Below are 144,179 nucleotides of genomic sequence, written 5' to 3'. Positions count from 1 at the left end.
TCAATACCTTGGTGTGTGGTGATTAATTGATATCCTAGTATTGGTTGTGCTTATTCGTCTTATGTGCATAGCTACCATTTAATCTCTATTGATGCGAAAGTGAATATAGAGGTTTAGAACTTGTCATGCTAGCATAGGTTCATGTATAATTGTTATACATGATTCGTAGGTAATTTTAATCATCTTACTTGCCCTATGTAATCAAGATAGATAACTTGCGCATTAAACCTTTATGTTTTCAAATTCTATAGACTCAACATAATTGGTGTCTATTTAACTTCTATCTCTTTTGTGGATGTCTGGTAGTAGGGTATTCGTACAACAAAAGTTGGCGTTTATTAGTTTCGTGTTATCTGATTAGTTGTCATCACCATTGCATGCTAAGGTTAAGAACAATGACTTTGAATGAAGTAGTAATGAAGTTAGAATCCCATGTTTGTCTCATATAGTTCAATCAATCACTTTTAATCTCTTAGTTAATTGCATGTTAGTTTAATCTTAGTTATAAACATCCCAACTTGTTATTGTCTTAGCATTGAACGATAACCATACATTGTTGCATAATTGCATAATCTGAACTTAACCTAAACCAGTCTCTACGAGAACGAATCTAATTTATATCTTATACTACTTGCGAACTCGTATACTTACGTGTAATTTAGCGCATATTTTCGCTCTAACAGGTATTAGGATGGAGCCTCGGGAGTTATCACGAAAGAAACCAACAATTGAAGTCAAGGAAACAAGAAAAATCAGAATTTTCAGAAGGAGGACGGCCGCGCTAGTCTTGGGCGCGGCCGCGCCCATTTGTCAGAAAGCGAGCGCGCCCGCGCTAGTTTGCGGGGTGGCCGCGCTGGGTCGGGATTGCAGAATCCTAATTGTAATATACTAATGATTTTTCAGACTCCATATCGTAGTGGGCTTATATATGAAGCCTTTTGAAGACGTTTTTGATAACAAAGAGAAGAAGGAGAGAGCAGTAAGAAGACCTAATAGCACAATACAAAGAAGGAGAAGAAGAACTTATTTTTACTTATGATTCTTTGCTTAAGTTGTTTCGTTAAATGCTTGTTTTGTTATTTATTTGAACCTTACACTCTTGTTAACGTACTTTTGATTATTATTCTGTTTATAAAGATCTAGTTTGTATACCATGCTTTCATTGGAACCCATGGTGACGATGAGTTCGGTTATGAACTAATCGTTATCGTGGGGTTCTAACGGATTTACTTATGGATTTCTATAGTTAATTTATTTCAATATCTTGGTGTGTGGTGATTGATTGATATTCTAGTATTGGTTGTGCTTATTCGTCTTATGTGCATAGCTAACATATAAGATAGCATGTTAATCTCTATTGAAGCGAGAGTGAAAATAGAGGTTTAGAACTTGCCATGCTAGAATAGGTTCATGTATAATTGTTATACATGATTCGTAGATAATTTTAACCATCTTACTTGCTACGTAATCACGATAGATAACTTGATTAATAAACCGTTATGTTTTCAAATTTTATAGACATATATGGTCTAAGCATAATTGGTGTGTACTTAGCTTCTATCTCTTTTGTGGTTGTCTAGTAGTAGGGTATTCGTGCAACGAAAGTTGGCGTTTACTAGTTTCGTGTTATCTGATTAGTTGTCATCACCATTGCATGTTATGGTTAAGAACAATGACTTTGAATGAAGTATTTAATGTATTTAGAATCCCATGTTTGTCTCATATAGTTAATTCAATTGTTTTTATTCTTAGTTAATTGCATGTTAGTTTAATCTTAGTTATAAACATCTCAACATGGTTATTGTCTTAGCATTGAGCGATAGTTGCTGTGGGAACAAATTTAATTTATATCTTATACTACTTGCGAACGCGTATACTTGTGTGTAATTTTAGCGCGTGTTTTCGCCCTAACAAGTTTTTGGCGCTTCTACCGGGGACTTGGTGTTTAATTTAGTTTATGTGCTTGACATCAGTGGTTGTTAAAGTTCACTGACTCGGATACCTTACTTACAAGGGTATTGTTGTATTTCAGGTACTCTAGAGAGCGTGTATGCGAACACGTTCTCAATCTCGTGAGGAAAAAGAAGTGCTTGAAGAAGAAGTCTTTGTTGAGGAAAAAGTTGAAGAAGAAGTTTTTATTGCAATGGGAGAACCAGCAGCAACTCCGAAGGCTTTGATGGATTTTTCTCAACCAAATATTAATGACATTCAATCTAGCATTGTCAGACCATCCATCACGGCTAATACTTTTGAAATCAAATCTAGCATGATTCAGATGGTGCAGAATTCAGTCCAGTTTGGGGGTTCTCCAACGGAAGATCCCAACATGCACATTAGAGATTTCATCGAGATCTACGACACTTTCAAATTCAATATTATTTCTGAAGATGCTGTTAAAATGAGGCTTTTTCCATTCTCTCTGAGGGATAAAGCTAAGTGTTGGTTGCATTCTCTACTAGCAGGTTCTATCACTACTTGGGAAGATCTTGCTCAGAATTTTCTTACTAAATTCTTCCCTATGGCAAAGAAAACCGCAATCAGGAATGCTCTTACTCAATTTGCGCAGCAATCGGGAGAGTCTTTATATGAAGCTTGGGAGCGTTATAAGGAGATGCTTAGGAAATGTCCTCATCATGGAATGCCTGACTGGATGATTATCAACTGCTTTTATAATGGTTTGGGAGCACAGTCTAAACCCACGCTCGATGCAGCATCAGGTGGAGCCTTATGGGCTAAGAGCTACGATGAAGCTTATGAGTTGATTGAACTGATGGCTGCTAATGAATACCGGAACCCAACTCAGAGACTATCTCAAGGCAAGGTAGCAGAAATTCTGGAGGTGGATACAAATACTGCTATAGCTGCTCAGCTGAAGGCTTTAACAATGAAGGTGGATTATTTGGATAATTATGGAATTAATCAGATCACAAGTGTTTGTGAGCTTTGTACATGTGCGCATGAAACTGAGCAGTGTGTTATTTCTAGTGAATCAGCTCATTTTATAAGCAACTATCAGAGGTCGCAGCAACCAGTTCCAGCCACTTATCATCCCAACAACCACAATCATCCTAACTTCAGCTAGAGCAACAATCAGAATGCGGTGCAACAGCCTTATCAGCAGTATGCAGCAAAGCAATTCAACCCTCCTGGTTTTTAACAACCGCAATATGCACCAATAAAATAACTCCAACTTCAACAACTACCGCATAGAAGTACTAGTCAATCTAATGAAAAATCTGAATTGGAGGAGTTGAGGCTCATGTGCAAGAGCCAAGCGGTTTCTATCAAGGCTCTGGAGAATTAAATTGGGTAGATTGCCAATGCTTTGTTGAATCGATAACCTGGTATACTCCCTAGTAACACATATGTTCCAGGAAATAGGGAAGCAAAAGAGCAGGCTAAGGCAATTACATTGAGGTCTGGGAACGTTGCAAGCTCTGAAAAATCTCAAGTTTCAGAAAATGAAGTTGTGGCTGAAAAAGAGGTGCTGAAGGATGCCGAGGTGGAACCAAGAAAGAAAGCTGTTATCAACACTCCTCATGAGGGTAATACAGGGGAAAACAGATCTATCATCCACCTCCTTTTCCGAAAAGGTTGCAGAAGCAGAAATTGGATAAGCAATTTGCTAAGTTCTTGGAAGTTTTCAAGAAACTTCACATCAACATACCTTTCGCTGAAACTCTTAAATAGATGCCTAGCTATGCAAAGTTTATGAAAGGTATTCTCTCTCGGAAAGTGAAGCTCGATGAATTAGAGACCGTTGCTCTTACAGAGGAATGCAGTGTTGTACTGCAACAGAAGTTGCCTTCGAAGCTTAAAGATCCTGAAAGCTTCACTATTCCTTGCACCATCGGAAACTTTTCGTTCGATAAGTTTTTTTGTGATTTGGGAGCTAGCATCAATTTGATGCCTTTTTCTATCTTCAAGAAGTTGGATTTACCTAATCCAAAGCCTACATATATGTCCTTGCAGTTGGTCGATCGTTCTATTACATATCCACGAGGCATTGTGGAGGATGTCTTGGTCAAAGTGGACAAACTCATCTTTCCTGCTGACTTTGTAATTCTTGATTTCGAGTAGAATAAAAAGATTCCCATAATCTTGGGAAGACCATTCTTGGCTACTGGCCGAACCTTGATTGATGTGCAGAAGGGTGAGCTCACTATGCCAGTACAGGATCAGGATGTGACCTTTAATGTTTTCAATTCCATGAAATTCCCTACTGATGAAGAGGAGTGCTTAAAAGTGGAATTGGTCGATTCTATGGTTACTTCAGAACTTGATCAAGTGCTAAGGTCTGATGCCCTAGAGAAAGCCTTTATGGGGGATTTAGATAGTGAAGATGATGAAGGTGATGAGCAGTTGCAGTATTTGAATGCTTCTCCTTGAAAGTGATGACTGGATATGCCCTTTGAATCTCTTGGATTGTTAGAACTCAAAAATGCTGAGGGGCGTCTCAAGCCATCTATTGAGGAAGCTCCTACACTCAAACTTGAACCTTTGCCTGAACACTTGAGGTATGCATTTTTAGGTGTTGCATCTACTTTTCCTATTATTATTGCATCTGACCTTTCAGGTAGTGATGAGGAAAAGCTCTTGAGAATTATGAGAGAGTTCAAGTTGACAATTGTATGGACTATAGCAGATATTAAGGGAATCGATCCATATTATTGCATGCATAAAATTCTGCTAGAGGAAGGAAGTAAGCCGACTGTTGAGCAACAGAGGAGGTTAAATCCTATCATGAAGGAGGTCGTGAAGAAGAAAATTCTTAAGTGGCTAGACGCATGCATCATTTAACCTATTTCTGACAGTTCTTGGGTGAGCCCAGTTCAGTATGTACCGAAGAAAGGAGGCATCACAGTGGTTGCTAATGAAAATAGTGAGCTCATCCCGACTCGAACAGTCACGGGGTGGAGAGTGTGCATGGATTATCGAAAGCTGAATAAAGCCACAAGGAAGGATCACTTTCCACTTCCTTTTATTGATTAGATGCTCGACAAGTTGGCTGGGCATGAATACTATTGTCTTCTGGATGGCTATTTGGGCTATAATCAGATCTGCATTGCTCCAGAAAATCAAGAAAAAGACTACCTTCACTTGTCTGTTTGGTATTTTTACCTTCAGAAAAGTTTTTTTTGGGTTATGTGGTGCACCTGCCATATTTCAGAGATACATGATGGACATCTTCTCTGACATGATTGGTCAGAATGTGGAGGTGTTCATAGACAATTTTTCTGTGTTCGGGGATTCTTTTGACGAGTGCTTGCAAAATCTTGGCGCAGTTCTTAAAAGATGTGTTCAGACCAATCTGGTTCTCAACTGGGAGAAATGTCACTTTATGGTGCAACAGGGCATCATTCTTGGGCACATGGTCTCTATTAAAGGTCTTGAGGTGGACAAAGCCAAGGTGGGGGTCATTGAAAACCTTCCTCCACCAATTTCTGTTAAGGTAATCCGCAGTCTTCTTGGTCATGCGGGTTTATATCGGCGGTTCATCAAGGATTTCTCTAGAATCTCAAACCATTGTGCAATCTATTAGAGAAAAATGTCCCTTTCATATTTGATGATGAGTGTCTAGCGGCTTTTGAGAGCTTAAAGAAGATCTTGATCACGACACCTGTCATAACTGCACCTGATTGGAATGAGCCTTTTGAAATGATGTGCGATGCGAGTGACTATACAGTTGGAGCGGTTTTTGGGCAAAGGAAGAACAATGTATTACATATGGTCTATTATGCTAGTAAGACCCTCAATGGTGCTCAACTGAAATATACCACAACTGAGAAAGAGCTATTGGCCGTTGTTTATGGTTTTGAGAAGTTTAGATCTTATTTGCTTGGGACAAAGGTGGCAGTCTTCACTGATCACGCTGTTATTCACTATCTCGTCTCGAAGAAGGACTCGAAGCCTAGATTGATTAGATGGGTTCTTTTATTAAAAGAGTTTGAACTGGAGATCAAGGATAGAAAAGGTACTGAGAATCAAGTTGATGATCATCTCTCTCGTTCAGAAGATCCAGGTACAATTTCAAATGACAAGACATTGATAAATGAGTCTTTTCCCGATGAGCAGTTGTTTGGGGTGCAAGTAGAAGAACCGTGGTTTGTAGATATTATGAACTACCTTGTGAGCAACGTTATGCCTCCGTACTTGACTTATACTCAAAATAAGAAGTTTCTTCATGAAGTGAAATGGTACATGTGGGACGAGTCATTCTTATTTCGACAAGGAGCGGATCAAATCATCAGGAGATGTATTCCGTATAATGAGACGGAGGGTATCTTGCGAGACTGTCATTCGACTGTTATGGAGGCCATTATGGTGGAGAGAAGACATCAGCTCGTATCCTTCAAGCAGGATTCTTCTGGCCTATATTGTCTAAGAATGCACATCAGTTTGTTTTGAAGTGTGATCACTGCCAAAGAATTGGGAACATGTCCAAGAGGGACGAGATGCCTCTCAATGTGCTTCTTGAGGTTGAGGTCTTCGATGTTTGGAGAATTGACTTCATGGGGCCATTTGTCTCATTATACAATAATCAGTATATCTTGTTGGCAGTAGATTATGTCTCAAAATGGGTGGAAGTTAAAGCTTTATCAACAAATGATGCGAAGGTAGTGTTCAATTTTCTTCACAAGCAGGTATTCACAAGATTCGGAAGTCCAAGAGTCATAATCAGTGACGAGGGATCGCTCGCAAGTTCACTGCTATGATGCAGAGATATAATGTGAATCATCGTATTGCTACAACCTACCATCCTCAGACTAATGGTCAAGCTGAGGTGTCTAACAGAGGGATCAAGTGAATTCTGGAGAAAGTTGTATATCCATCAAGAATGGATTGGTTTTTAAAGCTGGATGAAGCTGTTTGGGCATATCGAACAGCATTTAAGACTCCGTTAGGCATGTCACCATTTCAATTGGTTTATGGTAAAGGATGTCATTTACCCGCGGAGCTAGAGCACAAGGAATATTGGGCTTTGAAGAAACTGAACCTTGATCTGACTGCAGCTGGTAAGAAAATGATGCTTCAATTAAATGAACTCGACGAGTTCCGACTTCAAGCGTATGAGAACAACAAAATGTATAAGGAGAAAGTCAAGATATGGCACGATAGGGGTCTAGTGCTCAAATCATTTGTGCCGGGGCAACAAGTTCTTTTGTTCAACTCTCATCTCCGTATTTTTCCCGGAAAATTGAAGTCGAGATGGTCAGGGCCGTTTGTTGTCAAAACTGTGTTTCCATATAGAGCGGTGGAAATTTTTGAGAATGATCCAGACCAGGAATTCAAGGTGAATGGACATCGTTTGAAGCATTACTATGGAGATACGGAAAACCTTGAGGCGGTTAGTGTCGTTTTATTGTCAACTTAATCTCGGAATTCTACTTCAAGCTAGCGACGTAAACCAAGCGCTTCTTGGGAGGCAACCCATATTTGTTGTACATTAATAGTTGAGAAAAAAAGAAAGAAAGAAGAAAATCAGAAGAAAATACAAAAAAAATCAAAAAAACAGGGGATATTTTCCAGAAACAAGACGCGCCCGTGCTGGAAAGCGGGGCGATCGCGCTGAAACTCCAGAAGCTGCGCGCGCCCATGCTGAAAAGAGGGGCAGCCGTGCTAGTTCCACAGAAACATGGCGCATCCGCGCTCCCAAGCGGGGCGGCCATGCTGAGCCCCGGAAAAAGAAAAAAAATTGAAAATTTGAAAATCAGGAAAAAAAACAAAAATAAGTTTATACCCCTTTCTTAACCCCAATTTTTCCCATACTCCCATTACTCCTACTAACTTACAATCACTACCCCATAACCCTAATCTAACCCTAGTTCTCATTATATATACATACACCTCCATACAATCATCTTCATCACTTTACATATACTCAAACCCTAAATTTCTCTACACACCTCTTTTATCTCAATTAACCTATTTTAGTGGCACCAAAGAGAGCCTGTACTCAAGGGAGCAGCAGCACTAACCCCGCCTCTACCGATACTTTGAGTGTTGGGGGTGCAAGGCCTCGATTTGTTACTCCGGAGGCTGAAGCGGAGTACAAGAGGCTATTATCGAAGCCGATTGTGAAGGAGAGAGGTTTCTTGCCTAGTCCTAAAGATGGAAAGCTCTTTTAGATGATCACAGAGAGGGGATGTGTTTCATTTTGTGAGGCACCCTAGGCGGGGCCAATAAGTATCGTTCGCGAGTTCTATGCGAACGCTAAGGCTGATAAGAATGGGTTCACGGTGGTCCGTGGGTTGACAATGGATTACCACCCGGAGGCTATTCGAAGGATTATCAACCAATCTGAGAGACAACCTACTCAGGATGATTGGATTACTAAGACTGGGGAGGACTTCGATCTTGGTTTGATTGTGGCTACGTTGTGTGTCCCGAAGATACAATGGAAGTTCAAAAGGGGCTCGAACGATTATCTCAATTTCCCTACTTCATGCATGAACAGCCCGTGCGTTGAATGCTTTTATTTGTGCTAACATCATGCCTTCTTCTCATGTGCATGATGTGGATGTGGATCGTGCGCATCTGTTATGGAGGATTTTGCAAGGAGATTATGTGGACCTAGGTTCAATTATTTATCAGGGGATGCTGCGATTTTTATGTGGAGGCACCACGGGGGCTATCCCTTATGCCTCTATTAAGAGGAAGCTCTGTGTTATGATGGGCGTTTATTGGCCCGAGCATGAGCAGTTGCAGTTACCGGCTTCCCCTATTGACAGTTCGATGATCGTGGTTTTGCAAGAGTGGTATGGGGGAGCAGATGACGAGAAGGGACTTGGTTACACCTATGATCATTTTCCAGGTAGCCATCCAGCCGATCAGTCATATGCTGGTGGTTCTTCTCATGCACGTAGTGCTGGTTGGAGGAGGCAGTTGGGAGAGCAGCAGCAGTCGCAGGAGCCCGAGGACAGTGCTGGTTTACATGCGATGCAGTATAGGCATTTGACGAGGCGGATGGACGCGATGTATGACGTCCAGAGCAGGTTTGCACAGGATCTTACTCAGGCTTTGGGTTCAGCTTTTAGAGCCAGTGGGGTTAATATACAGTGGCCAGTTTTTGGAGAGGATTTTGTGTACTCGCCTCTTGACACTCCACCCGCGGAGGGTGATGATCTTTCTTCTTCCGAGTAGGTATGCCTTGATTCCTTGCTATTACCTTCACCGAGGACAGTGAAATTTTTAAGTTTGGGGGTGATAGTTAAGGAATATTTGTGTGTGACTCCATATAGATGCATATTCATGATAGTTTAGTTCATATAGTTTGAATATTTGTCATGTAGTTATTTGTTTTTATTTTTGTTTTGCGTATTTGTTATCATGTTAGTATGTTGCATATAGTTACATTGGCATTATATCATGAACCCTTAGGTTGCTTTTCCGATTAATTTGTGATATTGATTCGAGTGTAGTGATGTCGTATAGAGAAATGTTAAGTCCTAACGAATTGATTTGCATGATAGAAATAAGAGAATTTTCACTAAGTCTTATAGGTTTCTTGAGTGCTAGATAATGATCATGACTTGTTTGTTTGTCGAGGTTTAATCAATTGTTTATGTCTAGAATTTATGTTATTCTCTTAGTGACAAGATAACATGGATTTTTATAATTGGAGAAAAATATTGGATATCAATGCTAGTTGTGGCTAGGTGTCAAATGGCTAGTAGCCGGCTCATATTTATATGAGTAGTCTAGGGTTGAGCGAGATGGAGCGAAACGCACTCGTTCAGAATATGAGAAAAAAAAATATGTGTTATGCATAATTGATCATGAGTGGGCTCTTTAATACTCGAGTTTTTAAGTTCTAGGGGACTTTGTGCCTAGTGATCTAAGGCTTTTATAGTCTGGGATCCGTTAACCTAACGCTCGCTACATGGGTATTATTGCATAAGTCTTTTGTGGACCTCGCTCATTGCACGATCAAATAAGTATGTTTGTGTTTTTTATGTGTTATCAATAAAAGCATGAATCCTTGTATAACTTTGATAAAATTGAAGTGTTGTCAGTCATTTTGTGTTTATCGTTTATTCTGTTTATAACCTTGTGATTGTCTTGACAAGAGGTGAGTTGTGATTACTGATCTAGTTTCGAGAGTAAATCTGTTAAGGAATTGCACACACGCACATTTTTGGCTTGTGAGTCGATTTGTGGGATTTGATTGAACTTTGTGTGAATAATTGCATTCATTGAGATGTTACTCATTGGTTGGTTAAGTTATTCTAAGGGGATAGTTGCATTCATGTTAGTTGCATTCATGCATTTTTGTTTTATTCTTTGAGTCTGTTTATGCTTGAGGACAAGCATCGATTCAAGTTTGGGGGTGTGATAAGTGGATTTTATATCCACTTAGAACGCTTCGTAAAGGCTCAAATTGGTGATTTGAACTCAAGTTATTTATGTTTTTGATGTATTTTGTAGTGTTTTGCATTTCAGGGTATATTTAGAAGAAGGAATAGATTTTACATTATTTTTATGCTAAAGGATGGAGCCTCAAAAGTTAGCACGAAAGAAACCAGCAATTGAAGTCAAGGAAACAAGAAAAATTAGAATTTCCAGAAGGTCAGGGCGGCCGCGCCCATTTGTCAGAAAGCGAGCGCGCCCGTGTAGGTATGCGGGGCGGCCGCACTGGGTCGGGATTGCAGAATCCTGATTGCAATATAATAATGATTTTCCAGACTCCATATCGTATTGGGCTTATATATAAAGCCTTTTGAAGACATTTTTGATAACAACGAGAAGAAGGAGAGAGCAGTAAGAAGACCTAATATCACAATACAACGAAGGAGAAGAAGATCTTGTTTTTACTTGTGATTCTTTGCTTAAGTTGTAATGTTGGATGCTTGTTTTCTTATTCGTTTGAACCTTACACTCTTGTTAACGTACTTTTGATTATTATTCAGTTTATAAAGATCAATTTTTTATACCATACTTTATTGGAACCCATGGTGACGATGAGTTCGGTTATGAACTAATAGTTATCGTGGGGTTCTAACGGATTTACTTATGGATTTCCATAGTTAATTTGTTTCAATATCTTGGTGTGTGGTAATTGATTGATATCCTAGTATTGGTTGTGCTTATTCATCTTATGTGTGTAGCTAACATATAAGATAGCGTGTTAATCTCTATTGAAGTGAAAGTGAATATAGAGGTTTAGAAATTGTCATGCTAGCATAGGTTCATGTATAATTATTATGCATGATTCGTAGGTAATTTTAATCATCTTACTTGCCCTATTTAATCACGATAGATAACTTGTGCATTAAACCATATGTTTTCAAATTCTATAGACATATATGGTCTAAGCATAATTGGTGTCTACTTAGCTTCTATCTCTTTTGTGGATGTCTAGTAGTAGGGTATTCGTGCAACGAAAGTTGGCGTTTATTAGTTCTGTGTTATCTGATTAGTTGTCATCACCATTGCATGTTAAGGTTAAGAACAATGACTTTGAATGAAGTATTTAATGAAGTTAGAATCTCATGTTTGTCTCATATAGTTAATTCAATCACTTTTATTCTCAGTTAATTGCATGTTAGTTTAAACTTAGTTATAAACATCTCAACTTGTTATTGTCTTAGCATTGAGCGATAGTCATACCATTGTTGCATATGTGCATAATCTTAAGTTAACTAAAAAGAGTCTCTGTGGGTTCAAATCTGATTTATATCTTATACTACTTTCGAACGCGCACACTTGCGTGTAATTTTAGCGCGTGTTTTCGCCCTAACAACTGACATTTGGCTATTGGATTAGTATCTTCTCCTAAAACTTGTAAAGGCAATTGGTCTAGTAAAGAACCTTGAACAATTCTGTCAACTCTTCCTTTGTGTGTGTAACATATCCTTGTGCATCAAGAATTGATATGTTTGGGGTGGTGACACTACATCGGATACCCTGACCTACAGGCGAATTTCAATAGATGCACCCTGTTGAGAGGGTGAATCTAGTATTTGTTTCTATGCATTTTCAACCATTACATCTTTTTGAGAAGATGTATGGGAGCTAGCAGTTGCCTCAGTTTTAATATATCTCAACTTTGTAGAAGACAGAGCTGTTGGGTTGATTTAGAACTTTCCTTATGTGGTGCACTAAGGCACTTTCTCCCTCACGCTCATTCATACTTCATTTTAGGGGTAAGAGAGTGTTGGTTGGTTCTGTTTCTGTGTTTGTTTTTATAGTCTGGGATAGAAGTTGTGGGTTTTCAATCTCATGACTATCAATGAAAGAAGGCCATTGGAGGTTGAACCTGCATCACAGAATATATGGCAATATAGAGATAAAATGCACTTAAGATCTATAATGAATGAAAATTATGCATTTAATCTTTTGAGAGAAATGATGTACAATAGTGATTTCACAAATATTTTTATGAAATAAGCAATCACCAATGTAGAAAGAAGTTTTATTTTTCTCTTAAAACTGTTTGAGTGCACGAGTCTGTTTTTATGCATAAAAAGATAAATAATCATGTCTTTTAATATAAAAAAGATACAGACTCGTGACCTAGCAGTATTAAGAAGAGAAATAATGATTTTATCTTTTAATATGAATGAGTTTTTAGAAAATCATTGATCACTTAGGGTAAAGTCTAAGAAATTCTTATTCATGTCAAAAGCTCTATTATCTATCTTTGAAAAATTATTACCAACAACATTGTTTATTGATAAATAATCTTAATAAGAATGACTATGTTGCTTATTTCAAATTATAGTTAATCTTCCAGATATAGCAACTCATATATATTCACTAGAACTTAAAATCTCATAATTATCTGCAACAAAATATTAACAATATATCATTGACTGATACTTGTCAAGTACTTTAGATACAAATAATTATGTTGCACCTTATTTTAATATGATTTAAATCATGAAACTGATTTGACATGAAATCATTTAACATCATAATTTAAATATATTAAAATAAGATATCAATAAATTAAATACCAATTATCTATCAAATAGACATTAACATTCAATTTCATATCTTATACAATTGTTAACTCCTAACAACTGTAATATCTCAAACAATATTGGTTCGATAAATAAAGCAACATTAACCAACATTGTCTTGTTTGCAATCTTAGAAAGATGTCCTAAGTTCCATATACTTTGATCCATTGAGTATTGCATCCATATCAAAGTATTCAGGAATTTACAAATAAGTATAAAAATTATTCTAAGTGGACAACATATGGTAACTTCTAATAACGCATTATTCACATTGACCATAGTTGTACTTAAAAAAGATTTTTACACTTGTTATATTAGTATAAGTGACTGAGGATAAACATTGATTACTTAGAAGAGTTATAAGTAATTTCAAAAATACTAATACTTCACAATTAGTTCATAGTTAAACTCTTAACTAAATATCATTAACTGACATAAGTCAAAAATTAGCATACAACTAATCATGCTACAATCATGATTATGATTTCAGTGAATTCTTGAGATGTAAACATTGCTAAATTCACTAAAACCAAAATCTCATAATTAACTTATAACACATAAGTTACAATCAATATACTAGATATCAATTGTTGACAGATTTAGTTATAATCAATCATGCTACTTATTTATTTTAAGTTAGTTTGAATTATGGAGCAAATAAAATTATTGGATTGCTTCAATTTCCATAATCCAAACTACCCAAAATAAATATTAAATAAATAAATACTAAATATCTATGAGTTAGATACTAGCACTTAAATATTTAGAATTATCCTTGAATAATCACCAGTAGGATATATGACTTATATATATGGTAATCACTCTGTGGATGATTAGTAATTTTAGAAATACTTTCTAAGCATATAAAATATTGAGAATTTTATACACATAACTTAAAAAATACTTCAACTTTTAATATTAGTGATTTTATAAATAAGCATTAATTACTTAGAACAAAAATTCTAAATAATATCACTAATACTAAAAGTACCACAATTATTCGTACAAGATACAAATAACTATGCTGCATATTATTTTAACATAATTTAAATTATGAGACTGATATGGAATGAAATTGTCTACCATTATAATTTAAATCAATTAAGATAATATTCAAACTTAATACAATAATACTTAACTACCACAAATGTATATGACATTGTAATCATGATAATAAAGATAGTAACACTAAGTATGAGGTACTGGATTACTGATAAATTCACAAGTCCTTTAAATATTGAAGATTTAATATTTATGAACTCATATTAAGAGTTCCTTACAGATGGGATTTCCAACTAATATGCAATGAATGGTATCCCACACTTAGAAACCAGTCTTGAAAAAATATCTTTAATAAGTGATTTCGTAAGTTTCTGTAATAACTCTTTGACTAAAAATACATTTTCCCTAAAGTGATGATACCTGGTGTGAAGGTGCACTGACTTAGAGTGTTCCACAGAGTTGTTGGAGTTGAAGTGGTTTCTTATCATAACAAGAAATCAATCTTCTTCCACGATGTTGACAGCTTCCCGAGATACTTTTCCTGTCACCTAAGTTGACAGCTTCAGAGATGCTTCTCATGTCATTCTTACAACTTGTATTGTCATAATTCTTTTGGTTTACTTGAGCTTCTAAAAGAAATATTCTTTTGGCATGCTTGTAGTAATTCCAAATAGAATTGCAACCTTTCCCACACGCTCCTCCATACCTACTATGCAATTACTTAGCAATTAATCTTTCACAAGTTTTTGTTAGTAGACCAACTTATAACATTATCATTATATCACTACACATATATAACATTATGTTTGTGTCTAGTGATAAGAGAGTTATTAATATGACGACTCTGCTAGTTCATATTTAACTGCAACTTCAGTTAGAGTGTCATGCCATGTCCTTGACGATTTTTTGAGTAGTATACTAGTTCATATCAACCTGAAGTGAGCTTGTGAAAAAAATCTATACGGAGTCCAATAGATATGCAACCGCAAAGTCCACGAACTGTTGTGCATTGACTTCCTCTTTTGACTCACCAACCAGGAGTACACTTGTACACATCTACAAGAGTCCAATTCCAAGTTTGAATGTTGTTAGTCGCTAAACATACGCTAATAATACACGCAAGTATACGAGTTCGCAAGTAGTATAGAATTTTTTCTAGTTCGTTCCCACAAAGACTGGCTTGGTTAACTAATTAACGCACTTAAGCAACAATGTATGGTTATTATTCAATACTAAGACGATAACAAATTGAGGTTGTTTATAACTAAGAATTAAACTAACAATTATAACTAAGAGAATAAGATTGACTGAATTAATATATATGACAAACATGGGATTCTAACTTAGCACGCAATGGTGATGACACTAATCAGATTACACAAAACTGATAAACGCCAACTTTTATTGCACGCATACCATACTACCAGACATCCACAAAAGAGATAGAAGCTAAATAGACACCAATTATATTGAGACCCTATATATCTATAGAATTTGACAACATAACGGTTTAAGCACAAGTTATCTATCTTGATTACATAGGGCAAGTAAGATGGTTAAAATTACCCACAAATCATGCATAACAAATACATGAACCTATACTAGCATGGCAAGTTCTAAATCCTTAAATTCACTTTCGCGTCATTAAGAATTAACACACTATTTATAAGTTCGCGACGCTCATAAGATGAATACGCACAACCAATACTAGGTTATCATACAATCACCACATATTAAAGCATCAAAACAATTTAAATAAAGAAATCCATAAATAAATCCGCAAGAACCCCACGATAACGATTAGCCCATAATCGGACTCATCATCAACGTGGGTTCCGAGGAAAGCATGGTATAATAAACGTAGTCTTTATAACGAATAAATAAAACCAAGTATGAAACAAGAGTAAGGTTCACAAATAAGAAAACTAGCATCCAAGTTACAACTTAGAACAAAGATTCACAAGTAAAAATAAGATATTTTTCGTCTTCGTTGAATTGTGCTAAAACGGTCTTCTTATAGCTCTCCTTGATAAGTCTCTCGCTTGATATATTATTAAAAATGACCTAAAGTTATTTATATAGCAACTCTAATCAGTAGAGATGTCTAGAAATCAGTCTTCTATTCAAAACAGGATTCTTGAAACCCGACCTGGTGCGGGGGCGCACTTGATCAGCACGGGTGCGATGGCTCTCTGAAGTTCAGGCGCGGCCGTGCGCTTGATCAGTGTGGGCGCGCTGGGCTTCTGCAAAAACTTGACTTCTTTCTTTTTCTTACAGATTTCAGCCGGCTTTCCACGTGCTTTTATTCCAACATCACCTTGACACCAAATTAGCAACAAAATAATGCTAATTCACCTGACTACCTAGGTAATGCCTGAAATGCATAAACACTAAAAAACATGTCAAAACACTTAATAACTTGAGTACGAACGCATCAATTCAAAGCTTATTAGAACATTATAAAGTGTCATAAATGCCACTCAACATACCCCCAAACTTGAATCGATGTTTGTCCTCAAGCATATACAGACTTAAAGAATAAGAAATAAAAATATTCATGAATGCAACTAAATGAATGCAACGATCCCCATAGAATAACTAAACCAATCAACAAGCAACACCTCAGCAAATGCAGCTACTCGCATAAAGGTCAATCAAATCTCACAAATCAATCTACAACCAGAGACGTGTGTATGCACAACTGCTTACAGATATACTATCGCAACTAGATCAACAATTTTGACTCACTACTTATCAAAGACATTGCATGCTTATAAATAGAATAAAAGATAGACTCAAAATAACTTATAACACTTCAATTCTTATATCGGAGTTAATATGGATTCACACTTTTATTGCCAACAAAACAACACAAGTATGCTTATTTGGTCGTGCAATAAGTGAGTTCCACAAAAGACTTATATAATAGTACCCATGTAGCGAGCGTTAGGTTAACGAATCCCAGACTATAAAAGCCTTAGGTCACTAGGCACAAAGTCCCCTAAGAACTTAATAACTCGAGTACTAAAGAGCCCAATCGTGATCAATTATACATAACGTTTATTCTTTTTTTTCTTCTTTTTTTCCAAATTTCTGTACGAGTGCGTTTCGCTCCATCTCGCTCAACCCTAGACTACTCGTATAAATATGAGCTGGCTACTAGCCATTGGACACCTAGCCACAACAACTAGCAATGAAATCTAATTTCCCCAATTTTTAAATATCCATGTCTTTTATTATTAAGAGAATATCCAAAATTCTAAATATAAACAAGTGATTAAACCTCGACAAACCAAAAAATCATGATCATGATCTAGCACTCTAGCAACCAATAAGAGTTAGTAAAATACAAGTGTCTCTAGCATGCAAATCAATTCGATAAGACTTAACATCACTAAATACGACATCACTACACTAGCATCAATATCACAAGTCAATCAAAAAAATCATTTAAGGGATCATGTTATAACGTAAATGCTTGAAACTAAATGAACAAAATATCATAAAAACTACCAAAAATAGTAATAAAAAACTACATGGCAAAATATGCAAACTATATGTACTATACCAACATGAATATGCAACTATATGTGACTCACACAAAACATATTCCTTCAACTACTACCCCCAAACTTAAAATATTCATTGTCCTCAGTGAAGGTAATAGTAAGGAATTTAGGCAAACCTACTGTGAATCATAATCATCACCCTCAACGGGTGGAGTGTCAGGCGTGTCAGGAGGCGGATATACGGAGTCTTCACCAAATACTGGCCACTGGATGTCAACACCGGTGGCTCTGAAAGCTGTCCCAAGTGCCGGTTTGAGATCATATGCAAACCGACTATGGATGTCGTGCATCGCATCCATCCTCCTTGCTAGACGCCTATACTGCGTCGAACTCAAACCAGCTCCAACATCTGCTCCTGCGACGAGCCAGCCTCCTCTCCTAACTGTGCTCTCCAAGCTGCTCTACGGGCATGCTGAGAACCTCCCTTAGTAGCCTGATCCATGGGTACACCTCCTGGAAGATGATCATATGAATACCCAAGCCCTTTCGGATCGGGCTTCCCTCTATACCACTCTTGCATGCTCAACAGTGTAGAATTGTCTATAGGAGCACTGGGAAGATGCAACTGCTCATGTGCGGGCCAATAAACACCAACTGCCACGCATAACTTTGTCACAACGAACGCATACAGAATGGCACCTGTAGTACCTCCTCTCCAGAATCTCAAAATCCCCTGATAAATCACCATCCCCAAATCAATGTAATCACCCTGAATAATACCCCACAACAGACGAGCACGCTCCACAGTAATCTGATGCACATGCGAAGATGGCATTATGTTAGCACAAATAAACAAGTTCTAAGCCCGTGCAAACCTGTTGATGCACGATGCAGGAAATGTGGAGTAATCAGTAGTGCCCCTTTTGAATTTTCAGTGAGTCACAGGCACACACAGAGTCGCAACGATCAGATCCAAGTTGAAGTCCTCGGGAGTCTTATTGTTTCCAGTGTCCTGATCGGACTTCCTCGCGGGCTGCTTAATCACCCTCCTAATCGCATCAACACTGTACTCTACAGTCATCCCCCTAACCACCGTGAAGCCATTCTTCTCCGCATTAGCTTTAGCATAGAACTCCCGCACAACACTCATGCGCACAGTAGTGGGAGCCTCACAAAAAGGAACCCAACCCATCTCAAGAATCATCTCCAACATCTTACCATCCTTCCCCGATGGCAGAAAATCACGCTCCTTAGCAATAGGCTTTGAGAGAAGCCTCGTGTACTCCTCTTCAGCCTCGGAAGTGGAAAACCTTGGCCTCACACCATCTACAGATGAAGAATCGGTGGTGTTGCTCCCTACTTGCGTTCTTTATCACTTTGGTGCCATTGGGATTGAATAAGAGAAAATAAAAACTAAGTGTTTGAGAGAGATTTGTGTTTGAGAATTTGTGAAATGGTTGAGAAGTTTGTGTATAAGTGTGTGTATTTATAGGTGGAGGGTTGAGAATTAGATATGGAATAGAAGTGGGAATTGATTATGGGAATCGTGGGAATAAAGGTTTTGATTGGGAGAGGGAATTATGGGATGTGGAAGGGTAAAAATCGGGTGAGAATTGATTTTGGAGTAAACGTCCCAAATTTTCTCTTTATTCTGCTGTACTTAAATTTTTTTCGAACAGGTGTCGGCACGGGCGCGCTCACCTTCTGGAAAAATGGCACGGGCGCGTGCTAGATCAGCGCGGGCGCACTTGGCTACTGGAAAAATAGCGCGGACGCGCGCTGGATCAGCGCGGGCGCGCTCAGCTACTGAAGTTGGGCCTGATTTTTTTCTTTTTCTGATTTTTTTGTTTTTTTCTCCTTTCTTCTTGCTTCATCTACCTACTAATGTACAACAAACTTGGGTTGCCTCCCAAGAAGCGCTTCTTTTACATCGCTATCTCGACGTAGAACCTTGAGCTCAAATGGACAATAGAATGGCACTAATCACCTCGCGGTTTGCCGTGTCACCATATTAATGTTTTAACCTCTGACCATTTACCTTGAATGCTTAGCCCGGATCATTCTAAAAAATTTCCACCTCTCCATGTTGGAACACAGTTTTGATTATGAAGGTCCCTGACCGCCTTGACTTTAACTTTCCATGAAAAAGATGGAGACGGGAGTTGAACAAAAGAACTTGTTGCCCCGACACAAATGATTTGAGCACTAGACCCTGATCATGCCATCTTTTGACTTTCTCCTTGTACATTTTGTTGTTCTCATAAGCTTGAAGTCGAAACTCGTCTAGTTCATTCAATTGAAGCATCCTCTTCTTTCTAGCCGCATCCATGTCAAGATTTAATTTCTTCAAAGCCCAATATGCCTTATGCTCGAGCTCCACAGGCAAATGACACCCCTTACCATAAACCAACTGAAATAGCAACATTCCCAATGGAGTCTTATATGCTATTCTAGACGCCCAAATAGCTTCATCAAACTTCAAACACCAATTTTTCCTCGATGGACACACAACTTTCTCTAAAATGCGCATGATCTCTCTGTTAGACACCTCAGCTTGACCATTTTTCTGAGGATGATAAGCCATGGCAATGCGATGATTCACTTTATACCTTTGCATCATAGCAGTGAACTTGCGATTGCAAAAATGCGATCCCTCATCACTGATTATGACTCTTGGAGTTCCAAACTTTTGAATATCTGCTTGTGATGAAAATTAAGCACCACTTTCGCATCGTTGGTAATGCCTTAACTTCAACCCATTTCGACACATAATCAATTGCCAACAAGATGTACTGATTGTTACAAGATGAGACAAATGGCCCCATGAAGTCAATTCCCCAAACGTCGAAGAACTCAACCTCTAGAAGCACATTAAGAGGCATCTCATCCCTCTTATACATATTACCCACACTTTGACATCGATCACATTTCAAAATTAACTAGTGAGCATCTTTAAACAAGGCCGGCCAAAAGAAACCTGCTTGAAGAATACGAGTTGCAGTCTTTTCTCTACCATAATATCCTCCATACGTCGTTGAGTGGCAATCTCGCAAGATTCCCCCCCCCATTTCACTATAAGGAATACATCTCCTAATGATTTGGTCAGCTCCTTGATGAAAAAGAAACGGTTCATCCCGCATATACCATTTTACTTCATGTAGAAACTTCTTCCTTTGAGCATAAGATAAGTCGGGGGGCATGATATTACTCACAAGGTAGTTCACAATGTCTACAAACCACGGTTCTTCTTCTTGCACTCCAAACAGCTGCTCGTCGGGAAAAGACTCATTTATCAATGTCTTATCCAATGAAGTAGCATTAGGATTCTCTAAACGCGAGAGATGATCAGCGACTTGACTTTCAGTCCGCTTTCTGTCCTTGATCTCTAGTTCAAATTCTTGAAGCAAAAGAACCCATCTAATCAATTTAGGCTTCGAGTCCTTCTTTGGGACGAGATAATGAATTGCAGCGTGAACAGTGAAAACTGTCACCTTAGTCTCAAGTAGATAAGATCAAAATTTCTCAAAACCATAGGAGATAGCCAAAAGTTTTTTCTCCATAGTAGTGTAATTCAGTTGAGCACCATTTAGGGTCTTTCTAGCATAGTAGCCCACATGAAATATGTTGTTCTTCCTTTGCCCAAGAACTGCTCCAACTGCATAGTCACTTGCATCGTACATTATCTCAAAAGGTTCATTCCAATCAGGTGCAGTTATGATCGGTGCCGTGATTAAACTCTTCTTCAATGTCTCAAAAGCTGCAAGACACTCGTCATCAAACTTGAACGGGACATCTTTCTCTAGCAAACTGTACAATGGCTTTGAAATCTTAGAGAAGTCTTTGATGAAACACCTATAGAAACCCGCATCACCAAGAAAACTGCGAATTCCCTTAACGGAAATAGGTGGAGGAAGATTCTCAATGACCCCCACCTTGGCCTTGTCCACCTCAAGACCCTTACTAGAAACCTTGTGCCCGAGAATAATGCCCCTGACGCTCCATAAAGTGACATTTCTCCCAATTGAGAACCAGATTGGTCTCGACACACCTCTTGAGAACGTGTCCAAGATTTTGCAAGCATTCATCAAAAAAATCGCCAAATACAGAGAAGTTGTCCATGAACACCTCCACATTATGGCCAATCATATCAGAAAAGATGGTCATCATGCATCTATGAAATATGGCTGGTGCACCACACAGACCAAAAGAAACTCATCTGAAAGCGAAAGTACCCAATGGACAAGTGAAGGTAGTTTTCTCTTGATCTTCAGGAGCGATACAAATCTGATTGTAGCCCGAATAACCATCCAGAAGACAGTAGTACTCATGACCGGCCAATCTGTCAAGCATCTGATCAATGAAGGGCAAAGGGAAATGATCCTTCCTAGTGGCTTTGTTCAGCTTCCTGCAGTCCATACAAACTCTCCACCCCATGACTGTTCGTCTAGGAATAAGCTCATTCTTCTCATTTGTTACCACAGTAATTCCACCTTTCTTTGGCACACATTGAACCAGGCTTACCCATGTACTGTCAGAAATATGATAGATGATCCCTGCATCTAGCCACTTAAGAATTTCCTTTTTCACTACTTCCTTCATGATTGGATTAAGTCGTCTTTATTGTTCGACCGTAGGCTTGCTACCTTCCTCTAAAAGAATTTTATGCATAAAATAAGAAGGGTTGATTCCCTTGATATCTGCTATTATCCAGCCAATTGCCGATTTGAACTCTCTCAGAATCCTTAGAAGCTTTTTCTCGTCACTACCTGAAAGGTCAGATGCAATAATAACAGGCAATGTAGATGCATCACCTAAAAACGCATACCTCAAATGCTTAAATAAAGGCTTAAGCTCAAGAGTGGGAGCTTCCTCAATAGATGGCTTGAGGCGTTTATGAGCTTTGTTCAATTCCTCCATTCCAAGAGATTCAAAAGGCATATCAATCTTCCTCTTCCAGGGAGAAGCATTCAAATATTGCAATTGTTCTTCACCTTCGTCATCTTCACTATCTGAATTTCCCAATAAGGCTTTTTCTAAGGCATCGGACCTTAGCAATTGATCAATTTTTGAAGTAACCACAGACTCAACCAACTCCACCTTTAGGCACTCCTAATTTTCCGTAGGAAATTTCATAGTATTGAACACATTAAAAGTTACATCCTGATCCAGCACTCGCATTGTGAGCTCACCCTTCTGCACATCTATCAAGGTTCGGCCAGTCGCCAAGAAAAGCCTTCCCAAAATTATGGGAATCTTCTTATCCTCCTCGAAATCAAGAATTATGAAATCCACAGGGAAGATGAGTTTATCAACCTTGACCAAGACATCCTCCACAATACCTCGCGGATATGTAATAGAACGGACTACCAACTGCAAGGTCATATACGTCGGTTTAGGATCAGGCAATTCCAACTGCTTGAAGATTGACAAGGGCATCAGATTGATGCTCGCTCCCAAGCCACATAAGCATCTGTCAAAAGACACTTTTCCAATAGTACACGGAATAGTGAAACTTCCTGGATCTTTAAGCTTCGGAGGCAACTTCTGTTGCAGCACAGCACTGTATTCCTCCGTGAGAGCGACAGTCTCTAAATCATCTATCTTCACCTTCCGAGAGAGAATATCTTTCATAAAATTTGCATAACTAGGCATCTTCTCAAGAGCCTCAGCGAAAGATATATTGATATGAAGTTTCTTGAACACCTCCAGAAACTTCTCAAATTTCTTGTCCAGCTTTTTCTTCTACAGCCGCTTAGGAAAAGGCGGTGTTCGCCTGTATTACCCTCAGGAGGGGTGTGCTCAATAGTAGTCTTCCTTGGTTCCAGTTCTACTTCCTGCTGCTCTACTTCTTTTTCAGCCCCAACTTCTTTAATCAATACTTGAGTTTGTTCGGGATTCACAAACTTTCCAGACCTCAAAGTGATTGCCTTTACCTGCTCCTTAGATTCCCTCTTTCCTGGCACTTCAGTGTCACTAGGGTGAGTAACAGGCTGATGATTTAGCAAGGCATTGGCAATTTGTCCAATTTGATTTTCCAAGGTTTTGATAGAAACAGCTTGACTTTTGCACATAAGCGCCAACTCCTCTAATTCAGATTTTTCATTAGCTTGTTGCAGCTGGAGTTGTTGTCTCGGTACATATTGCGATTGCTGAAAACCAGGGGGGTTGTACAGCTTAGCTGGATACTGCTGATAAGGCTGTTGAACCGCATTCTGAGTGTTGCTCCAACTGAAATTAGGATGATTGCGGTTGTTGGGATGATAAGTGGTTGGCACAGGTTGCTGCGAGCGCTGAAAGTTGTTCACTAAAAATTACGCACCGATTAGTCTCATGGGCACAAGCACAAAGTTCACAGACACTAGCGATTTGATTAACTCCATAATTAGCCAGAATGTCCACCTTCATCGTCCAAGCCTTAAGTTGGGCAGCAGTAGCAGTTGCTGCATCAAACTCCAGAATTCCTGCTACCTTTCCCTGAGTCAGTCTCTGGGAAGGATTCTGGTACTCATTAGCAACCATCATTTCAATAAGTTCATAAGCTTCATCATAGCTCTTAACCCACAAGGCTCATCCTGATGCTACATCGAGCATGGGTCTAGAAGTAGCACCCAATCTATTGTATAAATAGTTGATAATCATCCAATCAGGCATGCCATGGTGTGGGCACTTCCTTAGCATTTCCTTATATCGATCGCAAGCCTCACACAGAAATTCTCCAGTTTGTTGAGAAAACTGAGTAAGAGCATTCCTGATTGCAGCCGTCTTCGCTATATGGAAGAATTTAGTGAGAAAAATTTGAGCAAGATCCTCCCAAGTGGTGATAGACCCTGCTGGTAGAGAATATAACCAACACTTAGCTTTGTCCCTCAGAGAGAACGGGAAGAGTCGCAGCTTGATAGCATCTTCAGTCACATCATTGAACTTGAAAGTGTCGCAGATCTCGATGAAATCCCTGATGTGCATGTTGGGGTCTTCAGTAGGAGAACCCCCAAACTGAACTGAGTTATGTATCATCTGAATCGTGCTTGACTTGATCTCAAAAGTGTTAGCCCTGATGGTTGGCCTGATGATGCTTGACCGAATGTCATTGATCTTAGGCTGAGAATAGTCCATCAAAGCCTTAGGATTTTCTGCTTAATCACCCATCTCTACTAAAGCTGGTTCCTCAACTTTCTCTTCTTCTTCTACCTTCTTTTCTTCTTCAAAAACTTCCCTTCGAACTACTACAACTTCTTCCCCGGATTTATCTAGGGTTCTCTTACGAGTACGCGAACGCGTATGCATACACCCGCACTAGAGTACTTGAAATAATGCAAGGAAATGAATAAGTAACAATATCCGAGTCAATGAACTTTAACGACCACTGAGGGAAATCACATAAACTATAAATTAACACTGCAGTCCCCGGCAGCGGCGCCAAAAACTTGTTAGTCGCTAAACACGCGCTAATAATATACGCAAGTATACAAGTTCGCAAGTAGTATAGAATCTTTTCTAGTTCATTCCCACAGAGACTGGCTTGGTTAACTAATTAATTCACGCACTTAAGCAACAATGTATGGTTATTATTCAATGCTAAGATGATAACAAATTGAGGTTGTTTATAACTAAGAATTGAACTAACAATTATAACTAAGAGAATAAGATTGATTGAATTAATATATATGACAAACATGGGTGTCTAACTTCATTAAATACTTCATTCAATAGCCTTATTATTCTTAACCTTAGCATGCAATGGTGTTGACACTAATCAGATAACACGAAACTGATAAACGCAAACTTTCGTTGCACGCATACCATACTATCAGACATCCACAAAAGAGATAGAAGCTAAATAGACACTAATTATATTGAGACCTTATTGAAAGGAATATGTCCTAAGTCCAATCATGTATGAGGATTTAGGAATAACTTTTACGTAATCTATTTTGATTTCATTGTTATTAATAAAAGACTTGTTTTGTTTTTATTACGGGCTTTATCTATTTAAGTATTTAAATAAGATATACCAGAGTTTAGAGTAAAGCTTTTTATGGATTATGATGAGATCATAATAGTGAGACCTAAAAAGATGATAACTCTAAACTTAAATAGTTCCTGGTCGTAGGATTACTAACTGGTAATTAATAATCCGCAGAGATCGGTACATACTATGCTTGCTTCATTATGAAGGATGTCTGTTCTCATAGACATTTGTGTGGTGACATTATAGCTAGTATGTAGGTGCTTATTATAGAATAAGTTCACTGAACATGACTCGCACAGCTGAACAACTGATGGAGTTCACTCACGTGTCAGCAGTTGTTCACATAGTGATAGTTGTACAAGTATCCTTAGACTTGAGGTCATCATAGTCATCTTGTGTACACTGAACTATGCTTTGGTTTAGTTCTTAGTCTCCAGGGACAATTATTAGGGCTCTACTGGGTATAGGAATTTGTACACGAAGATAGTGTATGATCAATAAAGGATCTACCCCTTCCAGTGAAGGAAGCGAATGTTCAAGGCTGATCCACTTATGCTAGTTCAGGAATCTCTGGCCAGAGTGAATGAAATTAGAAAGGAGTTTCTAATTTGCATAGAACTAAGCATAGTAAATGGTAAGCAAGTGATTAAATTAGATAGGCTAGACACGAGATCCATGCCTTGTATTTAATCGGGACATTGTAGGGTAGGAGTTTATTGTACATTAACTATTCACTGACAGGTTCTTGGTATTCTAAGCAGTGAATTCATATTATCCGGATAGTCGCGATATGTTGAGAAGCATCACTCACGATGTAGAATAAATGTGATTAATTAATTAATCATATTTAATAAATTAGAGAATTTATATAAATAATGATAAAATAGTTTTATTATTATTTATTTCTACTACCGGCTTAATATTGAACCTACAGGGTCACACCATAAAAATAGAATGATTTATTGGTGGAGGAATTAATTAATAATGGCTAATAATTATTTATTTATGAAATAAATAATTAATTGGCAAATTTAATAATTGATTAAATGAGATTTAATTGATTATAAATTAATTAAGAAAAGTTCTTAATATTATTAATTAAGGATTTAATTTTTGGAAATTAAATGAAGAGGGAGAATTATTTCTAAAGTGTTTAGAAAAAGGATTAATAATTAAAAGGTGTTTTAATTATTAATGAGAATAATAAATGGGATAATAATAATATTATTTATGGGAAAATTTCAGCTGAAAATTTTGCCTATAAATACACTATTATAGACCCTAATTTTATTCTAACCCACATCAAACTCGAAAACCCAAAAAGTTTGGAAAACCCAATTCTCTCCACCTCCTTCTTCCTCCTTAACATCGTTTTCTTGGTGGATACCGGTGGAGTGCTTCACACTTGAGGAGCAACTGCTAAGGATCTCTGATCGTTGTCTCCGAATTATTTTAAAAGGTTATATTCGATCCCTCGAATTTTTATTTACGATTTATATGCTTTTATTTGGATTTTGTATGTGTAAAAGTGTTTTGCCATGCCCCCGCTGCGTTTAAAATCCAACAATGGTATCAGAGCATAGCTTGTATGCATATAGATCTGTGGTAAAAATTTCAGAATTTTATGTGCTTGTATGAATTAATTATGATTTTTACAAGTTAATGAGAAATCGTTTCTCAGAATAATTTTGATTGTTGATCTGGGTTCTACAAGTGTTGTAGATCGTCTGGGTATTTTTTTCATAATTTTATGATGTATAGATTTTTTATTATGAATTTTTGAAGTTGTATCAATTAAATTCGTAATTAAATAAATATATATATATATATATATATATATGAATTGTTTGTATGTATATATTATGTATCTGCACTGCTGTATGCTGTCTGCTGTTGCTGTACTACTGCTGCTGCACAGAACAGGAACAGTCTGACAAGCACGCTGATCGAGAAGGAAAAAGAAGTCCGCTGCTGAAAATTAAAAAAAAATATAGGGGTGTAACGCATTCCGGGAATGCGTTACACACCTGTGGCGCATTCGCGGAATGCGTTACATCCTTTAATGGCTGAAAAGGGGTGTAACGCATCACCGAAATGCGTTACAGGGGTTGTAACGCGTTCCTGTAATGCGTTACAGCCCGTCTGTTGATTTTAAAATTGATTTTCTGGGAGTTTCGTAACTCCGTTTTGGGCGTGCAATATACCGTTGGATTCGTTTTTCCGAGACGGATCTAATGGAGGGATCATTTTTAGTTTATATAAAAGTTTTGAACTGTTTATATTTCCATGAAGTGTTTTAAAGCTGTTTTTGATCGTTTGAATTGATTTTAAATGCTTCATGTGATACATAGAGATGTATATTGCTTAGAACAATGTGCTAGATGATGTAACATGCCTACCTTGATGTTTATTCATGTTGATATATGTGATATATGCTTAGTTTATCATGCGATGATAGATTTAGGTGAACTTAAATGAACATAAGGCGTTTGTTAGACAACCTAGTATAGTGAAATTGTTTCATAACCTTAAGAACAATATTATGAATATAATCATGAGATTCTTGTGTTTGTGAAACACGTAATTGAATATGAATTTTTGATATGAGAGAAAGGATGATTCTGTCAACAACAGATTTTTATCTGTAAGAAAGGGTTATTAAGTGACGCCTCTTGACAATGCTCCACCCGATCTGGGAATCATCTGATTATTGATTATTGATTTGAAATATTTAATTTAAAAGGAAGAATCTCTTTATAATATGATTATGATTGTAACGTAATATAATCCCTCTAAAATTAAATAATATCAAGTAGTAATTGGCCAATGACACAACGGGCTTGTGTCGGTCATAGCCTTCCAACATGATAGAAAAGTAGTTCTTATTTTTGAATCATTGTCGGTTCGTGCTACAACCGAGGGCTTTGATTTCGAAATAAGAAATACTTGTCTGTTACATAGAGATGTGTACATTGATTAAGAATCTAAAGGTCGGTACGTGCTACAGCCGTGGGCCTTTGGGGACTGATTCAACTGTACGGAATGTTGGGTTAGACTTGACTTAGAATATTGAGTTTGTCGTGCTACAGCCGAGACTCAATTATTCAAGAGGCTAAAGTTTGATTAGGGAATAACATGAGATGTAATTGACAAGAGTTGTCTGCCTATTGAACATTACATGGTGGTTCGTGCTACAGCCAGAGTCGTGTAATGGAATGTAGGATCCCTATTCCCACTAGCATTATGAATGCTTAATTTTTCACGTAGGGGGTTGAATAAATTAGATAAACTAGTGGGAGCCACTTATGAATAAAGACCCGATTCATATAGTATTTTGAAATGAAATCGAATATTTGCTAAGTGTTGTTATGTGTTTATCATTTACAGATTTACAATATACATTATGTCTTCTGCACTATCACTCAGGAGCATACTAGATGCTCACAAATTGGCTGGTCCTAATTATGCTGACTGGCTTCGAAACTTGAGAATTATTCTCAGGATTGAGAAGCTGGAATACGTGATTGACTCACCTAAGCCTACTGAACCTGCTAGTGATGCACATAATGATGAACATGTTGTGTATCGTAGGTGGATAGATGATGCAAATGTTGCTCAATGCATTATGCTAGCTTCCATGAACATTGAGCTACAGAAGCAACATGAGCATATGGATGCTCACACTATCCTAATGCATCTACAAGAGTTGTATGATGTGGCAGGGAGGACAGCTCGATATGAGATATCGAAGGAGCTGTTCGGGTGTAGGATGTCTCAGGGATCATCTGTGAATGACCATGTACTTAAGATGATCAATTTGATTGAACGTCTTGGACAATTTGGTTTTGCCATGGATGGGGAGCTGAGCCAAGACTTGGTCTTGCAATCGCTTCCGAGTTCGTTCTCGCAGTTTGTTGTGAACTTTCACATGAATAAGTTGGATGTCAGCCTGCCTGAACTCCACAACATGTTGAAGACTGCGGAATCGAATTTTCCCCCTAAGAAGAGTTCTGTTCTTCTAATTGGTGAAGGTTCCAATCCAAAGAAAAGGAAGAGGAACTCTTCCAAGAAGAAGAAAGTAGGTGAGAAAATGTCGGTTCCACCAAAAGCTGAAGACCCCAAGAGCAAAGTTGTTTGCTTTCACTGTAATAAGGTGGGGCACTGGAAGAGGAACTGCAAGGTTTACCTTGCAGAATAGAAGAAGAAGGGTAGTGAGACTACCGCTTCTGATTCAGGTATGTTCATGATAGAAGTGAATATATCATTAAATCAAATTTCTACTTGGGTATTAGATACCGCCTGTGGTTCTCAAATCTGCAATTGTTGCAGGGACCAAGGAGAAGTAGGACTCTTGAGGAAGAGGATGTGATTCTACTGATGAAAATGGAGCAAGAGTTGCTGCTGAAGATGTAGAATCATTTCATTTACATAGGCCTACGGGCAAGATTATTGTTTGAAATAATTGTTATTTTGTTCCCTCGATTGTGAGGAATATTATTCCCATGTTAGACTTGGCTGGATTTTCATTTATTATTGAGAATAATGAATGTTCTATTCTTAGAGATAATATTCTTTATGAACGTGGTACTTTAAATAATGGTCTGTATAAATGTGACATAATTTACTTCAGGTTGAACAAACTAATAAAAGAAAAGGGATGATGAAAATCTCACTTTATAGTGGCACTGCAGTCTCCATTTAGTGGAAATGGAGAGAGGGCTGCAAATTTGCTAGGAATGGTACACACAGATGTATGTGGACCAATGTCTACGCAAGCCATGGGTGGATTTTCATACTTCATTACTTTCATAGATGATAGATCTGGATTCGGATATGTGTTTGATGAAACACAAGTCTGAGGCCTTTGAAAAGTTCAAAGAATATAAGTATGAAGTGGAGAAACAACCAAACATAGTATTATAACTCTTCGATCAGATCGAGGTGGTGAATACTTTAATGGAGTGTTTCTAGATTATCTCAAAGTAAATGGTATAGTCTCCCGGTGGATTCCTCCAGATTGGTATCTGAAAGGAGAAATCGAACTTTGTTAGACATAGTTCGGTCCATGATGAGCTATGCAAATCTTCCAGTATTCCTATGGGGTTATACATTGGAAACCTCAGCATATTTACTGAATAAGGTGCCTTCCAAAATCTGTTTCTCAAACTTGTATGAGATATGGAAAGAAAGGAAACCGAGTCTTAAACACGTTAAGATTTGGGGATATCCAGCTTATGTCAAGAAAGTTGACCCAGATAAGCTGGAATATCGATCCGTAAAATGTGGTTTTGTGGGATATCCTAAAGAGACTTTAGGGTATTACTTTTACACCGATCATCGGGTGTTTGTCTCCAGACATGCTACCTTCTTGGAAAAGGAGTTTATCCTTGAAGGAAATAGTGGGAGCAAAATTGAACTTGATGAAGTTCAAGAAGCACAAACTACTACAGATCGAGTGGAAACACCTGTTCTGACTGAACAACCTTTTGTGGAACAGCCCATTCATAGGTCAGGGAGAGTGTCTCGCCAACCTGAGAGGTAATATGGCCTTGTCATTGAGAATGACAATGAGTTGTTGATCATTGATGATGACGACCCTGTGACCTATAATGAGGCTATGAGTAGTGTTGACTCAGAGAAATGGCATAGTGCCATGAAATCCAGAATGGAATCTATGTATACGGTATACAAAAGATAGATTATAGCAGATGGCCAGGTGGAGACCTTTAAGGCCAAGCTTGTGGCAAAAGGATTCAAACAAAGTCAATGGATTGACTTTGATGAAACCTTTTACCTGTAGCCCTGTTAAAATCAGTTCGGATTTTGCTTGCGATTGCTTCTTACTATGACTATGAGATCTGGCAAATAGCCAGATGGTTTTCTTTCCAAGGGAAATGAAAGCCTAGTGTGTAAGCTACTGTGAACCATATGTGGTTTAAAGCAAGCTTCTCGAAAGATGGAACATTCGTTTTGATGAGACAATCAAAGAGTTTGATTTTATCAAAAACGTAGATGAACCATGCGTCTACAAAAGGGTTAGTGGGAGCGCGGTAACATTTCTTATATTGTATTGAATTAGAGTTGACACACATAACAACATAGCAGACCCACTCACAAAGCTACTTTATGAAAGTCACTTTGATCGTCATAAAGACAAGATGGGTATTAGATACCAGAGTGATTGGCTTTAGTACAAGTGGGAGATTGAAAGGAATATGTCCTAAGTCCAATCATGTATGAGGATTTAGGAATAACTTTTATGTAATCTGTTTTGATTTCATTGTTATTAATAAAAGACTTGTTTTGTTTTTATTACGGGCTTTATCTATTTAAGTGTTTAAATAAGATATACCAGAGTTTAGAGTAAAGCTTTTTATGGAATATGATGAGATCATAATAGTGAGACCTAAAAAGATGATAACTCTAAACTTAAATAGTTCCTGGTCGTAGGATTACTAACTGGTAATTAATAATCCGCAGAGATCGGTACATACTATGCTTGCTTTATTATGAAGGATGTCTGTTCTCATAGACATTTGTGTGGTGACACTATAGCTAGTATGTAGGTGCTTATTATAGAATAAGTTCACTGAACATGACTCGCACAGCTGAACAACTGATGGAGTTCACTCACGTGTCAGCAGTTGTTCACATAGTGATAGTTATACAAGTATCCTTAGACTTGAGGTCATCATAGTCATCTTGTGTACACTGAACTATGCTTTGGTTTAGTTCTTAGTCTCCAGGGACAATTATTAGGGCTCTACTGGGTATAGGAATTTGTACACGAAGATAGTGTATGATCAATAAAGGATCTACCCCTTCCAGTGAAGGAAGCGAATGTTCAAGGCTGATCCACTTATGCTAGTTCAGGAATCTCTGGCCAGAGTGAATGAAATTAGAAAGGAGTTTCTAATTTACATAGAACTAAGCATAGTAAATGGTAAGCAAGTGAGTAAATTAGATAGGCTTGACACGAGATCCATGCCTTGTATTTAATCGGGACATTGTAGGGTAGGAGTTTATTGTACGGTAACTATTCACTGACAGGTTCTTGGTATTCTAAGCAGTGAATTCATATTATCCGGATAGTCGCGATATGTTGAGAAGCATCACTCACGATGTAGAATAAATGTGATTAATTAATTAATCATATTTAATAAATTAGAGAATTTATATAAATAATGATAAAATAGTTTTATTATTATTTATTTCTACTACCGGCTTAATATTGAACCTACAGGGTCACACCATAAAAATAGAATGATTTATTGGTGGAGGAATTAATTAATAATGGCTAATAATTATTTATTTATGAAATAAATAATTAATTGGCAAATTTAATAATTGATTAAATGAGATTTAATTGATTATAAATTAATTAAGAAAAGTTCTTAATATTATTAATTAAGGATTTAATTTTTGGAAATTAAATGAAGAGGGAGAATTATTTCTGAAGTGTTTAGAAAAAGGATTAATAATTAAAAGGTGTTTTAATTATTAATGAGAATAATAAATGGGATAATAATATTATTTATGGGAAAATTTCAGCTGAAAATTTTGCCTATAAATACACTATTATAGACCCTAATTTTATTGTAACCCACATCAAACCCGAAAACCCAAAAAGTTTGGAAAACCCAATTCTCTCCACCTCCTTCTTCCTCCTTAACATCGTTTTCTTGGTGGATACCGGTGGAGTACTTCATACTTGAGGAGCAACTGCTAAGGATCTCTGATCGTTATCTCCGAATTATTTTAAAAGGTTAGATTCGATCCCTCGAATTTTTATTCACGATTTATATGCTTTTATTTGGATTTTGTATGTGTAAAAGTGTTTTGCCATGCCCCCGCTGCGTTTAAAATCCAACACTTATATGTCTATAGAATTTGACAACATAACGGTTTAAGCACAAGTTATCTATCTTGATTACATAGGGCAAGTAAGATGATTAAAATTATCCACAAAACATGCATAACAAATACATGAACCTATGCTAGCATGCAAGTTCTAAATCCTTATATTCACTTTCGCTTCATTAAGAATTAACACACTATCTTACAAGTTCGCGACGCTCATAAGACGAATACACACAACCAATACTAGGTTATCATACAATCAATACATACTAAAGCATCGAAACAATTTAACTAAAGAAATCCATAAATAAATCTGCTAGAACCCCGCGATAACGATTAGCCCATAATCGGACTCATCATCAACATGGGTTCCGATGAAAGCATGGTATAATAAACATAGTCTTTATAACGAATAAATAAAACCAAGTATGAAACAAGAGTAAGGTTCACAAATAAGAAAACTAGCATCCAAAACTTGATCAGCGCGGGCGCGCTGGCTCTCTGAAGTTCAGGCGCGGCCGCGCGCTTGATCAGCGCGGGCACGCTGGGCTTCTGCCAAAACTTGACTTCTTTCTTTTTTCTTGCAGATTTCAGCCGGCTTTCCACGAGCTTTTATTCCAACATCACCTTGACACCAAATTAGCACCAAAACAATGCTAATTCACCTGACTACGTAGATAATGCCTGAAATACAAAAACACTAAAAAAACACGTCAAAACACTTAAGAACTTGAGTACAAATGCATCAATTCAAAGCTTATTAGAGCATTATAAAGTGTCATAAATGCCACTCAACAAATGTGCATCAGGTGCCTGATATGTCGTAATATCCTCAAGTCTTGTCACTTATGCTTTTTGTTAGATACTGCTTCCTGATAATGACCTAGCATCCAGTTTGGCCTTGTCCCTCGTAACAATGCCATTGCCATCCAGTTTTGACTTCTGGTTATCCTTGTACCAATAACAAAATTGTCATTTAATTTGGATACTAGCTTCCCTACATTCTACTTGCTGAATGATTGAGTTCATCTTGCTTTGTAATCACCCAATAAATCCGGATCTATCAGAGCTTCTGTAACTTTCTTAGTTTCTTCTTCAGATAAAAAACTAGAAAAATAATCATTCATACTCAGTAGCCCTGCTAATCATTACTTCACCATCTGGATCACTTAAGAACTAGACTCTGGGAATAATATTGACATCAAACCCTTTGTCTCAGCATATATGTTCTTGTAGTGTCCTCTTGATTTACAATGTGGTGTTGATTCTGACTAGTTGATCCTTCTATTGCTCCCCCTAAGCTGTTTCTGGGATTTTCTGAAAATCCTTACCCTTGCTGACTGGCTTCATTAAAATAATGAGTTGTGTTACACACCGCCATTCCACTGCTTAGATATAAATCATCAAATACCATTAATTTCTCCTGTAACAGCTTGGAGCATGGAGTTGTTGAACTGGCACTTAGACTATCAATCATCTTCTGTTGATCAACCATAAACGCTCTGTAGGTTGTAGACTCCACTGAGTAGCCATGGAAAATATCTTAACTAGTCTTAGCTACAAATGCCAAGATCTTCAAACAATTGAAAAAGATTTCATTGTTCATTTTTGTAGAACATTATCTCCAAACACTTTTAGGTTATCCAGTATTTGCTTCTTTTGGCCATTAACTCATTTATGGTCTTCATGTATACATCATGATCAAGGCTTGATCTTACTTGTTGCAAACTGTATTGACTGCTTCAATCCTTTGGTATTTAGAAAGTCTTGATTAGCTTGACATCGTCCTTGTTATTTTAATCAAGTTTCGGTTCTTCCCTTGTACTACGCCATCTAGACACGGAGCTCCCAGTGCCAAATATGTCTCAAAATATTCTTGATGTTATAGATATTAATCATAACTGCTTCTTGAATTCAATCCCATTATCTGACCACAAGTTCATTTCTTTTACAACTGCTTCCAGCTTGATCTTTTGATATGATTAATCACCATCTATGATGTCTGGTCTTGAGAACGCATGAACAACAACTTTGTTTATTTAGAGTAGTCATCCACCATCACTAAGGTATATCTTTACTTTGATGTGATGTTGTCTTTGACTCCTCTTTATGACATGCTTCACATTTATCGTCTTTTGAATTCCAGATGAGGCAATCCTCTCACTAACCCCTTTTTCACAAAAGAGTTCCTTGAGTTGATGTTCAAGGGTGAGAGCTTCTAATGCCATAGCTAAACTTTTTTCAGATGATGCTTTATAGCAGAAACCGTTGACTTCACCTTTCCTGAGATTCCAGTCTAGCCATGAGCATATCCTTTCCTTACTCTAAGAAGAGCAAGCTTCTCAACCTTCCTGCTTCAGATGAGACACTAATCCTTCTTTGAATTGACATTTTGTCCTTTGATGCAGAACTATTTGATAAATGGATTTGTTCCTTGATTCTCCATCAAGAAAGATGTTTCAATTGTTATCACTGACACCAATGATTGGTTGTTATCAGCGATACCAATTGTTAAATCCATGATGACATCCCTTTTTCTGTATAGCTTTGTCCCGTAATAAAAACCTTTATTGTCATCTCCAAAGATTATTGACGGAATAGCTTTTGTCAATCATATTTGATTATGAGGCTCTTTCTTTGATCATAGGCCTTAAGTATTAATTACCAAGAATGCAGATGAATTAATAAACCTGTTATGTCCTGCACTCACAAATGGATTAACAATTCTTGGTACCCAACTTATCAATTTGGGTCCAGATGGATTAGAGATCTTACTATAAACAAAGATAACAACAGCTGCAACCTTATCTTGCCAATTCTTATCTCTGACTGACCATTTTCTCCATTTTAATACCCTTGACAAATTTGTTTCCAGGCTAGGGGAAAAATGGTTTCAACCTTATATAAGGAGGACTAGCGGTCTTTGCCCTACTGAAATCCTAAACATGCTTTTCTATAATTAATACAAGTACTAAGAGATGCATTCATGGCATAAAAATAAGCAAGCATTGAAATAGAAGTACATGACATTCATTCATAAATATCACACATGAGAATTAAGCAAGACGTGCATGATATGGAACAAGAAGAATTAACAAATAAATCACTAATTCTATCTATTCCAATCTTGTTGATGAATCTCATCTAGCTATCTCAATCCAATTATAAATTAATACATCTTAACAAATAATTCTGAATAAATGAATAAATCACATTATAGTAAGATATAGAGAGTAAGCATAAACAAAAGTCTTGAGTGCTGGAAAACATATACCTCACTAAAGCAATAAATCATGTTCAACAAATATTCAAACACATATTTAAGATCATCTAAAGTAACATGCACAAGTTAAACATCATTTCTAGTTGCCAGAAAAATATTTTAGTGAACTAGTTCAGCATTATTTATGTGTGATGTTATCATGCTTGTGTGAGTGTTAAACATTTAAACACTAAGATCTTAACATACATTGAATATTAATAACAAAATACTGCAGTGGTTCAAGAAATTGAAACCTGAGATATGTGAGTTGGACCATCTTCAGAGTTTGCTATGAAAGTAAGATATACTTGATCTTCCTTCTCATCATCTGATCCATCCCAACTCTTTCCCTATGCACTATAAGTTTTGACTGGTTGCTTCCCTAAGAAAACATTCTACCTTTGTTACATCTTTTCAACTGAGTCCCTACTCATCCTTGTTTGTCATGCTTCGTGTTCTGTTATGGAAAACCCCTGCTAGTTATTTGTTATATTTATTTTAACAACCCAACTAATAAAATTTAAATAGATCTAAACTCTATTAATAGAACTCCATTAAAAACTGGTTAAACTTTACCATTTCTCAAAAATACGATAAACTTACAATTCTTGAAATAAAATACAACTAAATTACAACCACACCAACAAACTCTAAAGAAAATCTAAGAAAATATAAAACTCTCAAAGTCTTGGAACTCGCACTCTTCCCCTTAAACAACCCACCTAAAAGAGAGAATACCTGCCGGAGGAAAACAAAGAGAACAAAGGACCAGCAGTGAGCGAAAGGCTTATATACGGATATAAAATAGGGCATAACTGAATAAATATTAAAAGATGACGAGGCTAAAGTACAACCGAATGTCTGAATAAAGATCAATAGAAATAATAAATGAGACAATTAGAATATGGATACGCAACTCACAAATCAAAGCAATTGTCTTTAAATAAATTAATCTTACCACTTACGCATAATATAATCACAATAATAATATAATCGAAAGAATATTGATAAAATGGAATCATACCCTTACACGTACTCTTACACATATTCTCGCACTTACAAAATAATACACAAAATAGCTTACATACGAACGTGGGAGACAATTTTACACTTACAGGATTACCTACATTTTCGGTAATCCAGAAATATGTCGTCATCAAAACTTACAGGGGCTTGCACAACACAAAGCAAATGCTACCCAATATCTTACAGGGGCTTGCACGGCAATAAGCACGTGCTACCCAAAACGCCAAATCATACACATACTAGCCATGGCTATACGTGTCCCACAACTTCGGCAACACGTCCATACAATTTAAGTACACTGCATAGGAGGTGCCAAGCATGAAATTATCCACTCGCGATGGATGTCTTACAAACTCCCAATTCATACAAATAACATCAATAACTCAAAATAAATACTCAAAATTCACATACTCAAATATCTTACATCTCCAAAATTATATATAAATTTATCAAAATAACCTCAAAACACTATAACCCATTATCACGAAATAAAATAACATAACAAACCACTAATTATAGATAAGCTCAAATCTGATCAGTTTCAAAGAATGTCAAATTACTGCATAAAGATGAATTCAACTAAAAAAGTACGAAACACGAAAGTCGTAAAAATTCTGATACCTTTCCAGAATGGTAAGGCTCTTCAAAAACAAACAAGTAAAGAATTCAGAAAACAAATAAATGCGAACTGCAGAACAGAATCAGCCCCTGATTACAATAGTATTTTGATGTTTAAGATAATAAAATCACAGAATTTAGCAGCAGAATGTAAACGGCAATTGTACATATCGAAAAGAGTTTTCCAGAATGGTATTGCTCATAATATTTGAACAAATATTCAATTTACTATGAATTTAAGAAGTTAAAACGTAAAAGTACAATTTGACCAACCAGATTTCATAAATTGCAGATTTCGAGATACTTACAAGTAAAATTTCAAAAAATGTAAAGAACGAAAGATGAAGATAATTAAATAAGCTTTCTGATGAGTCTAGAATCACAATAATCCAATAAACAAAGAACTAAATACAAATTTCACAAGAATTCAGATTACTAGAATTGAAGCACAAGAATCCGATAAAGTATAACAAGATTTAGAATATAACGAAAATATCCGTACACACGATTTCGAATTCGAAAATAAAGAGTATAAAAAAGATATCCGTACCTCGAGATATTAGTTATCGAGAATGCTAATAACGATTTCAGAATCACAAATCATAAGAACCCTAATTTCACAAATGCCAAATTCATAACCCTCCAAAAGGTTCTTGATATTCATCTCAATCTCCATCTATTTTCTCTTTCTCTCTTCTCTCTCCCTCTCTCCTCCCTTCTCCGATCAAAGTAACGCAAACCCTTATTTTTTTTAGCAAACCCTAACTCTTCTCTTCCTTCTTTCTCCCTTTTTTATTAAAACCCTCACTCTTTTTTAATAAAAGCCTTACTATTTTTTTTTTAAACTAATACTCTTAAAACAATATCCTGATTATAAATATAAAAATAAACTTACACAAACTAATTTAATTACAACACATTGACATTAATAAATAATTAAATCAAATAATCCAACTAAAAATAATTATAAAATATCGGGATGTTACATTCTTCCCTCCTTACAAAAATTTCGTCCTCGAAATTTAACTTACACACCTCTCAAAAAGACGGATATAACAAAAACAGACAGTAATTAAAGAAACACGAAACATATAATACTTTTAACTAACTATTCATTCTAAAGTTTACCCACCCTCACAGGTCGAGCCTAAAGGCAACTCCAAAACTAAAATTATATCTTAAAAATACCCAAAGTTCACATCTAGAGCCTCAAGGCAAGTCTACGGAATCTTAAAACTCTAGCTTTGATGCCAACTTTAACAACCCAACTAATAAAATTTAAATAAATCGGAACTCTATTAATAGAACTCCATTAAAAACTGGTTAAACATTACCACTTCTCAAAAATACGATAAACTTAAAATTTTTGAAATAAAATATAACTAAATTACAACCACACCAACAAACTCTAAAGAAAATCTAAGAAAATACAAAACTCCTCAAAATCTTGGAACTCGCACTCTTCCCCTTAAACAACCCACCTAAAAGAGAGAATACCTGTCGGAGGAAAACAAAAAGAACAAAGGACCGGCAGTGAGCGAAATGCTCATATACGGATATAAAACAAGGCATAACTGAACAAATATTAAAAGATGACGAGGCTAAAGTACAACCGAATGTCTGAATGAAGATCAATAGAAATAATAAATGTGACAATTAGAAAATGGATACTCAACTCACAAATCAAAGCAATTGTCTTTAAATAAATTAATCTTACCACTTACGCATAATATAATCACAATAATAATATAATCGAAAGAATATTGATAAAATGAAATCATACCCTTACACGTACTCTTACACATATTCACACACTTACAAAATAATACACAAAATAGCTTACATACGAATGTGGGAGACAATCTTACACTTATAGAATGTCCTACATTTTCGGTAATCCAGAAATATCTAGTCATCAAAACTTACAGGGGTTTGCACAACACAAAGCAAATGCTACCCAATATCTTACAGGGGCTTGCACGGCAATAAGCACGTGCTACCCAAAAAGCCAAATCATACACATACTAGCCATGGCTATACGTGTCCCACAACTTCGGCGACACGCCCATACAATTTAAGTACAGCGCATAGGAGGTGTCAAGCATGAGATTATCCACTCGCGACGGATGTCTTACAAATTCCAATTCATACAAATAACATAAATAACTCAAAATAAATACTCAAAGATCACATACTCAAATATCTTACATCTCCAAAATCATATATAAATTTATCAAAATAACCTCAAAACACTATAACCCAACATCACGAAACAAAATAACATAACAAACCACTAATTATAGATAAGCTCAAATATGATCAGTTTCAAAGAATGTCAAATTACTGCATAAAGATGAATTCAACTAAAAAAGTACGAAACACGAAAGTCATAAAAATTCCGAGAACTTTCCAGAATGGTAAGGCTCTTCAAAAATAAACAAGTAAAGAATTCAGAAAACAAATAAATGCGGACTGCAGAACAGAATCAGCCCCTGATTACAATAGTATTTTGATGTTTAAGACATCAAAATCACAGAATTTAGTAGCAGAATGTAAACGGAAATTGTAGATATCCAAAAGCGTTTTCCAGAATGGTATTGCTCATAATATTTGAACAAATGTTCAATTACTATGAATTTAAGAAGTTAGAACGTACAAGTACAATTTGACCCACCAAATTTCATATATTGTAGATTTCGAGATACTTACAAGTAAAATTTCAGAAAATGTAAAGAACGAAAGATGAAGATAATCAAATAAGCTTTCCGATGAGTCTAGAATCACAATAATCCAATAAACAGAGAATTAATTACAAATTTCACAAAAATTCAGATTACTAGAATTGAAGCACAAGAATCCGATGAAGTATAACAAGATTTAAAATATAACGAAAATATCCGTACACACGTTTTCGAATACGAAAATAAAAAGTATAAGAAAGATATCCATACCTCGAGATCTTAGTTATCGAGAATGCTAACAACGATTTCAGAATCACAAATCACAAAAACCCTAATTTCACAAACGCCAAATTTATAACCCTCCAAAAAGTTCTTGATATTCATCTCAATCTCCATCTATTTTCTCTTTCTCTCTTCTCTCTCCCTCTCTCCTCCCTTCTCCGATCAAAGTAACGCAAACCCTTATTTTTTTTAGCAAACCCTAACTCTTCTCTTCCTTCATTCTCCCTTTTTTTATTAAAACCCTCACTCTTTTTTAATAAAAGCCTTACTATTTTTTAAAACTATAACTCTTAAAACAATATCCTGATTATAAATATAAAATAAACTTACACAAACTAATTTAATTACAACACATTGACATTAATAAATAATTAAATCAAATCATCCAACTAAAGATAATTATAAAATATTGGAATGTTACATGTATCTTTTCAGAAATGTAACTATCAAATCTTGTTTCTGTCCCAATCTCAGTCTTGTAACCACCTCTTGAACTAAATCCTTAAGAGTCTCCGCTTCGAAATAGATAGGCTTGATCCTTGGATATAGCTTCTGTATGCCATGTGAATCTGATGCGACTAAACTTCCCTGACATGTGAAACACTATCCTGACGTTCAGTCCCTCAAGTACTTCTACCTGAGCTTCCTCTGATTCATCAAACAATAACTCTTACATTTTCTCCTAGGTTCCAACTTTAATGTATATAACTTAGATATTTGTATGTCCCCACTATTCACTCTGACCTCCTCAATTTCTTTCTTTATGATCTCATTGATTCCCGGATAAATGTAGTATTAGTACAAACCACTGCGTGACTGTATAATCTGGAATCATTAGAGTTGTCTTAAAATCTCCGAGAAAAATTGTACCCGTAGAAATTTCATTCATTTCCTGTATCTGAAAACCCAATGATATCCTATGGAGTAAGTCTTTGAGGAAATTCTACAATTTTCTTCTGTAGGTCTTAAAATCAGCTTCATTGGAATAATATTTTCTTCGAAAGATTAAAATCATCTTTAAAGCCCGGAGGAATCTCGAGTCTATCAGTCCTTTGAGAACCCTTAATTTAATAATTAAGAAAAATTTAAATTTCCAAAATTTTAAATATATTAGAAAATAAATTAATCAAAAATAAATATTTACGAAAAATTTAATTTTTAAGAATTTCGAGTTTTCTTAAAAATTAGAATAAAACGTAAACTAATATTTAAGAAAAAATTAAATTTAGGAATTTTTAAATTTTCTGAAAAAATAAATAAATCAAAAATAACAATTTGGGGTTACAGAAATTCTTAAGTGCTAACTTGCAACCCCTTATTTCTCTTTGGACTCTCTAAGTTGCGACCTGCTTTGCTATTGATAACTTTCGACCAGAAGGACTATCACTAGTATTTAGTTTAATTTCTACAAAATCTAACTTGCGACCTCAAAGAGTGAGGAGGTCGTAAGTTACCACTTAACAAGAAAAAAAACAAGAAAACCAGTAACTTGCAACCCTGTTAGCCTAGCTTGCAAAATAGCACATGCCTTAGAGAAAATTCTAAATTACGACATGTCTGTAACTATGCTGTTGTTTTTATCGGTGCCTTAGTTTTTTTGATAAAACACTAACTACGACCTCAAGGAGTGAGGTGGTCGCAGATTAGCACTTCACAAAAAAAAATTGAGTTGCTCAAACAAATTCCTGCGCGTGTGTACGAGTTGCCAACGTTCTTTTCTGCTCGTGCAAATTAGTCTCCGCCAACCGCGCGGTATTATTTTATTTGTCCGTGTGTGACTTACACAGCTGAGCTGCCAAACCAGTTAACTAAGTAATACTCCAAATACGAACTACCAAAGCGAACAAAGGAATGGGGTGAACAAAATTGCAGCTAATAATCTGAAAAATTGGCAGCCAGTTGACTTAAATAATCAACCGAAAAAGAATTAAATTAAAAACTTTTATTTACTAAAATTTAATTGGTAAATTAATTTAGTTAAATTTATAAAATAAATTTATTTAAATTAATTTCATACAATAAACTTATTAAAATTAAATTTATAAAATAATTTTTCTAAATCAAAATTACAAAATAAATTTATGTAAATGAAAAATTAATAAAATAAATTTATTTAAGGATCCTGATTTGTGTATCAATCAGTAAGCTCTAATACCAATTGTAGGTTTCGAAGTATCGTAGAAGGGGTGGTTGAATACGATACTCACTAAATTAAAAAATTCTTTCGAATCTTTTACAGATATAAAATTTAGTGTTCGGTTAGTGGTTCCGTGTTCTTGAGGTGAATAGTGTTTAGGACAATAAAACGAGGAACACAAGATATTCGGGGAAATATATATATTCATATGTAAATCCGCGAGGGATGTTGCTACACTCCGGTAAATAAATTAACCGGCTGCAATCTAAGAACAACAAAGTTCCTAACTACTACAAAGATCAAAAAATTAAATCCTATATAATAATCTAGTTTTTGTTTGTCTAAGAATTTAATTATCGGGTAACGTTTATAATGCCCCTATGAATATACAAGAGTTAAATTGGGTATTATAACGTTACTCCGGTGAGAAGAATAACTGATATAGATTTGTGTGTGTATCTCTTCTCTCTCTCTTTGCTTCAGTTCTTTAGCTCTTTGGGAGAGAAGATGAACAGAACAATTCCAAATTTCTGAATGCTTCTGCTGCTGAGTGTAGACTTTATATCAATTCAAAATATGTGGCTAAAAATGAACCACTTAAATTAATTGATTGTACAATAAAATTGTGGCTGAGGAGTAACTGGCGACCAGGTAGTCTTTTTGTAACCTGCGACCAGAGGGGGATAGCTTTTGTACTTAGTTTATTTTCACAAAACTCTAACATGCGACCAGGAGGAGTACAATTTGTACTTGGTTTATTTTTGCAAGTCCAACCTGTGGCCACAGGGGGATGGGTGTTTTTTACTTAGAAAACAATTGCAAGTTTAATAACTTGCGACCTACTAGTACTAGTACATGTGATGTACTTAACCAAAAACTCACCTCCTAATCTAACCTGCGACCATTTCTTGTTTTGTTTTTCTTCTTTTTATTTTTATCTTTTTTCCTTTTATTTAAGTTTAAATTGTAACTAAATCAATTTATAAAATAAACTTAAATATAACTTATATAAATAAACTAATTTATATTTATAAAATAAACTTATTTAAAGTTTATAAAATAAATCATTTTAAGTTTATTAAAAAAATTATATTAAAGTCCATTAAATAAATTTATTTAAGTTAATAGTTAAACTTTGAACTTGGCCAAATTTATCGAGATGTTTAGTTGTATACCCTGCACACCTCTTCTCGTACTTTAACATATAAACGTTCAATCCAAGTATGTTCCTCAACTTAACAATTCTTCTAAAAATAATACTCAGATTCCTTTTACGAGTTGTTGACGCCTGGTGCAACTGGTCTGGTACACAGACGACTAACTTCGATTCAGGTCTTCGTATTATAGTCTTGATTACATTATTAAGCGTACAACAACTTTATCGCTTCGAACACTGACTGTCAATAAACAATTGTACTTTTACTGGAATTCTTTCTGGTACTTTAGACAATGTCTTCTTTGCTACTACAATCTTGAATAATTCATTCACTTTTCTTCACTAACATTTGAACATATAAGTGAACTCCTGTCAGTGAGTATAACTTCAAGACCGCGGCTGTCTTCTTTAACCTCAGTCTATACCATGTTTTCAATTCTTCAAATTCCTATACTTCGAACACTGTCTATCTTCAATCAATGCCAATACACTGAAATCTTCTGGTAGCACTTATACACTGAATCTTCATCATTTCTGAAACCCTGAAAGTCTTTAACCTTTACTCTTCACCGAGGCATGATCATATTAATGAAATTTTTTCAATGACATGTAAACATACTTCAAGCCTTCTTCTAATATTTTGATTCTTTGTTTTTGTCTTGTCTTCATTTCTTCTTGATTTCTTTTGTAAACGTAGTATTATTAACCTATCATGTTCTAGTGTTGTTCTCGTATTGAGTTATCACGTAATTGTTCATACAGCTACGCAGTCTCACCAATATTATCCACTTGGTCACAGGTTCGAATCCCACAGGAGGAGAATTTATGATTATGCCTCTTAAGCCAGAGCTTGTCGCTTAAATGCGGTTTATCTTGGTTCACATGGTTAAGAGGCATGAACCCGTAGGGTTTACCCGGTGCGGACCCGAAGGGTAGCGGCTGCGAGTTCCCTACGATAAAAAAATGAAAAAACAAACAAAAGTTAAAAGAACACAAAATATGACTAAAAACATAGTGGACCAAAAAATAAGAATAAAAAATAACCCATGCGTTCGATAAAAACAATTACAGTACACGTATTTTTTATTTTTCAGAACACATGAAAATTATAAAAAAAATGATTAAAAATATAACAATAGCAAACAATAGATCAAATATAAAAAATTAAGTAAATGTTTCATCCTGAATTTCTTGTTCACCTATTTTATCTCATTCTAGAAAATAGAATTAAAAATTAGAAAAACTCTAAAGAATGTAAAACAAATATATGGAACTGTTGAAAAAAATTACAGGACATCAAAATAAAATTAATAAAAATAATAATTTTACCATAGAACACAAATTACAGAACACTAAAGAAAAATATACAATACACCATCTAATTACATTATAGGTAAAATTATATAAAAAAATTAGCGCAAAAGTTGATTATACAAAAAATTGATACACCATAATACAGAAAATATATGTTTAATATGTCATGAGTTAATAGTTGTAGAACACATAAAAATTACATTATATTTGTTAAAAATACATAATACAATTTAGCAAAAAAACTGCAAGAGAATATTAGAAACAAAAAAAATTAAAGAACATAAAATTAATTATAGAACACGGACACAAAATATATTAAAGAACTCTCAAATAAAAAAATTACAAACCAGATAACAAATGTAAAGTAAAAAAAGAATACAGTACCTACGCGATAAAAGATACAAAGAGTACGTGAACAACAAAAAAACAAAAACTCTAAAACACCAAAAAGTTTGACAATAAACGTCGTTAAGGTGTGGTTAAAGGGTGATGAATATGTATCACATACGTGTACCTATCATAAATAGTTACTTAGTTACCTCAACTATACTAGTTACCCACTGAATCTGACCCTAAATGAATAATGCAGAACACCGAGATATTTTTACTTGGTTCGACCCTTATTGCTAATCTATGACCTACGTGATTGTCATATTCCCTAGTTGTGATTGTAAGTCCATATAGTAACTAGCATAGAGAATGTGTTATATCAACTTCAATAAAAAACTTACAACCTTTCTTGATTATAAAGTAATAGAATATAACTTTTTTTACTGTAACATTTGCTGCCTAGCACTAATGCTACTAATTAGCCTGTTGACGGAGGAATTTGGTAACAACAAAATTTAAGATTCGTCCCGAAAAAGTGAGCGGAGTATGGTGGTTGTGATGAATTGGGGGCTGAGATTGTTTAGGGTTGATGTTGGTTCCGTAAGGATCGCTTCCGACCCCTTGCAATTTCCCTACGTATCCCTATTTATAGGAAATCAAGCCAACGTAGTTTTTGGGGAACAAGAAACCTAATGGGCTTAAATTTCTCATCCCGACGCCCAGTAGAAAATTGTGGCGCCCCAAAATCCGGGGTCAGGGATCTAGGAGGCCACGCCATCTTGAATGTTATATAACACTTATCTCGTATTACAATATATAAATACGCACGCTTTTATGAACCCACACTTATCACACACACACACACACACACTTATAGGTTATTGTCTTGGAAACGAACCATTCAATACTAGATTAAATCAATCCACAAAGTGATAATTATTACAACCCAAAAGTAATTAAGTCTTACTGTGGAAATAACCTTTAAGTAAGGTTAGTCCATCGGCCAAATATTCACTTCTTATATATTATTTTACATAAGTCATACTTGTAAATAAGTTGGACCAAAAACAACTGAAAACCAATCCAGCTTATTCGATCTACCTGAGGTACAGAGCCAAACATCCTACGGAACAACTAGTCGTTTCCTACCCGTTATCTGACCGTGGGTTTCATGATAGGCATCTTGATTCACTGTTGTGTTGTGTCAACTTAAAAAAACAAGTGTGAGCTACAATGCCCAACATAATAATGTACAGTGTGAAATGACTATATGATAAACTCAAGTATAATACCATATATGATGAATATGTTTAATTCAAAAATAGTTTTCCTTGGTGATACACACCTTCTTTTGAAAACAATTCTTTAGTGGATTTATTATCCTACGAATACCTTAATGGTAAACCCAACACTTAGGCTTGGATTACGGTATTGCATCACAATTTCAATTGGAAAAACCTAGGACATTCACTGGAGTCACCGCATACGATGATCAGTCGTACTACGGAAATAATAACCTTTTCTACTAGTAGAAGGATGACACCTTCGTATCTCGGTCATCACCCTTGCCGCATTCGGGCTACGTGTCCCATTTTGGGTATACATATACTTCACAAGTTCCTGAGTACACAGAGTACCTTCGCCTGCAGTACATTTGGTACTCTCCCTAGTATACATAGTACTGGAGTCTACCCCTCCAAGTATTTAAAAAAATCCTATCATATCTCGAGAAGTCGAACCATATCGAAGTTTCCCAAGCGTTTTGCTTGTTGATAGAAATAACTTATCTTATCAGTGTATATATATATGTACTTCCGAGAATTTTCGGAGGAAGTACTAAGGATGTGAGTTGACCGTTGTCAACAGATAATTAAATAAGGGGGAGTTACTTTTAAAACTATATTCAAAATATTTAAAATAAGCCGAGATAATATTCTTCGATGATCTGAAATTATTCGAATGATTTTCTGAAATTCAGAAAGTATTTTAAATCAGGTTTTATGATTTTTAAATCACATTAAATCATTTAATAAACAATAATAATATATAATAATGATAAAATAATTAAACCTTAAATAATTATATTTTAAAAAAATACTTGAAATAATATTCCTCAACTAATTTATGTTTAAGTAATTAAAGTAATTCTTTAATAATTTATCGAGTTCGAAATAAATAATTATTGGAGAATAATTTCCTATATTAAATGAATAAATGAAATGATATCCATTATTCAAGTAATTAAATATAGTTGAGGGAATACGATCTTTGAAAATCGTTTAAAAAAGTTCAAGGTATTTAATGTTTCGCAAGTGGACATCGAGTCCCTTGGAATAAAATAAGTGCGGACTTTTAATCGTCCAAAACATCTCCGGGATGATTCCTGGGTTTATACTTTATAAAAACCCTGACCGATTCTCGATCTTATAATTATACATCACGCTCATGGCGGCGTTTAAAACATTATACGACATATACATATCGTAACACCAACACAATATATGTGAAAACTCAAATATTTAGTATCATGGCAAGCATGACATTTATGCAAAAGATAAAAAATAATCTTTTCACAACACAGCAGTATATGGAGTTGGGTTCGTAAACTTACCTTGGTATTTCGAGGTGGAGGATACTCTAGGGTCCGCTCGGAAATCTATAACCATAAACATAAACCGTTTCGTTAGATCCCGTTCTAATTTACGGCGACTCGTACACATATGCTACTTATTATTCGTTCTCTCAACTCATTTTACCCTTATTATTCCTTTTAAGTGCTTATTCATGTCACGGTCGCTTCCTTTTCGAAGTACCTTATGTCTGTTTACATTTTCAACGTCGGCTCCGCTTATGATTTCTAACAGTTCTTTAATCGCGCGGTCTTGGTTCCGATATTTTTATTAAATTTAAAAATCATTAATTTCACTTAAAATTTTTATAACAGTTAAGGAACTCTATTTACTACACTTTGTAAAAATTTCATGATTTATGAATATTTTTAAGTCGGTCATTTCTATTTCCAAAGTTCGTAATTCGTAGCAGTTTTTGTCGCGTAATTCACTTGTACTAAAACGGTAATAACTTTTGATCTGTAAATCGGAATCAAGAGATTCAAGCGCCTAAACGATCCTCATAACATTGTCTATCATAATCAAGTGTTATTTTTCAAGAAACTACAGTTTATACCTTCCGGACTTTCTGCGGAAACTTAATGTTGTGTTTTGTTCATTTTAGCGAGATTACGATTACGATTCGAGTTTCGTTTACGTCTTAAATCTCTATACTACCACCAACAATCATCAAATCATCATTCCAATACTAACTCCTCTCAAGAACATCATGTTCTTGAGGCAACAATTATCAACCTTAGAACTAATTAACTAAACATCAAGATTATAATAAATCAACCACTAAAACTAAGTTTATAACTAGGTTTCAAAAGATTCTTGAATTTAAATCTTAAATCAAGATGGGTCAAAGATTTTTATCTTTCTTGAAAGTTTGAGATGTGTTCTTGATGATGGTGAAGTCTTGGGAGTGCTTGGTAGGGTTTTTGGAACCTAGATCAACCATTAAAATCAAGAAACCAAAGAAAAGTTATTATTCATACTTTCCATTATCATCTTTCTGAATTTATTTCACCCATCAAACCTTGATAAAATGAGCTTAAAAATTTATCTTACCTCAGTTTAGGATGTATGAAGCTTGGGAATTAATGGGGGATTTTTTCCATGACTAGAACTTAGGGTTTTGAATTTGATTTTCTTCTTCTTCTTGGTGAGGCCGAATGGAAAGAAGGTGAGGGGGAGAGAGAGATTTCTTTGATGCCTCTTGTTGCTTCTCTTGAAAGATTGTGTTTGTGTGTATATCTCATCCTAAATATGCATATCTAATACATATCTTTGCTAACTTGCACAAATTCAAAGCTGGGTTACTAGCTAAGTACTCCCTTGTACTATTCATGGTTACTATTTGCTAGCTTAGGTGATCATCCCTACCTAGCTTAGGTTACTATTTGGTAACCTAACCATGATTACTTCTTTGATTTAGTTCGATACGTTTATTATTCGTTTACGCGTTTGTTTTGTCGCTTAATCGTTTTCGTAATAATTTCTCGTAAGCGGTTCGCGGTGTAAATCCTTTCGTATACATTCTTTATGTTTTGAAGTATCGTTCTTGGATATAAATCCGTAGGATTTTAAATTCGTAATTATATTGTGATTCCCGTAATCCTTGATGGTTCGTAGATACGATCGTTTTTCAAAGTTCGTTTTCTTCGAAAACTAATAGCGTTTACATACGCTCATTTGGTACATATAATCATGTTATCAACTCCGAAACTCAATTTCTCATGAACAATATAGTGTGGGCTAAAAAAAAATTCCCGTCTGTCAGGGTTATTATTCATTAAGCATTTTTACAAAGTCTTAAAAATTCGAGTTATTACAAAAACTTACTGGAAACCGTCTTCTATTAATTTTAGGAATATCCACCGATGAGGTCCAACCATAAAGGCCGAAGACTCGTCCACGGCTTCAAGACTTCACGAAAAAGGCATCTCCCCGGCCGAGGATAACCCTCCACTACATGTTGTTTCTCTGGCCCGTAAATGCGGGTATAGTCGTGGTTCACCCCAAATGTTGGACGCATCATTGTCCCACGGATAAGGAGCCCCTACCAAATTGCAAGACAAGTGATCCCAAGATTTTGGGTGCAAAGTGCAGGATACTCCGAAGTCTCCCAACGAGGACACCCATTGACTACAGAGATAAAGCTCTCAAAGCACACACCAGAATTTACCCCACATCCCCAATGAGGACACATGTTGACTATAGAAGGAGGCCTTCCTTCCAGGTATATTCCTAGAGGTCTCTGACCATAGACACCGCCTTCCTGTGGCTGCATTACATGAATGAGTTATTCAATAGAGTACCTATAGAAAATATGTTAGTAATAATCATCTATCATCTTCCTATCCTCACAAAACGTCCAAAGAATTTTCCTAAAAATCCATCTACCGCCAGCAAAATAACAGAGTGCGCTCTAACATTCATATAAGTTAGGGCGCGCCGGATCTCCTGCCCTGGTGGGAGCGCCCTTTTTTCTCAAAAAGGGGGCAAGCGCTAATTTAAGGTTATCTCCATAATTTTACCCCGGTTTTGTCCAATTGACCCGGGTTTGACCCGAATATTACTTGTACCAAATTTGGACATAACATAGCCTACCGACTATCTTTGACACAATTGAGCCCAGTCGAACAATACAAATGAAATGTGAATGAGTAAAATTTACTGTTTAAATATCTTTTTGTTTGAATGGATATTCAAAATGATAGAATATAAGAAGGTTTTTAGATAAAAGAAACGTGAGCATTAGTCAAAACTCAAAATCATAAAACAGAAGATGTGTATAAATATACAAGTCTAGTGGGATTTAATTTTTAAATCCAGAAAGGATAAGATTTGTTAACTCAGCTTGTTTAAAAATAATTTTGATAAATCTTTTAAAACATCTCGTTAGATAAGTATTAGGAGACAAATCTTTAAACAGATAGAATTTGTTTAACATGAATATATTCCTAGTTAAATATGAAACAAATTCAAACTATATTACCTAAAACAACTACACTTGATAATCGGCATTTTTTTCGGATAGCTTGTAATTAGTGAAATCAGCAAATTAACGAATTACAACGGTATCAAGATGACCGATCTTTTTCAAATATTTAATGGCAGACTGTTACACTTAAAAAACACAAGATTATTATTAATTAAATTGTTAACAAATCCAGTCATCCACATCAATTATAGTAATGTAATATTCCAGTCCAGCACTTCAAATAATTCTCACCTTCTTCAAGATTTAGATTAGTAGGACTGCAGTTAGAGGAGAGCGCGGGCCGTGGCGCGAATTAGTGCAATTTTAAGATAAAATCAAAACCAAAATCATATACAGTTTCGATTTTTAAAATTAAAAATCGAAACTGTAATCGGAGGTTCGGTCTCGGTGTAAAAAATTTCGGATCGATTACATTATGTTGATTTCAGTTTTAAAACCTTATCACAAAAAATTACCAAAGAAATGTTACTACTAATCTTTTTTTAAAAAATTGCTTAATAGAATGACAGAAGAAGTTACAGAATTAATTTGGTTATTTGTGAAAAAATAATATTACTAATTACAATATGGCTAAATGTCCCAACATTAGGGAGGCCTCCTATTGTGCCGGTTTATTTTCACACTGGAACTGAAACAACTGTAGAATCTGAGTGCCACTATCTAGACGGAGGATGAATCCAAAATGTCCAAAGAAACATTTTTATTTATTACTTCAGTATCTATATCTATATTATCGTAAATGCTATCATTGTCCATTTAACATTCATGGATCTTTCACATTTAAATCCATCTTCACCCATATGGAAATTAAGCTATCAAATCAATCTATACACCTAAACTTCTTCCTGATTATAGCAACATCATATTATCATTATTCTTAGACAATTTTCGAAATTCAAAATCATAAATGATTGTATATCTTCTCTCAGAACTCTTTCAAGAATGTTGAGACATACAAAATCATTAATATATTTCTTTATTTCTTTTTTCTTTTTAGACTTTTTTATTTCTCCCTATTTTGTCGCTTTCATTTGTTTATATATTTGTATATGTGTGGGTAAAATGTTTAATTTGTTTGATTTGCGCATGATGAAACGTAAATCAATGTATTTGATTTATGCAGGATAAAGGTCTTTTTATTTATGTTCTGTTAAATCATGTAAAGAATCTTAAACAGAGACAATTATATTAATTTTGTTTATAGGGTTTACATGTTTGATGAAATTTCTAGCAGAGGTTTGTTTTTAATCCTCCGACTCAATTTAGATTACTTTAAATCTAACATGTATATATTTTGAATTTATTTCTTTAAACTTGGTTGTACTCATAAGTTTAGATTACTTGAAGATACTAACATTTAAATGTTTTAATTTGTGAAGACGGGGGATAAATCGCACCATGTTTTCAACAACTATTAAGCCAGGTATATAACTATTTAGTTTCACCGTGTTTTTGTCGAGTTTTTATTTTATATTTATTTTTAATATCAATAAAAATCTGTAGGCTACTATTTCATAGCCGTCAACTTAAAATTATGTAGTCTGACCATTGGTAAGCTATTATGTTTATACTCATTTATACCGTAGTTCTACGCCTTCTGAAGGATTGCTGATTTGGGAAGGCCAAAAATAGAGTCTCATCACCGCTGAAGCAGCTATGATAAATATGTGACTTTATTTGATGTCATATCTTCTGGTCATGTAAGTGTTAATTTCATTATGTGTTTTTTCTTAATTTCATGTCTTTGAATGTTTGAATCAGGAATTTATTATTTTCGGTATTACTACTTGGGTTGATTGAGTCGTCTTTATGAAATTTATTATTTCCGGTATTACATTTTTACGAAATTTTAATGTATTGATGTTTTTCTATAATTATTTTCGTAAATAATGATTTTTGCCTATTATTAAATTTAATTATTATTTTCTGTAATATATTTGTAACAAGAATTTTGGTTGACAGTGTAATGCAACATTCGTGACTATATTATGTTATATTATTTCTGTAAATCCGACACCGCGTTTTTTATTGTAAAAAAAAATTTAAATCACCAAATTAAATAAAAAATAATTTTTATGTATTTATTGTAAAAAAAGATAAAAATTATAATTTTTTTAGCTAACACGCGTAGCGCGCGGGCAAATGTCCCTAGTACTTATAACGTCTGTTTAAAAATATACGAAATTCTTAATTTTATAAATTTGTATATATTAAATGTAGTTTATTTAATAATTTTTAATAATCAGTCGGGATCCAAATTTTTCGATTTGGATTTCATTTAAAATCCAAACCATAAAAATGGTTTTGGTTTTTAATTTTATGGTTTTGATTTCGGATTGATTTTTTGAAATTCGGATTTAACAGTTTTAAATTTTTTGATTTCAGATTCGATTTTTTTGGGTTTTTTCTTAGCCTCGGCTGCAGGAGTATACTCCTTCCGTCCGACTGGATTCTTTACATTGGGGGACGGAGATCGGCACACATTTTAAGACTCCCGTAAAACATGGTTAAAAAATTTGAAATATTTTTTTCTTTCAAATAAAAATATAATGTTTAAACTTTTATATAGGAAAAAAAATTAAAAATAAATTATAAACTATAATTTATATTAACCTTAAAATACATACCAAACATGCAGGGTCCAAAGGGTCCCCTGAAATTTGAATATATTTTTTCTAGTATATATTATTTGCATATTTGTGATTCAGCTCTGCTGGTTAAAGCTGTAAAATATTACCTGCCAGCCACGGTTCGAGTCCTGAGTCCTGCACCATCTCTTCATTTATAGTTTTTTAGTTGCTAATTTCTTTTGTGCAAACAACACAGAGGGGATAGTATCGTGTTTTTGTATGAGATTGAATTTGAATGTGGTTGAAATTATTTATGCTCGGATCATAAATTTTAATATATTCTGGAGCGAAGAAAAATTTTCATATTTAGCTAAAAAAAAATTTGGACCCCGTTAAATTTTATTTCTGCTTCCGCCACCGCAAACATGTGTAAGAAGTATATAAAGAATCTGACGATACTCGAGTATTATTATTATAATTCAAAAAGTGTGTTAAAATATATTGATGGACTGATGGGTTTAATGATTGTGAATCAATGGGGTTGAGGGGACGCATCTACTTAGCATTATGAATTTATAGCTTTCTAGCTAGCAGCTAGCTACCTCTTGCTTCATTGTTTCTTTGACTACAAGTTATGAAAATCGAGACTGCGTCAAACTACTTGCATGCTTCCTTAATGGTTTCCATTTTGTTAGAAGTTGAGAATGTTATTGCTGCTTGCTACTTGCTAGACGCCTAGACCTACACCAATAATGAGTAGTTGTAGTATCGTCAGATTCTATCTTTATTTTCTGAGTTAAAAATGAGTTGTGAAATTATACTATACTTAATATTAAAAATTAAAAGCATACAATTTTTAATTCAAATTTTGAATCTATACATGTTCACGGGACTCGGGTTGTTTGCTCCGCATGTGACAACCTAGTTTTTTTCGAGGGAATGTGACTACCTAATTTAAGAAAGCAAAAACCCGATTGTTTGTTTAACAACATGTAGTCTATTTTGAAAACGTGAATACCCACGGAATTGTACTAATAAAAACATTTTCAATGGTAAAGGTTCTTAATTAAAAGATTTACATGATTTATAAAAGTCAAAAATTATGTAAAATTTCTTAAATTTGCATTACGGAAATAGAATGTTATTGTTAGTTAAAACTTTAGTCAATCTATTTTTATGTTGAAAAAATATTAAAAATATTATTTTTAATACATATCAATGCATAATAATCAATTTCAGTAAAGTATGGCATACTTTTAACCAAATATAATAACTCTGTTAAAAATGCGCTTACAAATAATAATTTTGTTACCTCTCGTTTCCAATTTATCTGTCATGTTTGATTTTTTGCAGTCAAATTGACACAATTTTGACTGAAAAGTTCACATAGTATAATATTAAAAATATTTATAAAATTATATTATTAGAAAATATATTTTTTCTAGTTTAATATATATTTTTTAGAAAATATAAACTGTTTTAAGAGACACAAGGTATAATTAAAATTGAGTCAATTTGACCAAAGGTCAAATAAGATAGATAAAATTGGGACGGATGGAGTATTTAGGAACTCAATATTAGAAATATACTCTTAAATAATACTACATATGTAGACATATCCCTTCCCATTCTTTACCTTTGGTATATTTTCAAAAATAGTAAATTTTTTTATAGTATAATAAATAATCATATACAGTTAAAAATGATAAAAATATAAAAATGTTTATATTAGGTAGGACTCCATCTTAGGTGTTTAACTAGCGGCGTGTTTTTTTTACCTTCCTGGGTTTAAAAAATATCAAAATATTATTTTTCATACTTTCATATATGTAGTTATAATTTGGAAAATACGGGAAACCGTATTTTCTATTGTTCCAATTTTTTATTTTAAAAATTTTACATTTGAACATGTTTTTAATTTTTTCAATTTTCTTATAAAAAATTTCTCCAAGACAATTGAGCTAAACAGACCCTATAATTCCCATTTGTTAATTTAAATATTAATATTAATATTTATTATATTTGTTATTGTCAATTATAACATAATATTTGACCACAACTATCAAACAAGTACTTAAAACTATCATTTTCATAATTATTTAGATATTCAAAATTAATTCAAGAAAACTTACATAATTAGCGGAAAAAATTGACTTTCAAATGATCTAAAACTAAGCATGAGTATTTTTGAATATATTCTTACATATGTTCTAAAAAGCCGAATTCGGAATTTTTCAGTTGAGGGACCTTTCAGTGATTAATCGGAAAATCGATAATTAATCGGAGTATTAGTCGGAAGCAATTTATTTAATAAATAATATTAAATAGTTCTATTTAAATGACCTTTCGTAAGATTTATAAAAATAAAACTACATATTATTAATTCAAGATTTTCATAATTAGAAAATTACTATTTACTAGTTCAAATCTTAAGATTTAAAATAAATTGAGTGAGGGTAAAACAAAACAATACATATATGAAATATGCAATCATTGTTGAATAAATTTAGAATATTTTAAGATTGTGAATCGATTGGGCAAGCGAGTTGAATGTTAAGATTTGAGAGTAATTGAAATAAGGATTTGTGTAGAAAATTTAGGCATATAAAATATACGATTGTTATTATATGTAAAAGAATCAATATATTAATATATTATTATTATTAATTATTAAATGTTAAATATTATTTATTATTTTAAAAAAACTATAATTTTTCTTGTTTTTTTAAACATTGACCGATTCAACCGATCTTTGACCCGATTTGATCGATTTTTCCTAAACTACCCGACTTTTGAGCGAATTTGAATAAAACCATACTCTGACCCGATTAACGATTAATCAAGATGAGACCTGTCCGAACTCCGATTAATCGTCCAATTATTCGGTTAATCGACCGACTTTTAGAGCACCGATTCTTACTTATCATTTGAGACTGGACTCTTTTCTGATCTTGATTCCCCTGGAGTGTGAAAATGGACAAACAGGTTGTCAGAATGCTACATGTAACGTGGAAGCATATGAGAAAAAAGTGAGCACAAAAAAGAGTATTGGTGGTCACCTCTCACTACTGCTTCTCATTCCTTAAGTGTGAAATAATTATGTTAATTTTTTTATAGTATAATTAATTATTTCCTCCGTCTCTCCCAATTGTTATCGTTTCTGGCAGAGTCTCCGACACGCATTTTAAGATGAATAAAAAGTATAGTTCTATAGCTTTTTTAAAAAAAATTCTTTTTCTGAATAAAAATAGAATGTTTAAACTTTTATTCAGAAAAATAAAATTTTAAAAAAAATTAAGAACTATATTTTTTCTTCATCTTAAAATGCATGTCGGACACTCTCTCAGAAACGATAACAGGGACGTAGGCAGCCACGCATCAGTAGACCCAAATAGGAAGAAGAAACCGCGAGTTCAACCATTGTATCCCGTAATGGTGTTCAATCCTGTTTAAATTAGAGAGGGCAAAACGGGATTTACATTATTGACTAAATAGACTGCCCCATGTACGTGTTACTATGTCCTGTATGACAAAATTTGACCCCAACTACCGCACCCATCATTAATTCAATCTGCCCAACTGTTTATTTGCATCCTCACTGACACTATCCATCCTGCTTCTATAAATTAAGATAAAATGTAAAATTACAACTATGTCCCTGTCCCCTAATTTATTGATTTAACTAGACTAGAGTAGTATCTTTCTTCAAAAAAAAACTAGAGTAGTATCTCATAATTATTTTTTAATAAAGATATTTTAGAAATAGTTTAATTCAAAGAGGTATTAATACTAAATTTATAATATATAATAATAACTAATGGAATAAAACTTAAAAATAGTAACACACATATAAATATTGATTATCAACTTTCTATTAAATTTAAAATATAAAAACGAATTGATGAATATTTACATAAATAAAATAATTTTTTATGAAGATAAAATTAGCGAATTAAAGAGAAGTATTGTGAATTATAAGTTTGAGAATGTAAAAGTGAGGAGGAAAGGAAATAGTATAAATGAAGAATAGCGATATTTAGTGGAGTTAATAAATGAGAGAGAAAAAAAGATTTTGAAAGTAAATTAAATGAATAAATAGTTATCAGGGGAAGATGACATCATCAAATTAAATTGATGAGAGCTTCACACCAATAATTTGATGGCGTCCTTCTAAAAGAGAATTTGACGGGGATGATGTGAGTTGTATTTTGTTTTAATATAATGTAGATATTCAATACTAGTTTCTAGAAAATGTAAAATTGATTCAATAAGTTATACTTTTAAATAAAATTCAATTATCAAATAAATTTTCGTGTATGGTAACGGACATTACAGATTTAGGACATGTTTATAAGTCTGTGACAACTTATCAAGTATAAGTTGATAAGTTGAATTTTAGCAATGACGTATTTTTTTAAACATATTTTGATATTTTGATTTTTTTATTAAATTTAGTTTTAAAATATATGTTTTTAAATGTTAATCTAATTTAAGATTTAAGAAATAAGATAATTACATTTAAATTTTTTATTTTAGTTCATTTAGTTAAAAATATTATGGCTTATAAGTAAAATTATCCAAATATTTATATAACTTATAAAGAATTTTTTACTTATCACTTATTCGTTCGTTTTATGTGATAAGTTACTTATTTTTAGGTTTTTTTTAAATATAAAACTGAAAATTTTCAAAAATTTTATTACTGAAAAAGTAAAAAACACAATTATATTATTAAAAAGTACATTCAATCAATTTTAATATGTAATTTTAAATTTTTTAAAATAATATGAAAATAAATTTTAATCACATATCAAAAGTTAGTAAATTATCTGCCGAAAAATTAAACTAGACAACCAAAAACAACGAAAAACCCTGACTTAATATTTGCTCAGTTGCGAGAATTACCATCAGCTTTCCCCCCAAATCTGTTCTTTTCTTTTGATTTACTTTTACTTTATTTAAGATTTTTCCTTCCCGGCAAGTAAAGGGTGAAAATTCAAAATATCCACAATTTGGGGAGAAATATTTAAAATGTCAATTAACTGCATTGTGCGCCCAAAATACCAGTTGAATACGTATAGGGGGATGCGTATTCAACATTTCAAATTTTTACAAAAAATACACATGTTCAACATACGCATTCATTTTTTATATTTTAGTAAATAAGTATGTCATACATGCGGTACAAAACCAATTTTTTCTCTCCCATATGTGAGAGTTTTGTTGTCTCTCTACCCTTTCTCTATCATTTGGAGTCAGGTTTTTGTGAGAGTTTTTCTATGGGGAGGTATCAAAATATTGATGATCAAATGGCGGGTTTGAGTATCGAAGAGGAAGAAAACGAAAGGTTTGTTTTTGAAGGAGATGTAGAGGATGTTGTAGATAGATATGTGTTGTGCTTGGTTGGGCGCTTCTTGACAGAGAAAAACTTGAATATCAGAGCCATGAAGTCAAAAATGGCTGATGTTTGGAAGCCTACTATGGGGATAAATATAAAGGAGATTGAGACAAGTATATTTATCTTTCAATTCTATCATAAGGAGGATTTATAATGGGTGTTAAATGGTGGACCTTGGTCCTTTGATAATGCTATGCTTGCGTTGTCGGTAATTCTGAAGGGAGAGGAGCCTGGAAATGTTCCATTGTGGCACCTGAATATATGGATTCAAATTTATGATCTTCCATCTAGTTTCATGAATGAGAATGTGGGCAGACAGTTAGGTAATTTTTTTGGGGAGTTCATCCAGTATGATGTGAAAAATAACACGTCTATCTGGAGGAAATGCATGAGGGTGAGAATTCGTCTGGATGTCAGGAGACCTCTCAAGAGAAAAAAGAAGATCACTCGAAGGGACAATTCTGAGTTTGTAGTATCATGCAAGTATGAAAGGTTAGGGGACTTTTGCTTCTCTTGTGGCCTGGTTACTCATACCGAGCGCTTCTGTAGGCGATCCATTGACAGTAGATGAGAAACTGGGACGAAGGAATGGGGGAATTGGTTGAAGGCTCTGTCGTGTATGGTGGCCGGAGGAGTGAAGAGTAAATGGTTGAGAGAGGAAGATGATGACAGTTGGGAATTCCGGATTGGTCGGGATAACAGGAAGGCGGGATTTCAGGATAGTCAGAATTCAAATGTTGGGAATGTGGGTAAAGAAAGGCGAGATATCAGGAACGAGATAGCGACTATTTCTGCTACAGATAATCTTATTGTTACACAAGTAGTAAATAATGAGTTTGTGGGCTTTAAGGCTAGTCAAAACCCGTTATATGGTCCAGAAGATGATGAGCTGGAGGGGCTTCAATTGGAGGAAAGGAAAAGGAAAAGAATTGGGCCTGATTCGGTGCGCACAATGGATGTGGATGGGAATATTATTTTTGGTGGGTTAACTAACACTCACGACACTACAGGAGCTGTCATTTCTGATTCGGATTTGGCAACACCTTCTTCTTCTCTATCGGCTACGCTTGCGAGGCAAGCTAGCCGTTCATCATGAATATCCTAAGTTGGAACTGTCGGGGATTGGGGAACTCCCGATCAGTTCGTGTACTCAGAGACCTGATAAAGGCTCGAAATCCCGATTTCTTATTTTTGTCTGAGACTTTAGTTGATAATAAAGTAGTGGAAAAGCTAAGTCAGAGGTTTGGGTTCACAGATTATGCTGTCGTTGATAAGATGGGGAGAAGTGGGGGTTTAGCAGTAATGTGGAAGCGTAGTATGTGTGTCACTGTTATTGATTCTTCTCGAAATCACATCAATGTTCATATTCAATAAAATAGTAGTTTTATGTGGAGGCTTACGTGTTATTATAGTTTTCCTGAGAAAGAGCGTAGAAGAGAGGCTTGGAATTTCATTAGGGAGCTAGCTGGTCAATCTCAACTCCCTTGGTGCATTATGGGGGATTTTAATGATCTTTTGTATGCGTCTGATAAGCAGGGCATCCACCCTCATCCGCAATGGTGTTTAGACGGTTTTCGACCAGTTATTGAGGATTGCGCGTTAGTTGAGTTGGATCTCACTGGTGGGTTTATACTTGAGAAAAAAGTAAAGGGTCTTCGAATTGGGTTCGGGAAAGGCTAGACAGAGCCTTTGCATCTTTGGACTGGTGGTGTAACGCCCCCAAATCCGGGGTCAAGGGATTTGGTCGTCACTATGAAACCTCAATCTAAATCAGCATGTTTAATCAATAAATAAATGCCAGCGGAAGGTATTTAACATAAATGACCCCAAACTAATCCAAGATCTTTTAATATTACAGTTCTAGAAACAAGAAATCCGAATTCCATCAATAAATTTTTTGCTTTCTTTTAAAACTCTTTTCAATAAATTCCAACTCACAACTAAACCCACTAGTATAACTTCGAAATGAAGTATACTAGGCCCAAATAAAATACACAACTATAATATAATATAATATAAACAACTTTACACAATAAAACTTACACTAGTCCGCAACCCTGGACCAACCACCTTTCTAAAAGCTTCTTCTTTGCTTCCTCGAATTACGTAGCTAAACAGCGCAAGCTAATCCTCACTGGAGGTTAAATTTAAAACAGGCAAGTATGAGCGGAAGAAATGCTCAGCATGATCATTATAGTAAATATAGGGTTGTTTGATATAAAACCGACATCTGCATCAGAGCAGAACATTTAAACTCATAATTGCTGAATCATAAACTTCTTTTTGATATTTTCAAGCGAAAGGCTTCAGCAATACTTTGAATCTTGATAAGAATAAAACTCGTAAAACAGTATTTACGGAAATATCGTAAACCACCACAACAAAAAGAAGCAATTATGATGGATGAATCATAAATTTTACTAGCAACTCAACTCTTGATATTAATACTTATTTTGTTGTCATATCAAATTAGATATCAATACGAACTTTGATGCTCACAACACCCATACTGAAGTCAACATCAGTCATCTATACTATTACCACCTTTGATATTTAACAACAAACTAAGTATTCTCAAAATCAGAAACTGAATCAAAGCCACAATTCACTTTTAATCCAAAACAGAATCAGTACTTTTAATCCAAAACAGAATCAGTTGATAAATCATTTATTCTATGAATATCAGAAATGATATGATAATTTAGATTAGGATCATTCTTCGACGGACGTACTATCACATGCTGATCAGCCCGTGTGATAGCACAAGGTCATGATTCATAGAAACGTGACCCCAAAAACACGAGTACTCAAACAAAAAGGCATAACTAGCCTGTGGCAAAATGGTGTCATAATATTTCATATGGCACTTAGAAATAGCCCTCCGCTGGACCGTCCGTCCCGGTCACTTACGCAATTATGATCCAATCTTAAAACCTTTTATTGAAATGGGGTCATAATAATCGACACCCGAAATAATTTTATTCTCCCAATTCTTGGGCAGGAATATCTGCAATCAAATTACTTTCTCAAAATCCAAAACATTTAAAAATCCGATAATTGGATAAGTAAAATCACTTGACTATTCTAAACATAGAATAGCAGCAGTAGAATACTTGCATAAACAGAATTATTTAATTCAGCGATATATAAAACATTTATCTATCTTGAACTGAATAGGGAAAACAATACTTGCATGATACGATTCAAAATAAATATCACTTGAACAATAAGTGATGATAGAAATACTTGCCTTTGGGTTTTAACAGTTAGTCACACTCGCAAACACACATCTATTCTGACATTCTGTCTCAAAGCATCACCGGCTTTATTCTACTAATCCTTTGGCTTGCTGCTCATGCAGTGCTGCAACCCACTATTCCATACTATTCAACTCTAGCCTTTATCCACTTCATCTGGTCCTGATCGTCTTGAAAGGCTCGCATCTATAATTAGAAAATAACACTTTAATCGTCTAATCGATAATCACTCGACGAATTGCACGTTAAAATCCTATCGTCTACCCATACGATAGCCCGCACATAAAGAAGACAGTCAAATACAAGACTTAGGACCCACTTACACACGTAATTCACATAACATATAAACACATAATCCACGTATCACATAATTCATATCACATATGACTCGGTTTGTCAAAAGGGTCGACTCGGTGTGTTTAAAACTCAAATCGGGTTAAAAATATAATTTATACTCAGAATGACTCACAAATCAAATGACCTTGTAATACAAAAGAAATTAGGTCTCGAAAGTATTTTTATTGAAAGCGGAATATTATTCTGAGTCTAGATGCCCTCATTTCGTATTAAACGGATGAACAGTTGATTTATTATGAATTTTTTGAACATTTTTCGCAATTAAAACGGTTTCCGAATCATTTACTAATTAAATAATAGGGCTCGAACACCCGAAAATAATTTTATAAAAATTATCGAGCCTGGAAAATAATTTAAAATAATATTTTAAAGCTCGAAACTATTTTTTCAGAAATTTTAAATCAAAAATAAATAATTAAATCTAATTAAATAATCAATTAAAATTAATTAATAACTAATTAAATCAATTAATCAATTAATATTTAAATTAATTGACTAATTAAATAATTAATTATCAACTAAAATTAATTAACTAAATAATTTGGATTTATTTTTAAATTAAAAATAAATTTTCAGAATTAAAAATAATGATTTTTAAAATAAATTGAATTTTCAGAATAAAAGAAACTGAATTTTGATTTATTTTAAAACAAAAATCTGCATAACAGATTATGAATTGGGGTTTAGGGTTTTGATGGATTGAAACCGGGTCAGGCCAAAATAGAAACGGGTCGAATGGGTCATGAAACGGGTCGCCAAGAATCCCAGGAACTCGCCGGGAAATCTGCAGAATCCGGCGATAATCCGAGATTCCGGCAAGCCCCGATCTTGCCCCAAACAAACTTGTTTCACTTCGTTTTCAACAGCTTTTCGGTCCAACTAACACCAAAAACTCAGACTGCACCATCAGGAAGCAAAACGATCAAAGGATCGCTGATTTCCGGCCACGAACACCATGGACGCCGGCGAACCGAGCTCCAAGTCCGGCCAAGTTCGATTTCCTTCATTCCTATATCAAACTCGATGATTTATAGCTCAATTTAAACCCCTGAACATTTACAATCTATCCATATCATCAAACACAATCACCAATTCAAGAATAATTCTAAAAATCGATTCGAAAATTATATAAAAACCAAAACTCGGATTAATCATTTCGGGAATCCAACAATCGAAATAAACATGTAAATCGATTCTAGAGATCAAATTAAAGCTATATATAACATCAAAACCAATCAAGAACTACCCAAAATCCAAAAACGAATTCTAAGTTCATGAACAAGAACACAAAAAAATCGATGTTTACCAATACTCAATCTCAGATGTTGAAACTGGTATCAATTTGTAGAGGTTGAAACAAGGATTGATTTGATAGGTAGAACGTCTGATTTGGTTCTATAAATCGATCAAAATCATGAATCAAAGGTTAGACAAGAAATTTCACCCCCAAAAATCTTTCTATTTTTCTGAATTTTGATAAATAAAATGAATAAAATAAAAATTCTACAACTATTTATACTTACAGAAAATTATATCCCCAAAAATTAATTAAGGGTGTTTTTATCCCCTTATTAAAATAATTAGGTCCCAAAAATACTAATTACGGGGGAATAATTTTTAAAAGCGATAAAATATAAAATTTGTATCGAAATTTGCGAATAATGCAAAAATGCAGAAATGTTGGGTATTTGAAATACGTATAATTTTATAAAATTAAAAACACGGATTTTGTGGGGTTTGACGTCTCGGTGGGGTCCCGGTCCGTTTATTTTTGAAAAACAGAAACGATACCTAAGTTAACAAAGAATTCCAAAAACACGTAAAATACAATCGAATGCACATACATCGAGATAAAACGAGTACCTCGATAAAGACACCAATAAACACGCTCTCAAATTACGGATTGATTCATATAAATGCAATTTAAACACGTAACAAATATCCTATTGGATCATATCGGATCCGAAAATACATTACTTAGCCGCTAAGTAACTATAGAAACGATACAATTTAATACCAGAATTGGATAATTATCAAAACCGAGCTTTTGTAAAACACCATATACGAAAATAATATGAAAATATCTCGTCTCTCGAGAATACGGCTTTTGTTGATTTATCGAAATGGTTATCGTATCGAAAATATTGCGTCGGGCTGCGCACAGGTCAAACCATAATCCGGATCGAAAAAGTTAAAACACGGAAAATGTCCGGAATTACCAGATTAGGTAAGGAAGGAGTTTTCGGAAGAGTTTCGGGTAAAAACGCAAAAACGGTTGAAGTCGGACGATTCCCGGCTTTATAAAATAGTTTTTGTAATTATTCAGAAAATAATTAATAATTCATAAATCAATATAAAATCATCTAACAGTCCAAAAATTACCAGAAAAATATCACAATTATCTATATTTTATTCTGTACATATAAAAATTCTAATATTCAAATAATGTCACACATAAACACCCAAACATCAATTCCAATTATCATATAATTTACTAAAATTCACATAAAATCACATAAATAATTCTAAATAATTATAACAATAATATTTGAAAATATGGGATATTACAATCTACCCCCCTTATAAGGATTCCGTCCTCGGAATCAGCAGAAGAGAACACTAGGGTCCATCTGACCAACTTTCCAATACTGTCTACTTAACTTTTTCTCAAAATTCCAAATAACACCGCAATTCCGTATACCACACAATTATCACGAGAGCTTCACTCCGCACCATTGTTCCTTCCACATGTCATTTGACCAATTTCTCAATATAATCACTTTTACTGATCGAGAGAAAGAAGAAAGATAGAGAGAAAGAAAAAGAAAGAGAAAGAGATAAATAGAGAGAGAAGTAAATAAACAGATTGGCTTCGTTATACGCCACTGATATTATAACCGCATCGCAGCCCACTGTTGGTCTTGGTAATCCCATCACATAACCCTGCTTTGACTCGGCCAGGATAACTCAACTCAACTTGATTGGCAAACCTTCGAATATTTGAGTTAATAAAATTATGGAATTTCAAAAAGAAAAGAATTTGATATCATAACGCGACCAAAATCTGAATTTTTGCGAAAGTATTGTTGAAATGAAAGAATAACTGGGAGATCAATATGATCAAACGAACTTGGTATTGCGTGTCCAAATTAAGACACTACTAAAGGTTGTTAACCTTCATGTATTCACAATACACACAAGTGATGGCGTCCCATCCAACTCCTATCACACAGACAGGTATACCTTGTGTCCCCTATAGTTAGGGTTGTTCATCTCAGTCAGAATAAAAGAATATAAAATGAATTCAAAATCAAATGACTAGAACTGATAAGATTTCGAAGATGATATTTCTGAAGGAAATGAAGTCCAGAGAACAAAATTCTGGCACAAAATGAATAAACGGGTGTTAGGGAATATCCTCTAACAATTACTTCTTTTGAGAGAGGCCAAAAGAAATTATAGAAAGAGAAGGTATTGCCAAAGTCTTAATGCTTATCTTCAATTTAAACTCTTCAGTTGACTCGTCATCCGATTCTCGACACTTCTTCATATTCCAGGGATATCGATAATCTTCAAAGTCGTCGAATCGTAGTCTCGAAAGATTCCACAATAGAAGTTTTGCAACTGCCAGGAGTTCCATCCAGCTCAGCACAACCATCTCAAACAAATGCGCCTATCTTAACTTATTCGTTGGTACTATATCCAATAGTCCAACAGGAACTCGATATAAGCTCAAGCGTCCTCACATAGCTATACACACTCCTACACATTCTCGTTTCTAGTTTACTATAACCTCAGCTCTGATACCAACCTGTAACGCCCCCAAATCCGGGGTCAAGGGATTTGGTCGTCACTATGAAACCTCAATCTAAATCAGCCTGTTTAATCAATAAATAAATGCCAGCGGAAGGTATTTAACATAAATGACCCCAAACTAATCCAAGATCTTTTAAGATTACAGTTCTAGAAACAAGAAATCCAAATTCCATCAATAAATTTTTCGCTTTCTTTTAAAACTCTTTTCAATAAATTCCAACTCACAACTAAACCCACTAGTATAACTTCGAAATGAAGTATACTAGGCCCAAATAAAATACACAATTATAATATAATATAATATAAACAACTTTACACAATAAAACTTACACTAGTCCGCAACCCTGGACCAACCACCTTTCCAAAAGCTTCTTCTTTGCTTCCTCGAATTACGCAGCTAAACAGCGCAAGCTAATCCTCACTGGAGGTTAAATTTAAAACAGGCAAGTATGAGCGGAAGAAATGCTCAGCACGATCATTATAGTAAATATAGGGTCGTTTGATATAAAACCGACATCTGCATCAGAGCAGAACATTTAAACTCATAATTGCTGAATCATAAACTTCTTTTTGATATTTTCAAGCGAAAGGCTTCAGCAATACTTTGAATCTTGATAAGAATAAAACTCGTAAAACAGTGTTTACGGAAATATCGTAAACCACCACAATAAAAAGAAGCAATTATTATGGATGAATCATAAATTTTACTAGCAACTCAACTCTTGATATTAATACTTATTTTGTTGTCATATCAAATTAGATATCAATACGAACTTTGATGCTCACAACACCCATACTGAAGTCAACATCAGTCATCTATTACCACATTTGATATTTAACAACAAACTAAGTATTCTCAAAATCAGAAACTGAATCAAAGCCACAATTCACTTTTAATCCAAAACAGAATCAGTACTTTTAATCCAAAACAGAATCAGTTGATAAATCATTTATTCCATGAATATCAGAAATGATATGATAATTTAGATTAGGATCATTCTCCGACGGACGTACTATCACATGCTGATCAGCCCGTGTGATAGCACAAGGTCATGATTCATAGAAACGTGACCCCAAAAACACGAGTACTCAAACAAAAAGGCATAACTAGCCTGTGGCAAAATGATGTCATAATATTTCATATGGCACTTAGAAATAGCCCTCCGCTGGACCGTCCGTCCCGGTCACTTACGCAATTATGATCCAATCTTAAAACCTTTTATTGAAATGGGGTCATAATAATCGACACCCGAAATAATTTTATTCTCCCAATTCTTGGGCAGGAATATTCGCAATCAAATCACTTTCTCAAAATCCAAAACATTTAAAAATCCGATAATTGGATAAGTAAAATCACTTGACTATTCTAAACATAGAATAGCAGCAGAAGAATACTTGCATAAACAGAATTATTTAATTCAGCGATATGTAAAATAATTATCTATCTTGAACTGAATAGGGAAAACAATACTTGCATGATACGATTCAAAATAAATATCACTTGAACAATAAGTGATGATAGAAATACTTGCCTTTGGGTTTTAACAGTTAGTCACACTCGCAAACACGCATCTATTCTGACATTCTGTCTCAAAGCATCACCGGCTTTATTCTACTAATCCTTTGGCTTGCTGCTCATGCAGTGCTGCAACCCACTATTCCATACTATTCAACTCTAGCCTTTATCCACTTCATCTGGTCCTGATCGTCTTGAAAGGCTCGCATCTATAATTAGAAAATAACACTTTAATCGTCTAATCGATAATCACTCGACGAATTGCACGTTAAAATCCTATCGTCTACCCATACGATAGCCCGCACATAAAGAAGACAGTCAAATACAAGACTTAGGACCCACTTACACACGTAATTCACATAACATATAAACACATAATCCACGTATCACATAATTCATATCACATATGACTCGGTTTGTCAAAAGGGTCGACTCGGTGTGTTTAAAACTCAAATCGGGTTAAAAATATAATTTATACTCAGAATGACTCACAAATCAAATGACCTTGTAATACAAAAGAAATTAGGTCTCGAAAGTATTTTTATTGAAAGCGGAATATTATTCTGAGTCTAGATGCCCTCATTTCGTATTAAACGGATGAAAAGTTGATTTATTATGAATTTTTTGAACATTTTTCGCAATTAAAACGGTTTCCGAATCATTTACTAATTAAATAATAGGGCTCCAACACCCGAAAATAATTTTATAAAAATTATCGAGCCTGGAAAATAATTTAAAATAATATTTTAAAGCTCGAAACTATTTTTTCAGAAATTTTAAATCAAAAATAAATAATTAAATCTAATTAAATAATCAATTAAAATTAATTAATAACTAATTAAATCAATTAATCAATTAATATTTAAATTAATTGACTAATTAAATAATTAATTATCAACTAAAATTAATTAACTAAATAATTTGGATTTATTTTTAAATTAAAAATAAATTTTCAGAATTAAAAATAATGATTTTTAAAATAAATTGAATTTTCAGAATAAAAGAAACTGAATTTTGATTTATTTTAAAACAAAAATCTGCATAACAGATTATGAATTGGGGTTTAGAGTTTTGATGGATTGAAACCGGGTCAGGCCAAAATAGAAACGGGTCGAATGGGTCAAGAAACGGGTCGCCAAGAATCCCAGGAACTCGCCGGGAAATCTGCAGAATCCGGCGATAATCCGAGATTCCGGCAAGCCCCGATCTTGCCCCAAACAAACTTGTTTCACTTCGTTTTCAACAGCTTTTCGGTCCAACTAACACCAAAAACTCAAACTACACCATCAGGAAGCAAAACGATCTAAGGATCGCTGATTTCCGGCCACGAACACCATGGACGCCGGCGAACCGAGCTCCAAGTCCGGCCAAGTTCGATTTCCTTCATTCCTATATCAAACTCGATGATTTATAGCTCAATTTAAACCCCTGAACATCTACAATCTATCCATATCATCAAACACAATCACCAATTCAAGAATAATTTTAAAAATCGATTCGAAAATTATATAAAAACCAAAACTCGGATTAATCATTTCGGGAATCCAACAATCGAAATAAACGTGTAAATCGATTCTAGAGATCAAATTAAAGCTATATATAACATCAAAACCAATCAAGAACTACCCAAAATCCAAAAACGAATTCTAAGTTCATGAACAAGAACACAAAAAAATCGATGTTTACCAATACTCAATCTCAGATGTTGAAACTGGTATCAATTTGTAGAGGTTGAAACAAGGATTTATTTGATAGGTAGAACGTCTGATTTGGTTCTATAAATCGATCAAAATCATGAATCAAAGGTTGGACAAGAAATTTCTCCCCCAAAAATCTTTCTATTTTTCTGAATTTTGATAAATAAAATGAATAAAATAAAAATTCTACAACTATTTATACTTACAGAAAATTATATCCCCAAAAATTAATTAAGGGTGTTTTTATCCCCTTATTAAAATAATTAGGTCCCAAAAATACTAATTACGGGGGAATAATTTTTAAAAGCGATAAAATATAAAATTTGTATCGAAATTTGCGAATAATGCAAAAATGCAGAAATGTTGGGTATTTGAAATACGTATAATTTTATAAAATTAAAAACACGGATTTTGTGGGGTTTGACGTCTCGGTGGGGTCCCGGTCCGTTTATTTTTGAAAAACAGAAACGATACCTAAGTTAACAAAGAATTCCAAAAACACGTAAAATACAATCGAATGCACATACATCGAGATAAATGAGTACCTCGATAAAGACACCAATAAACACGCTCCCAAATTACGGATTGATTCATATAAATGCAATTTAAACACGTAACAAGTATCCTATTGGATCATATCGGATCCGAAAATACATTACTTAGCCGCTAAGTAACTATAGAAACGATACAATTTAATACCAGAATTGGATAATTATCAAAACCGAGCTTTTGTACATATACGAAAATAATGTGAAAATATCTCGTCTCTCGAGAATACGGCTTTTGTTGATTTATCGAAATGGTTATCGTATCGAAAATATTGCGTCGGGCTGCGCACAGGTCAAACCATAATCCGGATCGAAAAAGTTAAAACACGGAAAATGTCCGGAATTACCAGATTAGGTTAGGAAGGAGTTTTGGGAAGAGTTTCGGGTTGTAAAAACGCAAAAACGGTTGAAGTCGGACGATTCCCGGCTTTATAAAATAGTTTTTGTAATTATTCAGAAAATAATTAATAATTCATAAATCAATATAAAATCATCTAACAGTCCAAAAATTACCAGAAAAATATCACAATTATCTATATTTTATTCTGTACATATAAAAATTCTAATATTCAAATAATGTCATACATAAAGACCCAAACATCAATTCCAATTATCATATAATTTACTAAAATTCACATAAAATCACATAAATAATTCCAAATAATTATAACAATAATATTTGAAAATATGGGATATTACAGGTGGCATCACTTTCCTATCTGTAAGTTGGCTGTCTGTCACACTATCATCTCAGATCACGATCCTATTCACTTAGACCCGATGAATGCAAATATTTCAAAAAAAAAATTTAGATTCAAGTTTGAAAATGTTTGGCTTAAGGAGAAAGATTTTCATGCTGATGTTTCAGTCTTTTGGAAGGGGCTGCCTAGTACTCACCTGTTACCAAAGCTTATCTCGGTTTCTTCTTATATGTCAAAATGGGGGAGACACTTCTTTCATAAATTTAGAGAGAAAATAAAAGTTCAAAAGGAGATCATCAACAGTCTCATGAACTGCACTGATGATGATGGGGTTAAACGATACTTTGAGGAAAAAGAAAAGTTCCACCAGTTGCTCTCTCAAGAGGAAATTTATTGGAAACAACGGGCAAAAGTACTTTGGCTCGAAGAAGGGGATTCAAATACTAATTTTTTTCATGCAACTGCTTCGATGAGGAAGAAAATGAATCATATCTCGAGGTTGCAGAATGATGCAGGTGAGTTTACTTCTGATCATGATGAGATGTGTTCGATTATTAATTCATATTTTGTTGATATCTTCTCAGAAAGTAATGTTATGTCTGGTACCAACTATGAAAATGAAGCAAATGTAATCACCAGCTCTCAGAATGAAGAGTTATCAGCTGAGCTTTCTTTCGAGGAGTTCTCATTAGCTGTTAAAGAGATGCACCCGGATAAGGCGTCTGGCCCGGACGGTCTTAATCCAGCGTTCTTCCAGCACTTCTGGCAGTTGCTTGGTCGTGAGGTGTTCTCATGTTGTAAAAAATGGTTATAAGATTGTATTTTCCCTTCGGACGTAAACAATACGAACCTGGTCCTCATTCCAAAAAAGAGTAATGTAGATTCTCCAAGAGACCTAAGGCCTATTGCAATGTGTAACGTCTTATACAAGATTCTTGCCAAAGTGTTGGCGAATAGATTGAAGAAGATACTCCCTGTGGTAATCTCGGAGGAACAGTCCGCTTTTGTCCCTGGGCGAAATATTCAGGATAACGTTCTTATGGCGTTTGAGCTTATTCACTATATGAACAGGAAAAGACAGGGTGGTGAAGGGGATTTAGCTTTAAAACTCGATATAAGCAAGGCTTATGATCGAGTTAGTTGGTCCTATTTACAGTCTCGCATGCGTGTGATGGGCTTCTCGGAAGTTTGGATTAAATGGATCATGCTCTGTGTAACGACAGTCTCATATTCTATTTCATTTAACGGCACAAGTATAGGTCCTATTCTGCCGAAGAGGGGGTTACGCCAAGGTGACCCTATTTCACCGTATTTGTTTCTTTTGTGTGTTGAAGGGCTTTCAAACCAGCTGAATAAAGCAGCCAATGCAGGTTACATCAAGGGCTGCCAGATTAGTTCTACAGCTCCATCTATAACTCATATTCTCTTTGCTGATGACTCATTTCTGTTCTTCAAAGCCACAACTGAGGAGACACTTGAGGTTAAACGTATTCTTAATAATTATGAAGTCTGCTCGGGTCAAGCAGTCAATTTTCAGAAATCGGGTATCTTTTTCAGTGCGAATGTGAGGAGGGATAAACAAGAGGAGTTGAAAGGAATTTTGGGTGTTCATGAAGAGTTACAGGGAAGCAAGTATCTAGGTCTGCCATCCTTAGTGGGTAGATCAAAAAAGGGAGTGTTCAAATTCATCAAAGATAAAGTGGCTAAGAAAATTCAGGAATGGAACTCCAAGCTTTTATCTCGAGCAGGTAAAGCAGTTCTTATTAAGAATGTGGCTCAGGCGATCCCTGCTTATTGTATGTCGTGTTTCCTAATTCCGAAGACTCTATGTCAGGAGATTGAGAAAATGATGAACGCCTATTGGTGGTGTTCAAACGCTACTCAAAACAAAGGTATACGTTGGTTAGCTTGGGATAAGATGAGTATGTCGAAAATGCAAGGAGGAATGGGTTTCCGGAACCTTTATGGTTTTAACCTTGCTCTCATTGGTAAATAAGTGTGGCATCTGGCAACAAACCCTGGTTCCTTGGTAACAAGACTTTATAAAGCACGGTACTTTGTTGATTGTCATATCTTTCAAGCTACAAAACCGAGAGGATGCAGCTATATTTGGGAGGGAATATGGGAAGCTAAGGAAAGTTTAAAAAATGGTTTTAGATGGGTGCTAGGGGATGGTCAGTCTATTGAAATTTGCAGGGATGCTTGGTTGAGGGCTAAAGAAAACCATCGGGTGGAGGAAAGGGATTATCCTGTTGAGGTTGCTAGGGGGAGAGTGAAAGATTTATTTTTGCAAGGTAGAAAGATGTGGGATGTGGACAAGATAAATAATTGTTTCGACCAATGTGATGCAAGTGCCATTCTTACAACTCGAATTCCACAGAGTAGTACATTAGACAGGTTGGCCTGGGATCATTCTGCAGATGGTCAGTACACTGTGAAAACTGGGTATAGATCTTGGCATGAACATAATATTGGTGTGTTCGATGTTCCTCAATCCCTTGGTTGGGGTAGAATTTGGAAGTTGCATATCCCTCACAAAGTGAAAGTATTTCTCTGGCGGTTTTGCAGAATACAACACCGGTGAATTACAGAATTCGTAGTAAGGGTGTGCTGGTTCCTATGACTTGTCCTATGTGTGCAAGAGATATTGAACATTTACGTCACATCTTCTTTGAATGTGATTTTGCTAAAAGTTGTTGGAACGATTCAGGTTTAAACCTTGATTTTGCAAAAGTTGAAGTTGCTACTGATTGGGTGTTGACAAGGCTGGCTACTGAGAATGCTGAGACGCTGATCACTATGGCTACGGTTCTATGGAGTATTTGGTCTGCCAGGAATAAGCTTGTGTGGGAAAAGGTTCGTTTGTCTCCTGCTGCAACTATCTCTCTGAGTTCGAAACATATTAGTGAATGGCAAAAGACATCGAAGAAGAGGTTAAGGACTGGAACTGCGAGTAGAACTGCTACAGGCAGTGATGGGTTGAAATGGCAGGCCCCAGAGGCAGGAAGCCTTAAGATAAACGTTGATGCTTCTGTTAAGGAGGCTGAAGACTTCTTCTCGCTGGGTATGGTTATTCGTGATCATCAAGGAAGGTTCATTTCTGGGAAGACGTATAGGCTTGTAGGTCGCATCTCTGTGCTGGAGGCAGAAGCGATTGGAGTGTTTGAAGCTCTGATATGGACTAGGGACTTTCCTGATAAGCCTATAGTGGTTGAAACAGACTCTCTTCTCACTGTCAATGCGGTCAAGCATAAGACAACCAGCCTTCTTGAAATTGGTCATGTCATTCAGCAATGTAGAGAGTATCTGGAAACGAGGGCGAACATTACTCTTGGTTTTGTTAAAAAATTAGCAAACAATGTAGCCCATAAATTAGCTAGGCTACCTTGTAAGCTCAATAGTTATGTGATCCATATGTCTCCTCCTCAGATTTTGTTGGAGACAATCTTGTATGATGTTTCTTAAGCTTTGAATGGATTATTTTTCTTCAAAAAAAAAAAGTATGTCATACATGCGTATTATTTATTAAAATTTGGAAGATTGATTACGCATCCCTAAAATACGTATTTCGTAGTTATTTTGGACGATTCGCGCGCATCTGGGCATTGTGGGCGGTTCACTTTTCTTTATTTGGGTTTGCTTAGTATATTATAGTGAGAGTTATGTGTGTCTTGGCTGTATTTTGGTGTAATTTTATGTAAGGGTGAGTAGAAAAAATTGAAACCAAAAAAACCGATTAACTAAACCGAAAAAAATCAAACCGCTAAAAAACCCTAAGAAAATCGAACCGAAAAAGCCGAATTAGTGATGCGGTTTCGGTTTTCAATCAAAACCAAACCGAAATTAAGTGTACCGCTATATTATATATATAATTATCTATATATACATGTATATATTATCATAACCCGGTTCTAATATTTTGTTAAATAAATATTTACTGAACATTAGTATGATATAATACCATAAATTAATTAAGATTAATATGTAAATACTCTTAAATCATAATTTTTTTAATATGCATATAGTCAATTTTATCATATGTTTTGATATATAATATTTTTTTTCATTGTTGTGAACATACATTTTTATCATATTTCGTATATATTATTTAAGATAATATGAATTATACATTCAAGAAGTAATTTTATAAAATATATCAATTTTATTTAACGAATACTAAAGTGACAAATCTTTGGTGATTAATGTAATATTATTATTTAACTTGATGTTATTTTTTTATCCAACACATTACCAACAAAAAATCGTACAAATAAAATATGTATAAAAAATCCGAATAAAAACCGAAACCGATGAATGGTTAACCGAAACCAAAAAACCGTTTTAAATGGTTTGGTGGCGATTAAAAGCAATTAACCGAACCGAACCGAATCACGTGTATTTGTTTGGCTTCGGTTAATGTTAAAAACCGCACCAAACCGCACCATGCACACCCCTAATTTTGTCATATTAGATATGTGAGATTTTCCTAATTTGATTTAGTGATAAAGCTTTTACAATATTTTATTTACAGTCACTAGCTCAAACCTATTTGATTGCATATTCAAGAAAATTGTATTAATCCATAATATAATAGGTTTTATATTTGTTTGATTTGATTATTATTATAAATGCGACATATGAGTTTTTATTATTGATAAGTTTCTCCTAAAGAAAAAAGAGAATCGAGGGAATATTATTACCTTGAGCTTTAATAATTACCAAGTATATACTCTGACACATGTCCTTCATTCCACTAATTACTTTGAAATTTAATCCTAATCTCCGTCAACCGGTGAAAGTCCATGTGAAATTTAATCCTAATCTCCGTCAACCGGTGAAAGTCCATGTGGTTAATTATTTCAATTTCATTTTGTCTTAGCCACCTATCCCATATTGGCTTATTCTAATAGCAATTTCAAATTTTCAATGTTGTGGCATATCTTATCTTTTATCTATATTATATAATAAAAAATAAAATTTATCATTTTAATAATATTCTATATCTTGTGCTAAAATATCACAGTATTATAATTTGTGCTAAATATATAATAAAAATAGGTGGAATTCACATATCATCCCGCTTTATTAAAAAGTAAAAAAATAGTTAGAAAAATTAATTTTATATTTAATAGAATGGGGTAACTGGCGAGTTGATAAAATATGAAATAAAATATAAAACCAAACATTGGAATAATGTTATTTTAACATCAAAATTTATTTTCTGGTGCTAAATTATAATAATAATTACATTTATTTTTACACCACTATTGTGACCCCACGAACAATTATCATAATATTTGTTATTTTTTCAAACAAAGAAAAATTTATATGAAGATACTTTTTCCGATTCAATATGTACATATATATATATATATATTTAAAAATCACATATATTAAGAAAAATAAATGTTAGTAAATTAATTGTTTTTGATTAACTTCAATATGTGAAATAAGATTGATTTTAAAAATATAAATTAAAAATATGTGAATTATTGTTAATTTTGAAAATTTAAATTTATGGTAAAATTTAAATCAGTTTAAATAATTTTTTTAATATGAAAGTGTAATTTAAAACTAACGGAGTTTACCCCGCTCGCGATCATTTTGAGAGGGAGGACTGGGTGTATGTGGGACAAAATTGATATAAATGTACTTGATCTTATAGGTAATAGTTTCATTTTCTTTTGCCAAATATTGCGTGTGAATTTTGTAAGATATACTTATTTTGCAAATTACGTATAGATGCCTGTGGTGGAATTTATACATAATTGTGGAATAAAATCAGGTGGTTCCGTTATCAGTCAATTAACATTTACTACTGATCGTCACCGTAGAATAAAATAAACACGCAGGGGCAAAGGAATGTTTGTCTTCCTCAATAAATCATACTCCTAATCATCATTTGTTTGGATCTAAATTCATATTTCATAATCTATTATACTTGTAAAGTTTACATGTGGAAAGTGAGCATTAATAATTTATTTACTCCTTTTTTTTGACAAATGCAGAAGATTTTCATTAAATTGAATATAATAAACCCCCAACTGTCCATACAACCAGGTGATAAAACAAATAACACACTAAAATCAATTAGATGATTTGTTTCTTGATCGTTTAACACATAGAATTTAAAAATTCTTGAAGCTAAAAACGAAATCAAAGACATCTCAGGCGATCCAAATTGCACCAGCATCTCTGAAGATAGTAACATCGCAATTGACCATATCACGTAAAAACTATGGTTAGGCCAATGTTCAGAAACAACAATCGCATAAAATGAGATTGGAGAAGCGGCAACCCAGCTATCTACATGCCGGACATCAGCTATAAACATGCCGAAAGCATCCATGCTATCTACATGCCGGATACCAACTATAGACATGCCGGAATTTGTAAACCCATAAAAGATGAACAATCTTTGGTTGTGAAATGTGAGCTCTTGCAATAATCATCACCGTCCCAGATTCGATACATGTTTTGCAGATCAACAAAAATATCAGCAATTTCGTCCTCAACAGATCCAATACTAGATTAACCCAAGCATGACTAAGCAAAAACATAAAAAACACTCCAAAAGAAGAGACAGATACACACTCCAAAAGGAGAGACACACAAATACCCAAAATAATTGGGTTTTATTGAAAAGAAATCAACGAGAATAAAAAAATGAAGGGATTGGGGCTTTCCACCGGAGAAAACAAGTAGAGGCCCCTCGATTTATTTGAAAATTGACAAACCCAAAAGGGGAGAGAGGAGTGAGGCGGCTCAAAAAGATAGTTTTTATTTTATTTTATTTTTTTTATTTTTTTATCGTAGGTAACCTGCAGCCGTTACCCTTCGGGTGCGCACTGGGTAAACCCTACGGGTTCACGCAATAACCTGCAAACCTCCTTTTTTAGTTAATATGACTTATAAGCTGTATATATTTTAATTTAAATATTGGATATCGGATGATTTATTTCTTTCAATGAATTTAATAAAATTTCATATTCCCCAGGGATTTGGGATCGCGTTCGTACAATTATATCATACAAAAGTCACTAGATAAATGTAATATAAGCACCAATGTTACACATATTCGGCCAGTATCTAACCAAATGATGTTAGAAAGCATGGTAAAAATCGGTAATCGGTACTAATCGGTTGATGTACTAATTATGAATTAATCGGTAAATGGGGGATTAATCAGAACAAAAATTGGATATATATAAATATTTTATTAATATTTAATATATTTTCCTTATTTATTATGAAATATATAATTCAAATATAATTTATAAATATTAATCGGATTTGAAAAAATAGATCGGCCAAATAATTTTTAAGGATTAATCGGGGATTAATCGGAATTTTTGTAAAAATCGGGGATTTTTAGAACACTGTTAAAAAGGATTAAAAATGTTACTATATAAATTTCAATTTTTGCACAGTATTTTTATATATTTTCAAAAAAATTAATAAAAAAAGATATAAAATTTTATTTTAAAAAAAACACGTATTCTCGTGACTTTTACTAGATTTTCCTCTGATTGCCACACAGAAAAGAAAACAAATGTAACGAATTAGCAGTATTTCCGTGTTAAAGATTAATCATATGGTTATAAATCCTGTCACTCAGTTATTAGGAGTTGTCCCGGTTGTTTAAAAGAAAGAGGACACTTCGATTTGTCGGGGTCAGTTTTTAACGTTCGTTATGGGTGGTAGTCTGGTTTTCCTCAAAACAAACATTCTGAGTTTGTATATGCGTTATCAAGTAAAAAGCTTAATTCTTTTTTCTAGTTCCACTCTTTTATTTTAATAGTCATTTGATTTTTGTATACACATTCAAGATGTATTGATTGTATAATAAAAATTACCATTTTATTTTTTTTATAAATAAAAAATTAAATTATATATTTTTATTCAAAAAAAAATAATTTTGAAAATTATAATTTTAAATATGCGTTCAATTCATCTTAAAATGCGTACAAAAGTTAAGTAATTGTATGGGATTTTTGGGCTTTGTCCCATTTTTATAAGATATGATTGTTTTCCAAAAAAACGAGACAGTTAAAATGAAATAGAGTGAGTAATTAATAAAATACTATATTTTCAAACCTTGCACAGTTACACCCGCATGTACATATTTATAAAAAAATAATAAATAAAATTATTAAATAAAAAAATTAAAATATATTAACATATTGTAATCTTTTAAAAAAATCATGATTATGCAATATATAACTATAAATATATAATCAGATTTATGTATATATTAAAATTGTCCAAATTATATTCAAATTGAAACTCATTTGTATTTGAATACCGATACTTAAAATTATTATTATTTTTATTATACTAAATTATTTACATTTTTTTTTGAGAGTTACTAAATTATTTACATGATTATACACAACGAGATGTTAAGTACACGCACAAACCTATTGGGCGCCACATCTAATTTGAGTTAAATTTATTTATTAATTGAAACCGAACCTTAAAATAACTTCAAAAGTATGCATATTCCGTTATATTTGTATATTAAATATTCAAATTTCTAAATATATACCAAAATAATATTTATACACACCCATACGGTATATACGAGTATGTAAACATGTGTTGAAGTGACATTAAACGCATTTTACATTTACCGAACGCAACAAACTCCTTCTAGCGTAAGCATTGCGTGATTACTTCACGATAATTGTTTTAATGAAAACTTCCCAACGGTAAAAGACACGCGATATCATATCTTCCAATGACCAAAACACCCCTGGTTCAACAAGTTAATCACGTAAAACCCGCCCACGCCGTAATACTCAATTACTGTACTCCCCCCGCCCACTAACACTTTACCTAACCATCCTCTTAAACCGAAAGTGCGGGGTATTATGGTAATTTCAGTTGCAGTGTATCCTGTGCACTACTCTCCTACCAAGCTAGTCGGCTAACTATAAATGGTATAGTAAGAACGCGTCTCTCCCGGTCCTCTTCATTTCTCTCCAACGAGAAAAATCTCTCTGGCGTTTATTTAAAAATCTCTCTGGCGTTTATTTTAAAATCTCTCCGCTTACAATGGCGGCGATGTATATTAACTTCTCTACACTCCTGCGCGTAACTGCAATTTGTTTATTCCAGGCAAGTCATCTTCATCATTACTTACCGTCCATGTACATGTTTTAGCGTGAAGTAGTAAGTGAATATTGAATAATTGTTTTGTAAAGTGTAGATATTAGGACTGCTTTGATTTAATTGTATTTTTATTAGTTTTTTATGTATATATGATCAAATAAATTGTTGCTTAGCTGGCAATTCTGATTTACAGTTGAAGGAGCCTCGCGAGTTTAATTTTTGAGTTGAATTATTTGTTTTGCTTGCGGCATTTCTTTTATTCGTGTTTAATATATTTGACTTAGTTACACAAGTTTAATCCGTTTGTATAAGTCTAATTTTTAAAAAACGTCGGTCTGATTTTCGACTTTTTTTTTTGAAATTTTAGCAATTTATTGATAAGCTCTCCACAGTCGTTAGTGTTAGTAAAATCGTATGATTAGATGATAATTTATGTTATTATGCATTGCACTAGTCAATGTCAGACTAGTGATCTGCTATTTGTTTTTAGGAGAAGACCACTGTTTATCAAGAGATTGTACTCCTTTAAAATAGACGTAAAAAGTCAAAGAGACTTGTATCTTGGGACCGAGGGAGTAATTGTTTGCTAGGATGCATTTTCATTTTTTGTTTAATTTAACAAAGAGCAAGCTGACGGTTCATTTTGACCTATACGGTCTCATTTTTTACTTTTGGATATTCTACTAGTTACTCTGGACACAGCAGAATATCCAATGCTGTTCGATCTCTTATATATATGTTTATGTATTTTTTTAATGGCAATCACTGTTTCGGATGAACTGACTTAAACTATGTTTAAGTAAAGGTTAACTGCAAACTGCAATGTAAACATCACAATTAACATGCGGTTATGATTGCAGGTCATTTTTGTAGTATTTATAGTCAATTCCGAGCGACCTGAAACACGAAGTCTTGCGTCTTCTAATGCCAGAGGCGGGTAAGTTGTGTTTCTAAGTCCTATATTTGTGTTACGAAATTTACTCGAACTTTATAAGTCAGCAATATCCTCTGTTAGTCCATCAGCTTACAGACACATTTGTTTGTGTGTGTACAACACTCTGTTAGCAATAGTAACTAATAGGACACTCCACCTTTTCATGTACTAGCTTCGATGGGCATCCTTTTCTTATGATTTTTGTGGCATATGATTAGTTTTCAAACTGCTTCATGTTGGCAACTGTGTTTAATGCTACCACTTTGAGTCTCTTCCCTACTACAACTCTGGACTTTTTTACGCTCTCATAACAGGCAACGGCACTCTGTTGATTATTGCGCAATGTATGATATATGTGGAGCCAGGAGTGATGATAAAGTACTGAACTGTCCCTTTGGTTCTCCAGCTGTGCAGGTACTTGTTGCTACTGCGGCCTGTTCTTCTAGAGGGTCTTCGTTTATAGCTTTGCATATCCATGCCATTGATTGATTGGTTGTAGATGTGTTTTTCTAGCTTAGATATATAGGGCTGTAAATGAACTAAACTGTCAAAGTGAACAGGCTTGAACTTGGCTCGTTAAGTTTGTACAGCTAATTTAAAACTTGAGCTCCAAAAGTGTGTTTGATTAATAAACAAGCTCGAGCTGAGCTTGACCCTTGTATGGCTCGAGCTCCTTGAACTCGCTAGACTTGTTTAAGCTCGGATAGATCATTCATACTTGTTAATATGGATATAAACATATAGTTGTTCGTGAACAGCTTGAGTTTTGTTTGACTCAACTTGTTCGCAAGAAGATCGAGTTTGGCTCATTTACTAACAACTTGAACATGAACTCTTGTTCGATTAAAAAGCTCGACCAGACTCGTCCTGTCTTGTTTAAAAACTTACAAGTTTATGTCGTTTGTCTAAAGCTTGGCTCTGTTCGTTTACAGCTTTAGTTAGATCTTTGAACTGTGCTGAGGTGGTTAGATCCTAAGCTAATACTTGGTATCATGCATTCCAGCCCAGTGATTTATTTTCTTCAAAGATCCAAAGTTTATGTCCAACAATTACGGGGAATGTCTGCTGTACAGAGAAGCAATTTGATACTTTGCGGGCACAAGTTCAACAAGTAAGACATATCAATTATCATTAGATGGTTCTTTAGTTATCCAATATCTACAGGCCTCTTGTTTATACTATTGATATTAAAGTGTAATCTGAAGCAGGCCATGTATGAATGTCCTGGGCACCACAGCACATATATCTTTCTTCTTAAGTTTCAGCAATGACCTTTGGTTTTTTTTCTTGTTATTCACTACTTTGAAGCACACTGTTGACAAAATAAATTGTGTTTTTTTGAAAGGCAAGCGGGGTTGTTTAGGCACACTGGTCCACCACTGTGTCGTACCTATATTTCAATTTTGTAGTTAATAGATTTTCATTGCGTACTTTCAATTTGCTCAAACCTCAAGATCTTGTGTTCAGCGGCTGATATGCTTGAAATACAAATTACAGTTCCTTCCATATACAATCAGTTATATACTTAAAACTGAATTTTGTATATTTTCTTCACTTTACTGTTGATATTAGTCATGCTTTGAACACTTAAGAAGTGCATTATGAACAATTATGGGTCAATTACTGAGTACATCACTGAACAATTTGTTATCTAATAATAAAGCCTTAGAAATCACTCATTTGGAACTCTAAGAACATATTTACCAATAGCATTATTGGCAACACCAGAATTCTAACTCTGCGGATTCATTTACCCTCAGATAAGGTAATATTTTTGGAATATTTAACTCGTAACCTAAACTTGAGTAATACATACCTTACATTTACATTAGTTAGGTACTCCCTCCGTTCAAATTTTTTGTCAGTTTGACTTCCGTACGGTTGCCAATATGTAAAAAAAAAATAACGCCTGTACATTATATTTTTTAGTTTTTTTTTGTATAAAAATTTGATTCTTAAAACTTTTACACAGAAAAAGATAATTTCAAAAATATTACATGGAAGCATATTTTTTGTACATCCTCACATGTGTGAAAAATTCAAAAGTGACAAAAATTACGGGGACGGAGGGATTAATAATTAGGGGAACTGAAAAATGTAGGCAGTCCACTTGGAAGGAACTATAGATGATGAGGAATTTATCATCATATATTTAACCATAAGATGTATCGTGCTAACTTAAGATGTGTGCTCCCTAACTTTGCTTCAAGCGCTGGTTAGAAATTATTGAGTGATCTTTGTAGGTCTTACTAAATGGTTTATTTTACTCATATCAATAGGTTTTGTTCTTTGCAGGCGGTTCCTTTACTTGTAGGTTGCCCAGCATGCCTAAGGAATTTTTTAAATCTTTTCTGCGAGCTTACGTGCTCTCCTGATCAGAGTCTGTTCATTAATGTGACTTCTATATCCAAGGTCAGAGAACCGTACTTACAATTATCTGCTGGAAAATCTATACATCTAGGCAAAAGGACGTGTATTATGTGCGTCCTTCATAAAAATAATAAGATCCGGTTGATTGAAAGATTGATTCTCCAAGTCAACCAGATAGCTTATCACGTTGATGAAAGATGATCTCTTTTCTACTTCAATGATCTATTAAGAGATACAATTCTATGAGATAAACTTGTTAATATTAATATATAGTCTGAAAATAAGATAAATAAAGTATTCGTGTTGCAAAAAAAACTAGAGGAACAATGTGATGTATTTGGACCGTAGAAACCAATATAACCAGAATAGCAGATATCGATTTGCTTTCTACGGGATTGAACTTTATAGCTATTTGATGAAAGCACTTCCATGCACTCCATTTCTATGATACATGACAAGATACACTTTTATTATATAAACATCTTACTTTTCTTCATGTTTAGTATGAAGTTGAAGATTTTTTTGATAAATTCAATTTGGAGAATGCAGTCTCATCAGAGGAATATGGTCACATATTTGATTAATAACAAACCATCGTAAAAAGGATATGTGATATCACTGTTGCCCTTGGATAAAGAAAATTTTAGTTGTACATATGTTCTTCCACCAGTTTGAAATTCTAAGTTTTAAGGAACAATTTTTTTTAGTTGCACTGACACATTATTGTAAAGATATTCTGTGCATTTATCTCCTTCATTCTCAGCATCGTTGGACGGATATTTGTGATGTCCACGAATTACCTTTAGTAATTTGATTGCCCTTATTTTTTTAAAAAAAAATTACAGTTAGTTTTGGTGAAGGATGCTTTATATTTTTTGTTCAAGGCATAATTGTTGTTCTACTTATGTTTATGTACATTTATTCACAAAATTTTGTTTTTGCCAAGTATCCCTGTCAACATTTTGGCTCGGTAACTACATTTACTGAAACCAGTGGAACTTGATTGGAAAACATTTTTTAAGTAAATGTCAAGTAGGTTTGTTGGTTGTACTGCTAAACTAGCCCTCCATACTGCACTTTTACATTTCTCTTTAAATTTAGTCGAAGAATAAAAAAAAATGTATTTCTTATGTTACCAAACAATTAGCTAAATTGTATTTAGAGTGCAGTGCCAACATATAACTATTAAATATTGAGTACATGCATTATGTTAGTTTCTAGAACTTTAGGCTTCTTAATAAAATTTGCTATGCAATTAGCCTATACATACACAATTGCTTTACATAGCATACTTATTTTTCTCTTGCTTGGAAATTCTATTCAGGTCAAAAACAATTCTACTGTGAATGGAATAGATTTTTATGTAGATGACGCTTTTGGCCAAGGGTTGTTTGAATCCTGCAAGGATGTGAAGTTTGGTTCCATGAATAGTCGAGCCATGGAATTTATTGGTGCTGGTGCCAAAAACTTTAAAGGTAATTAATAATTTTTGCTTAAGTATACATAAATTGTAATTCACATGAGAATCAGGGAGTATCCCAGTGGTGTTTTATGCTAGAGTTCGATATTCACCCCTCCCGTCCAATTTCCCCTCCTGGTTTACTTAAAATCTAGGAATATATGGATTTACAAAAAATGATGTGTTTTTGGCAATATATTTGTAATAAGCATAGCTCAGTGTTTCTAAATAGTTATACTAGAGGTATGTTTTTCTTTATTCTGTTAGATCACCTGAGTAGTAATTATACTTAATAATCTCAGAGCCTTGATTCTGATTTGCTGATTTTTCTATATCTTCTGGCAGAGTTGTATGCTTTTCTTGGAAAACAAGCAAATCTAAATACACCAGGATCCCCATATGGAATCAATTTTAGATCAGATATTGATGACTCATCAGCAATGAAACTTATGAATACCACTACTTATTCATGTAGCGACAGCTCACTGGGCTGTTCTTGTGGTGATTGTGCATCATCCAGTGTCTGTTCTAATTCAGCTCCAGTATCATCTCAGAAAACGGGGTCTTGTTCAGTGAGAATTGGTCCCCTTAAGGTCAGATATAACCGCAATCTCAAGTACCCGTTGATATTTAGTGTCCAGAATTTTCATTTGTATGTTAGGTGGACCTTGATGATCTACTAGCATAACCTGCTTATTTCTACCATGTCATCTAAATTATTAATCCAATGCCAGTTTAGTTTTATTACTTATCTTATCTACAGTGTTTGTCATATCCTTTATTCATCTTAATTTTGATTTGGTTGATGATTGCAGGCAAGATGTATTGAATTTTCTCTAGCAATCCTCTATATCTTATCGGTTTCTCTGCTTCTAGGATGGGGTTTATTTCATAAAAAAAAGGAAAAGAGCCTAGCTTCTAGAAATAAACCTTTGGTAAATGTTACTGATGTTGGAGTACTCCATCATGTCAACAGGCAAAAGGATGAAAATGTTCCAATGCAGGTGCATGCAAATTTTTCACAGTTTGACCCTTTTAGTGCTATATTTTGTTATTACTTGCTTAGTCTTGCGCTGCTCTGTTTCTTATATAGCTTTGATTAGAAAAAGTTAAGAAACGGTGGGGTGGGGTGGGGGGGTTGGGGGGGGGGGGGGGTCAGTACAACTTGCATATTGTGTACTTCAAAAAATTTAATATATTTACTGTGTTTTCATGATGATTTATTGCGTTACAATGCAAGCTAGACTTTCCTTTTCTTTCTATTTTTCCCTTGATAATACTTGATCAAGATGTTATATTTTTTGGAATATAAATAATCAGATGCTCGAGGATGCCCCCCAAATCAGAAATGGTGTCCAACTTTCAATTGTTCAAGGATATATGTCAAAATTTTACAGGTTCTTGGCTACGACGTTAATGCTTTATCATCTCACTAAAAACCTATACTAACATGATTGTGTATATAAATCTGTAACACCAGGAGATATGGAAAATGGGTTGCTAGAAATCCGGTATTTGTCTTGTGCTCATCTTTGGTTGTCGTTCTTCTTCTATGTTTGGGCCTAATCCGTTTTGAAGTCGAGACACGGCCTGAGAAGGTATTTCAGTACATGTTAACATAAGAGTGTCTTTTGTTGTTTCATGAATTACAAATTGTCGCTATTCATTATATCTCATTATATATGCAAAATTGTCTCAGGTGGCCAATTAATTCTCTGGTCCTGGTTAATATGAATTAATCTTAATTTTTCTGATTGTGCTGATTCAATATCATATTTTCATGCACAATAGTTGTATATTGCCATTTTGTCATTATTTGATGTAAGAGTCCAAATGTAAGAGTCCAACTATCAGTTTAACAACTTCCACTCCCTTTTTTCCAGCTTTGGGTGGGCCACAGGAGTAGAGCTTTGCAAGAGAAAGACTTCTTTGATAGTCACTTAGCACCTTTCTACAGAATCGAACAGGTTTGACTGTCATATATATATATATATGTATCAGTTTTTTTGGCTATATTAAATCTGTGTTATACTATTGGGTTTCACTTGTAAAGGCAGCAGATACTCTAGAATTTTATATAAATTAATATTGCAAATCAAACTACAAATTATTGTTGAAGAATGCATATGTTGCTTGACATCGCTGATATCATGCCTAGTCCACCAGGCAGAGCATTTCCATAATAAAGCTTGTTTACCCTTTTATATATTATCTCACTTTTACATTGCAATCTGGGATGGATAATCATTAGAACTATTTCTATTTTATTGGGTCTAGAGGATGGATTTAATACATTGGCTTCTGAACTTTAGTTGTAACTGTTGCACTGTCTTTGTCAAGAATCTCACTTGGAGTTGAAGGAATCTTTGACTCCTAGTACTTGCTCTTCGTTTGTCAATTTTTTAATCTCTTAAAACCAAATTCTCTTTTCAATTTTTTAATATATGCAATCTCTATGATGCGACTATGTTACTTCACTGTTATGTATTCCAGTCTTTTGGATATAAATTTTTGGGAGGATTGACTAATGAGTTGGTGAGCTTTGGGAAGATTGACATCCGGGGTGGATTGGCTGCGTCACCTTTAAGTAGTTTTTTTCAACCACAATGATCAAGAGATGTCTTATTTAGCATGTTAATTTCCTCTCTAAAATATGCGCACTTGCCTTTAAACCTAGTAACCATCCTCGTCTTGCTGTTAATATGTTTTTGTATTTATTCCTTTGAACCGTACTACTCATTAGCATTATACACCTAAAAGAGAGATGCTCCGTTTCGTGTAAGGTCTTCTTTTATGGTTTTAGTTGTTGGTGTTAAGAGCTAATGAGGCTTGCTCAAGAAACAACCTTTCTAGTACAGATTTCCGTATGATGCGTTTGTGCAATGATGAGGCTAGTCATCAACTGAATATGCATCAATTAGTTGATAGGCTACTTTTGTCATCCCTATTTGGTTTTACGGGGAAATGTTGGCTATGTCCGTTCTCTATGGTGTTTATTTTACAATCCAGGTGACAATAAAAATGACAAGATCGTTGTGACGTGCAAACGATTGGTAATGTAGGCCAGTGGTGGCCATGGTTCCCTCTAACGTTCTCCTAACATATGGTTTATATATTTATATTAATTATATAAATTAGTGATTTTTTTGATGGTGAAGGTTTTGTCACTTGATAAGTGATATTTTAAGAGCCTGTATTAGTCCCTAGCAGATAAGATTTTCCAATCTATCATTCTTCTTTTCCTGTTTAGAACTTAAAATTGTGTACAGCTATCTTTTCTAGTTCAGTTCTTTTTTTGTTGTAGTTAACTTTGATGTTATTCTTTAATTGATAATATTGGTTAAATTTATATATGACCAAAGTCTCGGATCCCCAAGCTTGTCATTTTTTTTATTGAGTGATAAATAACAATGAAATTGAGATCTTGAATTAGTATGTGTTGGTGTGTTAGGTGTTTGATGAAAGTCCCTTAGAACTATATTTAAAAGACATTGTTATAGTAGAGCTCTGCTTTAGTTTCTCTCTCTGTTTTCTTATTATTTGATCAATTTTATGACGGAAGTTTTAAAATTGTATAATCAAATCTCAAGTCCTGTCCTGGTGACACGTGCTCATGATCTCCTGGCTAATAAATTTGAGGGAAGCGTAGAAATGCTGTAACAAGTACAATTCACCATGTCTGCATAAAAAATTCTGTCGCCCATTTATATTTAGAATATTATATTTATTTCTTGACTACATACACTTACTATTACTAGAATGAGTAACACCATTTTTGTATTATATAGTGATTCCTGTACTAAATGCTAGCCCATATATAGTTTTAGTTAAAGCCTCATGTGAGTTGAAGTTGTAATCCTTTTGCATTGTATAAATTTTGAGCTGCTGATTATTGTTGTCATGAGCTATAACAGATAGAAAAATATGCTTCAGTGTTTTTCCTGTTTACCATTATCCTTTTCTTTTGCAGCTTATAATTGCAACAAAACCAGATCCAGAGCATGGGAAATCACCTAAAATTGTGACTGAAGATAACATCAAGTTACTTTTTGAATTACAGAAGAAGGTTTTTTTTCTTCTAGATAATCTGTTTCTCTACTTTTCAAATGTTAATTATGTAGGTCTAAGACTCAAGGAGTAAATGTCCTTGTGTAAATGTCATCTATAGTCATGTCACTTCATCTGTTGCACTCATAATTGTTATATCTTTCCTTTTCATCCATATTGTTGTCATTCTTTAAATTATATAATCAATTTAATTTTCTATAGGTTGATGCAGTCCAAGCAAATTATTCCGGCTTATTGGTATCTCTAACTGACATATGCTTGAAGCCGTTAGGCCAGGATTGTGCAACGCAAAGTGTTCTGCAGGTATCAATTTTACATGACCTATACTATAAAAGTCCAGTTGACTAATATAAATATATTTGACCACTATTATTGAAAAACAACTTGTAATAAAGATGAACCAAGATTATGATATGAAATTCCTGGCACGTATAAATCCTAAACACTATTTGAAATTTACACAATTGATCTAAACACTATTTTAATTTTCACATATAGGAATTCTTAGACCCTTTATATGAATTTGGACATTTGCATCAGTTAGATCGTGCAAGGAGGAAAATGATTTTTTTTAAATAAACTAGTGATTTTGGGGTGGGGGGTTTAAATAAATTAAAAAATTAAATGAACATAGTCAGTCTGCACTGACACTTCTCGGGGGGGGGGGGGGGGACTAAATAAGCTATAAGAAATAAATTACTAGAATGTAGTCAGTCTGCACACACACTTCTTGGGATCATGCATACTGCATCTCCTTTACCGTAGACACATCTAGAAGATCCACTACTATGAGTTCCTTGGCAAAGGGTTGTCAAATGATAAGGATAGTTTCTCATACTTCTACAGTGGCCCAATTTCAAACTTTAAAGATATGTCATTGTGTTATAAGCAATATTTATTTTGTATCGGTGTTGTTCAATATCGGCAGCCAACTTAGACCTCTCTAATCAATACACCTAAAAGGTGTAATCTATATATTTTCAGTCAATCTGTTTAAAACTGTAAGTCCAGGCTCTTCACTTGCATTTATATGCAACTCCCTCTCATACCTGCTTCACATATGACACATGGACACATTATTCTTCTTCTTGCAACATTTGGCAGTTTTCCTCTATTGCATGTTGAACTGATACATCCTCTGTTTCATCATCTGTTTCTTTTGTAGTATTTCAAAATGGATCCAGTAATCTATGATGGCTATGGGGACTCCGGCATTGGCCATGTTGAATACTGTTTTCAGGTATCTTTTGGTAAATTAAAGTTGGTGGTTTCAGATGCACATCTTCATAATTTGTCACAATTGATATAGTACAGTACAATGCACATACATGTATGCACACACACAGTGTGCCTGACTACTATCTGCTGATTCTGTGTTAAGCGTCTTCAGATGAAGTTAAATGCTCAAGTCAGAGCAATCTTTGCATATATTCTTTTAGGATTATCTACCTTTTTTTGAGGCAATTTAGGATTATCCACCTTTATACAGAACATTTGATATTCTAATATCTATGACACCATTTGTTATTGCAAGGTGATAAGATGGGATACTTTACTGCTGGTGATTGATTTTCAATCCTTAAAAAACTGTTTTAGGATGTAAATATATATGTATATTTATATATTGTTCCTCAAATACCACAGACTAGGATAAAGAGTTGAAAACTATCTGTCACGTAGTTAATTCGGTGCTTTCTAGGGAACATTAACCCAATATTTAATTCAATGCAAAAATGTGTAGGTTAATGTTGTGACCTTTCTCTAAATGCCTATTGACGTTGCTTCTTTTATTGTTTTTAAAGCAATTTTCGTCGGACGATAACTGTAGGAGTGCCTTTAAAGCTCCGCTTGATCCAAGTACTGCATTAGGGGGTTTCTCCGGAAATAATTATAGTGAGGTAATTTCTATCCCCTAATATTATCGAAATAGCCAAGCTGGAAATTGACCTTATTATGATATCTCAATGCAGGCTTCTGCATTTATAATTACTTATCCTGTAAACAATGCGCTTGATAAAAAAGGAAATGAAACTAAGAAAGCCATAGCTTGGGAAAAGGCTTTCATCCAGTTAATAAAGGTTTGCAGTTTTTGAATATGTAATATATTTAATGACCATGCATGCTCTATGTACTTGTATGTATTATGCATTATGCGGTTATCAAGTGTCTTTCTGTTCTTTCCTCCACCTTCCTGTGGTTACGCTGCTGAGTTATTAGCTAAAATGCCTATGGACCTAACCCCAACAAACTTTATTAAATTGGGGAAATTTGTAATAATTGTTTTAGACTAGGAAGCACGGACACTTCAAAAAGGGCGCCGTACCCGTGTCGGACACGGCGGACACGGCGACACGCGCCCGACACGGCTGAATACGTGTCCGACACGCCATGTGGCGTGTCGACAGAAAAAGGCAACCGACACGCGAACTGACACGCGACCGACACGCGACCGACATGGGTTCGACACGCGACCGACACGGCCCATCGACTCAGCCCATTAAAAAAGCCCAAAATCATCTTTAAGAAGCCCGAAATCTTTTTTTAAAAGCCCAACTCATCTTATATTAATCCTAATTTTGTGTCTCTCTCTTTTATAACCCCCTCTTCATCTTTCATCTGAACACAGAACCCTATCTTTATACAATCAAATATATACATACATCTATCTATATATATATATATAACACGTATAGCTGCTGTTGTTTTATAGATGATCATTTGAATGAAAATGTAGAATAGATCTTCCACTAGTTTATCAATATTATGAATGAATATTATGAAGGAAACTCTATTATTATTATGAATGAAGTAATTCAATATTTGACATATACAAATCTTATATTTTTTATATTTTTATTACTTTTTTTGCCGTGTCTCGTATCCAAGACACTTCGATAATTGACGTATCCCCGTGTCCCGTGTCGCAGTATCGGTGTCGGTGCTTCCTAGGTTTTAGAGAAAACTAACTGATAGGGGATAATTACGGTTTATGGGAAAATCTCTCGCAAGTGGTTAGTTTTATAAAGTCAATGCATGTGCAGTTGTGCAGAAAACCATAACATGTTCTACCCTAACAGTTACAGTGTTATACACACATATAGAGATGAAATCTGATTATATTGGATGCAATGATTTTTTAAAGGAGAAATTCCGTAAAATGTGTTTGGAATAAAGTCTTCTGATACAGCTGCCAAGTTCTTTGGTATATGGTCTTTGAATATGTTTTCATATTTGTCTGCCCAAGTGTCTCCTCTCCCACTCCTTTGAACACACTATTGTGACCGGAGGATTTATTGCAGGATGAGCTTTTGCCGATGGTGCAATCCAAGAACTTGACAATTTCCTTTTCATCAGAAAGTTCTATTGAAGAGGAATTAAAAAGAGAGAGTACTGCAGATGCTATAACTATTCTGGTGACTTGCTCTCTCTGTACAACTCATTATAACTTTGTGAAGTTGTTATTCTATACTTTGATGATGATACATTTCTTTTAAATAAATTATAAGTTTGGATGTGTGGATTCTAATTTCTGTGTTCCTGTTTTGCTGCTTCATGACTTTCCAGATCAGCTATCTTGTGATGTTTGCCTATATATCCTTGACTCTCGGTGATACTCCTAGTTTCACATCTTTTTATATTTCATCGAAGGTGTGTTTCCTTTCTATAACTGTTTAATGTGATAACCTGCCTTCTTTCGATATTATGAATGTAGGCATTCTGCTTATCCAAATCAAATACACAAACTATTTAACTTCTGACACCGTCATTACTGTATAAGTGGCCTTGTTTTAGGATTTAAGTATGCTGTACTTACAGGGTGATGTAGGTCATATCTGGAATAAAGTAGGCAGTGAAAATGGTGTCAAAAATGTATTTTGTATGTGTACTGATGTAGGACAAGAGATTAAAGCAGAGATTAAGCAAAGAGTCACACAATATCCCAAGAATAATTAATCAATATTATTCCCAAGAAAAAATTAAAATGAAAGCTGAATGATGTGGAATTACATCATTATATATAGCGAATAGAATACCTAACTAAATAACCTAATGGACCACGGTCCTATAACAATTGGGTTTATTATATAATCTACTAATATATAAACTACTAACCCGCATAAAAAGTAAATGTGAATATACTAATCTCTCGACTACATATATAAATTAACTATTTACTAATGATAATAAAGGACCCCTTTTATTTTCATTTCCGTACCTCATCACGGAAGTTTTGAGTACACATTTTTGTTACAGATGCTTAATTAATGTAGTGGTTGACAAGTTATTTATAATGCGGTCTGGGTATTTCCTCAAGGATCCTTTTTCTGTTGATGGATAATTGGATACAACAATTTTCGAGTCGTTGTTTTGAAAATGTATAACCTAGAATGATATAGAATTACTTATATCAAAACCTTCTCGTGGATTTTTGGAATCAGTTTATCATCTCTGACATCATTTTCTGTTTCTGCATAGAATTGTCCTCAATATTTAAAAAATTTAATTTTTCTTAAATTTCTTTGAAGCAATATATTTGGCTATCATTTTATCTCATTTAAATCATAAATGCTGCCTTATGATATCTTTCTAATCATATGGCTCATATTCCAGGTCTTGCTTGGTTTTTCAGGGGTTATACTTGTGATGCTATCTGTCCTTGGCTCTGTCGGTTTCTTTAGTGCGGTTGGAGTAAAATCTACACTTATCATCATGGAAGTCATACCTTTCCTTGTATTGGCTGTAAGCATACCACTTTCTATAATCTATTTAGGGTAATGTAATTTACTTATCAGCGAGTTTTAAGTACTGGAGTAGAAAGCATTATTAAATATATAAACAGACAAGTCAAGTACAAGTCTAAAAGGTATATTAAGTTGCAAATGAAGCAGTACTGAGGGAGCAGATGGAAGCGCTACACAGTCTTATAAGTATAGATTGTTAAAGCAATCTGTTGACTGCTATAATAGCAAACACTTACAGTATACAGCTTATACCTATTTTTGAATGTTAAAGACCTTTTGTATATACAACAGAAAAGATAACTTTGAATGCAATACAAGTGGAATATATATTGATTTTGTTTCAAGTTTTGGCGTATTTGAAGTTTTTTAACAGTTTCTTTTGCAGTCCTCTTAAAAATAAATTAATTTTCTTAGGTTGGGGTAGATAACATGTGTATACTGGTTCATGCTGCTAAAAGGCAGCGGTTGGAGTTGCCTTTGGAAAGGCGTATTAGTAGTGCACTTGTAGAAGTTGGACCATCGATTACACTAGCTAGTCTGTCTGAGGTTTTGGCATTCGCAGTTGGCAGTTTTATTCCAATGCCTGCATGCCGAGTGTTTTCCATGTTTGCAGGTTTGAAGGTTTCCCTTAATTTATTAAACAACCTGATTCAAATGGTTCTCTTGTTATGGTTTTCCATCACTATAGTATTTTGTCTTAAATTTTTGTTGAAAGAGAAGCTCACATGGCTCTTTGCAGCATTGGCTGTTCTCTTGGACTTTCTTCTGCAGGTTACTGCTTTTGTTGCTTTAATTGTTTTAGATTTTTTGAGAGCCGAAGATAACAGGGTTGATTGCTTTCCTTGTTTTAAAATTTCTGGTTCATATGCTGAATCTGATAAAGGTATGTACAAAATTTAAAGATTCATCCATATTCTGCTTTCTTTATTATGATCTAATCTTCTTTCTACCAGCTTTTGATTCTGTAATTTTCCTTCACAAAAACTGTAGGAATTGATCAAAGTAAACCTGGATTACTTGCTCGGTATATGAAGGTAATAATCCAGTACATTGTTGTCTTTATAGTAAAGCAATATGATAGGATGTGTTTTCTAATATTTACGAATCTTCTGCATTTTTTAATGCTGTTCATTAACCCTTGTAACGGTAAAAGTCGATTTAAACATGTGTGTATATTAATAGGATTAATGCTCCTTAGTACGTACTCATCTAAGTTAGGTGAGATATGAAGAGTTTTTCATTAAAAATACATGAAGCGCATTTTTGTAATTACAGAACTTGATCATATTTTACAACTATGCCATTAAAATGAACTACTTACTTAGGTAAGTCCCCTTGGTACGTACCGTACTTAGGAGCATTTTTCCCTATATTCATAATATTTATCTTCTGTTCACAACTGTGATATTATTACAACTGATAGAGTGATAGTATATCATCCTGTGTCAAACAAGTTCGACTAGACACATTTTTACAAGACTCGTATGCTAGTTCGGCAACAATGCTTTTATTACAATACTGCAAGGTGTAATGAAAATCACGACCTACATATGATAGAAAGTGAGATCTCGGACGAATTTTGGCCTAAAGTTTTCTATTAGTACCACAGTTGAATAGAGAGTGAGATAACCATATGATACGGTTGAGAAACCCATTTTCCTTTTTGGTCATTGTCTTTGTTCGCGTTATGGGATGCTTTAGAGCTAGAATTGCAGATTTCTTGCAAATTGCGTACATACTAATAATTTTTTTTTCTAATTAAATTGCGATATGTTTTTGACAATAACAACTTAAATATGCCAGCATACCTCTGGGTAGTAGTTGAGTTTGTTAACATCCTGGTTAAATAGTCACACTTGAGATAAAAATGGCATCCTCCGGTGTACATTGAAAACTCTGCTTCACAAGTTTACTCTCCGTAATAGCGGAGTTACCAAATGGTTAAGTTTTAACTTTTTGACGAAATATATGTGAGCATATTAGAGTAATCACTTGCACACATGTTAATACCTTGTACACTTGCTAGAATGACATTCAAGTGCACTTGATACCCCCATTTTAAATAACCCGTGTTGATGTGTAACATGGTAAACTTATCGGTATGTAATGATGCAATATTTTGATTCCAAGCTGCAACTCGTTCTAACTTAAGGACTATGTTTCTTGTTCTACAAGTGCAAAATGTAGCGGTTTAGGCTTATTAATTGAATGAATCCTCTAGGCATCCTCCAGAAGGCCGCTAGTGGCTTAAAAGCAGTAACCACCACTACTCTTGGAGTTGCGTTAATATTATAGACACATTGCAGGACACTATCTTGTAGTGAATTTTAATGACCGAAGTACTACGAAACTAGCTCACACTAGATTCGGCAACAATCCAAATCCTTGACCAGATTAAGTTATGAGCTCAGCCGGCTATGAACCAATAGAATTTAAGCTTCTGCCAGTTTCATTCCCAAAATAATATGAATCTCCCTGCAAGATCATGCATAAAGCTTTATCCTTATGTTTGTTTCTGAGTTTCTACAATAAACGAAATAGAAAGGAAAACGGCCGGAACACAGATAATTTGCCCAGTTGTCTTGATCTTGTGTTTTAAGTGAGAAGAAAAAGATGGGAATCTTGATTTCCTAAGTTTCTTATTAGTTACAACTTACAATGTGTGTCAAAGACCCTCATCAATTTCCACTTTACAATAAAACTATGTTATGGCCTTGGTGTGTAAATAGGGTTCCGTATCTCTGCTTGATATTCAGAATTTCACTAATATCTGTTAAAGTACTTGATGGGGTGGCTTACCTCATCTCACCCACGTAAATTCATATTAATATCTGAGTGATCCCTTTTTCAAACATCCACAAGTGTCACTGCAGAGGTTTTAATGTTGTAAATTCAGAACCCAGAGTGTTTCTTACAGTCTTAGTTTGCCCTGAAACAACTTAAAAAGAATCCACAGATTCGTTATTCTAGTCTATTGCACTGTAGTTTACTTTCTGTTTGTCTGCACCTTCCCTCTATATTAATAGTGTTAGGGTAATACAATATATACTAGTGTTTGCTATTTTTTCACCTTGTTAATTAACCAGTGAACCTTGTTTTCCTTTTAGGAGGTTCATGCACCCATCCTGGGTATTTGGGGAGTCAAGTTGGCGGTTATATCTGTTTTTGCTGCTCTTGTGCTGGCTAGTATTGTGAGTTTCGATTTTTTAGTTGTATATATCTCGACCGTTTCCATGTCATCTTCTAATTTATTTTTTCTATTAATCCACAAGGCATTATCTACGCGGATTGAGCCTGGTTTGGAGCAACAAATTGTTCTGCCTAGAGACTCATATCTTCAGGTTATATGCCACTACTCTCTTCTATTTGTAGAACATTAAATTGATGCGACATTTTGTTGAGGTGGTCTGTTTATCTTATTAAATTATGCAGCACTACTTTGACGATCTTTCGGAGTATCTCAGAATTGGCCCACCATTATACTTTGTTGTTAAAAACTACAATTATAGGTATCATATTTACAACATTTGTTATGGCTCTAATTCATGCAGTAAAAATATTCTTAAAAATATAAAAGTCATGCTGGTAATATGTTGATTCCACAGTTCAAAATCAAACCAAACTAACCGATTGTGCTCCATCAGCAACTGTGACTCCAATTCTCTTCCAAATGAGGTATTACTGCTGAGTTTCTGTTACACTTCAGACCTTCAGTTTGAAAAGTTGTGTATGATATTGATTTAATTTCAATTGATCTATGCATGCTAAATGTGTTTGTGTATTTGTTTAAAGCTTCAGAATGATGCATTGTTTATCTCATAAGAAGGTTATATTGCGGAATAAGAAATGTGCCCAACTAACATATAAGTGAATTGTTTGATTTAAGCTTATTCATCAAGGTAGAACTTATGAAATTGGGTAACTCTTAAATTACCAAGGTGGATCTGTGCGCAAACAATATATGTATCTTAGCCAGCCATATCTATGTTTATGGTACAAAGCTTGTATTATATTATATCTACATAATCTATATCCATCGTTTTTGTTGAATATATATATGTACATAAAATGAAATATAATGTAGCAGTCCACCACCGAGTGGTAGAACTCAAACTACTTTTATATCAAAATACATGAGAAATTGTCAACCTAAAAAACAGTTTGCCCATGCATTTAAATGAGCCAGAAAGAAGAAGAGTCAGACACCCAGTACAATATTGTTTTGAAAGGAATTCGTCTTTCCAAAACGAATGAGTAGATTGAACAGACAAATCTTTTGTAAGTTTGAACAATGAAATCGAGGCAGGGACATCATCTAAACACCCCCCCTCTCTCTCCCGTCCATCTGCATTCCCCTCTACCTCCCGCTCCCTCCCTCCCTCACTCCTCTCCCCCCTGTCTTTCTCTCTCTTTGAAGATCCAAACACCTAGTATGTATACTGTTATAAATATTTTTTAAGAATTCTTTTTTTTAAAACGAATGAGTAGATTACAGTTATACGAGAAGGAATTTAATAGATAAAATAAACAAGGGAAACTAAACAATTCTGATAAATTTAAGGATATTACTTACCTGAAATACAGATCTGTGTTAACCAATCAAATAAATATAAAACACAAACTTTATTTATGTTTTAAGTCTGAACAATATAATTAAGGAGGGGACATATGTTACGACAAATAACAAAGGCGGGGACATATGCAAGTCTCTTTTATATCTGCTTGGAAATCATCCAACCCAGTAAAGCAGTTCAATAGGTGTCTCTCTCTTGTTATTCACGATAAGGAACATGCGATAGGTATAGATTACTGGATGTTGTATTCCATATTCCGCAAACAAAGGATGTGCTAGTACGCCCACATCACTGAATACAAGTATTGCATAGTTCATCTTCATCAGAACTTCATACAAATATAAAGACTGTTTAAGATGTTATGAAAAGTGACTTCCAATCAAAGATAAATTTTTGCAGAAAGATTGCGATAAGAACTTCCATGTATTGCTTGTTATTAAAGTGATAAAGTCTCTCTACTACTCAGGAGGCAGGAGTAGGGATAAAGTCTTAAAACTGGGTGAGGTCCTTGTTAATATTGCGATGTGATTTAGTATAAACTAGCTCTTGCTTGTTCACGCTCTCTTGTTAATCCGTAACAGACCGAACAAAAAGTAAATTGACTTCGTGAATTAAAAAAATCTTAATAATTTTTTTTATAACAATCATCTTTGTGGGAAATAAATATGTAATTCTCAGAAATTAATTATTCAAGATATTGACATTCAGATGAATGTCTATCTATTGTCCCAGTCTATAATTGCTAAACTATTACTATGCATCTCTGCAGTGCTAGAAATTTGAATTTTCTGTTTTGCAGATTTCTAAAGCATCTTTGGAACCAGATTCAAGTTACATAGCGAAACCTGCTTCTTCGTGGCTTGATGATTTTCTCGTTTGGATGTCTCCAGAAGCTTTTGGTTGCTGCAGGAAGTTCACAAACGGAAGTTATTGTCCACCCGATGATCAGGTCAGTTGTTATGCATTCTTATGGTACCTCCTTGTGGCGGGAAAATTTCCACTAGTCATGACATGTATATTTGAATAAGGGTTATTTTAGGGACCTTCTGCCCTCAATGTTTGTGCCCATAAATCCTGAAAGTATAAGAACATTGCGGCCCTCAATTTTTGTCAAATGTACACATCGGGCCCTTTCTCTATTTTTATTCCAAGAATACCCCTACGAGTATATATCTTCCCTCATGTATACTTCCTGACTCCCGTCTCCCATATTTCTTAATTTTCGACCTCAGTTATCTCAGAATTCATGTATTTCACCATTAATCAGTCTAATTTCTCGTTAGAGTTCATGTTTTTTTTATCAATTAAATCAATATAATGGCTTGATTTGACCGGGTAATGTTTAAAATGAAGTGTAATGAAATTGTAATTCGATTTTTCAAATATACATTTATAAAAACATGTGCATATGGGTGTGTGTAAGAGTGATGTGCAATTGTGCATTTATTTTGTGACTTAATAATAATTGGTGGCTAGATGCTTTTGTTTCAGTTACAAGTTTAATCAGTGATATGTACATTTAAAATCACTAAACCAAACCACAGATTAAGGTATTCGACAATGATGATATGAGGGTATTTTCAGAGTACAAATGAAAAAGGGGCCGATATGTACCCTCGACAAACATCGAGGTACGGAGGCACGTTTCTAAGCTCCGAGGGTTTATGTGTACAAATGCATACACTATTAGGGTTAAAATGTAAATAACCTTTTTAAGTAATTATTTTTTGTAAAATTTTACAAATACCCGTAATTGGGGTATCTGGTGTTGGTTTTCGTACATTTGAGCTGTGTGAATGCGTCAGGTAACGGATAAACAACTGTAACAAAGACGGATTTCAACAGAGTCATTCTTCAGAAGTTTGGTGTTAGAACAAGTTATATAGGCCAATTTTCCCCAAACAAAGGCATTATGAGAAGTTTGATGTTAGAAGTTTAGTTTGATAAAAAGTACAATGTCAACATTTGTGTTATGTAATAGTTATGATTATTATTAATATTGACAATCTAATGCATTGTGGTGTTTCTATAATCAATATATCATTATGCATATTGTTTTTCATCTTTATTATACAATTAATATCCGGAAACATTCACCAATTAGCTATAACTTTTTGGTGATTCCTTTCAGCCTCCTTGCTGCTCATCATCTGATGGCTCTTGTAGTGCAAACGGGTTTTGCAATGACTGTACTACGGTAAATTTCTAAATATACGTGATCTTACTAATTTGCTTGCTTCAATCAACTTCTGTTTTCTAACCAGTTAGAATTGATTTGGAATTATTCAGTGTTTCCGTCACTCAGAGTTGCAAAAGGATCGTCCATCTACTATACAATTTAAAGAGAAGCTTCCGTGGTTCCTCAGTGCTCTTCCTTCGGCGGACTGTGCAAAAGGTGGTCATGGGGCCTACACTACCAGTGTTGAACTCAAAGGTTAGCGAGATTTTCTAAAGCTCTATATCTTTCAGTTAGTTTATGTGGGTTCCTTATGGTGATTGTATTTAGTTTAGAAATGACTTTTTCTTTTAATGTTAATGCTTAAAATATGTTGTCAGATTATGAGGAGGGTGTAATTCAAGCATCAGCTTTTCGTACATACCATACGCCGCTGAACAAACAAGTAGGTCATGCTTGTTATAACTCAATCAGTTATATATAATCACCTTAAGCTCTACTTAAACCATGCTTATTTTTGGTCCTCTTGTTTTCATATATTAGATTGACTATGTCAACTCATTAAGGGCTGCAAGGAAATTTTCTTCAAGGATATCTGACTCTTTGAAGGTAGTATTACACTCAACAGTGTCTACATAAATAAAAATTTCACTCAGATATTGGCCGGTGTGTGAAATTATGTAACTTTAAGTTAATATAGACGCATGGAAAGACAGCAAGTGCCTTCTCTTAGGTAGATATTGCACATATACGTTTCATGCTTACCTTATTGGCTTATGTTTTTTTGCAGATTGAGCTATTTCCATATTCCGTATTCTATATGTTTTTTGAGCAATATCTTGATATATGGAAGACAGCCTTAATTAATCTGGCAATAGCTATTGGTTAGTGATCTTACTCCTACACCAAAATTTATTATTAGCATGATACTAGTGCAACTGTATAGCATGCATGATGTGTTGGCAGATACCACCATCCACTGGATTCTGACCAATCCTCTTTGATGTCTTAACAGGTGCGGTATTTATTGTTTGCTTAGCTGTCACATTTAGGTTCTTACGCCTTCTCCGCAGATATTGTGGATTTTCTTAAAAATGCATATTTAAAAATGCATATTTAAACATTTATTTAGTTGCTTTTTTTAATTACATGTAGTTTTTGGAGCTCAGGTATAATAATACTTGTATTGACAATGATTGTGGTGGATCTCATGGTATGTTTCTGAATTATCAATGACAGTTCATATTAATGAAAATAGTGGCTCTCATGCTTTAATTCAACTTGTTTAAGTTGTTTAATGCTTCTGGTGACAAAGTGATACTTGGTACAGGGGGTCATGGCAATTTTGAACATCCAACTGAATGCAGTCTCTGTTGTCAATCTTGTGATGGCAGTGGGTATTGCCGTTGAGTTTTGTGTGCATTTAACACATGCTTTCCTGGTACATGCCTTCTGCTACCTTTAATTCAATTTTGTATTCTTGCTTAATATGTTTTTTCGCTTCCTTTGTCTCTTGGTTTGTTCGGGATGCCACAGTAGAATTGTTGAAGGAGATAATTTTTTATAGTTAAGATTTGTGTGACTGCAAAGTTGTGATGACCAAGCAAATAGTAACGGAGAAATTACTTAAGTCAGTACACTCTGCAAGATTGCAATAGTACAAGTAGGAGTAAAAGAACTGTCATCTTGGAAGAAGCAGATTTTAATCTTTTAAATTATTGAAAAGTCAGATTCTCTGTTAGACAATGTATCTTTGTTTAGCTGGAATTTGATTCTTTAGAGTGTCGCAGAGGTTCTTAGTGCTATACCGGAAATATTTTTGAATTCAATTTCCCTTTTAAAGCAAGATACATAATGCAACACTAGCGTTAATGTAGATGTTAACAGTAATACATATCATAACATACTCAAGTACCTCTTCTCAGGTGAGCAGTGGAGATAGGAATCAACGTGCAGCGGAGGCCCTGGGTACAATGGGAGCTTCTGTTTTTAGGTATATGTACCTACTAAATGCATGTATTCTTAATTATGCTTGATATTATAATGAAATGAAGGCAGACTTATATTTTGCTTTCAATAAAACATACACCATAAATTAACCTGGGGCCATTTTTTATATTTGAATCATCCTTGGTAAATGATAAGTGCATAAACCGTCAATCTAGATGCTATAATCTTTTGTAACCAAGATTTTATAGAAAAAGTACGTACATTTAGGGGGGAGGAGGGGTGAGGGGGGATTATGTTGCCCCATGCACCCTTATGTGAAAACACCCCCATCAACCATCACTGATACACAACCCAATTAAAAGAATACATATATAATTAAAGAAAAACATAATAGAGATTACTTATTAGGGTTGTTAGGCCTCAAAATTGGCACCCGTCAACTGTACCAGGTTACCAGCCCTAGCATAAGGTTTTTCAAGAATATAATTTAATAAAACGCGCGTGTTGTGTGTGTGTAGTGGTAATGAGTACTTAACCTAATTTAAGTTTCATCACTTGTAATGCTATATAGACGGCACATACTTGTTTAAAATAATGTACTTGTATAAAAAAAATGCATCATTTAAGTAAAAAACAAGAAACTGTTATAAACTTTGTGATATGTGAATCAGTCTATTCGACAATATCAAACAAGATTAGCCAAAAAAAATGTGAAAAAAATAGTCAGTCATACTATTATATTGTTCAGATAGGAACTTTGTCTATTCCACTAACATTTACTCAGCTATATATCTGATCAAACAAACAACTTATAGCTGATCCGATCTGAAAAGAGTTCATTTACTTGTTAAAAAATGACCACTTATATTAGATTCCTGTACCTGTAGTATACTTTATGCCAAAATTTTATTTGGAATGGAGGATGACAGAAATGTTGTTAGATCTATAAAGTGAACTTTAGCGATTACTTTCTGGACTTGCAATTTATAGGTAGTCAATGTCGGGGGTACTTGCTTTCTTGTAGAGATTTATTTATGACTGTGTGTGTGCACCTTTGCAGTGGCATAACGCTCACCAAGTTGGTTGGGGTAATTGTTCTTTGTTTCTCGAGGACAGAAATTTTTGTGGTATATGATCAATCCCAAGACTGTTCATTACTTGTAAGCCAATTCTATTGTATATTAATTTCCTAATTAATTTGCAGGTTTATTACTTCCAAATGTATTTGGCCCTAGTTGTCCTCGGCTTCTTGCACGGACTAGTATTTTTGCCAGTAAGTTCTCTTTAACATAAGCCCCTTGGCGATCTTTTTGTTATAAGAACTCCATATCTTCCTCTTTGTGTTAAGATTATCATTTAGGGTTTTGCATATCTAGTATTTGTAGCTTTAGTGATCTATTTATGTGTAGTTGTGGATGTTATTGGACTTTGAAGTTAATCTTCGTGAACATTCTGCATCAGCCTTATACCACTTCTGCATTGTTTGCAGGTATTTTTGAGCATGTTCGGCCCACCTTCAAGATGTGTGCTCATTGAGAAACAAGATAATAGGCTGTCAACTGAATCGCAACTATAATCTGGTTTGGTGGTCTGGCTAACTTAAATTATACCAGGGGCTTATATACAGCATACAGGGATATCTTCCTTAACTCTCCATTCCCACCTCTACCTCTGTTCATGTATAATGGATACACGAAGTACAATTACTTTACTTGTAAATTAATTCATCTCGAGAATAATAATGGTAAAGCAGTAAGAAAAGTTGTATACCTTCAATTTTCTTGTCCAATTCTTTTAAATTATTCTCCTTTCTTCTTTAAACAGTGAGCTAACTAATCCGAATATAGAAGTAAAATGTAATGTGACAGGGTGAAAGATCTTAAAAAGAAAGAAAGATATGTTTTATGAATCCATAAATATTTCCCGTGTAGCTGGTAGTTAATTTCAATGCCGAAGAGCTTATGTTCCCTGGGGTTTTTGTCAATGTGTTCCTGGTTTTAAATTACTAATAATGACATAGTTATGAAGTTTTCTGGAGTTCATGGGTAAACACGAATATTAGTTCAGGGTTAGTGTCATCAAATCGTACACGAATGCAAATTCGGATCGGGTTTGAGTTTAAGATTTGGTACTCGAAAATACGAAAGTATACAGAACTACGAAAATACACGGAATGTTTGTACACGGCACAGAACATTGCCATGTCTACTTGTAAGGTGCTGGGGGCACATAACACGGTCTAACATAAAAACCAAAAAGTGCCTGAAAGTGTACAACTGTTTCTTATTCAATTATTCAATCAAATTGAACCGTTCTTATTTTACTTACAGACTAAGGGCAAAAAAAGAGAGCAGAGGATTATACAAAAACTCCAAGAACAACAAAGGCAGAGAACTGTACTTGTTAAGGTCTAGACAAGACAGCCTCTCAAATCTCACAACCCGTATTAAACGAGTAACGTAAAATTGTAATCAAACAAGTGCTGTTTAGTTGGAACTCTAAACAAACATTTTCTGTAAGCACTTCCTCACACTGCGCAGTGAGCATTCTTTGACATAATTTTAGATGTTCGGCTTCACATTGAGGCCTGATGCTATTTTCTGACCAAGAGAGTTGTCCACCTGCAGTAGTAGCACATATCAGGAATCAATCTAGTAAGCTCTTTAAGTCATCTTCTTTGTAGTAGCTGAAACACTGAGAAAAGAGAAGAAATCAAACCTGGGACCAGAATGAGATCCATATGCTACGAATCTCATGGGTAACACGCGGATCAGACAAAAAGTCGAGTGCTACTGCAGTAAACCGTTCTTGCCTGCAAAAATTACAAGGCCAGTAAAATGAGTTACTGAATTGTATACATGAAATACTAGCTTGCGAGAATGAGGCAATGATACCTGTCTGGAGAAAAAGATCGATATCTATCTCCTGCCTGCTTGAAGTTGTTCTCCTTGTCAATTACCCGCTGTATCAATATAAAAGATGTCATTTGCTGAGCTTATCTAGGAGACAATTATTTGCATTACTTCAAGCTGTCTTCAAGATAATGACACAACTGTTTAGTCTAGACACCCTATTACTGAACATTCAACTTGGTTTTTCATTTTATCGAAAAGATCTATGTAATCTAGCAACACTAGTACAGACATAGTAAGAGTACAAACTTTATCACGCCTTCCTGTCACCATAGAATTAGGAATGGGGTACTTCTCAGCATGGCGCACAGGAGTAAACCTCGATGGGAAGTAATTGACCTGGAAGAGAGCATATCATCAATTTTATAAGAAGAGACAAGCATGTTTAAGTTATAAAAGTTGGCTATCTAGGAGTCGATAAATGTAGAGTCTAAGTCCAGTCCTGCAAGAAGCTGAGAAAATGCTGTACCTCCTCATCCCTAAACATATAATTCATAATGCCATCGTGGTGATTGTTGTGATGAATGGACTTGGGAGCATTGACAGGAAGCTGTAGATAGTTTGGTCCCAGACGGTACCTCTGAGTATCAGAGTATGAGAATAACCGACTTTGAAGAAGCTTATCGTCTGAATAGTATATACCAGGAACAACAATAGCAGGGCTGAATGCAACCTGCTCATTTTCTTCAAAAAAGTTATCGATATTCCTGTTCAGTACAAACCGGCCTACAGGCTGCAGGGGCATGATGTCCTCAGGCCAGGTCTTTGTTACATCTAGTGGATCAAAATCAAATTTATCTTGGTGATCAGGATCCATAATCTGGATAAAAAGCTTCCACTCAGGAAAATTTCCAGCTGCAATTGAGTCGTAGAGATCTTTGGTTGCATGGCTGTGATTAGCTCCTCCTATCTTGATGGCTTCTGAGGGGGACAAACACTTAACTCCACAGGTAGGTTTCCAGTGAAATTTGACTAGGTGTGCTTGTCCAGCTTTGTTAAGAAGAGTAAAAGTGTGAACTCCAAAACCTTCCATGTGCCTGTAATCTTGTGGAATACCCAGGTCATCAAAGAGGAAAGTAAACATGTGCAAACTTTCCGGGTGGTGGGAGAAGAAGTCCATGATTCTCCAGTTTTCTTGAATGTGAGACTTTGGATTGGGTTTGAAAGCATGGACCATGTCTGGAAATTTCATCCCATCGCGCACAAAAAACACAGGCATATTGTTTCCAACCATATCATAGTTACCCTGAGTTCAATATGAAAGAAATAACTCTATTAGACTTCTCATATTAATGCAATACCATGGAAGCAAAATTGGTGAAGCATCTTCAGCAATGGAAACACTGAAAGCATAGTTGTGTTTTGCAAGAAAAGAAAAACTATAGAGCTAGTGTATGCACCCAAAAACATGCCAACTCGAAACACTAAAAGAAGATCTGATAAAATGTCATAACAGATGTACATGTGATCTTTTAAATGGAAATAGCCATGCATTGAAAGTACAATCAAGTTTAACTTGTTGAATTTTGAAAATGTTTCAAGCACCGAGACAAATAATTTGTTATTATTCTTGCCTTTTAAGTACCTGGAAAAAATCTTACCTCTCTGGTGTAGAACTTCACTGCAAAACCTCTGGGATCCCTAATGGTTTCAGGACTTCCACGTTCATGGACAACAGTGGAGAAGCGAGCAATTACTGGTGTCTGGACACCGGGAGCTCGAAGAAAATCAGCACATGTTAAATGAGTGATATCATGGGTGACCTCAAAGAATCCTTTTGCAGTAGCACCTCTTGCATGGACAACTCTTTCAGGGATTCGCTCCCTGTCAAAATTAGCTAGTTTCTCCACCAAATGGTAATCTTCCAGGAGGACTGGACCTGTCAAACCGAACAGAAGTGCATCATATGATTGGAATATCAGCCAGTAACTAGGATGTCTTCAAGTTTATGAAGAAGTTTATAAAAAAATTCAATGTCTTAAACCACCACCGTTCCTCATTTAATCACCAAATTGGGAAATCATACCGCAATCCATGATGCTGAACTATTGCGATTAACAAAACTAAAAAGTTAAAACAGTCTGGCTACCTAATTAGTTTCCAGAAACAATGGAACCTTTTGGAAGAAATTAAAAAAAAATCTCATAAGGAGACATCATCAGACACCATAAATATCCCCAAACACACTACATAATAGAAAAAACATGGATGAACTTAAACTGATAGTAACTAATTTCATGGAGAGCAATATATTGGCAATAGTAGATACCTCTGGATCCTACAGTCAAGGATGAATCATTGTTCCAGACTGGAGCTCCTGAATTTGTGGTCCAGTAAGGAGAATCAAAGGCACTTGAAGGGCGATCCTGCAAGATCAAAACAAATGAAACCCGCGTTATACATTAAGGCCATGTTTGTTTAATGGTATTAAGCGGGGATAAAATTATAATCCTTTAAATTTTCCAATCCCATGTTTGTTTTGTAAAAAATTAGTGAATAAATTCACCGCCGATCAACTTAATATATTTGCTAACAGAGTCTAATCTCAGCTGCTTTGCCAACAGAGTCTCATCTCGACTGCATGATCAACTTAACTTAGCGTGACCAGCGTGCAATCAGAGTTAAGCTAACATAGAAGATGTAAATCCTTAACATGAACATCAGAATATGCAACTAGTTGTATGTTAGCTTAAAAACATGTTTTACTTGTAGAAGTAAAATGAATTATTACAATTTGGCTGACAAAAGTCCATATGAAAAACAGAATGCACAGATGCAAAGATACTTGCAACCAACTGAACTTAGAGAACTAGCATTTTAAGTTACTTAAGTTCATTTTTAATTTAGAAAATAAACAAGTCAAGCACCATTGTGATCATCCAGAGAGAGTTACAAAACAGCAAAAGTAATGAAGCATTATTCAAAAGTGTACCTTGTTTGGATCCATTTTCCAATAACAGTCAATGCAGCAAATCTGAGAGAGAGAGAGAGAGAGATGGAGAGAGAGATGGATTATATGATAGTTTTATGTGGGAGAAATATATATAGCGTCTGAACTGGAATATGCGTTCAGTAGATGTACTTTGTACATAATATTTTTCTATATTTTTGTTTTTAACACTTAGAAATTGGAAAATTTATATTTATAAAATTTCAGAAAATTTTGCTAGAGGGTTGATTACACTAGAAAATATTATGATAAGCTAAGTTTGACAAGTTGACTGATAAATTGTAATGCAGAATATATTATAATGAATTATGGGCAAAATTTCTTTAGAATACATATGACAATGATTCCTGTCCTTGAAAAGAACAAGAATGCTAATTTAGTGAGGGCAAGAATATTTAATTAGACATGCAAGTGCATTCTAATCCAACCTGCTACCCCTAACTAATCTATGACACTTATTAACATGGACATTAACATTAATCATCCTATACACATCCAAGATAACTTTAAATTTGGATCCTCTAGATTTGATACAAATAAAAAATGGGCTAGTGGGTTGTATTTTAATTTTTTTAATCTCAACGCTAATGCAAGTGGTCATGATACTTAAATGTAAATCACACCTAATACAACTTAAACATGTTTTTAGTTTTTAATTAGTAGTAATACTAGTACCTAGCTTTTTCTTTATGTTTAGTTAGTACAATTGTCGAATAAATGAAACGTGTCACTTAATAATTGGATAGGAGGTAAAGCTTTGTTTAATAGATAAATAATTAAGATTAGTCCAAATTTGACAACAGCCAATGTGAGGTTTACTCTAGCTTTACCCAAATATACACACTGTACTAAATGCATTATGATATATGGTAGGTACCAGGTACCCTATAAAGCAATTGATTAATATTCAATGGTTGTTAAAGTCTGATCCAATCTAATTTTAATTTTAAGCTACTTTTTTAAAAGATTGTGGTTTGAATATTTTACCAGTTTTTGGGATAACAATGTAACTAGACATTTTGGAAACAGTAAGTAAGTAGTGCTAGGTATCCCGTTTTAGTTCTTAAATTACATGACACGAATAGCTGACATATTTTAATTTATGCGTGCATATGTTCTTATTATTAGAAAAGCCATCCATAACACGTATTATATCCAAGTATTTGAAAATAATTTGGAGAACCCATTCCCTTGCTGAAACTCTATACAGAATTTATACTTAAGTTTTTGGTGAACAAGAAAAGCTAAAGCAATCTGGTTTAGGCTCAAAAGTGAAATACTTGCAAGTTTAGTAGTAAAGTACAGTACAGGATCAAGTTTGAGTGATAACAGAACAGCAGAGCTGTCAATTTTACATTAAACAAGTTGCACAGAGTTAACTGTACTTATTGATTGTAGGAAAACATTCAGAGTGCAGAAATTTACATGACAAGATGCACACAGTTTGGCTATACAAGTATAGAAATAACATTATTACACTTGTTTATAGGAGTGCTATTTTGATATTATCATACTTCCCAAACACTGATGCAGAACACTTCATCTTTCTTCCAGGGTACTCTACCGAGCACACAGCAGTTCTCGAGAGTCTCGACCAGGCATAGTTACTAGTAGCTTGGCCTCACGTTGAGTCGAGACGCGATCTTCTGACCGAGAGACCTGTCAGCCTGCACACACCACATCACATTGCATTATTACTTAGCTTAGCTCTTCAGTATTCATTACTTAGTTATCCTAATCAAAATTGTTCATAACACGAAAATACTAATTAGAACTTGTTAAAAAAAGTTTCTAATCAAATTACCTGGCTCCAGTATGAGATCCATATGCTACGGATCTCGTGAGTAATCCTTGGATCAGATAAACCATCAACAATACGACACAAGAATCGTTCTTGCCTGTTAAAAAACCAGGTTATAAGTTGTGCTACAATGAAGAAGAATAATTTAGTATGCAAAGCACTAGCAAAGTTTACCTGTCTGGAGCAAAAGTCCGATAACGGTCTCCTGCTTGCTTGAAGTTGTCCTCTTTCTCAATCTTGGTCTGCATTATCAGATAAGAAGTCACAGTTAAGCTCTACTCAAATTCTTTTAAAATTAAGTTATTGCTCAAAAATTAGGTAACGAAAAATTATAAGCTCACCCTAGTGCGTCTTCCAGTCAATATACGTGGAGGGAGGGGGTGCTTCTCAGCATGGCGAACAGGATCAAACCTTGAAGGGAAGTAATCAATCTGAAAAATAGAACATTATGTTAATGATTTGGAAAGGCAAAAAATAAGCTGTTAAAGTAAATTAGTGACTGATAAGACTTTTGAATCTCAAGAGTAGATAATGTTCTAAGTAATGTGGTTCTGAGTTTTAACTTCTTAAGGGAAGGTCACTTTAAAGGGAATATCAAGTTCAAATTGTTAAACCACAATCATGCTAGGTAAGTTTTACCTCCTCATCCCTGTGCAAGAAGTTCATTGCACCGTCAATGTGATTGTTGTGATGAGGGCACTTGGGAGCATTGGCTGGAAGCAGCAAGTAGTTTGGTCCAAGACGGTGCCTCTGGGTGTCACCATAGGCAAATATACGACCCTGGAGAAACTTATCATCGGAATAGTACACACCAGGAACAACAAAAGCAGGATTAAAGGCAAGCATTTCATTTTCAGCAAAGAAGTTATCGATGTTCTTGTTCAACACCAAGCGCCCCACTGGCTGCAGAGGAAAAATGTCCTCAGGCCAGGTCTTTGTGACATCAAGGGGGTCAAAATCGAGCCTATCTTCTTGATCCGGGTCCATGGTCTGAATGAAAAGCTTCCATTCGGGATAATTTCCTGCTGCAATCGAGTCATAAAGATCTTGAGTGGCATGGCTGTGATTAGTACCTCCTACTCTGATGGCTTCTTCCTCCAACAAGTTCTTGACTCCACAAGTAGGCCTCCAGTGAAACTTAACATAGCGTGCCTGACCAGCCTTATTAAGAAGAGTAAAAGTGTGAACACCAGAGCCATCCATGTGCCTGTAATCTTGAGGAACACCAATGTCATCATAGAAGAAAGCAAATGTGTGCAGACTCTCGGGGTGGTGGGACAAGAAATCCATGATTCTCCAGTTTTCTTGAATGTGAGACTTGGGATTAGGCTTGAATGCGTGGATCACATCAGGGAACTTCATTGCGTCACGCACAAAGAAGACAGGAAAGTTGTTTCCCACAAGATCAAAGTTACCCTGATAAAAGATTTGTAAAATTTAGATGCATACTCCCCTAATATGGAATAGAGAAAACATGAACAGCTAACAAAGACAGCTGGCTAGCTAAATACCTCTCTGGTGTAGAACTTGACAGCAAAACCTCGAGGATCACGGATGGTTTCAGGACTCCCACGCTCATGGATAACAGTTGAGAAGCGAACAATAACAGGAGTCTGGACACCCGGGGCTCGAAGAAAATCAGCACAGGTAAGATGAGTAATATCATGGGTGACCTCAAAGAAACCCTTGGCACTGGCACCCCTGGCATGGACAATTCTTTCAGGGATCCTTTCCCTGGTAAATCCAGCAATTTTCTCCACCAAAGGATAGTCCTCCAGCAGAATTGGTCCTGTTGGAATATTTCTATCAGTTTCAAACTCATATATTTGACCAGACACAAGATATCACTTCTTCTTTTTCATACGATGGCAATTTAAGTTAGCAAAATTAGGAGATCTATTGATCTTTGGTATAAATCTAGAAAAAGTAACAAACCAAGTATCGATAATATAAACGAATCTTCTTAATTCACGGTATGTATGAATTTATTTATTTTTGCTAATTAAACACAAGCACACCCATCTTGTCTTTTGACAAGATTTGAACCATCGACATCCCATAAAGGGAGCGAGCAAGATTTCAGTACACCAAGAGCTGTTGGTTGAAAATCTTTACTAAGCAAAATGTTTAAACACAAACAATTTCAGCCTACAAAGTATACCGATTAACTGCAAACCACGGAACACAAATCCATAGTACAAATCTCAAGTTACAGAGTACTGGAAATCAATATTATCACTGACTCATAATACTACACATGAACATGATAGTAAGCACCAGCTAATATATTTCCGAAAAGTCGAAAACTAAGTGATAAAAGCAAACAATGGAAGAAGGATCAAGTACCTCTAGTACCGACAGTCAGAGCAGAATCATCGTTCCAGACAGGAGCACCAGAGTTAGTTGTCCAGAATGGAGTGTTGAAAGCACTTGAAGGCCGGTGCTGCAAACATATAAATCCCACAAAGTTTAAGTTACAACAAATTATTTGTCCTGAATGGAGTTTTGTTGAAAGCGAGTCATTTTCAAAATAGATTAATGTTAGTTGCTGCAACTCTTACGTACCACCGATTAAATTATAGTACTACTACTAAGTTCATACTAAACTACTATAGTAATGATACTTTAAGCTAAGATTAAGTAGTGATCTAAGCCAAATTATCCCTCGCGTGCTCGCATCTAACATAGATTATACTTACCAATCTATTTTAATCAGATAAAGTGTGTGGATCTTATATATTTTATTATTACGGTTTACGTACATGAGATCTTTTCAATTTTGTTATGCGTAGGTGTTAAGAAAATATGTATAATCGAGAAATAGCTACTTAACATGATATCATGATGAGAGATTCAAGTTCCACTACTCCTACCGACAAAATTCTCAACTATAATTTGAAAATACTAATACCGAACATGATATCACGGGAATACTCCTCTTCCCCCGATATTCTCCTTTATAATTGAAATATTGATACCGAAAATATAAGAAAAACCGATAACTTAATATATAGCTTTAATGTGTCAATGACATTTTTGATATATTGGTATCTTATTTGAGGGCAAAAATAACAATTTAATACACAGATATAAGTTAAATGTTAAAAAATTGACAGAATTTTTTATTTTTCGCCCATAAAAAAAGACCTTAAATAACAAAATCCAACACTGTTTCCATAAAAGGGTTCTGTACACTTAAAGGTAACTTGCCCCATATCAACTTGACAAGCTTATCAAGAGTGGCAACTATGCTAAGCTTTCTTGATCCATAATCATGCTAGCAGATCATGCATATCTGCAGACTTACTTCATTAATGAAACCATAATCTCCACTTATGCACGCTTAATCTTCCACGACTCTTAACAAACTTGGACATTTTTAGACAATAATTACGACATAAAGTGATAACGTTAGAATATGATATGATCATGATAACTTAACGAGAAATGTTAGGAGAATCGGTAACTTAACAAGGAACACGAGAATAGGTAAAATGATATACCTTGTACGGATCCATGGCAGCAGAGAAGAGAGGATAGGAGAGTGATCTTAACTATAGAAGTAGATCAGAGAGATATAGAGAAGAGAAGAGTGTGCCCAACACACTAGTCTTTGCTCCTCTTTATACTACTCTGCAGACCTGCAACAGTGATCATAATTTTGTTACTTTTTTTTTCTTTCCAATAATTCATTATTTATTATTAAGTAATATTTATGATATTTTGTATAATTTTCAGCATTTTTTTCAATAATCAAGACTGGTTGATGACATTATGGATTGTGCAATTATTTACGTAACAACTCACATGTATGTGACTCTGATATCACTCGTGTTTGAATTCAACTTGTTATGTCAATTTTTAGCAAGAAAACAAACACAAATGACAAAATAGGGAGCCTATGAATTGCAGACCAATCCTGCAACTATATTACGACATTTTTGTAATATATATATATATATATATACTGCATCAGTATAAATGTCTTCATTTATCATTTTTACATGTGCAGATTATTACTACAATCAGTTATGCTTACATTGGCATCATATTTCATTATTGCAGCGTCTACATTGTGTCATAGTTAATTTTGTAACAAAGTGTAGTAATTTTCCCAAGTGATGATGAAATTCATTACTACTAATTTCAACACGATTATTAGTAGCAAATGTTAATGGTTTCTACTTCAGTTTTCACTTGAAAGTGTGCACTACCAAATTAGGATGTAATTACAATCGAGTTCGGTTGAGCTAAGCTAGTAAACCGGATATCTAATAAATAAAATCGGGTATTTAATTATAAACAAATCGAGTTGCTCGTTCAAATTAAATGAGCTCAAATATCTGATTGAATTCAATTCATTTAAAAGATACCCGACTTAAATTTTTAATTTAAATAAAATCAAGTTTGAGTATTATTGAGTTTTTGAATATGAACTGAGTTCCAATCGAATACGATACATACTCAATCTGACTCGTTTAACCGAACAAATTCCAACTTGTGTTTAATTTTAACTTGAATTCAAACCAAACCGAACTAAGCATCCGAGCTCGGGCTCAAGTTACACCCTTGCAGCCGAATTCGGGAATCAATGATCATGCATGCACATTGAATAAACAGTTTTTCGTGTGAAATTTAGCAAACGATATAGTAACTTTCAGATATTCTTTTTATATATATCCGATTTGGATTCGGGAGTACTAGATTTTCGTAGAACGAGACAAGATTGTCAGCTAATCCCATCCCTCAATCAAAAACAATGCGACTCAGTTTCTTAACAGCAGTAATAATTTATTATTAAATAATAAAAGGTGCCACCTTTTCTATGCCGTAACGCAGTAAACTAGTATTATAGCTTATCTAATTGCGTCTTACATGTTGCGATAGCATGGCAGTTTGATTTTTTTCCCCATGATTTTGCGTCTTTACTTATCTTCTTCTTTATAATAATTGAGGACATTAACACATGCTCTCCATCCCCCTTCACCCTTAACGTCCAATTTATCATTTATCCTAATTAAATTAAACCAGATATTTTAAACACTTAGCAAACATAGTATCTTATCTTATTATCTACATACACTATTATTAACTCCCAAACTTCCTTAAACATATTTCTTGATCCGGTTCCGGGCATCACAAACTAGATATTAATTACTTATGCCACCGATGAACAATGACACAATATTATTATTTCGCGTTAATATGATGTTTTTTGTTAAGATTTTTTCAGTATTTTAAAGTTGTCGGTTATGATATTAGAACTCTGTTTATAGCCGGTTTAAGATTTAGGGTTAATGTTGATTGTTGAATAGCATAAGATTCAATTACAACAAGCTTATAACGGCTTAAGATTTTTAGAATGACTGATTACTTAACATAAACGTGATCAGGTTGCACTATTGAGGATATATATCATGATGTGTTATGGCTTGACTCATTTTTCTTGGTTGAAGGCGATGGCGATGGCATACCTAAATGAACAAAAGATGTTTGATAAGTTGTGGGTAGGCCACAGTGACAGCTCAATTGTAGTTATGTGACAGAAACCAGATACATTTCAATTTGATTTACATAAAGTAACCATAGTTAGTTTAATCATCTTGTGCAGTTATAGTGTTAAAGTCTTGCTAATTGACCCTAGAAAGAAATAATTGTGGGTAGAACACACTGGACCTATATCTAGAATGGAAATGTATGGTTTATTGTTATCTTAACTGCATGGCTGATGCTCTAGATGAGGAGATATTTATAAGCCGTCGGCTATTATTATGTATCCGGTCCTAAATAAGCGTTTTGCCGTATAACGTGTGAAATAGGGGTGAATTATTATGATACGTGTAAAATTATGAATTTTGATGTAAATATACGAGGATGTCAAATTTACATACAATGGGGAAATTTATTCCGACGATGTGTCATCTGCTTTCTATATTATTTTATGAGTAGAGTTCAGGTTTCGATACATGACTATAAAGACATAGCGCATGTTTGGACATTATTTCGAAGGCTATTTTAGGTTTTAAGCTCGTTCAAATGTTAATATCTCAGTTTGGTAAATTAAGAAATCGATAAATATAAAATCATTTTTGAGTCGTAACCTAAATGTTTGAGCTCCTAGCTCCTCACCGTTTATTCTTCATTTTCGGTGACGGTCCATTCCTTATCTTCATCATTTTCTATTTTTTTATTTATATAAATTTAAAATTCGTATAATATGTGAAATACTTTTAGTATTATGTATTTTACTAAATTTAAATTGATGAAATTTTTATGATATGAAATTTGCTCATTTAAAAATTTGAAGTGATGGCTAGTTATTTTTTTATATTTTAATTTTGTTTCAACTTCTTTCAATCATATAATCTTTTAATTCCCGGTGAATAGTAAATATGAAAATCCAAATTAAATTCCGAATCTTTTCCAAAAAGAGGTCAAATTCCGATTCCGAAATAATGCGAAACCTAGGCAATTTGGATAAACAACAAGCAAATCATTGACACCCAAAAGATCATGTTTTATTGGTGCACGTAGTAATAATAATTTGCCTTATAAATTGAATATAATTCCCAAATTTTTATTGATGTGGAACTGAGGTGTTATAGTATATATTATTTTGTTTTAACCCCACAATAATATTATATAGACCAAACTAAATCTAACTAATTATATTTATTCTGGAATAAAAACTAGGGTCATGATTACAATTAAAGTTATGGTTGTTGAAGAGAGGATAACTATCCTCTTGGTCACAGGTTCGAATCCCACGGGAGGAGAATTTATGATTACACCTCCTGAGTCGGAGCTTGTCGCTTAAATGCGGCTTACCTTGGTTCACGTGGTTTGCAGGCTATTGCGTGAGCCCGTAGGGTTTACCCAGTGCGCACCCGAAGAGTAGCGGCTGCGGGTTACCTACGATAAAAAAAAACTAGGGTCGTGATTACAATTAATGTAGGGTTATTGAGTTTCGAGTTTTAATGGTTGTTCTCGCGGTGGGGACTAGCTGTCCTCGCAAGATGCCTACGTATCTCTGTGTTGTAGAGAATTAAGCCAAAAACGTAGTTCTAGGTTGGGGGTAGAACCCTTTATATAGATGTTGAGTCTAGGATTAGACTAGAGTAGGAAGACTTGGTGGACAAGTCTCCTACTTAGATGGTAAGTAGGATTCTCCTAGACGGTGGATTCTGGATCCTTCACAGGAAAAGTCCGTTTCCATGTTGGATACGATGTTGGTGACATCATGGACCTTATTCTCAGGCTTGCTCGGCAAGCCTATCACGTAGCTTATATTGGGCCATGGGCTACACGACCCACTTTGGGTCATGGCCGTCCCAGTTTGCTCGTATTATCAAACTCATATTGGGCCATAACCGTGACGACCTACTTTGGGCCATGACATCACGAGTTTGACCAGTTAACTTTAGGACATAATTAACTTAGCATTAATTGTGTCTTTACGAATTACTTTTCATCCATATCATTTGCCCCCCAACTTTCTGTAAAACTTCTTGAGTTTTCGTGGAAGTTATAGTGATCCAATCGTGGTTCGGGGGTAGTTTCGTCCCTTCTTGGGTTCGATCATATTATGAAGTATGGAGCGACCTACACATTCACAGTGATTTATTCATTTTTAAGTGATATTTCACTTTTTAGGCCTTTACTAGGCTAACTGAATAGCGTTTAATGCTAAACCACCCTAATCAGGGCCATACGTCAGGCGTTAATCACCTTTTAACCTCCGTCAATGTTAATTATAAGGTGAAAGCCAATAACAGACTTTAATCGGGGTTAATCGACCGTAAACACAGCTAATCGCCCCTAATCAGGGCTAACTTCAAGATAAAAGCTGCTAATTAGGATCATTGTAGCCTAACTTTGAGCCAAAGTACGCTAATTGGCCTCAAACGCGACTAATTGCCCCTAATCGGGGCTAATTATTGAGCATGCGTTGTTAATTAACCTAAATATAGGCTAATTATAAACTATATTACGCTAATTGGCTTTAAACGCGGCTAATCGGCCCTAATCGGGGCTAATTATTGAGCATAAGTTGTTAATTAACCTTAATATAGGCTTAACATAAACTATATTGCGCTAATTGGCCTTAATTGCGGCTAATTGGCCCTAATCAGGGCTAATTATTGAGCGTAAGTTATTATTAACCTTGATAAAGGATAAATATGAACTATATTACGCTAATTGGCCTTAATCACGGCTAATCGACCCTAATCGAGGCTAATTATTGAGCGTAGGTTATTAATTAACCTTAATATAGGCTAAATATGAACTTTATTACGCTAATTGGCCTTAATCATGGCTAATCAGCCCTAATTAGGGCTAACTATTAAGCGTAAGTTGTTAATTAACCTTAATATAAGTTAAATATGATTTTTATTATGCTAATTAGCCTTAATCACGACTAATTATTAAGCGTAAGTTGTATTAAGTTTAATATAGGCTAAATACGAACTATATTACGCTAATTGGCCTTAATCACGACTAATTGGCCCTAATCGGGGATAATTATTGAGTGTAAGTTGTTAATTAACCTTAATATAGGCTAAATATGAACTTTATTACGCTAATTGGCCTTAATCATGGCTAATCAGCCCTAATCGGGGCTAATTATTGAGCGTAAGTTGTTAATTAATCTTAATATAGGCTAAATATGAATTTATTACGCTAATTAGCCTTAATCGCAGCTAATTGGCCCTAATCGGGGCTAATTATTGTCTAATTTTCAGTAATTGGCCCTAATTAGTAAATCTGAAAATTTCGATTTTTCGGCGAAAAATTATCAAAAAATTTCGTCCGTGTTTGCCTTGGTGGACCAAAATTTTTGTTCGTGGTCGCGACGGGGGAGCTGATTTTCCATCGTCTCAGCAATGGAGGGATAATGGCTCCTCTAGAGGCTACTTTTCCAATTCCACTCTTCTTAGATTTTCCATCGTCTCAGCAACGGAGGGATAAGGTCTCCTCTGGAGCCTACTCTTCCGAGTCCACTCTTCTGAGAGATTTGTCCGTAGTCGTGATGACCTCTTTTTCTTTCGTCACCGTCTAGGCGACAGTGGTCGAGGGGCTCCCCCGGAGGCCACTCTGCCAGAGCTACTCGGCCAGGGGTGGCCACCATGCCCCCTAGGCTGAAAATTTTCACCTTTTTTTGTGGCCGTCTAGGCGACGGTGGCCGAGGGGCTTCCCTGGAGGCCACTCGGCCTAGGGGGTGTTTCATGCCCCTCATCTCGGCTGGAGGGTGTGATCGTGCCCTCCTTGGCTGTTTTTTCAAAAAATCCTTATACTCTTACTCTTCCAAGTCCACTTCTTCCGAGAGTGTTCGGGGGTGACTACCACAACTGAAAAACCTTCAAATGTAATCTTACTCTTCCGAGTCTACTCTTCCAAGAGTGTTCAGGGTGATTATCACGGCTGAAAAGCCTTCAAATGTACTCTTACTTTTCCGAGTCCACTCTTCCAAGAGTGTTTGGGGTGACTACCACGGCTGGAAATCCTTCAACTGTAATCTTACTCTTCCGAGTCCACTCTTCCAAGAGTGTTCGGTGTGACGGCCATGGCTTAAAAGCCTTCAAAAGTAATCTTACTCTTCCGAGTCCACTCTTTCAAGAGTGTTCAGGGTGACTACCATGGATGAAAAGCCTTCAAATGTAATTTTACTCTTACGAGTCCACTCTTCCAAGAGTGTTCGGGGTGACCACCACGGCTGAAAAGCCTTCAAATGTAATCTTACTCTTTCGAGAGTAAGCGGAGTAGGCGTCCTAGTCGGTTGAAGAGCCTTCCAATGAGCCTATATAATCGAGTCCACTCTTCTGGAAGTTTTTATTCATGGTCCCCATTGACCCACTTTGATCGTGGTGGTGTTCATGGAAACTTAGTCGTGACCGTGGACATCGTAGTAGGTTTAGAACTTTCAACCGTGATTGTGGATACTTGATCGGCTGAAGGCCTTCCCGGGAGGCTACTCGACCTCTTCTTCAATGACCTTTGGTCGTGACCGAGGAGGTTCACACATGGCTATGGTTGGCCAATAACTCAAGTCTTGAGTTTTTGAACTTCATCTTTTTACTAATCTTGGCGATTATCACAGTTTATCTTTGATGAAGGTTAAACCTTGAGTTTTTGGATTGACAAAAATAATCAACAAACAATCCAAACAGCTGGATTGACAAGTCTATAAAAAGCAGTTTGAAGGATGTGCAAGATCAATGGTGAAGATTAACTGACAAAGGAAGATCAGAGTAAACACAGGATGCTAAGATATGCTAAGCCAGAAATGGAAGATACACTTTTCCTAAAATGGAAATGACAAGTAACAGTTTACTAAAGTTAATAGCATGTCTTATTGTACACTGTGTAAACTAGCAGTTAACTAAATTATAAAGTTAACACTGGTCCTTTAGTTAGTTGTAACAATTTAGATAGAAAATCTTGTAAGTCTCTCAAGAAGAAGCTAAACTCTTTATCAACAAAGAGCCTAGAAATTTTGTAGCAAAACATTCTTAATTTTAATATAAAATTAAGTTAGTTTTGAAAAGATTTGTGTTCTTTATTATTGCATGTTTAATTTCTGCAGTAACACATTTCATTACAAGATTCAATTTACTTTGTTCAACCAGAAAAAGAATTCAAGAAAAGCATAAAAATAGTAAAATACATTCACCCCCCCTCTGTGTGTTATTCATTTCCTAACAAGTGGTATCAGAGCAAAATCTGAAAGTAAACAGATTCAAGATCTTGGAAGAATGAATACATAGAAAATCATTAGCATCAAAATTCCTACCTTTGACAAAGCTAACTACACTCTTTGAAAAAAGAAAATATTGCTGTTTATCAGAAAGACCAATCCACTCTATATTCAGATTCTCAAAAATGGGCCCTTTACTCCTATGGTTAGAGTTGACAATATAGAGCCCTTCACTCTATATTGAATCACTTGACAATGTGATGTACAACAACATTGTCAACTGTGACACTGCCAAGCAAATATGGGAAAAGATTGAAATAATCTGTGAGGGAACTGAGGAAGTTTGATCTAATCAAAGAAGGATACTGATTTCACAATATGAGGGTTTCATGACCAAGCCAAAAGAAAGTATAACTGATGTGTTTGAAAGATTCAATAAGCTGATAAATGACTTGCAGCTCCATGATAAATACTATGACGCTGAAGAAGTGAACTTAAAGTTCTTGCTTACTCTCCCTGATCATTTGGAACAAAAAATCTCAACATTCATGGAAGGGAGAGACTTGAGAAGAATAACACTGGAAGTTTTATATGAAATTCTTAAAACATATGAACTAGAAATGATTCAAAGGAAATCATTGAGATATGGTCAAGGACATGTAGTAGATGGCTCAAGTGCTTTAATTGTCAATGAAAGCCAAACATTTGATGATGAGCCAAGATCTCAAACTCCAGTTGCCTCACCAAGTGAGCAAAAAACAAATTCTCTAATATTAGAGTAAAGAAGCCAAGATACTTCAAGGGTAAAAGACAGTCTTTCAACAAAGACAGCAGCTGGAAAGGAAAAGGGAAGTACACTTCTGATAGCAAGAATGGTTACAAAACTGGATTTATTAACAAATCTAAAATAAGGTGCTTCAACTGTGATGAACTAGGCCATTTTGCTATAGAATGCAGGAAACCCAAGAAAGCAAAAAAAGACAAAGCTTATTTTGAACTGGAAGCAAAGTATGAAGCTCTTCTGAAGAAACAGCAAAGCGAAGCTTATATTGCATCGGGAAAAAATTGGGATGATTCTGATAATGATGAAGATGAGGAAGTTGGAAATTATGCTTTTATGGCCTTGAAGCAAGGAGAATCATCCTCATCAAAATCACAGGTACCAACTCTCACTACCATTGATTTAAATGTGAGTCAATATAAGGAAACCGTAGAAAAGATGAGCACAGAAATGTTTCACATACATACAAGTATGGTTTCTGCTAATGAAGAAGTGAGCAGACTGACAAAGATAAATGAGAAGCTTGAAAGTGAGAAATAAGAAGCTGAATTATTGTTGGTGGAGCTTGAAACTGTAAGACAAGAAAATGCATATTCGAAGAACAAGCTCAAGTGTGCAAGTGAAATCGAAGCAGTGCTAAGGGAGAAGCTGGAAAAGAATGAAGTTAAGTTGAAATCCTTCAAGAATGCATCTGAGTTAATTGGACAGTATCATGAGAAAAATAAGCCATGTGCAAACATTGCTATTGGTCTTGACTATGATGCCTTGAATAGCAAAAAGAAAGACATAGGTGACAAGGGAAAATCAACATAAAATGAAAATGTTCCAGCAATGTTGAAAAAGGTTGCCTCACTTATGTTCAAGGCATGTGAAGTTAATTTCAGTGAAGAAGAGTTGATTATCAAGCAAGAAATTGCTGATGAAGATAAAGAGAAGAAAAATGCAGAAACAACTCCATCCTCCAAAGCTGAAGAGAAGCTCATGGACAATAAAAGTTCCAAGACACCTTTTAAAGAGACCAAGACTGAAGATGCAAGAAAGAAGAAGAAAAATAGAAATGGGAAAATTGGGATAAACAAAAGCAATAATTTTACTTATGTTGCAGATGCTCCAAGAAAGAAGTGTGAAAAATGTGGCTCTGTAAATCATCTAACTCACCTTTGTAAAAAAGTTGTTAGCAAGCCAGCTGAAGGAGCATGCAAGTACAATGAAGCATATGCAAATGATCCCTACTCATTCTGTGATAAGTTTGACTGTATCCCTTGCAACTTGAAAGTGATGAAGAGTTGTCACAAACTGAGAGTAGATCTTAAAGAAACAAAAATTGGGTCAACATCAGATAGGGAAAATGCACAACAGTCATTGAATTCTATTTTATCAGAAATAACTCATTCTACTTTTGCTAAATCAGTTAACAAGAAGAAAGTACCCAACACTGCTTGGGTTGCTAAACACACTTAAAACTCACTGTGTGCAGGGCAAAGTGAAGAAAGTCATATGGATCATTGACATTGGGTGTTCCAGATATATGACAGGTTATAAGGCCCTGCTATCACAATTTGAGGAGAAGGCTGGCCCTTTGGTGACCTTTGGAGACAACAGCAAATGATTCACAATGGGATATGGCAAGATTGTTTCTGAAAATGTTGTCATTGATGATGTAGCACTGTAGCTGGTCTTGAAGTGAATCTTCTCAGTGTTAGCCAATTTGCAGAAAAAGGCTTTGAAGTTTTATTTAACAAAGAAGAATGCACTTTTATCAGCAAGAAAACTGGCGAAGTTGCTCTGAAAGGAGCAAGGAAATGAAGCTTGTTTGTTGCAGACTTAGACTCAACAAATAAGGATGGAATTTGTTGCTTCTATACTAAGGCATCGGAAGAACAAAGCAAGCTGTGGCATAAGAAATTGTCTCACTTGAATTTCAAGACAATTAACACCTTGGTCAAAAAGAAGTTAGTGAAAGATATGCCTAAACTGGAGTTTGCTCAAGTTGAAGTTTGTGAAGCTTGTCAGAAAGGAAAAATGAAAAGATCAAGTTACAAGTTAAAAACTGTGAATTCTATAAGTGCACCATTGCAACTTATTCACATGGACTTGTTTGGGCCAGTAGATGTCTTATCAATTTCAAGAAACAAATATGCACTTGTGATGGTGGATGATTTCTCAAGATACACTTGGGTAGAGTTCATGTACTCTAAAGATGAAGCTCCACACATCATAATTGAGCACATCAAGAAGATAGAAAAACAGGTTGAAGATCATAATTGTGTAAAAAGATTGAGAAGTGATAATAGAACAGAATTCAGAAATACAACCTTGAGTGAATTCTGCAAGAGCAAGGGCATTGTTCAAGAATTTTCAGCTTCTAGAACACCTCAACAAAATGGAGTATTTGAAAGGAAGAACAGAACATTAGTTGAAGCTGCTAGAACAATGCTGCAAGATGCTAAGTTGCCAATAAGTTTCTGGGAAGAGGCTGTTATCACTGCATGTTACACTCAGAACAGAGATCTCATTAACAAGGCACATGACAAATCACCATAGTCAATCATGTCTAAAAGAAAGCCTATTGTAAAGCATCTTCATGTGTTTGGAAGCAAGTGCTACATTTTGAAAGACAACTCTGAATATGTAGGAAAATTTGACTCAAAAGTCTTTGAAGCAATTTTTTTGGGATATTTATTGGAAAGAACAACCTACAAAGTTTATGTGACTGATCAAAAGAAGATTATGGAAAGCACATATGTGACTTTTAATGATGACAAGTGTCCAAGCTTGGAATGCCTTGATGATAATGAAGCTGAAGCCTTTGTATTTGAAAACCTCAACATTGATAGTGATTCTGATGGTGAAGATGAAGTCAATGCACAACATATATTGAATGAAGAGAAAACTGAACAAGAAAATCATGGGAATGAAAGCTTAACTCAAACACCTGAATTTAATAGCACAAACTCAGGGGAGAAAGAGAAGAAGGATCTAGCAGTCATACCAATAATAAAGAGAACGATGAAGGCACAAGTCAACAAACTCATACAAGGAAGTGGGATAAAAGTCATACTAGAAAAACAATTATTGGTGATCCTACTACTGGTGTGAGGACTAGAAGTGCAACTGCTAATGAGTGCCTACATGCATGCTTTCTATCTCAAATAGAACCCAAGAAAAATGAAGAAGCTCTAATGGATCCTGATTGGATATCTGCTATGCAAGAGGAGCTTAATCAGCTTGAAAGTAACAAAGTTTGGAAGTTAGTTCCTGCACCAAAGAATAGAAGCATTATTGGAACAAAATGGGTGTTCAGGAACAAGATGGATGAAAATGGTATAGTTACCAGAAACAAAGAAAGGTTGGTTGCAAAAGGCTACTCACAAGAAGGAATTGATTATGATGAAACTTTTGCTCCAGTTGCAAGACTTAAAGCAATAAGGATTTTTCTAGCATTTGATGCACATTCAAACTTTAAAGTGTATCAAATGGATGTCAAGAGTGCCTTCCTAAATGGTGAGCTAGAAGAAGAAGTTTATGTGCAAAAACTACCTGGTTTTGAAGATCTAGAATTTCCAAACTTTGTGTACAAGTTACTCAAGGCTCTATATGGACTAAAGCAGACACCTAGAGCTTGGTATGATACACTGTCAGTACTGAAGCATGGTTTTACTAGAGGTTCCATAGACAAGACTCTCTTCTACAAGAAATATAGGGAAAATATGATCCTAGTTCAGATCTATGTGGATGATATCATTTTTGGTTCTACAAATGAAAAGCTTTGCCAAAGATTTTCTAAGCTTATGCAGAGTGAATATGAAATGAGTATGATGGGGGAATTAAGTTACTTTCTTGGATTACAAGTCAGTCAAAGAAGTGATGGGATCTTCATCAGCCAAACTAAGTATGTCAAGGACTTATTGAAAAAGTTTGGTATGATTGATTGTTCACCTGCTTCTACACCTATGTCTATAGCAACAAAGTTGGATGAAGATAGAAAAGGAAAGAGTGTAGATATTTCAAGCTATAGAGGAATGATTAGATCATTGCTTTATTTTAACAGCAAGCAGACCAGACATCATGTTTATAACATGTCTATGTGCAAGATTTAAAGCCAATCCAAAAGAATCACATTTGATGGCTATAAAGAGGATTTTCAGATATTTGAAGGGAACTCCAAACTTGAGATTATGGTATCCTAAGGGAACTGGTTTTGAAGCTGTTGGTTACACAGATGCAGATTTTGACTGATGCAGGGTTGACAGGAAGAGTCCGCCCCGGAACGTCGAATGAAATAGGCGGCCGGGTTCTCTTTCTACGACCCTTTTGATATAATAGGCACGGACTCCGTGAACGTCCCGCGCCCCTTTACTAATAAACTAATAAGGGAAAGAAAGCCTCAACCAGAACCACATTCCTTTTGCATGCGGGTGTAGCTAAGTGTCTTACTCTATTGGTCATAGTTTCCTGCTGTTGCGGCCAGTGCTCGTTTGCGCGCGCGTGAACCGACCCAACAAATAAGGAAATGACGCCTCTCATAGAATATGAGAATGATTCGAGCCGTATGAAGGGAAACTCTCACGTACAGTTTGTTTTTTTTGGGGGAGCCCGGCAGGGTCCCCCACTTACTTGGCCCGGGCCTAAGTGAAAGTTAAGTGGTGGGCCTACCCATCCCAACCAGGGGTATGCTTGGATTCGCGAAGAGCAGCACCTTACGATGTTCATGACCAATTGGATCCTGACGTACCAGTAGGTACCAGAGGAGATCGCTATGATCGTTACTGTATTCTTATCGAAGAGATGCGACAAAGTGTTCGGATCATTGTGCAATGTCCTAATAAAATGCCTAGTGGCATGATCAAAGCCGATGATCGTAAGCTATATCCTCCATCACGATGTCGAATGAAACTATCCATGGAATCGTGCGCCGTGTGAAATATGGATCATCGCCGTTCTTAACCGAGACTCAGGTTAAGCTCCGTCTCGGAACCTTGTGGGGTTAGGAGTAAAGCATCCCGAGGTTGGCGCATCTCGTTGAGCATGGAGAAGCATTGGGAACCCCAATTTCTTTCTTCGTAGCCGTTTCTTTTCCCCTCTCCCCGTCCCGGTGACTCAGCATGGGAATAGGGGCGCGGAACGCTAGCTATATGCTTAACAGAAAAAATAGATTTGAGATTCAGTAAGTTCTTCTTCTTCGACCTAGTCTGCCACGACCCATAAGGGGGCTTGGCTTTCGTTCACAACAAGGTAGATGTAGGGATAACCTATGGGCTGGATTGAATCTTTCTTTTTTGCTGGTATACCGCTCCGTGAGCAAAGAGCGATAGAACCAAGCGGGTTGTGGTGATGTCAGAATTTGCACCTATTTGTATCTATTTAGTGATCAGTCCACTAGTTTCTTTGATCCCACTTGGTGTTCCTTTTCTATTTGCTTCCAATAGTTCGACCTATCCAGACAAATTGTCGGCCTATGAATGTGGTTTCGATCCTTTCGGTGATGCCAGAAGTTGTTTTGATATACGATTTTATCTTGTTTCAATTTTATTTATTATCACTGATCCGGAAGTAACCTTTTCCTTTCCTTGGGCAGTATCTCTCAACAAGATTGATCCGTTTGGATCTTGGTCCATGATGGCCTTTTTTATTGATTTTGATGATTGGATCTCTCTATGAATGGAAAAGGGGTGCTTCGGATCGGGAGTAACCACTAGTGATAGGGCAAAAATCGGGGGGAAATACAAAGGAAAGAGCGATGCCTACATTAAATCAATTGATTCGTCATGGTAGAGAAGAAAAACGGCGCACGGACCGTACTCGAGCTTCGAATAAATGTCCCCAGAAGCAAGGAGTACGCCTGCGTGTACCAACGAGAACACCGAAAAACCTAATTCAGCTCCACGTAAGATAGCCAAAGTACAGTTGAGCAATCGACATGATATATTTGCTCACATTCCAGGTGAAGGACATAATTTGCAGGAACATTCTATGGTCTTAATAAGAGGGGGTAGAGTGAAAGATTCGCTGGGTGTGAAATCCCATTGTATTTGAGGAGTCAAGGATTTACTGGGAATTCTGGATCGAAGAAGAGGCATATCAAAATATGGTACAGAAAAACCCAAATCGATAGGAATGGAAGATGCCTCTTTCACTTTTTTATCGGTCAGTCGAGGGAACAACCACAACGTTACGCCACAAAAGAAAACTCTACGGGGCCCTTCCGAATGACCTATAATATAGTTTACTACACCAGCCAAGAAAGAGTGTAGTATACTCTATTTGCCCGTGGAGAAAGAATCCAAAAATAGAAAGGTATTGCTTATAATAGTTGCTCGTTCATAAATCCACTCGACCACTTGTTAGTCTTGCTACACTACACGATACGAGTCTAGGGTAAAGTTGAAGCAGACACGGCCAAGTGAAGTCGACTTCACAGGGGATCCAACATACCATATTGAAATATGAAAGAATAGAAGGTCTCGCTCAGGTGGCTCCCGCAAGGTAACGACTTCAAACTCAAAGAAAGAATGCTCTTTTCCAAGGCATGAGTAAAAGAAAATAATGTTGTATATAATGCAAGACCCATCGATAAGCTAAGGCTACGACATGAAGGAAGGCTAGAAGAACTATAGAACCACGCCCGCCAGAGCTAAAGGAGACCGGAGGGAGTTACAGGAGGAAACCGAAAGATAGGTAATCCATATGGTGAAGCATGAGAAAGAGGGATTGCTTCAAACAGGAAGAAATCGAGTCCACCCATACTTGAGTGAGCTATCAGGCTCCACACATTCGTCGGCCAACCACTTCGTTCGAAAAAAAAAGAAAAAGGCAAACATTCTCTGGCGCAAATACTGTTACTAAAAGAGGGCATAACTTCTTTTTCTCCTCATAAAGACAGGAGGAACTACAACAGGAAAGAGCAACACAAGCTCCTACCTTATTAAAACAGCAGGAACTCCTAGACACTCTCGTCTTGTTCCTTTATGACATATTTTATGATAGATATGGGTTGAAATCCGACAAGGAGCTAGTTTCATCTTGCCACTATTCTACAAAGAGAGAATCCGAGAGGTGTTCAGTAACAAAGGTCAACGAAGGAAGCCAGTCTATGGAAGTCAACTGCGCTTGCAAGGGGGCTATTTGCGGCTTCTTATCCTCAGAAAGATGGGACTCCTTAGATAGCTTCTATTGTCACCGGAAAACCGTAAGTGAAGTTGCACGGGTTTTTCGAACAATTTTCCCTCCAACTATGGAGTAAAGAGAATGATATATAAGCATTGAAAGGAGACCGAAACTTGTCTCTTTTGCGCATGCCCGGATCTAATTTCCTAATCCTCCTTACACCTGAGACTTGAGATGGAACTTGCTATCCTCGCGATGACAATATCAAATGATATAATAAAGAAGAATTCATCAAATCTATGAGCCAATGTGAGCTCGAACAGGAGTGAGAAAAGGCCCGATCAAGGATACAAAAACTTGTTTCTGTCACCATGCTTAACACAAGCAACTTCTATTGTTTTCAGTCACGAAGGAATCCTTTCGATTGCAAAATAGCTCTTTTATGTACTAGAAATAGAGGGATGTAGCGCAGCTTGGTAGCGCCATTGTTTTGGGTCAAAAATTTCACTACCTAGTCGAGCCTCTTACGATCCTAGGTTGTTTATATGCTTAGTGTTTTACGCGAAGGGAAGAGAGGCTGTAGCTGTTACTTTGACACCGATTATTTATTTCATTCATCGGATATTCACTAAAAGAAAGAGATTATTTCAACCCTAAGATATGTGTTGATCGATGGTCAACTCTACAAGAAAGGTGTGGATGGTGGCATAAAAGAATCCCCTAATAAAATCATCCTCTCATAAGTAAGCGACAGAAGCTAAAGAGAAGTCGGTGAAACAGTATTGAAGAATTGAAGCTAGTAGTTATCTAGTCGAATGCGAGCCAGGCACAAAACCAAAACAAGAGATAGAGCTAGGCTTGGAAAAATCCCGATAGCCTCTGCCTGAACGCCTGAACCCCCCGTTCTCGGTCAAGCCGCGTGAAGGGCCTCTGATAATGACGTAAATAGAGCTCGTTCTGCTACTCGCGCTAATCCATGATCTAATGTTCTCGCTTGGGATGGGAAACGAGGTAATTTGGATAGCAAGGATGGGCGATCTCCTATCCTGTCTGGTCGTTGTGGCAAGCGAATCTATTGAGAGATTTATTGAGCCGGTAAGTGGGATTGACTTGCCGAAAGTGATATGATGTCACGAAAAATGGCTGATAAGAGTAGAGTATCTTGAAGTCCGCCCCCGTCCCTTTCACCCAAAAGGAGTTGCCGGAAAGCTGCTTCTACTTTCCACTTTTCTCTTACGATTCCGCGGGAAGATGCAGTTGCTAGTCATAAGCTTCATTGAAGGGCAATCCTGCCTTTGGGGAATCCCTCCTTTGAAGTGAAAGATGCAAGATCATCAGAAAGGATACAACCCCTTTCGCTTTATGATATTCCAGCCGAGAAGACTTGTAAAAGGAATGATCAATCATGTTATATATTTCAGGAGCTAGATCAGTTGCCGAGAAACAAGTCAGAATTGCCTCAACAAAAATGTATGGAATTGGGCCTAAAAAAGCCATTCAGGTTCGTTATCGATTAGGTATCAGTGGGAATATAAAGATAAAAGAATTAACTAAGTATCAGATCGACCAAATGGAACAAACGATAGGTCAAGATCATGTTGTTCATTGGGAATTGAAGAGGGGAGAACGAGCAGACATCGAACGATTCATTTCTATTTCTTCTTATCATGGAATTCGTCATCAAGATGGATTGCCATTACGCGGTCAACGAACTCATACTAATGCTAGGACTTGTCGCAAGCAAATTAGGAAATGAAAGAAGTCTACCGAAAGCCCTTGGTACTTGTCTGATCAATCACACTGATAGCTTCAATAGTTCACTGAATTTTTTGCATTTTTATTTTATTTCGCTGGTTACTATACAAGTATCCGTATAGTAGGCCTCCTTCGCCACTCCACTAGCGGCTCGGCTTTATCCTAGAAGCTACTGCTTCTGCCTCTCTAGGTTTCGCTATCACTCATCACTGGTATATGAGATCTCTCTATGTAGTGGTCGGCCTTCTAGTCGCTTTCCAAATGCCTCTTTACTTTAGTATGGTCTAGTCTTTCCAATGCCTCCTTCCTTTAGGTTGTTTAAGTAGGTTGGGTGACAGATCGGCCATAGGAGTACTCTGGGATATAAACCAGGGCAACAAAAGTGGAGCATACGACGATGGCGCCCGTGTTCATTTCGTGGAAGTCCCCGGCAGAGGAAAGGGCTATAGGTGATGGCGCGTTCTACTACTTCTTATCTAGAGAGGGGCGCTAAAATCTGGGTCGTGCGTGGCAGCTGGTATAGATGAATAAAGGCGGACCGCTTAAACGGGACCTATTCTCTTAATAGGCGGCAACGCTGAATAGGAAAGAGGCCGAGCTGACTGATGAGTGCCTTTTTAGCCTTTTTATAATTATAATTTATAAACTAAAGGCTCTCATGTAGAGCTAACATGGCTGGCTACATACAAGTATAGCCAAATCAAGATGAGACGGGACAAACAGTCAGAGGTCGCAGCGGGACTCCCATAGGAAAGACCGCCCCCGCAAGCTAATATAGAAAGAGATTCCCGAAGAGTGGTAGTCTCTATGTGACTCTCTTCCCGATCGGGCTAGGCCGAATCGGGCCACCTCTTGGGATAGGAATGGCTCAGCCCACATGCATCATTTGATGAAAGCACTCCAGCCGTCCCTCGAAGTGGTTTGTCAACCACGCTTTCCCTACCTCAAAACAATACTCCTCACCAAGTGCTCTTCCTTGGGTTGGGGCAACACAACAATGAGTAGTTCGCTCCAGGAGCCCACTCCCTCGATAGTAGGATGTCGGCCGAGATGGAGCTGGGAGCCAGCCTATACTTTCCTGGGGCTTGCCTTGCCTCAACATCTAAATAACGAAAGGGTGGACGCCAAAAAGGAACCAGCCCAGTCTCTTCAAGAAAGCTTTGCTTGGTAGGCGCTGCCTACTAACTCGGACAATGCTCTGAACACGAAAGTGTGCAGTTCCATGCCCCTCTTCCCATGTTAAGTCACCGGCAGCGCCTCAGAAAGCACAGATGAGCTACATGCAGGGAAACTTGCATGTGTGGTTCTGGCTGGGGCCCCCGATATACTGTACTAATATGTGTAGGTCCCCGTAATTCGAGTGAGATTGTCATGGCGCAAAAGTAGATATGGTCTGGTATTCCCTTATTCCCTGTATTGGTTATGTTCTTTATTTCTCATCTAGCAGAAACGAATCGAGCTCCGTTTGATCTCCCAGAAGCGGAAGCTGAATCAGTTGCAGGCTATAATGTAGAATATGCGCGGGATGCGATCCTTAAAATAGTTCACTGTTGGCGGAAGCCAATGTCCCGGGGTTCCGGAGACTCGTTCTGACTAAAACAAGGGGCGGGGCTAGAAGTAGCCTCTTTGATTGGTAGTCGGCCTAACCCAATGTTAGTGTATACTGAAAATATTTATTTGAAGTATGTACATTTATTTCTAGCCAGTTTATTTGAGAATCATTTGAATGTTTACATGTTATCTAATATTATATATTGTGAACAATCTAGTATCAAATGGGATACAGAATATTAGATTGTTAAATACGGTTATATAATATAATAAGGTTCACAGCACATGTGGTGTTGGACAATCCACTGGTATGGCTGTAGTATTATTTAGATTAGTTTATATTGACTAATAAATAATACTAGTATACTTTGTGTATATTGAACATGATCAAATTTAGAATTGTTCCCTTAATACTGATTAAGAAGGAGAACTAAGATTCTATGTTATTATTAATGCTTAGGTTCTTAATCCGGAAATAGTAATTGACACGTGTATATTATTTACATGCTTTGATTTATATATGAAATAATTCTTTTGAATTATATCATTATATTTTGGGTGATGGAATTATATACATGGTGGATATTATTTATTGAAGGAATCCATGTCCTGATAATATTCGGGTTAATGATGTCCCCTTGAAAGCTCAAAAAGATTTAATTATGTGAAACCCTGCAGGTGAAATTTATTCTGGCATAATTAAATAAAGGTTGAGTGGATGATCAAGGATAAAAGATATTAATTAAATAAATTATCATTAATTTATTTAATTAATGGACATATGATATTTTAAACATGGGGAATTTAATAAGCAAATAATATTGGAACCGAATTAATTAAATTATGGTATTAGGAAAGGTAGTACAAATATTAATTCTTTAGTGTATTGAATTAATATTTAATTACATTGGGCTAGGCTCAAGATGTAATTAGAAGGCCCAACCTAATTATCCATGGTCCCTATTGTAGCCTATATATATTCTTATTCTCTTCTTGCTTGGAATTGTGTGAAAACATATTGTAGCCACCAAGGAGCAAGAAGACAGGATAACTTGAGAAGAAGGAGGCCACACTTCGCTCAAGGGAATTTGGGAATACAATAGAAGAGCGTGGAATCAACCATTAACAAGGTAATCCTCTTTTCGTAATCTTTATCGTAAAACGTAGTAATACCCTAAGTCCGTGGTTCCCAACAATTGGTATCAAGAGCCTGGTAATGGGTTCTACGTTTTATGATATAATGTCCATGTCGTAATTATATATGCGTGTATATAGTGTTTTGCTTGTATTGTTTTTGATGCAGGTTGTTAATCCACTATTATGGCCATGTATATTTTAATTATGTGTTTGGATCCCACATGGTTTAATCGTGGTTAATTTTTGTTTTGGTTTCCATGTGGTTTAATCGTGGTTGTAATTTACATGAGGGTTGATCGTGTTAGAATAGATTTTACAAAATTAGTTTTGTATTAGATCTATTTTTTTGTATTTGTTCCGGGTATTTTGTAACAAGTTATATGCGATCAGAAATCAATTCCGGTAGTTTTTTGTTCCGCTGTGCGATTACAAGGGGCTGCTGTTGATGTTTGGATCGAACAAAATCAAAACAAAACTCACAGAAAAGCAACAGGCGCGCGCGCTGCGGCCGCCACGGCAGCTGGGGCTGCTGGGGCCGCTGCGGCAGCTGGGGCCGCTGGGGCTGCTGGGGCAGCTGGGACTGCTGGGGCTGCTGGGGCTGCTGGGGGCGTCGGGGCGCGCTTGGGGTAGATTTTTCTTGAGAGCTGGATTTTTTTCAAGGGCCATAATAGTGGAAAATTTATTTTAATTTTTTTCATTAAATTTTAATTATTGCTTTAATTTATTGATTATGTGTGTCATTAATTATGTGTGTAATTCTTTTAAAATTGCATGTTTAACTTAATTAGGACGACATGGACATAAAATTTATTTATTGCTTTAATTAAATGTTATATGTTGCTAAAATTATGTGTGTATTTGAATGCATGATTAGACATAATTATAATAACATAGGGCCCCATTTAATTTTAAAATTCCTCAATTTTAATAAAAAAAAAATTCTAAGTGGGAGAGAGAATTAATATGAAATTAAATCTCATGGTCTCCATTATTGGTTGTAGGTAATTTAACATAAAGACGAATATAAATTATATATACGTCACCCATCGTGGCATGTAATTTATGGTGTCTAGAATGTTATAGAAATTACTAGAACAAACTTCTTAAATTAATAATTTTTGAAAGGAATAAATACAGATTTTCTTTATTTCTGATTTGGGGCGATTTTGTCAAAAACGGGTTCATCGAACTTGTAAGGCTGTGGGTTTTAAGCGAGACCGATGTGACTCCTCCACTACCTGGAAATCAAATCATTGATGAATATTGAATTGAAGTATTCTATTCAAGGTAAAATTACGAATACTGGAAGGTATACACGCCACCCATCGTGGCGTACCAAGTTCTATAGATTTCGAATAATTTAAGATTTGATGATGGTATACACTTAGCTATGAAAAATAATATAGTCCACCCCAACGTGGCATATTGTTTGGTAATAGGACCGAAGTAACATTTAAACAAAATTAGGTGGTATACATGTCACACATCGTGGCGTACCAGAAGCTTATGGTGTTTAGATGTTAGTGCATTAAATTTTAATAATTTAGATCTTAATAATTAATGCACCCTTATTTATGTGATGTTTTTATGCATGATTCTCAGGATAAAATGGGCTTTAATCCACTATTCACCATACTTAAGGATAACAAACTTACCGGACCTAACTATATTGAATGGAAACGAAATTTGGACTTTGTGTTGACTGCTGAGGAGTACAAGTTTTGCACTTATGAATCCAAGCCTGAACAGCTTGCTGCTGATGCTCCTGAAGATGAGAAAGAGTATTATAAACGGTGGATTATGGCTGATGAGATGTCGCGATGTTACATTCTGGCAGCAATGTCGGGTGTTTTGCAGCATCAGCATCAGTCTATGGCCACTGCTTCGGATATGCTCTTTAATCTCAAGGAACTTTTTTGAGATCAGAATAGGGCTGCTAGGCAAGTAGCCATGAAGGCTTTAATGAACACTCAGATGGCTGAAGGCACACCTGTAAGGGATCATGTTCTCAAGATGATGTCGCATCTGAATGAGATAGAGATCCTTGGTGCTGAACTTGACGGGGAAACCCAGATTGACATTATCCTTATGAGCTTGTCCAAGAGTTTTGAGCAGTTCCGCTTGAATTACAACATGAACAAGAGGCAGTATAGTCTCGCGGAACTGCTGACAGAACTTCAGGCAGCTGAAGGATTATTTCGGCAGAGTGTTCAAGTGTATGTGGCTGAGAAAGGTTCTTCCTCTAAGCCGAAAGGTATTAAGAAGAAGAAAAAGGCTCAGACACAGAAAGCTGTGAAGACAGTGGGAGTTCAGGGTGGTGTGAAAAATCCTAAGGGAAAGTGCTTCAGATGCAAACAGTCAGGTCACTGGAAACAGGATTGTCCTCTTCCTAAGAAGACAAACAATACTGGTATGTCTCTTTCTCTAGTTACAGAAACATTTATAGTGGCTATATCTACGAGCACTTGGTGTGTAGATACAGGAGCCACTGATCATGTTTATAATTCTATGCAGGGGTTCCAGCTATCCAGAATGCTTAGAGATGGTGAGATATACGTGTTCATGGGAGATGCTACGAAAGTAGCAGTAGTTGCAGTAGGAGTTATTCATTTATCTTTTGGTTCTGATAGGATTTTGGTATTGAACAATTGTCTTTATGTACCTTCTTTTAGAAGGAATTTAATTTTGGTTTCTAAACTTGCTTTGGATGGTTATAATGTTTGTTTGGATCGTAATGTTTCTATTATGATGAATAAATGAATTATATGTTCTGGTACATTGCAAGACAATTTGTATATAATTATACCTAGTCAACCTGCACTGCAACTGCAATTTAGGGAATTGAACAACACATCTTCTAACTCTACTAAAAGAAAGGAACCTTCTAGTTTGAACCAAACATATCTTTGGCACTTGAGATTAGGTCATATTAACTTGAGGAGGATTCAAAGACTGGTAGTAGACGGTCCTTTAAGCTCATTGGCAGTGGAGCCATTTCCAGTTTGTGAATCCTGCTTGGAAGGTAAAATGACTAATAGGCCTTTCAAGGCAAAGGGGAATAGAGCCAAACAAGTATTAGAATTGGTTCACTCTGATTTATATGGACCCATGAATATCTAAGCAAGAGGTGGTTATGAATATTTCGTTACTTTCATTGATGATTATTCTAGATATGGGTACGTTTATTTGTTGCGCCGTAAGTCTGAGTGCTTTGATAAGTTCAAAGAGTACAAAGCTAAAACGGAGAAGCGACTTAATAAAAGTATCAAGTCACTACGATCAGATCGTGGTGGCGAATACTTGCTTGGAGAATTTAAGGAATATTTATCAGAAAATGGGATAGAATCCCAGTTAACTGCACCAGGCACACCCCAGCAGAACGGTGTAGCAGAGAGAAGGAACCGGACTCTTTTAGAGAGTGTTAGATCGATGATGAGTTATTCGGATTTACCCAAGTCGTTTTGGGGACATGCCTTAGAGACAACAGCTTATCTTCTGAACTTAGTACCTTTTAAGTCGGTTCCTAAAACCCCCTTATTAATTGTGGACCGGGGATAGACCGAGTCTAAGACATATTCGAATATGGGGTTGTCCAGCACATGTGCTGAACAAGAACGCGACTAAGTTAGAATCTCGTACAGAAGTAAAGTTGTTTGTAGGCTACCCCATGGGAACGAAAGGATATTTATTTTATAGTCCGAAGAATCGGGATGTCATTGTTAGCACCAATGCAAGATTCTTGGAGGAGGACTATATAATGAATCACAAACCCATGAGTAGTGTCATTTTAGAGGAACTAGTGGGAGGGACAAATAATACCCATGAAGCTGTAGTATAAGTAGAACAACCACAACATAATGTACAACCTGTCACTAATACCGCACCAGTGCCTCGTCGTAGTGGGAGGGTTGTTCAACAGCCTGCTAGATTCATGTTTTTGGGAGAGTCTTCAGACTTGGTCCCTGGTGAACATGATGATGATCCCCGTACATACGAAGAGGCATTACAAGACAAAGATGCAGATCTTTGGCAAAAGGCGATGGAATCTGAGATAGAATCAATGTATTTTAATCAGGTCTGGGAGCTTGTGGAACCACCCAAAGGTATAAAACCTATTGGATGTAAGTGGATCTACAAGAAAAAGAGGGGATTAGATAAAAAGGTGAAAGCCTGGAAAGCAAGACTTGTTGCGAAAGGGCATACTTAGAAAGAAGGTATCGATTATGAGGAAACCTTTTCACCGGTAGTCATGCTTAAGTCAATCCGTATTCTTTTATCTATAGCAGCTCATCTCGATTATAAGATTTGGCAAATGGATGTCAAGACAGCTTTTCTTAATGGAAGTCTTGAAGAAACCATCTATATGCAGCAACCAAAAGGATTCATTAAGGAAGGCCAAGAGCATCTGGTATGTAAGCTTAAGAGGTCTATTTATGGACTTAAACAAGCTTCTAGAGACTGGAATATTCGTTTTGATCAGGCAGTCCAGTCATATGGATTTGATCAAAGTCCAAGCGAATCGTGCGTGTATAAGAGAAGTGAAGGTAATGCAGTGGTTTTTCTAGTACTATATGTAGATGATATTTTACTCATTGGAAACAATGTTGAGATGTTGTCATCTGTAAAGGCATGGTTGTTCAAATAATTTGACATGAAGGACTTAGGTGAAGCGGCATACATCCTTGGGATCAAAGTTATAAGGGATCGCAAGAAAAGGATGTTGGCTTTATCTCAAGAGCCCTACATTGATGAAGTATTAGCTCGTTTTAACATGCAGAACTCCAAGAAAGGTTTTTTACCTTTTAAGCATGGAGTTGCTCTATCTAAGAAGCAATATCCTTCGACACCTAAGGATATAGAGAGCATGAAAGCAGTTCCTTATGCTTCAGCATGTGGAAGCTTAATGTATGCTATGTTATGTACGAGGCCTGACATCTGCTTTGCTGTAGACATGGTTAGTAGATATCAGTCGAACTCAGGTCAGGAATATTGGAGTGCAGTAAAAACTATACTCAAGTACCTGAGAAGGACTAAGGAGTATATGTTAATTTACAAGGCCTCATATCTATTTCCTTTGGGATAAACTGATTCAGATTTCCAATCAGATAGGGATAAGAAGAAATCAACCTCGGGATATGTTTTTACTTTGGGAGGTGGAGCCGTTATATGGAGGAGTGTAAAGCAGAAATGCATTGCAGACTCCACCATGGAGGCCGAGTACGTGACGGCCTCTGAGGCTGCCAAGGAGGCTGTATGGTTCAGGAACTTCCTTTTGGACTTAGATGTGGTACCTAATTTGCCTAGGAGCTTGACGGTGTATTGTGATAACACTGGTGCTGTGGCAAATTCAAAGGAACCGTGAGACCACAAAGCAGCTAAACATATTGAACGTAGGTATCATCTCATACGAGGAATCGTAAAGCGAGGAGATATAGTTGTGGCTCACATATCATCAGAAGACAACCGAGCAGATCCTTTCACAAAGAGCTTGCCAACCAAGGTTTTTGACAAGCATGTGGAAGCGATAGGAGTCAGATGGATGGACACATAGATTTTTATGTAATAGTGGATTAAATAAACACTAATATACACATAGAATATTTTGAGTATAAGTGGGAGATTGTTAGTGTATACTGAAAATATTTATTTGAAGTATGTACATTTATTTCTGGCCAGTTTATTTGAGAATCATTTGAATGTTTACATGTTGTCTAATATTATATATTGTGAACAATCTAGTATCAAATGGGATACAAAATATTAGATTGTTAAATACGGTTATATAATATAATAAGGTTCACAGCACAGGTGGTGTTGGACAATCCAGTGGTATGGCTGTAGTATTATTTAGATTAGTTTATATTGACTAATAAATAATACTAGTATACTTTGTGTATATTGAACATGATCAAATTTAGAATTGTTCCCTTAATACTGATTAAGAAGGAGAACTAAGATTCTATGTTATTATTAATGCTTAGGTTCTTAATCCGGAAATAGTAATTGACACGTGTATATTATTTACATGCTTTGATTTATATATGAAATAATTCTTTTGAATTATATCATTATATTTTGGGTGATGGAATTATATACATGGTGGATATTATTTATTGAAGGAATCCATGTCCTGATAATATTCGGGTTAATTATGTCCCCTTGAAAGCTCAAAAAGATTTAATTATGTGAAACCCTGCAGGTGGAATTTATTCTGGCATAATTAAATAAAGGTTGAGTGGATGATCAAGGATAAAAGATATTAATTAAATAAATTATCAGTAATTTATTTAATTAATGGACATATGATATTTTAAACATGGGGAATTTAATAAGCAAATAATATTAGAACCAAATTAATTAAATTACCGTATTAGGAAAGGTAGTGCAAATATTAATTCTTTAGTGGATTGAATTAATATTTAATTACATTGGGCTAGGCTCAAGATGTAATTAGAAGGCCCAACCTAATTATCCATGGTCCCTATTGTAGCCTATATATATTCTTATTCTCTTCTTGCTTGGAATTGTGTGAAAATATATTGTAGCCACCAAGGAGCAAGAAAAGAGGATAACTTGAGAAGACGGAGGCCACACTTTGCTCAAGAGAATTTGGGAATACAATAGAAGAGCGTGGAATCAACCATTAACAAGGTAATCCTCTTTTCGTAATCTTTATCGTAAAATGTAGTAACACCCTAAGTCCGTGGTTCCCAACACCCAAAGCATCACGACAACATAAAATTAGCCTTATGAATGAAATCTTAAGTAGGGGGCTTAGCCCGCCCGCCTACCAATCAAAGAGGCTGAGAGTAAGCGTAAGCTCTCCCGTAAGCTCTTCGAGCTTCCCTTCATTCGCTTCGCGGGAGCCGCACAACACATAACTGGAAGTCAGAGGGCCCATACTACCTACCTAACCCTTCGCTCTGAGGGACCGTAGATCGGAAAGCGCCTTCTAAACCACCACATTCATCCAAAAGAGAAGGGAAGGGGCCTATGTATTTGCATGACCCCTGCAGATTGAAGTCTATCTACACCCGTAGCCAATCCCCTAGGTCTTGCCACCACGCCGCAGAACGGGAGCTCGTGTGAAACCTTTTATTTCTGGCGTAACCGCGGTAAAACATAAAAAAAGATTATGGCCGCCTAACATGGGGGCCGTAGGTACGATAAACTCGGCCAAAATATGACACCCAAAGGGCCTGGCACGCACAATCCTATCCGAATTCGAGCTCTTCCTATAATTGCGGTTAGTCTCACTACCTCTTTAGTTGCCACCCCCTACTTGCTCATTCGCAATGACTACCACAAGAAATGAGTTACTTGCTTAGTCACTTGGGGTTTATGCCCTCCATGACTTTCTTCTCTTATGGGGTCTCGAGGACTTCATTTCGCTGCCAGCCCCAGTCAGCAAGCTAAAAAGTCATTTCTCCTTTCTCTAATAACGAATAAGGTCAGCTTCATAACTCCAACCTATACAAGGGGCTGTCGCCGCCGCTTACTAAGCGCTGGTTCTATCCCGGTCAAGCAACCAAAGCCGGGGACCTAGGTGGGAATAGTGAAAGAAAGAGAAGGGGAAGAAGCGGGGTAGAGGAATGGTCAACTCATCAGGCTCATGACCTGAAGACTGCAGGTTCGAATCCTGTCCCCGCCTAATCACTTGAGAGACTTTCGTCAGTCCTGCTCGTGAGATCTTCGACGTCAGAGAGTTTTTATCGAGAAACCAATGACCAAAGTGCCTAGCCATGTGTAGACCAAAATGGTCTCGCGAAGCCGGTAAATATTTGGTTAAGATCCTTTCTGAAAGCTCGAGAGTACACTACAGAAGAAGGATTAAGTTAGTGTTAAGTGAGTGAAAGCTGACGATACTATTACCGGGTAAGTCTTTTATGGTCCCAGGAAGGCATATTGAAGGTGTGCGGGTAACTGCTTAAGTTCTACAGAAGGAGCCCTCAATGCTAGAAGGTGGTGGCAACGCTTTCCGTTCCCCAAGATTTAAAAATTGCCTGCTCCCCGAAACTGCCATCTAGATTAGCTACATTAGCCGTAACCAGTGTGCTTCGCCTTTGGCAGCGCACCTGCTCGATTAGCAACAAGTGTATACCACTCGTTCGCTGACTCCTTGCTTTATTAGCAACTCCAGCAACAGGAACATAAACAGTAGATGCTATACTGACTTGATTAGCAACTTGAACTCTAAAAGAAAGAAAAAGGGAAGGCAGAGGCATCGAATGGCGAAGAAAGGCGGGGAAGGAATGGGAAATCGTCAAGGATGACTTCTTTGTTGGTGAAACGAAGGGCTAAATAGCGCTAGTGATTCTTTGAACCGGTCTGGATTTCCAACGCCTCAGGAAACTGGTCGAGATAGATGACAACACCCTTTTCTCCTCTTCCTTACCGGGAGGGCAATCTTATCTTATGGCCTCACCTCCCGCCCGGCCCGAAAATCGAGAACCCAACCCCCTTCTGATCTATTCATTTCCGCAAGCAGGGGGGACCCGGAGCTAGAGCTAGGCCCCCGCCTATTCGAGGCCGGGCGGCCTCTCTCCACAAGCACCCAACCTTCCTTTTGATCTTCCTTCAGTTTGCCTCCACGAACGCGCCACCTAGGAGCCCTACTCATATTCCAAAGGCGACCTGCTTTCAATCCTAGTTGTTACCTTACGTCGACATTTTTAAAAAATTATTAAATAACATGGGCTGGGGATAAGATAACTCAAGTGGGAGAGCCGTGTTATGGGTGGCCTTATTGCACGGTTCAGAGAGCACTTGTGTATGTGATGCATGTGAACGTGTGCGAAAAAGCTGTCATAAAGTTTCGTTGTTCGTTCCGTCGTTGACCCTATCTATGTTTCTACGATGGCCCAAGAACACGCTCATTCTTCATCCGTAGAGAGACTTTTAAATTGCAAGGTACCATTACGAGCTCAATATATACGAGTGTTATTCCGTGAAATAACTCGAATTTCAAATCATTCACTTGCTTTAACTACTCATGCTATGGATGTGGGAGCATCAACCCCGTTCCTGTGGGCTTTTGAGGAGCGGGAGAAATTGTTGGAATTCTATGAAAGAGTCTCGGGAGCCGTGATGCATGCCAGTTTCATACGACCAGGTAGAGTGGCATAAGATCTGCCTCTTGGCTTATGTCGAGATATTAATTCCTCCACACAACAATTTGTTTCTCGTATCGACAAATTAGAAGAGATGTCAACCGACAACCGTATCTGGAAACAACGATTAGTGGATTAGTGGAAGCTGTCAATTTCTTAGACAAAGACTTGTATCCTGGTATAGCAAGAAACAATAATCTATATCAACTTTTACAGCTGAGGCTGAATACATAACTGCAGGAAGTTGTTGTGCTCAAGTGCTTTGGATTAGAAATCAGCTAATGGACTATGGCCTAGTGTTACACAAAATTCCTATCATGTGTGACAATACTAGTGCTATATCTATAGTGGCTAATCCAGTTAATCATTCTAGAATAAAGCACATTGATGTAAAGTACCATTTTATTAGAGAACATGCTACAAATGGTACCATTGAGCTCATTTTTGTTCCAACAGAAAAATAATTAGCTGACATTTTTACTAAACCTTTGGATGAAGCAACTTTCACTAGACTTGTAGGTGAAATTGGAATGCTTAATTCTTCATCCTAAGGCAATAACTCAGCTAATGTTTTGCAGCAAATTAATTTCTAGTAAATCAAAATTAATTTGATTTAAATTAAAAATTAACTGAAATATGAATTATGAATATTTCAGAAATCTCTGCATATTTATTTTTTAAAACAAAAATTTAACTTGGAAATTTTCACATTCTAAGTAAACTGCCCAGTTAAATTTACATCTTTAATATGTAAAATTAATACAAGGCAGAATTTCAGTAATCCAAAGGTATATAGAGAACCGAGTTCCCGATAAGTCTAAATGACTTCTCGACAAGTCATTTTAAGAATTCTCGAGTGTGTTCTCGATAAGTTAATTTACTGACTTCTTGAGTGACTTCTCGATATGCTTAAATATGACTTATCGATAAGTCCTTGTAGAGTTCTCTAGTAGTGTTAATTCACAGAGTTCTCTACAAGTATAATTTTTAGACTTCTCAATAACTCAGAACTGAAATAATTTAACTTAATAAATTATTTTGGTAAAACACTTTTGGCAAATTTATTTTAATTTTATTTTGAATTTATTCAAATAAAATTTTGAATTAATTCAGTCCATTTTTGGACAAACTGGGTATTTATTTGACATCTCGATAAGTCAATTTTTAGTTCTCTATAAGAGTAATTTAAAATGACTTCTCGATATATTTTTCATTTCTTAAAATGACTTCTCGATAGACAAATTCCAAACGTCTATTTTTCAGTTCTCGACAAGTCATTTGCTTTTACTATAAATACCCAGACTTCTCGATACATATACATACTTACAACTTTCGAGATCTCAAGTGACCTAGCTTTCAATCAAAAACCGATTTATCTCTCGTTTTTCCTCCTTTCTCACAA

The 144,179-nt window shown here is 35.4% G+C and overlaps 3 protein-coding genes and 3 non-coding genes across 6 annotated transcripts; 3 read left to right on the top strand and 3 right to left on the bottom strand.

Annotated features, from left to right (window-relative positions):
- Positions 1 to 2,533: 2,533 nt before the first annotated feature.
- On the bottom strand, positions 2,534 to 2,640 carry LOC141716145 (small nucleolar RNA R71). Its single transcript, XR_012572865.1, has one exon. It is a non-coding gene; the product is annotated as a small nucleolar RNA R71 (small nucleolar RNA).
- A 21,485-nt stretch (positions 2,641 to 24,125) lies between these two features.
- Positions 24,126 to 24,232, top strand: LOC141716257 (small nucleolar RNA R71). The gene has a single exon (XR_012572974.1). It is a non-coding gene; the product is annotated as a small nucleolar RNA R71 (small nucleolar RNA).
- A 56,288-nt stretch (positions 24,233 to 80,520) lies between these two features.
- Positions 80,521 to 104,753, top strand: LOC141713480 (uncharacterized). The gene is made up of 39 exons (XM_074516914.1): positions 80,521 to 80,710; positions 81,565 to 81,641; positions 81,953 to 82,052; positions 82,642 to 82,749; positions 83,934 to 84,050; positions 85,333 to 85,483; positions 85,813 to 86,060; positions 86,283 to 86,471; positions 86,788 to 86,864; positions 86,948 to 87,065; positions 87,351 to 87,434; positions 89,438 to 89,533; positions 89,737 to 89,838; positions 90,701 to 90,775; positions 91,338 to 91,433; positions 91,506 to 91,613; positions 92,835 to 92,948; positions 93,100 to 93,183; positions 94,147 to 94,275; positions 94,692 to 94,890; positions 95,017 to 95,160; positions 95,268 to 95,311; positions 97,385 to 97,468; positions 97,550 to 97,618; positions 97,710 to 97,786; positions 97,883 to 97,952; positions 99,651 to 99,800; positions 100,983 to 101,048; positions 101,141 to 101,285; positions 101,408 to 101,472; positions 101,571 to 101,636; positions 101,818 to 101,911; positions 102,043 to 102,079; positions 102,183 to 102,240; positions 102,358 to 102,468; positions 102,953 to 103,020; positions 104,038 to 104,104; positions 104,182 to 104,250; positions 104,467 to 104,753. The coding sequence occupies exons 1-39, from the start codon at positions 80,648 to 80,650 to the stop codon at positions 104,551 to 104,553; spliced, it is 3,906 nt and encodes a 1,301-aa protein (XP_074373015.1). The 5' UTR covers positions 80,521 to 80,647; the 3' UTR covers positions 104,554 to 104,753.
- Positions 104,754 to 105,134: 381 nt separating this feature from the next.
- On the bottom strand, positions 105,135 to 108,974 carry LOC141713479 (catalase isozyme 1-like). Its single transcript, XM_074516913.1, has 8 exons — positions 108,822 to 108,974; positions 108,159 to 108,255; positions 107,491 to 107,768; positions 106,359 to 107,135; positions 106,139 to 106,228; positions 105,872 to 105,939; positions 105,696 to 105,789; positions 105,135 to 105,598 (listed from the first exon to the last, which is right to left on the bottom strand). The coding sequence occupies exons 1-8, from the start codon at positions 108,834 to 108,836 to the stop codon at positions 105,539 to 105,541; spliced, it is 1,479 nt and encodes a 492-aa protein (XP_074373014.1). The 5' UTR covers positions 108,837 to 108,974; the 3' UTR covers positions 105,135 to 105,538.
- Positions 108,975 to 110,097: 1,123 nt separating this feature from the next.
- Positions 110,098 to 114,297, bottom strand: LOC141713478 (catalase-like). The gene is made up of 8 exons (XM_074516912.1): positions 114,144 to 114,297; positions 112,987 to 113,083; positions 112,152 to 112,429; positions 111,280 to 112,056; positions 110,982 to 111,071; positions 110,815 to 110,882; positions 110,644 to 110,737; positions 110,098 to 110,506 (listed from the first exon to the last, which is right to left on the bottom strand). Exons 1-8 carry the CDS (start codon positions 114,156 to 114,158, stop codon positions 110,447 to 110,449), a joined length of 1,479 nt encoding a protein of 492 aa, XP_074373013.1. The 5' UTR covers positions 114,159 to 114,297; the 3' UTR covers positions 110,098 to 110,446.
- A 26,948-nt stretch (positions 114,298 to 141,245) lies between these two features.
- TRNAM-CAU (transfer RNA methionine (anticodon CAU)) lies at positions 141,246 to 141,318 on the top strand. The gene has a single exon. It is a non-coding gene; the product is annotated as a tRNA-Met (tRNA).
- Positions 141,319 to 144,179: the final 2,861 nt, after the last annotated feature.

Source organism: Apium graveolens, chromosome 3 (genome assembly GCF_009905375.1).
Source record: "Apium graveolens cultivar Ventura chromosome 3, ASM990537v1, whole genome shotgun sequence".
In the NCBI taxonomy this organism is placed as follows: domain Eukaryota; kingdom Viridiplantae; phylum Streptophyta; class Magnoliopsida; order Apiales; family Apiaceae; genus Apium; species Apium graveolens.
This window is presented reverse-complemented; position numbering and strand designations above follow the sequence as displayed.

What these genes read in the sequence shown, in the direction of transcription:
- LOC141713480 (XM_074516914.1), top strand. Translation starts at nt 80,648, where the DNA reads ATGGCGGCGATGTATATTAACTTCTCTACACTCCTGCGCGTAACTGCA. An exon ending in GGATATCTGACTCTTTGAAG is followed by an intron (nt 101,637 to 101,817) that starts GTAGTATTACAC and finishes GTTTTTTTGCAG; the next exon opens with ATTGAGCTATTTCCATATTC. An exon ending in ACGGACTAGTATTTTTGCCA is followed by an intron (nt 104,251 to 104,466) that starts GTAAGTTCTCTT and finishes CATTGTTTGCAG; the next exon opens with GTATTTTTGAGCATGTTCGG.
- LOC141713479 (XM_074516913.1), bottom strand. An exon ending in ATATGTTTAGGGATGAGGAG is followed by an intron (nt 106,229 to 106,358) that starts GTACAGCATTTT and finishes GCTCTCTTCCAG; the next exon opens with GTCAATTACTTCCCATCGAG. An exon ending in CGATCTTTTTCTCCAGACAG is followed by an intron (nt 105,790 to 105,871) that starts GTATCATTGCCT and finishes TAATTTTTGCAG; the next exon opens with GCAAGAACGGTTTACTGCAG.
- LOC141713478 (XM_074516912.1), bottom strand. An exon ending in TCAAGTTCTACACCAGAGAG is followed by an intron (nt 112,057 to 112,151) that starts GTATTTAGCTAG and finishes ATCTTTTATCAG; the next exon opens with GGTAACTTTGATCTTGTGGG. An exon ending in TCTTGCACAGGGATGAGGAG is followed by an intron (nt 111,072 to 111,279) that starts GTAAAACTTACC and finishes TCTATTTTTCAG; the next exon opens with ATTGATTACTTCCCTTCAAG.